Source organism: Ambystoma mexicanum, chromosome 1p (genome assembly GCF_040938575.1).
Source record: "Ambystoma mexicanum isolate Mex_15411 chromosome 1p, UKY_AmexF1_1, whole genome shotgun sequence".
Classification (NCBI taxonomy): Eukaryota; Metazoa; Chordata; class Amphibia; order Caudata; family Ambystomatidae; genus Ambystoma; species Ambystoma mexicanum.
The window spans coordinates 213740630-213865724 of NC_090921.1; the positions used below are offsets into that span (position 1 = coordinate 213740630).

Consider the following 125095-nt stretch of genomic DNA (forward strand, 5'->3'; position numbering starts at 1 on the left):
TTTCTCTCTGGAAATGCTTTAGCCTGGGCAGCTTCCTTGGTGAATGCGGGTGACCCGCTCCTGGACAACTATGACGGATTTGTGGATGCCTTCAAAACCATGTTTGACCATCCTGAACAAGTGCCCAGTGCTCAGGAGAAGCTGCTGGAGTTCCAACAAGGAAACCAAGATATGTTGTCTTATGTAACCGCTTTAAGCCATTGGCTAAGGAGGCAGATTGGATCCAGGAGGCATGCTTTACCTTGTTTCATCGAGGGTTAAATGAAGAAATCAAGGATGAATTAGCTAGAGTGGCCCGTCCAGGTTCCTTCCAGGCTCTGATAGATTTGTCCTTACAAATCGACTTCCGTATTCAAGAGAGAAAGGCAGAGAAAAGAAAGACACAAACAGTACCACCAAAGGTTCCCGTGGATTATCCTAACCCTAAAGAAACAACCACTCCTCATTCCCCTGATCCCGAACCTATGCAACTTGGCTCCTTGAGGGGTCCAATCTCTCCACAAGAAAGGACTCGTAGGATCAACACTGGACTCTGTATGTTTTGTGCCTCTGATAAACACCTCATAAGAAACTATCCAATAGACCCACCCCAGCTTTTCGGGAAACACCAGCTCCCGATCTTGAACGGAGCCAGGCTTTGGGAGAAAGGTACTTGCTCCGCTTCTTCTCCTTCCTTGAACTCTCCTCATCAAAACACCTTGGTGGTACTACAGGCATCCTTGCCTACTGCCACTAAGGAGACGCATTCCATCCTGGCCCTAGTGGATTGTGGTGCGATGGGAATATTCTTGGAACACGAATGGACCTTGAAACACAATATTACTTGAGAATCCAAAGAAATTATCCAGGCGGTCGAAGGGATAGATGAGAAACCATTGTCTTCTGGACCCACAACCCAGCAAACCACGGAACTACTGTTTTCAATAAACAACCACCAGGTGATGCTACATTTTGATATAATAAAGGCAGCTCATTACCCAATGGTTCTGGGCATGCCCTGGCTTCAAAAACACAACCCATACATCAACTGGGCAGCCGGATCCTTGTGTCTAGGTTCAGAACTTTGTCTTTCTCATTGTCTATCCCGGAATTTGATGCAAACTATATCCGTGGAACCCCGGATCCCAGAACAACCCCCTATTTGTGTTTCCAACATTACCCAAGTACCTGAGATATATCAACAATTTTCAGATGTATTCTCGATCGCCATTGTTCAGTCACTATCTCCCCATCGACCAGAAGACTGTGCTATCGATACTGAAGTCACTGCAGTTATACCAGTTGGAAGGATGTTTATACTTTCAGAACCTGAGAAAAGAGCTCTATGTGAATACCTGGACACCAATCTCGCCAATGGAACCATTCGTCCTTCTAGGTCACCTGCTGGGGCCTCTTTGTTCTTTGTGCCCAAAAAGGACACCAAGGAACTCAGACCATGCCTGGACTACCGTGGTCTTAACCAATGCACCCTCAAGGACCGTTATCCATTACCACTCATCTCAGACATATTGGAAGCAGTATGCGGCGCTGTAATCTTTACCAAACTCGATTTACGGGGCACTTACCATTTTATCCACATAAAGGAAGGCGATGAGTGGAAGACTGCCTTCAGGACGCCCTTCAGTCACTTTTAATATTTGATTATGCCATTTGGTCTTGCCAATGCTCCAGCGGTTTTCCAGCGCTTCATGGATAGAGTCTTTTCAGACATGTTAATCCTCTTTATTATTGTTTACCTGGATTACATATTGATATATTCCAATGATTCCATACTACATCAAGAACACGTGACCTTGGTTTTACAATGCCTACGAGAGAACAAGCTGCTTGCTAAACCAGAAAAGTGTATTTGTCATGTCCCTACAGTCCATTACCTGGGATTTGTTTTGAGTTCCAAAGGAATAGAAATGGATCCCGCCAAGGTTGACTCTATCCTTTCGTGGCCGGCTCCTACAATAGTAAAACAGATCCAATATTTCCTGGGACTTGCACATTTTTATAGGAAATTCATTCCTAAGTTCTCTGCCATAGTACAACCTATAGTTGCATTGTTAAAGAAAGACATTCCTTTCAACTGGTCCGTTGATCAAGAGACTGCCTTCCAAGAATTAAAACAATATCCTGGCTCAACCTGACATCAATAAACCCTTCCTAGTAGAAACTGATGCCTCAGATTACGCTATTGGGGCAGTGTTAAAACAAGAATCCGAAGGCAAGGAAGAACATCCCATTGCCTATCTTGAACTTTGAATCCTAGTGAGACCCATTACTCTGTACTGGAGAAGGAATTGCTACCCATCCTGCAGGCTTTTACAGAGTGGAGTCATCTGCTTTTGGGTGCCAAATTCCCTGTACAAGTTCGAACTGATCACAGGAATTTACAGGTCCTGGAATCCGTGGAGTGCAGAAACAGTCGCCAGGCTCGTTGGGCCTTTTTCTTTGCCCAATATCAGTTTAACATCCATCATGTACCAGGAACAACCAACATAATCGCTGATGCCATATCTAGATGTCCTGATTACGAACCGGTTGAGGCCCATGTTTTTCCCAAGATGTTTCCCGACACTGTATTCGTAGCCCAGGCCAGCTCTCTATTGGACAATGTCCGTACTGAAACCCCACTTTCTGATCTCTGGAAGGATTACACCAAGACCAACCAATGGTCCCTGATTACTAAAGATGGTTACCTTTTCAAGGACAAGAGATTGGTTATACCTACGCAGACCCTGAGAACCAAGATAATAAACCTCTGTCATGATACCTTCCATTCCGGGCATCGGGGCATTAAAGCTACCCTTCATCTCATCCAGAGACATTTTTGATGGCCTAGAATGATTGATGGGATAAAGGCATACATCCAAGCCTGTGCTGTCTGCAGTCAGAACAAGTGTGACAATAGACAACCTGCTGGTCTTCTCCATCAACCTACATTGCCAAACCGGCCTTGGGAAATAATTGCCACCGATTTTATCATGGATTAACCTCCTTCCAAGGGTTCCACTACCATTATGGTTACCATCGATCTATTCTCCTATATGGCCCACTTCACTCCCTTGTACAAACTACCTTTGGCACAAGAAATGGCAGGGATATTTTTGAACCACATCTTTAGACTCCATGGTCTCCCTTCCAAAATCATTTCAGACGGTGGTCCTCAATACATTTCCCATTTCTGGAAGTACCTGTGCCAAATGTTAGGTATTGAACGTAGCTCATCTTCAGGATGCCATGCTCAGTCCAACGGGATAACCGAACGAGTAAATCAGACCCTAAAACAATATTTACGCTGCTTCGCTGCCAAAGTCTAGGATGATTGGTCAGTTTTAATCCCAGTTGCTGAATTTGCGTACAACAATTCTGACCACTCTGCTATCAAGACAAGCCCTTTCTTTTGCAGTCAAGGTTTCCATCCATCTGTCCTGCCAACTCTCCTGCCTCACTTCACCCCGGTTCTTTCGGTTGATTCCTGGATTGAGCATCTAGTCACTGTACATAAGGACATTAACAGTCATTTGGAAAAAGCCACGATGGATGTTAAAAGACATGCTGATACCAGGAGGAGACCCGGTCACATGTATGCCATTGGCGACAAGGTCTGGCTTTCCTCTAGACTCTTGCCTCGACACCTGCGGCCCAATAAGTTGGCCCCTCGATTCTACGGCCCCTTTTCAATAAAGGAAATCATTAACCCAGTGGCATATCGACTTCAATTAAAAGAATCCTGGAAGAAGATACATCCCATTTTTCACACTTCCTTGCTAAAACCGTATTCTCAATCCACCAGGACAGCTCATTGACCTACCCCTGTGCTCGTCAATGAGCAGATCGAATTTGAGGTCTCCAGGATATGTGATTCCAGATATAGGAGAGGTCGACTGCAATACTTGGTGGAATGGAAAGGTTATCCCCCTAACGAACGAACATGGGAACCAGTATCCAACATGAATGCCCCCCTTTTGGTACGGAGGTTCCACCTAACTCATCCAGGTAAACCCATTGGATTGAGGTTTAAGAGGGAGCACGCTGTCATGATTCACCGTTTCCACCCTTTCTGGACTTCATGGTCCATCAAGCACTGCAACGTTGTTTCCGCTATTCTACCAACATGGCCGACACCATTGAGAAGCTTGCTGTCTAGTGTTTCCGCAAGACCTGCCACTTCCTAGAAAACAGACACGCCTCTGTGCATCTCAATGCTACCTTTCCGAGTATCCGACAAGTGCGTACCTAACTTTTCCCTCTACTCCCATGCTACTGCCTTTCTAATTAGCGGTTCCCTAATAACCCGTTCTGGTATCATTTTGTGCCGCTCCTCATGCTTCGGCCTGAGGACACGTTCGTCCCTCTTCCCGCCCAGGCCTTCGGTCCTGCTCCATTCCGTACTCGCATTCTGCCTTCTGCACTGTGCGAGTACCTCGACTCCTCCCTGGTTCCTAGACCCATCCCGGACTTAAGACCATTACTCAACTGATCTTCCTGGAATACTGAACGCTTACCATCTCTCCGAGGCTGGTGTCCAGTCTACACACTGGAGACAGAGGATACCCTTCCGTACCTGTACAAGTCCCGAACGACCAGAAAGAAAGAAAGACCTCAGAGAAAGAAGACTTCAAGGGACAAAGATGTGAGACAAAAGGCAGAGTGTGACAGTCATCGCCGGATCCAACTTGGCAGCCCGCCTTTGTTAAAATCAGAAGAAAGATGAATATAAAAGTCATTAAGGTCAAAGAGAGTGTTTCTCTTGCCACAATGATGGAATGGAGTATCTAGTATCAACATGCATGGACACTTCATTTAAAGAAATTTACATAATTGGCCCAAATAATGTCAAGAGTGGAATCTCATGCTGTTTGTAGATATCATTGATGTTGTGAATATCAACTAATGGGGTAAATCGTTAAGTTGAAGAGAATTGGATGAAATATTTTGTCCTGAAGAAGGCCTGTATATTTATTCCCGAAAGGACACTAGGGATAGTGTCCAATGTAAAGTTGTGGCCGAAGCATGTTCACGATCTGAGCAAAGACCACAAATAATAGAAGTCTTTTGAGATACCTATGTATATTGATGTCCACTTAGTGACCTCTACCCCTTTATAACCTATTTTTTAGTCTTTTGTCACCTCTGACGAAAATGTATTGATTATGTCCAGTTTCTTAATTATTTTTAACTTTGATGAATTATTAATAAAAAATTAAGTATGAAATATAGATGTGGTTCTACGTTTTCTCTCATTGACCATGCTGTAAAATTGTGAACAATATATTGATCATGTGTGTTTGTCTGTTAAGTATGGTGTAAAAACCTCACCAATCTCAAACCTTGAACAGCATAGAGAGGGGTAATCAATTCTCTGTTCAATGTTTATATGGCTTTTGCAGCTCTCCCCTTTGAGAAATGAACCCTGATACCAAAAAATAGGGAGTGTACCTGTTTGTGAAGTGATGATGATCCTTCAGAGACATGCATCGGCCTTAACCGCTTTACAGAGGGCCGGCTGCGACTCCCGGCTTGCAGTTGTGGTAGTGGATATGCATCTTTAGCAACATATCCTCAAGCGATTTTTATTTTCCTCTTCCCATCGCGGTTACCACTGTTTGTGTTTGACATGATACACTCCTTCCTCTTAACTTCATGATACGTGTATATTTGTTTTGAGTAATCTCCTTGCTCATTTAGACGGATCCCAACAGAAGTGTTTGAATACAGTTGTTGTATATAGTATAGGATATGGGGGAAATTACGAATTTTAATAAGTTATTCCATAGGCGGTTCCTGTTTATTGTGTCATAGGAGGCATTAAAATCTACCAAGATAATATATAGACGAGATGCCTATTTTGTTTCTACTTGTTGGGTGAGATATTATAGTGTAATTAGATCATCTATGGTATAGCAATCGACTCTGAAACCTGTTTTATAGATTGATAGGAATTTATTTGTGTTTACCCACACTGTCAATGCCCACAGTATCTTAGTTGTAAATATTTTGCTGCTAGTGTCAAGTATAGCTAGTAATCGATAGTTGCTGGGGTTTGATTTCTCTCCTTTTGTGAACATGGGGATCAGGAGATGTTCTCTCCATGACAGTAGGATTCCTTTAGTTTTAATTCTATTAAAGAGATTACACAGTATCTCTGCCCAGAATCAGGGGTTGCTTTGTAGTTTATGTTTGGAAGACCATCTGGACTGGAGACCAATTTGTCACGCGACTCAGGGTCATGTCAGTTACCCAGTTGGAGTTGTGCAGATTGCATAAAGTCTGGAATCCTGAGAGATGTTACAAACTTTTTTATGTCATAGTGGGAACGTTTGGTATTCTGATAAAGAGCACATGCCTCACAGCACCTTCCTTCTGTAACCGCAGGGTGGTTCCTTAGATCCATGCCTCCCACTTAGCCTAGTCTGCAATGGCTTCATGCAAGGGGTAAGCCTGTTCCTGTACCTGCAAGCCCCAGGTACTGCCACAGCTCTCTGGGAAGAATGGAACTCTGTGTGTTCATTGTATTTGGAGGCCATTGATGGCTTTAACTTTCTGGCCAGCAGGAAATGTGCTCTGCTTCTAATATCCTTAAGGGTTGTAGCCTACCGCTTGTTCACGCTGGAGCCTGAGGTGAAGCAAGTGGATGGCTCTACTTTCACTTCCCTTAGCCGGTCAAGTGGCACAGCGAGTAGAGCGCTCGCTTTGACATCCGTGCAGAGCCTGTTAACGCAGGTTCGAATCGCGGCGGGGCCAAACTCAGCCCATCATCCTTCCGAGGTCGATAAATGAGCACCACACACCGTGGGTAATAATAAGCAGCGCTCAGATACCTGAGGGTTTGTAGCGCTATATAAATGCACATTATTATTATTATTATTATTATGAAGAAGATTTGGTCGACATTGAACAGTATTTTGGTAAGAAGGTGAACGTCATCCTCGAATGTCGCAAGTACTAAAATAAACTGCAATCTTCCACAGAGTTCATCATTGACTTTGATACATCCTTGAGAGATTTAGAAAGCAGGCATGATTTTGGTGTCATCTCTGACAAGCTTATCAGGGATCAATCAATGCTACATTGCGTTCACTCAAAAGTTCAGGAGGCCTTGTGGATGCATAATGACCCATCTCTGTAACAGGCCGTCAGGGTATCAAAAAAAAGTAGAATACTCCGTTTGATACAGGTAAGGACCCACAAAGCCTTACTCAAGGCTTTTTTACACCTTCCATTTATGTTACGGCTCATTGGAACACGAGCTCCCCCGTCTCAGGTAGAGTGGAGGGTGTGTGGATGTAGGGGTTAGGGTGGAGACAATTCTTGAAGAGGAGGATCTTGAGCACCTCCCTGAACTTTAGAAGCAAGGGGGACAGTCTAGTGTTGATGGGGCAGAGGTTCCAGAGTCTTGGAGTGTAAGCAGAGAAGACCTGTCTTCTGGTTCTTTCCTACCTACACCTTTCAGATCTTCACATGTTCTTACCTCAGGTGGATCGCTGGCTTCCAGAGATGCTGTGTTTCTCAATGAGGTATTTTGGGGTCTTCGGTGTGACAACCTTGTAGATGATGCAGCAGTGCAGTTCGATGATGTTTGGGGTGATGTGATCGAATTTGCAGAATGTTTTGATGAGTCATACTGCAGCATGCAGAACACATACCGGGGGGGGGCAGTGTAGTCACCAGAAGGCCTTCCAAAATGGCATTGACACCATCCAGGGGTAAGACTCCATTTTGTTTCTGTCCAAAGGCCTTGGTGCCTCTGGAAAAATATTATGGCCCAGTTGTCCTGCTTTAGAACAAGCAGGGTTCTTTCGTCATTCGACTTGACCCATGTTCAGCTAAAGAAGTCCTTCTTTCAGTAGCTTCCATGTCTTGTCAAAACGTCATTCATAGATACTCCCCAGTTTTCAGGAAAGGTGAAGGTCTGCTCGTAAATAATTAATGTAAAGTAAACATCAAACAGGGGGCGGGATGGGCTCTTCTCATCGAACATAAGGTACATGCAGGTGTACATCTCACAGTGTACAAGGAACTGTCAAAACACCTCTGTCCCCAGCAGGAGGACACATTCATTAAACTCTGTGAGGCAACAGAGTAGCAAATCCCAGATGTATTCATCAGAAAATCAGATGGCAAAAGCCAGTGTCTCTGTGTGGAACTCTATAGTTTAAATGTCAACATCATCTCTTGACATTATTCCCTTACCAAACATTACCAAATTAGTTCTTCTACTTACAGGTGCAAAGTTCTTCACGAAGTTGGATCTCTGTAATGCCTAATTAAGTGAGCAAAGTACGTCTACACCCAATCTTCCAAATCACTCACAGCATTTGTCACCTGTGATGTGGGTCTTTCAATATAATTGGATGCCATCGGGCCTCTCCTCGGGTGCCTTAGTTTTTCAATGACGAGTCATTCACCTTCTATACAATACTCTTCTTTCAAGTTGACTGAAGTATCCACAAACGAGGTAAGAGGATAAAGTATGTTTATTTACATAACATAATAAGCCGGGCACCCCGCACTGCGACTCGCACACATCCTCTCCAAAGCTCCGTCCCTTCACTCTCTCCAACCGTCAGATTGAACACTCGACTGTTCCAAACACAACATTCTACATCACGCGCAGGCGGGGAGCCACAGCCATATAGGATAACTACTAGAATACTACATCATCCCCCCTTCTAATATTGAATAATAAAAGAAAATAATATACAAAATTACACATTCTGATGCATAGCAATATCAACCAAAACCTTGTTGAAACCTACAAAAAGATAAATTTAACTGTACGCTTTATCTTCTCCTTATTTCTCCATTACGTAGTCTCTGGACCAAATCGGTAGTCTTTTCTCACTTGTACTACGCCACATCCTATGTTCAGAAATATCATATCCTCTAACCCCATGTTGCATATCTGCTTCCCCAACTTGTCTCACCATGTCACCATTCACATTCTCATTAAAATTTTGAATGTGATCATCACCAAATAAATCAATCACTCTTCCCTCATATCTAAATTTCCTATCTCTTTCATGTTTACCTTCCCACATCCATTTAATGACCCTATCCAAATACCATACAGATCCACCACTAACTCTGACCGCTCTCCTGAACACTTGTATCACTTTAACTGGCCTGCTGTACTTAGAGTCATCCTTTCTCACATTTCGACCAAACTTTATTCGCAAAAAATCTCCTGGTGAAATGTTCATTCTAGGCTCTTCTGGAGGCAACCTATTTTTGTCTTGATATGTGTCAGAACCTTTCTTTTTACCATTCACACTTGCCCTTTGATTAACCCATTCCGGATTAAGTAATGTGTTGGGGCTCTCCCCCTCATTAATTCAAAAGGTGAGACCTCCATTCCCCTCTTAACAGACATCCTAGTACTCCATATCCTCTCCTTGAGAGCCTCATCCACTGGCATAATGTTGGTCAAAGCCAATTCCACAGTCTCCAAAATCACACGGTTGCACCTTTCCACTAACCCATTGGTTTGTGGATGATACACGGTTGCACCTTTCCACTAACCCATTGGTTTGTGGATGATGCTGAAAATCTCCATTCAATTCCCGACTTTTTTGCAAATTCTCTCATTTCTTTACTTCTGAATTGAACTCCATTGTCACTAATGATTATTTTAGGAAATCCTTCCCTCCTACAAATCTGCATAATGAATTTAATTACTTCATCAGTATCAATTTTACTCACTGCCTTGACTTCAAGCCAACCTGAGTAATCAACCAAGACTATTAAAAACTTCTTTTCACCAACCAACCTCACATAAGGCCCAATAATATCAATCCCCACCATTTCCCATGGTGCTTCACCTTTACAAATATTAATCGGCTCTGACTTAATACTCCTGCAGCTCTTGTCGGTGTCTGGCATGGCCAACAATTTCTTATAAATCTCTCGATCATCAGATCCATACCTGGCCACCAGTACTTTAACCTCACACTTTAACCTCACATTGCTCTTTGTGCCAGTGATACCAGGATGACCCTGGTGTGCCTTTTCAATAAGCTCACCACATAACTTCTGTGGAGGAATCAATTTATCACCCCTCACTAAAAATCCATCCTCCATAGATAGCTCATCCTTAACTTCCCAGAATCTCAAACATCCTTCACTAACTAACCTTTTTTCAGGCCACCCTGATTCAGTGTACTTCTTGATCTCTTGTAACTCTCCATCCTTACCAAATTCCTCAATCCAGGTATCCTTGGACGTGACCTCAAACGCAACAGCCACCATTTCTTCATCCACATCCACCATTATCTAACTATTCTTCAACTGTAACCTTGACAAAAAATCAGTAACAACATTTCTCTTCCGCGGCACATATTTTACTGAAAAATTATAATCTTGCAGTTTAAAACTCAATTTTGCTAATCTTGGCGAAGCTTTGCACATTCCTTTCACCGTGAGAACTTCAATAAAGGGCTTATGATCCGTCTGAATTACAAACTTGCTTCCCCACAGATACTTCCTAAACTAGTTCACCGCCCAGGAACAAGCTAACAATTCCTTTTCAATCACCGAATACCTACTCTCTGTTTCAGAAATAGCTCTTGAAGCATAACTGATTATCTTCTCATTTGCATCTTCATCTACCTGTGATAAAACCGCTCCTAATCCACTCCCACTGGCATCCACCGTGATCTTTGTTAACCTCCCAAACTCAAATCCTCCCAATTCCAAAGAGTTACAAATTCCTCCTTTTATGCATTCAACCGCCTCATTACATTCATCATTCCATATAAACTTTGCATCCTTTTTCAACAACCTTCTCAAAGGTTCTGTCACTCTTGCGAAATTTCTCACAAATCTGTTATTTTATTCACATAACCCCAGAAATTATCTTAATCCATCTTTGTTATTAGGATTAGGTGACTCCTTAATCGTCTTCATGGCATCTCTTTTAGGCTTGTATCCTTTGCCATTCACCGTATGCCCTAAATATTCCACCTCTTCTACTCCAAACTTACACTTGCTTTTTTCAATTTTCAACCCAACCTCTTCCAATCTCTTCAACACTTCTTTCAATCACCTATCATGCTCTTCAGATCCCTTTCCAAATACAATAATATCATCCTGATATACAAGCGTTCCACTTAACTCCTTAAGAACATGCATCATAACCCTTTGAAATACTGCTGCCGCAGACGCTAAACCAAACGGCATACGTTTGTATATATATAGCTCATGTGGCGTGATAAAGGCTGTAATGTCCCTACAATCCTCTGTCAATGAAATCTGATGATAGGCGCTTGAAAGATCCAAAGTAGAAAACAAATCAGCATTACCAATGCGATTTAACATTTCAGATATAATAGGAAGAGGGAACGTATCGGTTATGATGTTCTTATTGACATCTCTCAGGTCCACACAAATTCTAGGTTTGCAATTCTTCTTCAACGCAATCACTATGAGGCTCACCCACTCAGATGATTCAATTTTTTCTAGAACTCCTTCATATTCCAATAATGTAAGTTCTTGCTCAACCTTGTCAGCAATAGCAAATGGAACTGGTCTGGACTTTGTGTTTTTAACAGGCACTGCTCCCTTCTTGAGACAAATCTTGTGTGCAAAATTCTTTAGCAAACCCAATTTTAATTGACCTTCACTTTTTCTATTTGTAGCTTCATTTTCTTGCACTTGACTACTGTTTACGACCAGAATTTGCTCTTCATCACATGGATCCAATCTGATTCTCAATCCAGCTTGATCTCTCCACCCTACTACATTCACGCCTTTTTCTGCAACATAAACTTTCACCTTGGCACGTCTGTCCGTAAATTGAATAATACAAGAAAACCATCCAATCATTTTGATCTTAGATCCTTCGAACCCACCAGGATTTCGTATGTCTGATGCATTCATCTTACTCTTGAGACCACGTGCAACCACATTCTGCCAAGTTCTTTTAGTAATAATTGTCCATGGTGAACAACTATCCACCTTCACTTTCAGTTTCCAATTATCAACAATCACTTCACAGCTCGGGCATTTAAATTCTCCATCTGGTAGCTCATGTATCAGGAACACCCTTTCTTCTTCCGATTCTTCCTCTTCATCCAAAATGGCAGAGACTTTCTTCCTCCTTCTGCATGTGACTGCAAAATGACCTCTTATCCCACAATTTCCACATTTCTGCCCTAGTGCTGGGCAATGTTTTGCATACGCATAATGACCAACTCTGCCACAATTATAACATCTGTCTCCTTCTCTAGGTTGAACATTCTGAAATCTCTGATCATTTTGTGCTCTAGGTTCATTCCTCACCCAATTCCTTTCTCTCTAGGAACTTCCTCTTTGCTCAAATTTTTTTGCCTTATTGCTTTTCCCTGCAGTGACTTCACCTCTGTCTTTATTTCTAGCAGTGGCTTCACCTCTGTCTTTAGGCCGCAGTACGTTAACCTGATCTTGTTCCTCTGTATCTTTTTCCTGTACCACTTTAGTACTTTGCCTCTGCATACTTTGCACAGCCTCTTCTTTCTTGCTCTTCATCTCCTTGGAGCACAATTGACTGTGTTCTACACGTTTTGCAATGGCTATAGTTTCTGGCAGGGATGGATTACCAACCATCCATAATCTGACTTGCACCAAGTTGTCCTTTGAGTGAATAATGATCTGGTCTCTGATCAACTCATCAAGGGTGATACCATTGCCAAATTGACAAGTTTGTGATAATAGTCTCAATGCTGAAACATATTCCTCTATGCTTTCATGTTCCTTTTGCACTTGTGTGTAGAATTTGTATCTATTTATGGCTACATTTGTTTCTGGAGCATAGTACTTGTCCAATTGTCTTATGGCTCTGTCATGCTCATCAGCATCACCAGCTTCATCTACAGTCAATTCTGGTAGCTCTCTGAACTTTCTTTGACCTTCTAACCCAAGTGCATGTAGCATTAGTAACTTCTTCTTCCGAGATGTGAGTTCCTCCTGCTCTACAGCTTGAATATAATTCAGCCAGAATTCTTTCCACTGCCGACTGCTGGTTATCCTGGAGTCGGCAAAAAACTTGCTGGTGGCTGGATACTGACGTCTTGCATTTTAAACTTTCTGTGGCCAGTTGAGGATCTTATATGTGACTAACAGTCACCCAATTTTCTTAAATATTTTATAATTCCTGTTATCCGGTTGTCATAAACCTTAATAACGACAAGTGAGGAAAATCTTTTTTTTTTTGTTTTGTTTTTTACTGGGACGAGGATGAAGGTGCTCCTTCTTCACCCTCCCCAGACTTCCTGGTTCAAACAGTACTCGCATCACGTGACCGCAAGCTGCTTGGCGGGTCCTTTACTCAAACGCGATGCTGCGCGCGTATTGAAGAAATCTATTCTGGCGAGCCTGAACGTTATGCTTACTTCCTCCGCCTCCGATTACCCAGGAACACCCGGTTGTCTGTTCTCCCTCCAGCCACAGCCTCCACTTCGTTTAAGATCCTCACACAGGGCTCCTCACTCACAACGGCACAAGTAAACGCTGAAGGTTGCGTTCACTCGGAGCTCCTGCTCTTCATTACGGGTTCGCTCGACACCGGGCTCATCCTCGTCGCCAACTGAAGTATCCACAAACGAGGTAAGAGGATAAAGTATTTTTATTTACATTTCACAATAAGCCCGGCACCCCCACTGCGACTCCCACACATCGTCTCCAAATCTCCGTCCTTTCACTCTCTCTAACCGTCAGATCGAACACTCGACTATTCCAAACACAACATTCTACATCACGCGCAGGCGGGGAGCCACAGCCATATAGGATAACTACTAGAATACTACATTGACATCTAAGCGTATAGCAATTCGGAGGACATACGTAATCACAGACTGCATGACATACCTTTGCAAGTCTGGATCCAGTGGCATGACCTTGCGTGAACACAAATGAAGATGTTTGCAGCAACTATGTAATTCCAATGAGACATCTTTGGATGTGAAGCATACCCCCAAATCGTTGGCCTCGGTAACCGAGGTCCAATGCAGCTCCAGGGAGATGTTGTTCCTTTCCAACTGTGACATCCGTCATACCTGTGCAGCACCTTATCACCCCATGTCTATGTCTATATGTTTGTTACGTGCCGAAAGCCCGCGGGCTTCAGGGCGTGGTGGACTGATGATGCATAAACCTACACAATAGCCTCAAGAAGAATCAAGCTGTCCTCGAGAAGGCTGTGCGCAATGCTTAAGGTTAGAATTCTAGAGGAATAGGAAGGTTTTCAATGCTTTCCTGAAACAAAGATAGTTGACCTCCAGTCTCAGTGCCGCTGGTAATTTATTCCAATGTATTGCGGCCTGAAATGGTAAAGATCTACCCCTTCCCGACTCCAGCTTAACCCTACACCTAGCGTCAAGTGGAGAGGATGAATATGTTTCTGAAGGTGACACTACAATGGCAAAGCAATCAGATGCTGATGGCCAATAGACCTTGCAAAGGGCAATAGTGGCCTAAAGAACGAAACCTCACTCCACTGACTGGGTACCGGGCTCCTCTATGACCAGTCTGCCTTTGCTCTGCCACCTGGCCTACCACGCACTTAGGGGCAGTAACTGTAACCTCTACAGCACCCCTGCCTCCTTGAACTTACCCAGAGCCATGATGCCCTGGTTGCACTTACTCAGAGCCATGCTGCTCTGATCGCACTTCCCCCTTTCATCTCCCTTGCACTTCTAGTGTCGCACTTGCACAATCCAAATGACAGAAGGCCTAGTAGGATAGTTTGTCTTGTTCTCTCTATGCCTTCCCTTACATGTCCTGTGGCGCCTAGAAACACTTGTGACTTGTGACACGTGTGACACGTTTGACCCCATTCTCCCTGAAGTAAGGTCGTCCAGCACACACCATACTGGTCCCTGCCTGGGTGCATCAAACATGCCCTTTGTCCATCCCTGCCTAAGAGGCCATCAGAGCCAGAGTTATATTATGTTATGTTACTTGGCATTTACATAGCACCTTATGTATCATTGGTATGATCTCAAAGCGCTGGTAGGTTGAATGCCCTCGGGAACCGCAGTTCAAGTCAGTAGAGAGAGGGAGAGTGTACTGTGGTGTGTGGGTGCACCAGATATGTGTGTAGCTGGTGTGGTCGTTGCATGATAGCCGCTTCAGTAGGTGTGGTGCTGAGGAGATCAGTTGCATGTTTTCAGTCTGGAAGGTGGACACCCAGACTGAGTACTGGCTGCGTTAGGCCTGAGGAGACGCTTAAGCTAGCCGGTATGCTCTCAGCTAGTTGTGTTTTATTAGGATGATGAGGTGTTCGTGGGGTCATGTAAGTATGAGAACAGCTAGGCCGAATGTGTCATAGCATAGCTGTGTTTTAGTTGAATGATGTTGTATAGGAGAGAGTAAGGGTAGTAGTGTGGTATGGTGGTTATCAGTAAAGCGCTTGCTACCAAGCATGAGAGCAGGACAGGGGGCGTACATAGCGGCATACATGTATAAAGCAACAGGATGGATAGGGCAAACATGTGATACAGATGATAAAGGTACATAGCATATACATAGCATACATAGGAGATACAGAGATATACAGGGATATTTCCACTCCATCCACTAACCTTTAGCACGATGATATTAGGCACACTTTCTAAATTCAACTATTCTACAGTGTCGCTATTAGGCACACTTTCTAGATTCAACTATACCACAGTTACTCTATTAGGCACACTTTCTAAGTTTGAACTTTTGGCACATTGACGCTACTAAGCACACTTTCTAAATTCAACTATACCACAGCTACGCTATTAGGCACACTTTCTAAGTTCAAACTTTGGCACAGTGACGCTAATTAGGCACACTTTCTAAAGTTAACTATACCACAGTTTTGCTATTAGGCACACTTTCTAAGTTCAAACTTTAGCACAGTGATGCTATTAGGCACACTTTCTAAATTCAACTATACCACAGTGATGATATTAGGCAAATTTTCTAAGTTCAAACTTTGGCAGAGTGACATTATTAAGCACACTTTCTAAATTCAACTATGCCACAGTGATGATATTAGGCACATTTTCTAAGTTCAGACTTTGGCAGGGTGACGCTATTAGGCACACATTCTAAATTCAACTATACCACAGTGATGATATTAGGCACATTTTCTAAGTTCAGACTTTGGCTGGGTGACCCTATTAGGCACACATTCTAAATTCAACTATACCACAGAGATGATATTAGGCACATTTTCTAAGTTCAGACTTTGGCAGGGTGACTCTGTTAGGCACGCATTCTAAATTCAACTATACCACAGTGATGATATTAGGCACATTTTCTAAGTTCAAACTTTGGCAGAGTGATGCTATTAGGCACACTTTCTAAATTCAACTATACCACAGTGATTAGGCATGCTCAATGATGTGACAGATATCCAATGCAAACACAATGCAGACTTCAATGCCCATCATGCAGCCACACCCCATTCCATTAAAATGGGCAACTGGATGAAGGTAAGGTTGCAATGGAAGTTCAGCGAGACCCTTCTGGCCTAGCAAGTAAATAGAAATGACACTGTGGTTGAATGGAGAAGAGCGTGGAAGGTCTCCAAAGTTGCTCTCTACCAGATAGGCCCAGATAGTCACACCAGCAGCGAACATCACGTCTAATAAAGTCCCATGGGTGGACAATGCTACAGATCCCAAGTCATTTACGTCCCATAGAAACCCCTTCCTGCGACTGACATTAACAAGTGACTCAAGCTCACTAGATGACACCAAAATGGAAGGTCTGCATCACATGGCCATTCAGGAATACAGCAACCCAGTTTCCACACCAATGTCTGAAATTTACCAGTTTCACAGAATGTACAAGAAAACATAGCCAACCAAAACCAGGGAATCGAAGACCGATTTCAGACCAATCAAAGAACGAGGTTCAAGCAGATCAGGTCGCACAACCACTAAACTAAAGGAAGCAAAGAAAAGGTCCAGGTTCTTACTATGGCTTTGAACTCTATTAACACTTAACCCCCAAAAGGCAGATCATGTAATGTACTGCGCGCTCCAAGCGCAGTTGGCCCGGCCCTTCCCCCCTGCTGCTTCACTGGTCCTCTTCTGGATCAGAAAAGAGCGGGTCAGAGATACAATGGAACACAGAAATGAGGTGCAATAAGGAAGAAGACGCATCGCAAACGCTGCGCTCTCACGCCAGGCTTACCCGGGTACCTCTTAAGACATTTGCACTTAATAAACCAGTGATGTACTAGTTTAGGGCTACCTATGGAAATTAACAATTGTAATGTGGATTAGCGGTTTGAAAACTGCATTGGGATTTGTGAATCATTTTACAACTTGCGGATTAAACTTTTATCGATATGCACATGTAAGAGGATAGTTGCACAGCCAGACCACCTAATACTCAAGTCTAAACTTACAGTGTATTCGACCATCCAGAGCATTATTATGCTGAAGCAGCAATCTGTACAATTGGAACCTCGCAACCCACTCAGGAATCAAGTCCTCAGTAAGAGTACTAGTATTTAACAATTTAAAAGAAGCAGAAGTGGAAGGTTAGATTCTAATTTCATTAATTCCACTAGTTCTATCTTGGCAGCTGCTATTGTTTTATATTGACTTAATTACATTTAGAAAATGGTACTGTATTGCAGAGAAAATAAGATATTTTACTGGAGAATGTTGGGAACTCGGTAGCTTGGGCTACTTAGGCAACATAGGTGCCAAATTATTTACCAATGTGCTATTGCATACTAACCAGTTATTAGATTAAACATATTGGAATTCGATTATAGTGCTGTTAGAGTTGAACAATACATGTGCCTTTAGAATTTCGATATTGCCGTTAGTATTGGCAGTACCAACTAAGAGATTTGTGCAGCATAAGCACTTTTTACAATGCTGCCAGCACAGCAATGTTTACTTACGTAAAGTGAGGACGAAGACGTCACACGCTGAATATGCGAGACGACACCACCGCTATATAAACAATTCTCAAAACATCACACGAAAACATCACACGGCTTGCCAGGGGTGAATCCTGACCGGAAACCCCAACACACTGCTTTTTTTAATGGAATTATAGGTCAATCTTAAATTTAACTTCACATTTGAACTAACAAATCACTCCTTCTCTGCTAAGAGAGGTGTTTGGAAGAGTCTAACTCGTCCTTCCAAACCTAATTTGATTGAATAATTTTGTACATGCTATTCAACTGTATGGCCACTTATTACATATTGGGAATACTACATTTACAACACATGCAGTTTGGATTTCCCCCAAAACACGGGGTGAAACTTTTTCTTAATATCAGAGCACTTTCATAGAGTGCAAACCCATACTTATCAGCAGTGTCATGCTGTTACTAACTTTGGCTTTACCGCAATAGGGATAGAAAACTACTACGTTGAACGACGAGTAATTGAGAAAAGAAAAGGATTAGGGTGTGTTTTATGTTGCAATTCACTACCTTAATGTGATTGTGAAAACAAGGTGCATGTTGAGACACAGCGTTATGCACATAATAAAAAGTTGCAAAAAAATTACTTTTGGGAATACCATGAAGGGAAGACAAATTTACTAACATTTAATAGCAACAAAAGCATGTACCGGATTCACGAGGGTGTGGGTGATCAACTTCTCTCCAACCTATTGTTGATGTAAAATTCGGCAATCTAATATGTCGTAAGGTGGACTGATGGCTCTTGCGAGGAGAAAAGTTAGTGTTGATTCATTAAATTAACTTTATAATCTAACATATTCTTTTATTGCATTTTTATTTCTCCCCATTTTTGTTTTTCTTTCATTGCTATTAATATTTATTATTTTCTGTTATTGTGGATTACATCATTCTGTCTGTCTCATAGATCATGTCCCCAACACATCTTTGGCCACAATAACACCAATGTAATGTTTTTGTAATATGGTAATGTCATTACGATGGTAACGAATTATGGGTAAATGAATGTTATTTTTCAGGTCATGGCTTGACTAATGCTGGATTCCCCTTTTACTGAAACTATTATGCTAATTTGATTTAATTGGTTTTGTAGAACTATTGATTTGGTTGTGATGTAATTGAATGGATCCACGAGTTTCTTGTTTAAGGCATTGATGTATTAGAAATCTCGTATACATGTATCGGGCGCAATTATAAGCTTGCGGACCGAGCGCAATTCATAAATATTGTTTAAACCCAATTTGAGAATTCAGCCGGGGTGATATGGTTTGAATGAAGTCTGGAATCCTGAGAGAAGGTAAACACTTTTGAAATTTCACACCTCCCTCTTCAACACTCTCACCCAAACACTTTCCCGCCCCCCTGGGGCTACTCCATCAGCAGCATGTACATTGCCCCTTCACCCAACATCTCGCTCATAGCAAGTAGCGCTACCTCATTCGCCAAACTAAAATAGGATTTATAGCACTTTTTAAAAATTATTTTACTGTATTTATGTTCTTTGTAAAGAGCACACACCATCTCACTGCAACTTCAGGGATCACTGGAGTCAAGGTTACAGAAAAGGTAAAACAATACAGAAGCAATCTCAAGGAAATACTAGGTTGGTTTTGGTCCAATGTCAAGGTAAAGGAAGGAATTTACAAAGTGCTCAAACTTGAGTGTGTACAGTGCATCCCCCAAAAGGTTTGGATATCAACTTGTTGTGGGGTGCAGGCTGTAATGCTTCCATTGGCTTATAAGAGAGAACTAGTTTTCTGCAATTGTGAGGCAAGTGGCCATGCAGGGCTTTGTGTACAACACATTTTTGTGAGAGAGGCTGCAGTAGATGTCATTGCAGTAGTCATTCAATGAGAATGATGGCCGCAGCATGGAGAATGGGAATCCATTGATGATTGGTCAGGGAAGAGGCAGGATTCCTTGAAGGTTAAATAAGTGGAAGAAGAGATCAGTGACAATATTATTTAACTGTCAGGTAAATATTAGCTATGCATCGAATTTGAGGTTCAGTTTGGGCCTTCTATGTGGAAAACCCATAGATTGTAGCCAGTCAACAGACGAAGATTAGCGATTAGACATGAGTGAGGTAGTTCATGATTTGGTGCCTGCTTAGAGAAGTGTCTGTAGTTAATGGCATATAATGGCGAATTCAAGATCATTTGCGTTGTCACACTAGAAATGTATTTTATGACGTTATCTGTCCCTGTAATCTACTGCACAATGGAAAAAACTACTAGGACAGTAACAATTTGATAAGTAAATAGATTGGTTTGGTTTGGTTTATTATTTGTAATGCACGAGCATACCCTAAGGTAACAGGGTCTAGAATTAAAACTAAACAAGGTAATGTGCCTTCAGTGGATCATTACATTACAAAAAATGAGAAAGCTAATGTGATCCTTCAGATTTGACATAAGTGGTAGATCAATTGAAAAGCATTTGAATATTGCCGAACAGAGATGCATTTTGATATTACTATACCTTCAGACTTTAACCAATTTTTGAATAAGGGAGCTACGTGATGATGCCCATCAATATTCAATTGCTTGAATGTATGTGAGGCATTTGTATTGTGTGAATAGAAGAGTGAGTGATGTGTCTTTGAAAATAGGGAAGTGAAATGATAGAGAAGTAAAAGATTGTTGCGAATGTCGATTTATATTGACTTTTTGAATGACTTCAATAGACATAGGTGGTGTTTCAACGTGTGTACGTCTTACTCTTTAATTTGGGAATTTGAGGAGACTTTCTATCTATGTGATGACAGATTCAACAGATGTAGTAGTTGGAGCGGGCACCACCTTTGGTATTCTAAATTCTCTCTAAGTGCTCCACAATATTTGTTGTACGTCAAAAACCGGAATGGAATTTATTGAAGCACTGGGGGACCCCCTCCAGTGTTGGCAATACCCTAGTACTGAATGCTAGAAAAACAACCACTTAATTATAATAGATATGCTTTGACTTCTTTGATAAAGAATGTTCTTCTTTATTGACAATCCTTCAAAACTCACTTTGACTCAAAGGTGATACAAACAGTACTATTAGAATAATATGTCATATATATTAATGAAGACTGACATTCAACCGCCATTTGAGTAATAAAAATGTGAATTTTGTTTCTAGAAGGCATCCATTTTGGAATTATCGTTTTAACATTGACCCCGTAATTATCTTCCCCAATGGAAAGAAAAAAATCCATAGCCCCTAAATATGCACAGCCATAAAAGGATTTGAGACCTCTGCCTTTAAAAGAATCAGGGTTCTTTTCCGCTCTGTAGGAGATGTAAGGGCCGACAATCCACGAATTCTGCTTCCTGAGATGAAGTCTGGCCTCTTCCTCCCCCGTAATACATGACAGATCTCCAAGACACTGGGAAGCATCCTCCTGGCAAGACCACGACTCTTAGTACTTCTGAATTCCACAAGTCTTTACTCCCCCATTGTGCCCACCCTTACACAAGGTTATCTTCCCCAGAATACAGCCTGTTCTCCATGCTCACAAAATCCATGGCCACAGCGGAACTTGAGGAGTGAATGCCAAGTGCCCTGTCCGGCCTAGCAGTAAAGATGCTTCTGAAATAGTCTAAATTGTTCATCACGTATGCGGCAGCGAAGGGGATGTCTGGAAGAGTCCTCCTGATAGGCTGATGTACACCGAGAGATGTATGGTTGCACTGGAAAAAAGAAAAAAAACATATTGTGGGCCATGAGTCTAAACACTTCTCGCTCCTTGAAATTTTCTTCTCCTTTTACATCGTCTTTAATGATCTTCAGTGTTGGCAAGTTCCTGCACTTTAAAGGCACTTCGGTGCCTGGCTGGCTTGTTAAAAATCCAACATATTTTACTCCTTAGCTGTCAACTCACAGAATCCTTTGAGAAGACCATGATCCATTTTGGTCAACATCCTCTAGACACATTTATGTCTCTGCCTATGGAAGTGTGACCCCCAAAATGGAGAACAGCACCGCACACACAGACTCACCATCAGTTTCAGTTTTGCCAATGTAGCCTCTGTGCACCCAAAAACACGACTACATTCCCCACCTTGGCAGTGACAACAAAGGGAAGAGTTTGTGTCTGAGTGGCAAGGGTGGTATTGGATGTGGATGCCAATATATGCGATAAAGTTCAGATGGCATGAATCGCCTATGGAATGCGGCGGGAGCTAACATTAAGAGGAAAACAGACGGTAATAGCAAAGAGAAGAAAAGGGTAGAAAGAGGGGGCTGTAAGAAGGTGTGGACTGAGAATAATAGATAGAGGAAGGGCACCGTGAACGCGGGAAAGGAAGGAGGAGACCACCCAAGGACTGGATTTGAATAGGAACAAGGACAAAAGGAATGTGGGTGTATGCTAGAGGGAGGAGTAGCAGGAGAAAGATATAGAGAAAGGGGAGGGTGACCGACCAAAGAAAGATGAATGGATGGAAGAAGGGGACAGTGGGATGTAAATGAAGGAATAAGTGACAGATGACATAGAGTAGTGCGCTGCGACGGAGTGACATACGGGTAAATGGACGGAGGGAAAGGAATCAGATGTGGAAAAGCCCAAGGGAGACAGAAAGATGAGAGGAACAGAGAGATTAGTTGGCACTCTATGAGGGGAGAGCGTGTATAAGATAGCGAAGAATAGCCGGGGTAAAAAGGAGACTATGTTAGCTGTCTGCAAAGGGGTCCATTTGATCACTACTAGGAACTTTTTCCAGAAATACTGATATATCCCTTGTAAGTGAGGCTTACCTCAGAACTTCGGCGCTCATTCTGTTCGAGCTGTATAGACTTCCTAGAGAAAGAAAAAAGGATGTGGTTAGTTTCTCTCTTACCACTGTCAGTACAAGTCAGGCATGGTGGGAAAGGGGGTTTCTGCTCACCAATGTCTCATCTTCTGAATGCAAAAGAGAACTATACATATCCCAATCAGGAGAGAGGCCGAAACCAGTATTGCCGCAAGATGCCCTGCCTTCAGAGAGCAGCAGCAATGCGTCCCTTCAGTAGGATTATACCGAGAGTAGGAATGTTCTGCAGAAGACAAAAAGACCGACGTGAGTCATCACTATCTCTATCAATAAATCAACATTTTATCAAGTGTTCTGATGGCCCTTATGAAGGAGGACACAAAAAAGCAGGCAAGGGTGATCGCTCCATTGAACAGATGATGCAACGCAAGAGGCGACTATCATCAAAACCAGCAAAACCTTCTAGCATCGTCTCAAAAATCTGAATGACCATTGAGTCTCTTTACGTCATCACATCAACAATATCACATTGGGCTACATCAGGCTGTTTCAGTCTATCTAGTAAGCTTAACTTCATACTCCCAACAATGTTTTGTAGAGTTATTGGTCAATCCCTGCTTTTGATAGGTTTATTCATTGCAAACACTCTCATCAGGGATTTAACTAAATATGCCCACTGACTCTTCTGCAAAGTCAAACCTTTAAGAAGAGTGGTTGCAATAATACTTGATTTATAATCATATACTTCCAGATCTACCAAACATTCATTAACCACCAGTGATGCTATAAAACCCTTGCAGGACAAGGTTGCAGTGATGAGCAATGCAGGTGCGCAAGAGATGCTGCCTGACGACATGTACCACGCTTCACTACGTCCATGCTTCCGCATCTGTAAGATCAGAGGCGCTGACCTTCTCCAGCAAAGGACTCACAGGACAAGGCCACAGTGTTGAGCGACGCTGGTGTTTGGCGGCGATGGGGTTGCGGCTTTGACAATGAGCACGGAAGACTCATCCTTCTGTCTGTGGCCACCAGGTAAGAAGCTGCCGGTAGAGTTTAGCTTGCTTCACTCCACGTAACCTCCCCTGACCTGGTGCCGCTTCACACTCTTGAATCTGCATTGTTGTTTCCTCTGTAACCTGTCCCTGCCTCCCCTCTTTCCCCCTTAGATCACCCCCTCGCTCTAGGCTCCCTTGCAAACCCTGATCGTGTGCGCTGACTCGCACCCTACACCATGCATGCTCCCTCCCATTTTAGGGTGCGTGCATATCCTTGCATGCCAGAGCGCGTGCATTGCCTCGCAATCCCTGATCGCATGCGCTTACTCGCACCATAGTCCGTACATGCTCCTTCCCATTTGAAGCCATGTGGGTTCCCTTGTGTCAGGATTCTGCGTGTGAGACCACTTATTCAACGCCATGTACGCATTCCCACTTCATCTACATTGCTAACAGGCACATCACCCCACGACCAAGTTATTCGCCGTACCCTTTTCCATCCAAAACCCTGGTCCCTGCGTTTCCGCATTCAGAATCAGAAAGCTTTCGGACGCAACTCACTGTTCTGTGAGCATTGGAGGTTGCCATGGAAGCATTGGCATCCCCTGCACGCACAGCGTCATGCGTTCCATCCAGGGAGTAGCGGCCTGAGCAGTAATGTGACAAAGTGAACTTAAGCTCCGCTTGCTCGCTTCTCCGATGCTTTTGATTTTGTACAGTTAGCTCTGTTTTCATTGCCCTTTTGACTATGTTTTTCTTGTTACCTGACCCATTTGCCTGTTCTTGGACCTTGTCTTGCCTCATCCCATGTCTTGTATCTTGATTCCATTGTAACAACCCTATTTCCACCTCCTGGACTCCTTTTCTTCACAAATTGTACCTTGATATTGAACAACTCCAACTCGGACTGCACAACAGACTGTTTTTTTACTCCTTGGACTCCGGAAATTGCCTGCTTGGTGCTGACCCTGTTTCCGCTTGCACTGCCTTCCTGTATTTCAGCCATAGACATTGCACCACCTTTGTTCTCCGGTGACCGTGCACGGACTAGAGACTTCCTTTAGTGCACATCACTGAGCTGTTAGGCGTCCTCGTGCCGTTGGGCTAGGTGGATCACCTGGGACTAGAGACTGCCTGGAACACAGCTACATAGGCGTCCTCGTGCCATCAGGATAGTCTTACCTGCTGGATTGTTCATCACATGCCAAGGGACATTGGACCATTCCTCCTCGTACTTTCCAGGACCCCACGTATGGTAAGCATTACTGTACTCTTGTCTCTCCATATAGTCTCTGCTCCTTAGGCCTGCAGTAATAAACCCTGGCTGTGTTGTTTCAGGTAACATCCTTCAGATTAAGGAAAGGGAGATTTGGAAGTCTAAAACACCCTATCATCGATTCCTGTTGTGAATCTCACGCAGGTTGGCATTCTCATTTGTGTGGTAACTGATTTCTCTTTTTGGTTGTTTTCTTCTGGTCTTTTGACAATATTCTTTTTCTTGCAGCCTATGGTGTCTGTGTTGTGTCCTCTCTTCCCATTAATAGATTCCTCTGTATGTAATCATAACATTCAGAGGGGTAGATTGGTAGGAAGAACTTGTCGTCTACACTACGAGTTCAACTTCCTGATAATAGCCCAGAGAACCCAGAGAACCCCGTTCTGACACCTTGCAATCCAGATTACGCTTGAACACTTGCGACCTTAGGCCACGTGTGTTCCCTCGCATTCCTAGATTGTGTGCGCTCCCTTGATACTCTAGGGCTCTTACAACTCATCCATGCGCCTTCTGCATCCCCTGTGGGCCCTCTCCTTCCCCATTTCCTAGCACCTTCCCCTTACCTATTGTGTACATCTGCGTTTTGTTGTCCTTGGTTGCTGCATTCTTTTTCCTTTAGGGTCCCTTGGTAGTCTGTTCTGCCTCTTGGGTTTTATTTTCATGATTCCTTGCTTACATCGTACTGTCTGCATCCCTTCTGTTCATTCTTTCTCCTAGGTTCCCTTGGTAGTCTGCTCTGCATCTGTGGTGTCCCTCGGTAGTCTGCTCTGACTCTGTGGTGTTTTACTATCCATGGTTGCTTGCTTACATCGTACTGCCTGCATCCCTACTGTTCATTCTTTCTCCTAGGGTCCCTGGTCGATTGTTCTGTTTTTTACATTTCTGTTACTCCTGGTTGTTTGCTTACATTGTATTGCCTGCACCCTTGCTGTTCATTCCTTTCTTCTAGGTTATCTGGCTGATGGTTCTGTTTTTGGTGTTTTTGTTTCTCCTAGGTTTTCTGCTTCCCTTGTATTGCTGGCATCCCTGCTGTGTCCATTCTTTATTCATAGGTTGTTGGCAACTGACTTGTCTATTTATTGCAACTGAGTTTTGCTCATTGTTCTGTCCGCTGTGTGCCCCTCCTCCTTCTGTGCCACCCCCGTGCAAGTTGTGAAACGGCATCCATTTTATATGCAAAGCTCTCACATTTCTTTGCTCACTCTCAAGACTCCATTGTAGTACATTAGTCCCCATTTCTGAGGTACTCCCATTTGCCAGCTTGAATATTTGCAGCCTGAAATGCTGAGCTCTTTTGAAATACATGTTTTTTTTTTAGAAATGGTTCATTAGCTCAGTGTTTGTGCAAACTGAACCTTTGAACAACCTTGACCATCTAGGCAAGGTTAAGACAGGAGATAACACATGCCACCACATCGTTCCATCAGTGACTTTAAGTCAAAGCAAATATAAATTAGATTAGATACCAGGAGTGTCTGGGGTCGGTCTGAACCTTGTAACTTTGTGAACAATAAATCTGTACAAACATGACGTTGATTAGACATGCAGGCATTTCGTAGAAAAATTATACGTTGCAGGCAACACATAAAATGTCTGGAATTTTGACAACCTACGCAAGCTAGAAACTGTATATAAGGATCAGTAACCCACTATGTAATTGCTCAACTCCTCTATGACTCTCCGCAGATACAGTCGACCCTGGGTCCGCTTGAAGTGAATGAACTTTGGCATTCTGTGACTCGTGACTGTGGCTCTTCATTTATATTTGCAGAAGGAATTCTAGACTAACAAATGGTGCCCAGAACATAGGGCTCTCCCAGAAGATGATCCATCGCTTTTCTAGGATGTAGTGCACGGACGCAAGGAACAGTGAGTACCGGGGTCCCTTGCCGATCTGAGACAGTGTTTCTCGCTGCTGCTACTCGTGATCCACGTCTTTCTCTTCGCCCAGTGGTCATCACGGCAAGAGTCTTGAACCGTAAGGTTGCGACTGAGTTTTCGCATTCTTGGAAGGCCATCAGCCATGAGCGGGGTTTGTTTGATGGGGATTGATTTTTGAATCAGGTGAGTTTGTTTCAAACTGTTTAGATATAAAACTATTTTATAAAAGATTTTGCCAGGTAAAAATAGTTTTTCAAGTAAAGTAAATTGTCTGGTTTCAGTAAGATGCGAACCTTTTGGGCAGCACTTTGTTGTAACAGAAAACAGTCAAATGGTTTAGAATATGGTCAACCAGCCCCGCTGGACGGTTCCCCAGCCTATGAGATGTACATTAAGTACGGGTTGGGAGTAATAGTTTTGAATGATATTTGGCACCGCCAGACCAAGCATGACTCAGAACTTCAGTGGCCGTCCCAAGGTCGTAATGGCCTGGTATTTTCCCATTCAAGGAACCCAGACCCGGTAACCGGTATGGGGGTAGCCATGCCGCTAAAAGCAGTATGGCTACCTCCATACTCGTAAGGAGGCCCATAGAATTGTTATTCCGTGTCATATTAACAGCAGATTTATGGAAACAGGTTAGGCTGTATTTGGCAATACATGGACTGCACTTGTGCTGGCAGATAGTACAAGGAAGGCAGGAGAGAAACCTCCACAAAGCATACTGAAATTACCTAACCAAATTGTGAGCAAACTTAAGTCCTTGGTGCCAGAGAAAAGGATTATTTTGGATTAGTTGACTGCCTGCATGCAAGGGAAGACAGAGGGGGCCACAGAATACTTTAATAGGCGTGAACAAGTGTTTTCAGATTTCAGTGGCCAGAATTTGAGTACTGAACCAGGGAAGAGATTGTTTGTCAATAAATTTGTACATGGACTATGGCACAACAATCGGTCTCAAATCACTGCCTCTGAAAGTGCATAGCAGACTAAATCACAATCTGTAATCTTACATATTGCCCAGTATCATGAGAAAAGAGTGAACAATGAGAAGGAAAAGATTGAAAAGAAAAAGGTTGATTTCAAGACTAGGGTGCTCTTGCAGCAAATTGCAAAGGGACCAGGGGGAGGGAATGACCAACCCAGAGGACAGTTCACCCCACACATGGGGACTGTAAATGTGAACTAGTGTGTCTACTGTAAGCAGGAAGGCCATTGGAGGGCACAGTGTCCGATCCTCCAGCAGAAAGCAAATAGAATGTCTAGTAAAAGGTCGAGAGCACATAGCAATGGCATGCAGGGGCCAAATAGAAATCAGTTTTCCCAGAAACAGCAATATGACAGTAATGCAGGAAATCAAGATGGGCAACAAAATACTAGGGGCGCAAACATTTTCGACAACACGACCCACACTTATTTTTCTGAGGATTGCACATCCGACGATGTACTGTTCCACTAGGACAGCCAGAAGTAGGATCTGGAACCCACCCCTATCCCCGTAGACCATCAAGGACCCTATGTAAAAATGAAAGTTGGGGATAGGGTGCCACTTTTTTGGTGGACACAGGAGCTCAAAAATGCTCTATTGACCACTTAAATGTTCCAGATATTCCCCTATCAGGGCAACAAAATGTATCAGTAGGGCTCAGCTGATTTCATTAGGCCCTTTCACTGACTAGTGTCCATTTGTGTTAACAACCAATTGCAATGAAAATTTACTGAGGCTGAATTTATTGAAAAAATTGCACGCAGTAATTTACTGCTCTCCGGACAGAGTTTACTTGACCATTTCTCCCCAGCAGAATTCCACCTCACAATTCATGGCTATGCCTTTACCCAGTGAACTGCACCAAGTACCTACACATATATGGGCGATTAATGACAATGATGTCGGAATTCTAGATGTTGAACCAGTGTGAATTGTTTTGAAAACCGGTGTCACATTGCAACACATTCCCAAATATAAAGTTTCAGATGAGGGTGAGTAGGCACTTAAAAGTATTGTTTCTGACCTCGTACATCAAAGTGTGATAGAAGAGATTTTTGGTAGCACATGTAATAGCCTGATTTTGCCTGTTTACAAGAAAGGTGGCAATGCATTACCTTACGTTTTGTTATTGATTTGGAGAACTATTAATAAGGTTGTTTCACCCTATTTTCCCATTGTTCCTGACATCACTACCATTTTAACCATGATCCCTGCTATGGCTATGCATTTTTCAGTCACTGTCGGTGCCGGTCTCATTGAACACCACAACGCCATCCTTAAGAACAAGCTAGCGAAGGTGTGTGCACACAGTAAACTAAAATGGCCTGATGCTCTACCCTTAGTTCTACTGACCATGAGAACCACAGCTCAAGCAGAAACAGGCCCTTCTCCTTACAAAATAGTAATGGGGAGACCTGCTAATGTATGGAATGCACCCAGGCCTAAGAAACTGTCTGACATTGAATACACATTATTGGTTGATTATCGTGACCATTTGACTCAAAATGTGCGTTTGATTCACCAACAGGTTCGTGCAGCACTGCCCGATAAATATGTGGGCCCTGGTCACCGCATTCAACCTGAGGACTACGTTTTGGCCAAAGATTTCAAGCAAAAATCCAATCTTGCAGCTCACTGGTAAGGACCTTATCTAGTGCTACTGGCTACTCAGACGGCTGTTCGAGTGGACGGACAGGAGCACCGGATTCATGCAGCATATCTCAAACGAGTGCCCTTGCCTTTGCCCCATGACAAGTGGGTAAAGGAGGGGATAGGAGATTCTGAACATGAGTACATCCCCAAGTACGTGCCTTTCAGTGACGACATATACACTGATCCTGAGTTCGAGCAGCCCGATTGTTCACCTCCTCCCCCGGTTACTGACACCCTGTTCACGGGTCACTCTGTACTCGGAGTGTCCAGATAGAACCTTCGACCACGGAAATAGCTAGGTAATGACATTTTGTGTCTAGGAAAATGTGGTAAAATATTGTACCCACAAGAAACCATCTATATTCCCTCAATTCCCCCCAAAGACGCCCAGAGGTAGAAGGGGGCAGAGAAAGAAGACTAAAAGCAAGATTGGTCACATGGTCAGGTGCCACCCACGGATGAATTTATGGAGCCTGTTTCAGTGAGCCTTCTTAACGGACACTGAAGGACTATGGGCCTGCTTAAGAGTGCAGCGGTAAGGGGTTCACGGCGCCGGTAAAGGTGCCGGAGCCGGCAACACCTTACCGGCGCATGTACAAGGTCTTTTAGCGGGTCCCGCTTAGGGCACCAGGTGTTACCAGGTGCCCTAACCGGGACCCGCTAAAGGACGGACCAGCATGCTAACAACGGGTACGTTATTAACAGACCCGTTCTTAGCATGGTCCCCATTCCAATTGAGCCATATGGGGGCCTGAATGGGAATGGGGATGTGTTCCCTGAATGGGGAAATACCGGGTCCTCCAAGGTTGGAATGGCCCGGTATTTCCCCATTCAGGGAACCCGGACCTGGTATGCGGTATGGGGGTAGCCATGCTGCAAATAGTGGCATGGCTAACTCCAATCTTGTAATGACCCCCTAATGCCTCTTTTTGGGGCACGCAGGAACGAGGACATGGAGAGTATTGCCACTGGAGAGGCAAGGTCTAAAGGATTATGGTCAACTAGGCACACATTTGTGATACTATCTATTGTAGCGTGTATTATACTCATATTGATACCTGTTTTATGGTTTTTGGAAAGTTCTCACCCCCTTAACTCACTGTTGCCCACAGTCAGGTCGACTAACCTGCCTCCTTTTTATGTGCACTCTCATACACGTCGCCCCCTTGATTTTGAGCACAGAGAGGGGTATCTCAATAACCCCCTCATACGGATAATGAATGCTATTCATGCAATCCTAAACAGGACCTATTGTTGGGTATGTTCTCACCTTCCCTAGCATGCTGAGAAAGTTTTAGGTTGATACATATATCCTCTCCCATTATCAACTGCTTGCTATGCCTCCTTTAGCGCTCTGTTTTTTGGTAAATGGAATGATAGCACCACTGGTAACTTTGATGGGACAAATATCAATGCATTTGATCGACAGGTGTTACTGCCTCTGGAATGCTCCGTCTTTGCTAATAAGAGCACTACCAACACTGCATCTACCAAATATACAAAAAATAAAACTCTAGGCCCTACCAAACAATGATATAATTTTGAATGTCACCAGTAGGAAATAGGGAAGCAACTCCCCCAACTTACACCATCAACAATAATCCTGACACGGTATCATTCTGTTTAAGTAAAATGGTTCTCGGTACATGGGTACATATGACGTATGCAAACTGCAGTTTTGGTGAATGAAACAAGACCTTTATACATTGGGGGATCCATTTACTTTGTCTGTGGGAAACAAGCATATCCATGGTTGCCCAAAGATTGGAAAGGAACACGTCACCCAAGGATACTATTGCCAGGGGTTTAATTAACTACAATTGCAGAAATATTAAAACATCACCCTAGGAGGGGGATCGATGACAAAACACCTCTGCAAATATTAGGGAATGTAGCAAAAGCAATGGTTCCCTTCTGGGGCCAAGTGATAAACTCTAGAGATATCGGAAAGTTGGCCCGAGTACTGGAGAAAACAATTAATGAGACCACCGATATATTGTTCAATATGACATTAGAACAGAGGGCTATTAGACTGGTTGCACTTCAGTACCGAATGTTACTAGACACCATGCTAGCTGAGCATGAAGGAGTTTGCAAAATGGTTGGGTCAGTATGTTGCGTGTACATACCCGAATCCTCCCCCACTGTGTTTTAGGCTATCAAAAGGTTACACACAGTGGATCCGAAATTCATGTTGATGGGGGTAGCTGGGACATTGGGACCTGGGATTGGAATCTGTTTACATCCTGGAGCTGGAAAATATTTTTTGCGCTTGCAATATTGGTTGGGGTTGTTTTGTTGCTGCTGCATACAATGTCTACCAGTTTTAGGTTCCATGCTGTGTAACTGCTGTTCTAGGGCTCTGGAGAAAATTACAACCTGAGCATTGACCTCCTGTTAAAGTGTCGAATGCACTGATTATGCAGGATATGGAGATAAAACAATTTATGGCTATTCATATACATAATTATGATAATGTTTGACCTAAATGTGTTAGCTTGGGCTAAAAGTAGGGGTTGTGAAACGGCATCCATTTTATATGTTATATTAGCCAAAGCTCTCACATTTCTTTGCTCACTTACAAGACTCCATTATAGTAGATTAGGCCCCATTTCTGAGGTACTCCCATTTGCCAGCTTGAATATTTGCAGCCTGAAATGCTGAGCTCTTCTGAAATACATGTTTTTTAGAAAAAAATGTATTAGCTCAGTGTTTGTGCAAACTGAACCTTTCAACAACCTTGACCAGCCAGGCATGGTTAAGACAGGAGGTAACACATGCCTCCCCATCTCTTCATCTCCCACAACAAATGGCACGAAAGTGCAAATATAGGTACCAATAATTAGCAAAGAGCTGACATGCTGTGTACATTCTAGGAAGGAAGAATTTAAACAAACTGCCAGACTGCAGATGCGCAGCGACTTTAAGTCAAAGCAAATATAAATTAGATTAGATACCAAGAGTGTCTCCTTGTGCTGGGCTCGATCTGAACCATGTAACTTTGTGAACAATAAATCTGTACAAACATGACGTAGATTAGACATGTAGGCATTTCAGAGATAAATGTATACGTTGCAGGCAAACCATAAAATGTGTGGAGTTTTGACAACCTAAGCAAACTAGAAACTGTACATAAGGATCTGTAACCCACTATGTAATTGCTCATTTTCTCTATGACTGTCCGCAGACATAGTTGAACCTGGGACTTGTGACTGTGGCTCTTCATTTATATTTATGGTGCTCTCTGTTTCTCCTATCTTCTCTAACTTCTTTTCTATCGACTATCTGATCTTTCTCACTAAGTCTGGTAGCAAGAAGTTCAAAAGGATTATCTCGCTCTCCAACCCAGGCCTCCTCATCGCTGATACCTACACCATTGCTTCCTCCAGACAGGCCCTTACTGACATCCTCTTTGTCATTCCCTCTCCATACCTATAGACCCCCCCACCGCCATATGGGCTCTGTTCTCTCTACTTTTCCCTCTTCACCCATTAATGGTGGCACCCGATGGGAGGCCCTCCTGGCCCCCTTCCACCCCACCAAGACCATCATTAATGTTTACCTAAATGGCACCATCTTGGTCTAAGGCCAACCTTCTTCCTTTCTTCTTCTGCTGTCCCTTCTTTCCCTTCTCTGGCTCCTCAACCTCCTTCCTCCTCTGTCATCTCTATGGCTGCCTCTGCTGCTTCTCTGGCCACTCTGTTGCCTCCTTACCCTGCCACCTCTCTGGCTCCCACCTCCTCCTCTCTGGCTTCCTTGCCCTTTCCTCCTTCCTCCTCTGCCCATCCAAGGGTGCCTTCAACACTTCCACAGGGTGTACCTCTGACCTGTTCCCCGCCACGTAAGTCCTTGAAAGGGGGCACCTGCTCCACATTGCCACTCTCAACTCTTGCTCAGCTGTCAAACAATTCTCTGACATCTGCCGTCTCCTGGAAGAACTTGATCTGGATGTTCTCGGTCTGACCGATACGTGTTTCATGGCCAGCTCTGTCACAAGCTTTGACACTCTCCTTCCTGATGGCTACAAGATCCTCCCCGCGCCCAAAACCAACCATCCTGGTGGGTGTGTAGCATTAATCTCCCTGAGTGGATCCTTCCTTCATTCCTATGCAGGACTACTCGTCCTTTGAATGCCTGGTCAGCAGGCTCTCTCTCTCTCTCCTGGCCTTTCTCTCACTGTGGCCACTATCTACCGGCTGCTAGACCAGGTAGCCTCCTTCCTTTCTGAGTGGGCCAATCTCTCCTCCTACCTCCTCGCCTCTACCTCTCAACTTCTCTGCAGAGACCTTAATATCTACTTTGATGCTTCTTGTCCTTCTTCAGGACTCTTTTGCAACCTCTGCGACACCCGCTCACTCTCTATTCTTCCCTCTGGCCCGACTCACTCTGCAGGGCACACCCTTCATGTTCTGATTACCTCTGACCTCCCCCTCTCATACCCACTCACCACCCCTCTCTCCTGGAGTGATCACTTTCTTCTTTCCTCCTATCTCTCTCTCTCGCTCTACCCCTCAGGCCAAGCCATCTCCAGCATTGCCACATACCTTCTCGATCATTCGACCCATGAAGCGTGTGTCAGTGGAGGCTTTCGCCGCTACGGTCTCTCCCCTTCTGCACCTTTGGCTGACTCTCACTCTGATACAGCCCTTTCCAACCTTCATCTTTCTATCTATGACACTCTTAATGCACTTACCCCTGTCATGAGGATCCGCTTGAAGCCCAAATCCAAGTGCAACTCCTGGTATGACTCCGACCGTGTCACCCTTAAACACAAGTACAGGGTGTTGGAGAGGAAGTGGTAGGAATCAGGTGCACCCTCTGGCAAACTGTCCTGCCACCTGCTCCAAAGGCAGTACAGACTCTCTGTCCTCGCCAAAAAGAGAGCTTACATTCAAGCCTGCATCTCTGCGGCATCTAACAACTCAGCTTCTCAGTTCATCACTAAGACTCAGGACATACTGTCCACCCTCTCTTCCTCTTCTTCCTCCTCCTTGGGTCCCGGCCTTCTTGTGGCTGCCTCTCCTACTTCCTTCTCTTCCTTTTCCCTGTCCACCCCTGATGACGTTTCTAGACAAGTCTGATCTATGGAAGTCTCATCAAAACAGGTACTTCCATGTTCCTCTAGAACCATCAAGGACCACATTGACACCCTTGCTCCAGCCTTGGCTGATTTGTGCAATCACTCTTTTGCCACTGGAACCTTCCCCTCCACTCTGAAGCACTCCTTGTGCACCCCCTCTTAAAGAAACCCTCTGCCGATCCTTCCTCTCCTGCTAACTATCACCCGATCTCTAGAACTCCTTTACTGGGCAAACTCTTGGAAAAGCTGGCCATCTTTCAGCTTACCTGTTACACTGAATCTGTGGTTGTCTTCATGAACATCAGTTTGGATTCAGAGTGGCCAGAAGCACGGAAACTGCTCTCCTGAACATCGGTGAAGACCTGCTCTCCAACCTTGACTCTTACCATCCTTCTGTCCTCATTCTCCTAGATCTTTCTTCTGCTTTTGACACGGTTTACCATGTCATCCTGCTCAAGCGCTTCCGTGATAACCTGGGCCTCACTGATCAGGCCCTGGCCTGGTTAACCTCTTTTCTCACTGACTGACCCTCTCAGGTCCAATTGGGTTCCTTTCACTCTACTATCTCTCTATACCTGTGGTGTTCCCTAGCTGTTCAACCAATACCTGGCACCTCTTGCCCACTGCATCGCCAGGGCTGTCACAGGGCGAGGTGAAGCCCGGGCAAAAAATGTGGTGAGGCCCCTTCATTTTTTGCACTTGGCCAGTGGCACGGTAAATAAGCTGAAATATGACCATTACTTTTAGTTATTGAGTAGTAATAAAAACACTGCACCTCTCTGGGCTGGGCCAGTTTCATTAGTTACTTTAGTATGCGGCTAGTAGATTTGACCATTGTTGCTGGATAAATATTGATTATTTTGCACAATTTGCATCATATTTTATCAAAAAACTCCCCGTTGGGTACTATTCAAACAGTCTCTCACAAAAGGAATGAATTGCCATTTGCGACTATGGCCTTTTTGCATTGGTGCCCAGGACAATTATTTGCCTAAGTCCTACCCAGTCCTACCCTTGTGACGGCCCTGCCTGGGAGACAGGTGTACCGTGTTCCCCTCCTTCAATGTTCCCTCTACAAACGTCAGTTGTTGCACAATGCTTTTAAAAATCCTACAAAAATCCTACATAGGCAGCCACTGCACAGTCTCAACATTTGCCATAGTGATATGCATGGCAGGTCACCCAATCCCTATGCTTTCCTCCAGTGCCTCCATTACAAACATTGCTCCAAAAGACTGAGAAAACCTCTTCAAGCCAATGTAATTTAGTATGAATTGGTTTAATGTAGCCATGTTTGTTCAGGCCTGCAATAAGTCTATCAGGTGAGTTGTGAAAAGGTTGCATTTGGTAGAGACCTGAAAAGGGGAGCCCTAAATACACAGCAATATCATAGTCAAGACGCATGTGTCACAGCAAAGCATTTGCACTGTTAAAAGTAGTGAATGCATTATCTTCAAGCACTTATTAGAAATAAATATCTATGTCAACTAAACCTGTGAAGATGGGCTCATTTGCTTAAATTGCCCACATCCCGGTTTCACCATTTAACCAAAGTGTGTGATCCTGGGCAGATTATTTAGTCACACTGTGTCTTATCTATCATTCTGTTATTTAAATAAAACCTGACTATAGAGTTGCTCAACACATTGAGGTATTTTCCTCAAATGCATGACTCCAGATCCAGAAAACTTTATTTGTCTCACAGTGCAGTTATTTTACGCACAACTTCTTCAACCCAAAAAGAATCTTGGGTTGAAGCCTTTTCTTTGGTGGGATCAAGCCTGGTTTGCATATGCTCTTTCCCCTTTCTGTAATGGCTTAGCAGTCTAAAGAACAATGCTCTGTTTCATTTTTTTTTCTAGAGCAATGACAGGTTAAGATTCATTTAAAACCTTCCTTTTGTTTTGCTATAAGCAGAAATAGAAAGCCAGACCAAAAAGGATGACAACCGTCAATATTTATTTTGTCTACTCTGTCTACTGGTCCCTGCATGCAGAAATGTGATGTATGATAATTATTTATTTAATTATATTTATAAAATACATTTACCAAACTGTTGTACACAACAGAAGACATTGGGGCAGATTCACAAACACATATGCATCTCAGTGAGATGCACAATTATGCAGAGATGTATGCGCATGATCGCGCCTCTCATAGTGAGGCATATATAAAAAAAGAAATTAACAAAAATGCACGGTGGGCTGCACAGCAGCAAATGCTGGGCAAAAGACACACAAAGCAATAGAGCATCTGACAGCACATATGACACTATGTGCACGTTTCAGGTGCATCCTTCATATCCTCACTTCTCACATGCAAATGTTGTTATGTAAATCACATTGCATGACAAAACTGATGCATCATAGGTGGACACATTTACCATATGGAGGAACACAAGGATACCCTATTTCAGCTATTTGGGCAACAGTAAGACATTGCTTTATAGAATGCTCTTTGGATGGCGTTAAAAACAAACATACATGCCCTCAGTGTTGTGACGTCTCAGTTTGTTGTAGCGCGCATGCGCGGGCCTCGTTGTGGACCCGCGCATGCGCGGTTGGAATAAACTGCATCCGTCCAGCAGTTGCCGCCGGGACGCGCAGCGAGCAACATCGCGTCCCGTGTCCTCATTGTACGAGTGCGTGTGCGTGTGCCTGCCAGGGCCGTGGGGCCACCTACAAGGGCCGTGGGGCCACATACAACTGGCGATGAGGCGGGATTGCCGCCGTAGCGTTCGCCCAACACACGTGGGCGTACAATCTGCATCACTACGCGATGGCACGACGCGGACCTAGCGCGAACGTTCTTTTCTCCTCAGAGCAGTAGCGGCCTGAAAAGGTGCTTGTGCGCTGCTACCCAGAGAATAGAAACTCAATTTTTGGAACATTTGACTGTCCCCAACAACCTGGGGACAATCTGGAACTACAGACACAAGGGGAAGAGGCGTCAGACAACAGCCGGAGGTACGTTCAGCCCTACCCTAGCCAGGTTTGCAGCCTCTAACACACCCAGAGGTGCCTGTGTGACCTGTGAAGATGGCCAGTAGCGACGAAGAAACGGAAGTAGCGACAAGAGCGGTGAGGACACAACAGGGGTCATTGTTACCAATGCAGGAGTTTGATACGTCGGGGCCCCCGTCCAAACTAGGCCCCAGGTGGCTACTATGGGTAAAGAAGCTCGAGATGTACTTCACGGCGACCGGAACCACCAACGATGATGCAAAAAGGGCGACCCTTCTATATTCGGCCGGGCTGGACGTAATGCGCATCTACGAATCACTCACCCTGCCAGTGGTCACCTACACCACTGTCAAGACTGCGCTAGAAAACCATTTCATTCCACAGTCGAATGTTGACTATGAAAGATTTTTGTTCTGCAGAGAGAAGCAAAATGAGGAAGAATCCCTCGATCAATTTTGTGCCAGACTGCGGCTGATGGCCAGCACATGTCGCTGGGACAACGAAGAGTTGATGATAAGAAACCAGTTCCTCCAGGGCTGCAGCTCAGGTAAATTGCGGCGACAAGTGCTGAGAGAACCAGGGTGGACACTACAGCAGATACTAGATAGTGGCCGGACGTACAAGCTGGCGGAATCCAGGGGAGCAAGCATGGACGCAGCGGTTAGGCCAAGCACGCGGAAAGAAGCTTTCGCCATGAACAAACAGACCAAGCTGAAGGATAGGTGGGTCCTGAAGACAACTGAGAACCGACATCCTGCAGCGCCCGGATCACTCTGCCAAGACTGCGGATATGACCTGCCACATGTAGAGGAATGTCCTGCCAAAACAAGATCCTGTGGACGGTGCAATGGACCGGGGCACTATGCCCGCATGTGCCGTGCCCCCGCTCCTGTGCCTACACAGAGAGGCCCCGCGAGAGCACGGGGCAGCTGGTTCAGAAGGCAGCGCAGCATCGCAGCTCTCGAACAAGAGATACAGAGGTTGCAGCTTGCAGAGGAAGAGGAAGAGGAGGAGGAGGACGAAGAAGAAGTATTCTTCATTTCAAACATTGCCTCAGGAAGCAAAAGGAAGAGGCAACCCAAGTGTGTGGTGAACATATTGGGTGTGTCGACACAGATCCTCATCGACACCGGAGCATCTGTATGCGTGCTGGCGGAGGAACACTATCAAAGACTCCCAGGCCCCCCGGCATTGGACAAATCCATGGCGAAGATATTCACTTTTGGAGGAGACACTCCGTTGCCACTCAAGGGGGTGTTCGTGTCACCGGTATCGAGAGGGGAAAACACCATCAAGGCAAGGTTCTTTGTCACGGACGTTAGCCCTCACTCGCTACTCAGCTGCGCTGCATCGGATGCCCTCAATTTGGTTGAATTTGCATATGGTGTCTACCAAATTGACATCGAAACGCTGCTGGACAAGTTCTCAGGCATCTTCGAGGGAATAGGGAAGATGAAAGCACCCCTGGTGCGCCTACATATCGATTTATCCATCATACCGAAAACCCTTAAGCACCGAAGGATACCGTTCCACCTCAGGGAGAAGGTGGAGGAAGAACTCCGATCACTCGTTAGCATGGACATTATTGAGAGAGTGGAGGGGCCGACACCCTGGGTGTCACCGATTGTGGTGGCTCCCAAGCCGAAACAGCCCGGTGCCGTGAGAATCTGCATAGACATGCGCTTTCCAAACGCCGCAATCAAGAGGGAAAGGCACATTACTCCAACTCTAGATGACATCATCGGAGAACTACAAGGGGCAAGAGTATTTTCAAAACTGGACCTACGGGTGGGCTACCACCAGCTTGAGCTGCACCCGGACTCCAGATTCATAACAACCTTCACGACGCATGACGGTCTATATCAATTTAAACGCCTGAGCTTCGGAGTGTCGTCGGCTGCCGAAGTCTTTCAGAACACCATCAGGGGGGCGTTGGCAGGCCTAAAAGGCGTATTGAACATGAGCGACGACATCTTAGTATTCGCGGATTCGGAAAGGGAGCACATGAAGAGACTGGAGAGCACGCTCCAGAGACTGAAGAACCTAGGGCTCACCCTACATCGCCAAAAGTGCGAATTTTTCAAAGACCGCATTGGGTTCTTCGGCTTCATCTTCCACGCGGCCGGCGTGTCACCCGACCCGGACAAAGTCAAGGACATCAAGGAAGCCCCTCCCCCACAGTCCCCCACGGAAGTAAGGAGTTTCCTGGGGATGGTAACCTACTGTGGGCGTTTCATCAAAGGGCTGGCGTCGCTGGCAGAACCACTCAGGGTGCTAACAAGGAACGACACAGTGTGGAAATGGGGTGCCAGTGAAAAAGAAGCATTTCAGGCCTTGAAGAACGCCCTGTCCGATGGGGATACCATGGCATACTTCAACCCCAAGGTGGAATCGGAGGTGGTGGTCGATGCGAGTCCGGTGGGAGTAGGGGCTGTGCTACTGCAACCCGATGAACGCGGGGACATGCGTCCCATCGCCTACGCAAGTAAGGCCCTTTCAGACACGGAAATGAAATACTCGCAGATCGAACGGGAGGCGTTGGCCATCCTGTGGGGCTGTCGCCATTTCCGCTTATACATCTTGGGCAAACCCGTCGTGGTGGTGACCGACCACAAGCCACTACTGCCCATACTTGCAGGCGTGTCATCCAAGCCGCCCCCCAGGATCGAAAGGTGGATGCTGGCCCTGATGGAGTATGGTGTGCGCCTGATCTATCAACCAGGAACAAACAACCCGGCCGACTATTTGTCGCGTCACCCCAACAATGAAAAAACTGTCACTGACATTGGGGCGAACGAATGCCATGGACTGCTGTGTCAAGTGGTGGAAGGGTCCCTTCCAATGGCACTCTCCAGAATTTCAATAGCGACGGAATCCTCCAACAACGAGGTTTTTAGCATCATCAAAACCGCAGTGAGGAGCGGTGATTGGAGGGAGATGCTGCGCAACAACTCGCACCGACAAGAGGAGGCCCAGAGAGACCTCCAGGCACTCTGGAAAGTGAGGGATGAACTCTCCATCTCAGACGATGGGCTGATACTCAGAGGGCGACAAATCGTCATTCCACGGGCACTGAGGACAAGGGTGCTCGAACTGGCCCATATTGGTCATCAGGGGGTCGTCAAAACGAAGGCACGGCTAAGACCCAAAGTCTGGTTCCCGGATCTAGAGGGAAGAGTGGAGAGCTTTGTGAGGAGATGTGTGGCTTGCCAGACGGCAACCCCAGGAGACAGAGCCCCACCGATAAGATCGATGGAGCGCAGCAACATGCCATGGAGGACTGTTCACGTAGACTTCGGTTCCACTGGTCATGGCATGTACTTTCTGGTAGCAGTCGACCAATGGTCCAGATATCCCGAGGTGGAAGTGGTGGAGTCGACGGCGACGGAGTTCGCGACGAAGGCGTTGGACAAAATGTTCGCCACACACGGATTCCCGGACTTACTGTGCTCAGACAACAGGCCGCCGTTCACAGGCAGCCAGTTCGCAACCTACCTCTGAGAAAGGGGGATCCAGCATCGCAGAGTGTCCCCACTCTGGCCGCGAGCCAACGGTGAGGCCGAGAGAATGATGCGGACCCTCAACAAGGTTCTAAGAATTTCTGCCAGTGGCGGTGAAGACCTGGAGAGAAAATTAGTGGAATTTCTACGAGAGTATCGCACGACACCCCACCAGTCCACGAGAGTGGCTCCCGCCGAAGCACTGTTCGGACGATGCCCGAGGGGAATGCTACCGGAAGAGGAGGGCCGTCTGCCAGGAATGATCAATAACGAGGGAGTCCAAGAAGAACGGGCCAGGCGCAACAACAAAGAAAGTGAACGGAGGGGTCTGCAGGAGAAGGAGGTGCGAGTAGGGGACACGGTGCTGGTCAGAAACCGGCACCCAGAAGGGAAGCTGTCCCTACCATTTGAGCCGCGCCCGTGGAAGGTAACGCATGTGAAAGGCACGATGGTGACGGCGGCCTGCGACCGAGGAATAGTCACGCGCAACCGATCCTTCTTCAAAATACTCGAGGTGCCCGCTGAGAATGGGGCTCCGGAGGAATCCGGGAGCCGGGAAGAGCCACCTGGAGATCAGGAAGGGGAGCAAACCAGGGCCTCCACAGACTCTGAATCGGGGTGTGCCACACCGACCACCACCTCGCCGAGATACCCGGTCCGCCGTGAGCGGAGGCTGCCGGGACATCTCAAGGACTACATCCTGGACTCAGGTGACTGAGCCGAGAAGGTGAGGTGAGACTTAAAGTTGACAATGCGACCGCCAGATGGTCACAAGTTACGCAGGGGTGTGCCCACCCCAAAGGTTTACACTGTTTTGGTTAAAGTTAAAAAGGGATGTGACATCCCAGTTTGTGGTAGCGCGCATGCGCGGGCCTCGTTGTGGACCCGCACATGCGCGGTTGGAATAAACTGCGTCCGTGCGGCAGTTGCTGCCGGGACGCGCAGCGAGCAACATCGCGTCCCGTGTCCTCATTGTACGAGTGCGTGTGCGTGTGCCTGCCAGGGCCGTGGGGCCACCTACAAGGGCCGTGGGGCCACATACAACAAGTGTCACTAATCGCACCCGTAAAGCGAGGAAGAAGAAGGAATCCTTTTAAGGGTGCACAAAGGACAAACTAAGGGACCAAAGTGCCCATGCAAGTCGCACATGTATTGGACTAGCTGCCCAAAGCACCAGTGGCAGTAAACTGTCATTGATTGGTTACTGGGCCTGGTGGGGGCCTGTTGGGGGCCTGGCCGGACAAGCTCACACATCCCTGCCAGGGCAGGAGCCAGTGAGACCAGGCCAGCCCATTGTTGATGGTGTGATTCACACCTGGAGAAATGTGCACGTCTTGAGTACACGCAACTTTTGTTTTGTTGTGCATCTCTGATGCCTTCAGGCTAGCACTGCAGCCAGCAGCAAATCAATGGCAGCACACTCACGGCTGACCTCGGCTAATCTATTCTCATGACACTGTGACCGGCGCGAAGCCCCCTTGAGTCATTGCAGGTGTAGCTCTGATTCTTATCTATTACATAGTCATCCTCCAATCCCACCATTGGCACAGAAGCTAACCTTACATCTACCTTAACCCCATCCCTTGCCACTTTGACGATGGGAAGATGCAAAGTAAAAGCAAGAAGAAGTAAAAGAAGAGGTAAATGCAAGAAGTACATGTTTAATGAAAACGTTTGGCATTGCCAATGCTGGTTTCTAATAGCGCTTCAATGCAAAGAACATATATAAAACAAGCAGCTAATGGCAAACTTGGTTAAGACATTTCTATTACACCTGTAGCATATTTAAAGCTGCATTGAAGTCATTAAATGCTGGCCGCACTTCTTGTTTCTTCATGTTTAGATGCTATTTCCTGCACTTGCTCTCCTCTCCCCTGCCCTCTGCACTTTTCCCCATTCCTCTCCCCTGCACTTGTGCGATCTCAATGTCACTGGGCCTAGTAATCCCCCCTTTTTCCCCTCCCCTACCTCGGCGCACTTTGAAACACTTCTGTATGGGTGCGCTATAAATAAAATATATCATATCATTACGTCTCAGCAGACTGCCAGAAAATAACATTGTTTTTAAGTTTTATATTACTGCTCGATAGAGCTAGCTCAAAGAGATTCAAACGGGATATGTTTTGGGTGGAGAGGGGAAAGTTGTAGGTTGGAATGACCATAGGGAGTTGCGTGGCAATGGGGAGCCAATTAGTGGATAAGTAACCAAACACCCACAAGCTGTGTCTTCCCTCTCAAATGTCATCTCCCTCCAATCTGTAATTCAATTAAATAGTTTTGATTGTCAATTTAGAGTCAAAACTAAAAAAGGAATTATTTAGTGCATCATACGAGGCCATATATCGGTGCTCTGAATAAGCATATTGACTGGTGCTCGAAGAAAATGATGATACAGTGATCGAATTATACAATTGTGTGAAAGTAGGACGGGTCCGACTTTGTATATGTGTATCGCAGTGCATTGTGGAATGGATATCATTTATTAAAATTACATATGTATGTGTATCTTGTCTTATGAAGTCAATGAATTAATGTTAATTATGTCTATAGACAGAGGTTTGAATCCCGGATCCGCGCTTCGAAACCAAACTCAGGTACGGTATTAGGAGCGTTATAAAAACAATTAAATACATGAAATTAAATGTGTTCAACTGAACTGTAGGCATTGCCACATATGTGTGTGTTTACAATAAATAAGGACAAATAATTATGCAACCTACTGAGTTATCTGACATTTTTCAGTATACCTTACTGAGGTTCAATGATCACAATTATAATGTGAACACAGAATGTTGGAATGGAGAGGAGATTAATGTCTTCTAGAAATAGATGAACATTAATAAGAAAATACCCTTATTTTGTACTTGTTTCCCTGTTTAAATAGCAGTAATTCCAGCATAAACAAAACCATCCCAGTGGCAACTATGGCCACTGTTAACACAAATAAGTCCCCAAAGTCAAAACAAGTATCACCACCATCAGCACAGGCTTCATCAGTGGCAACTTGTGGAATGTCGACAGCAACAATCTCCACAAAGCATCAGTGCCACCAATGTTTGCACCACGGCCACGACCGCCACCTGTCACTTGAAAACCACAGCCCCAGCTTTGCCACAATTGCCAGAGCTATGCTCAGAGGAGTTTACTACTCCTCTGCCGCCAGCAACAATGAACCTCCACAAAGTGACTAGTTTCCGTTGGCACTTTATTAACCAATTGGTAAATATGTTAAACCACAGAATCACCAATATAAGCCCAACAATAGCAAAACATAACTAATCAGTTACAACAGTTATTACCAGTTATTTTAGGCAGCATCACATAGTTTCACGTATGCAATCTTAAGAACATAATAAAAGTATCATCGCAGTCTAAGCCACGCCACTGCCATGGTCGTCAATGAAAGTGTAGCAGCCACATCCTCAGGCTTTGCAAATTACCTCCCTAGCAGCAACCGTGTTAAATCAATACCTCACTTTGCTTTCCATGCCTACCCTCAACCCTCACCTCGCATTCTGATAATCACCATCATCAGGCTCTCTTATTCTTGTAGAGGAGGAGCCAAAAAACTCTACCGGTAGTCCTGCCCCTAACCTGCCTAAATTATGGGAACCAGAGATAGTGATAAAGACGACACAGGTAATGATGCCAATAACACGAGCATCCTTTGAAGCAAAGTACCCATTAAGAAAGCCGTTCTTTATGTAGCCACAAAGAGCTGAAAGTCTCTTGGGGAAGATCCCCAAAGAGCAGGAGAAGATGAATAAAAGAGCAGACTGGTGACTTGATGCACTGAAAAGAGACAATGGTGGAGCACTTAAAGAGAAAATATAGAATCCAATGACGAAGTAAAGAATCGAGTAACCTGTTATGTGTAAAATGAAGATTACACATGTGAAGAGCATGGAAGAAAATGCAAATCGTTTTATAAATGTACAGAGCCAGCAATGCAAGTCGACTAAGTGATCATAAAAGCTAGCTATATGTAGTATAATAGACTGCAGGCAGTGCCGCCAAGATATATAAAAGCATAAGAATTCTGGATATTCCACATTGTGTTTTAGCCAACTGGGATCTCATGAGCAGGAAGCCTCAAGTGTGTCGCAGTTAACAAACATTACGAGGTAGAAAGAATCAAGGAGGCTTGTCTGGCACAGTGTCAAGAAGGCCAGTCCAGCCGAGAACTGGTTTTCTATTTAAAGGATACAATTAATACAAGAGATGAGCCAAGCTACGGCAAAGTTGCTGTTGAGAGACAATGAGTGCCAAGTTTTAATACCATTTAATATTGAATTGAAGCTCGAATCGTGGTCTTCAGACATGTGACATAGATGAAAATAGACGTGAGCAGAACTATGAAAGAGACCAGAAGAAAAGAACATGCTCTCTCCCTATTATTCCCAGGGGTCTGTGGAGCCTGCAAGGCCATGTTCAAAGGCTAATTTTATGACAGACAGCTTGAGTGATGACAGATGTTGGGCTAATTGGGTGGGGAGGTATGGTCAAGACCAACCCAACCGCACCTGGAGTACCAGCTTGTGCGCTGCTAGCGAGTGGAATATTCCAGAAGGGTTCAAGCACGGCAACCAATGATAGAGGGCCACGTCGCAAAGAGCCCTATAGTTTGTGTACCAATATATCGTTGTGTATTTTGTGACGATGAAGATGACTTGCCCTAGAGGAGGGCTTAGTTGCCCACTTGATAGTAGAGACCCAATCACGACATGAAACCCCATAGAAAGTATATGTAAATGTTTCGCATTACCCAACCACAGCCGCACATACGTTTTTACAATTTGCCATGTAGCATGACGTCAATGATGATGAGGTTTTAGTATAAAAGAGTTTTTTTAATGAAAATCTTTGAGTGTGATACTGTTGACATCCGTAGATGTCTGTTCTACTCCCTGTTTTAGATAATTGTTAATAAAACAGCTCACCTTTTGGCAACTTCCTGAGTCAACCTTATTATTGATGTTTGAGTAATTTCTGCATCCCCATCCTTCCCATAAGAGCGCTACCTCGTCTTAAAGAGCCCCCCTCAGGTTCAAGTGGTAGCAGAGGATGGTTAAAATAAAAGGTCTGTCGATTTAGTAGACTTGAGATTCTCGGATAATCCGGCACCCTCCACCATCTAACTGGAATGACGCGAAGTTTCCTGTGGAGCACAGCCAAAATAGTCAAGCTTGCAAGTAAAGAAGATACAGGTGGGACGGGTCCCTCTTTGACGAAATCCCTCCTGGTTTCCACAGGCACCGAGCGGACTGATGGCAACAGTGGCCCGATTGAAAGAGGGAGACAATACTGAGGGCCTAGATCTGAAAAGCAAATGGTGAGTAGACTAAGAGACTGGCATATTGTGTGGAAAGGGGTTATGACAGAATAAAGCAACAGGGGGTTGTTATAGTGTGTGACGGGGAAACGTGAAAGATATATGATAGAGTGTTAAGGAGAGACATATAGCATCTAGAAGCCCGGCAGTCCTCATTCAAGGAGCATAGAAGAAGCCATTTCAAAATCTAAGTGGATAAAAATAGGCTACAAACAGATATATCTGTAAAACAAATTGACTTCAACTGCCATTGAGGGGTATTTTAGGGGCTGGTGAAAAGAGGTGGCATGACATGCTTGTGAGAGTCGACTAAGCTTGTCTGTGGATTTTATGTTTTAAAGAAGTGTTGGAAAAAACAGCAAAGATAAGATGTGTTGAAAAGAGACAAAAGTTATTATCTACTCTAAGTTAACATCGACGTTGATCATAGAGAAGATTGAATTTATTGTGGAATAACAGTTTTGAGCAGCGCGTGTGGAGCACGCTCATATTTATTATTTTTCTGAAAGTGTATTCTTGTGTAAAAACTGGTAAGTATAGACAGTAAACTTAGACTTGTTAAAATGGGAGAAGACACACCACTGATGCACATGTGTAAAACATTGCCAAAACATATGCCCAAAATCAAACAGTACAGTGCAGAATGGGTAAAAGGCACAGCAGATAAGATGTTCATGCAGTGGCCAAAAGAGGGATCACTGTCAAAAGCAGTTTTGCAGCACATGACCACATACCTGCATGCAGCATTCATGAGAAAGAAATTAGAGAAAAGGTTAGCTTTTCTAGAGCTCTTGAAAATGTACCAGGAGGAGCTAGAGGATACACCCTAAAGAATGGATGCTTAACCAGAGCAAGAAGAAGGGTGTTGAGCCTTCTGCTCCCCCTACTCCATTGGAAATAAATGGCAATAGTACAGCATATATAGGGCTGTAGCCATTAAAGGAACTGAAAGCGGAGACAGGATATAGCAATACAATATATGAACCACCTCCGTATAGCAGTGGCGATAGTTCAGAAGAGAGTAAGAGAAAGGGAGAAATCTTTAAAGCCTTGCAGAACAAGAAAGAGAAAAGTGAACGACTGAATGTATCTTTAGAAATAGAACGAGAAATTAAGAGATGGAAAGGGGAAAAGGATAAAGCGGACAAGATAACGATTGTGCAGAACGAATGCATGGGTGGACAAATATTGCTTAAACTTGATGGGAAAAGCATCGAGGAAATTAGGCAAGGAGAAGATCAAGCCGAACAAGATAAAAAAGAAAGGGAATCAGAAAAAAGATTGAGGGAAGATGAGAATAAGGGAAAGAATAGACAACGGTGAGAACAAATGTATCAGGAAAAACAGCAAAGAAAGGTATAAAGAACAGAGGAGCAAAGGAGACAGCAGACAGAGAGCACTCGAAGAACATGACGGATTAGAAAAGCAGAGAGAAGAAGAAGAACAGACATTGTGAGTCAAAAAAATGCAAAGACGAAGAGATGAGGAAATGTGTAGAGCAAATGAGAGAAGGGAAGAGAAAAGGAAGGAGGAGGACAGAGTTAGATGCGAAGTGAAGAATTGAAGAGAATTAGACAAAGAAATGGAATGAAAAAGAAGACAAAAAGAACACGACACTGAGCATATTCGAAAGGGGTTATTGGAACCATGTCCAGAGAAATTATGGAGCCATATAGAGAAGTTCCTCCCACCACAGGGAGCAGCGATAAAGCAGCTTGGAATAAACCTAGAGGAGTTTGCTCCATTAAAGGAGGCAACGCCAGAAACGTCTAGGGTAAACATAGATGAGAGTTTCCAGATAGGAAGCATCGGAGATAGGATCAATAAAGTTTATTGAGAGATGAGGACAAAAGGTGAATCAGGAAGCAAGGGAAAAGAAGATCAATCTATAATTGCCCAATCGCGCGGCAAAGAAGAAAGACCATTTAGTCTCAAGCATAAATCCTTGTTGTTAGACAGGCTGACTTTAAACAGAGGTGAGAGGGAAGAAAGCCATACTAGTTGAGGACTAGATATGTCAGATTAGGACGGGGAAGCATTCCAAGGGGAAGAAAGAGAAAGCGCATGTGGTCCGGAAGGATGCATGCTGTCTGACAAGGAAGTAAAATGGTCAGATCAAGAAACATTTGAAGATAGGACGCCAGAGCCTATTGTACATTCTAAGCTCCCTAAGGAACGAGCGCATATTGAGAGAGTAGAATTTCCACCATATGTGAGCATACTAAGGTTATTGCCAGGAAGAAGGTGATGCAGAACCATTGTCCCTACTATGGATAGACAGACAATGGGAGCCGATGGTGGAGCTGGGTATATGCAGTTCTCCTTGTTAGAGAAAAGAGAAGCTAGGCCACAGTATATCCCATGGCCACAGATGCATAAGGATAATTTAAGATGTAAACTTCCCAGCTTAACGATGGGCACAGTAAACTGGCAGAATTGAAGACACCCGCGAGCACAACTCGGAGTATGGGGGTGCGGTAGCAATGGTGCCGTGCCTTACTGGCACCATTGTTACCGTACTACCCTACTCGTAATGAGGCCCATTGCATCGTGCTGATTCAAAAGGAATAGGTGCTGTGCCCGACCGAGGAATCGTGGAGAAATCAGTAACTTGTTACAGCAGCACAGAGGGTGCAACACTCTAACAACAGTGCCCAGACACTACAGTAGTTGACGGGCTAGCGCAGGTGGATGTGCCAGTGAAGCTAGAATAGTTGGACGAACAAACGTGCAGGCACCAGCAGTGTGCGCAGAGTTGAAGGCAATACAAGCTTGTGATAACAACAAAAGGTACACCCTAAACGATAAAGACTGGAGCTGCCTATGGGAGCACAGGGTGCACACTAGATGGTAAGCATGAAACGATGTAAAAGTAGCCGTGTCAACCAACAAGCAATATAACTCTGTGTGCTATATGGTACAGCAGGACCGGAGAACGCCCCGAGAGGCCGCAACCCGCAAACACTTGGTACAGTAAGAGGTACTGGCCGGAGGTTAACACAGCACCTTGCTGAATTTGGGCACGGCACTTGGTGCAGTCCTGCCGAGATGGCGCATAACAAATGAACATAAGTGTGTACACCACACAGTTCTAGTGACGATACACGACACCGGTGCAGATTAAAACACAGCGGATCAGACCCAATCGGTGAAGTGTGCATGTTGAGCGAACAGACACTAGCTGCTACCACGTGACGGAGGCGTAAGTAAGCCCACAGGGACTTGGCGCGAGAGCCAGGTCTGCAAGCTCACTCCCGCTGGAGGGTGCGGACACTAATTGATTATATAGCAGCATACAACACTCCCTTCTACAGAATGATGACAGAACCAATGTGCTAGATGGGTAGTGGCAGAGTTGTGTGCCTCTGAACACTAAAGCCACCAGCCACAAACGATATGGAGTGACAGGACACAGTGGAAGCGCAGATCATAATTGCCCCCAACCATACAGGGATACACAGATAGACCACAGTGCATATGAATAAACATTTAGAGACACTAGAATCTTCAGACAAGCAGACAGTAGCTGGAATGCCAGAGTAGTGCAATAGTAACTATGTCAAGCCTAGTTAGGCGCAGACCCTTTGGAAGCTGTCAGCACAGACAGTCAAGAAACCACAAGTTGCTACGTACAGGCAAGGAGCGTCAGCGATACCTTGGGATGATAACAAACAAGGTGGACACGTGTACAGTAACGGCAAGGCGGGTTTCCATAGTTATATCGGGACGCCCAATCAATAGAGTATAACAAGCAGACGGAGTCGCCCACCGACTAAGTTGCGCAAGCTATGTCTGAGAACACCCAGAGTGACCCACAGAAACATCGGGCAGCCTGAAAGCCACATAGTAGAGGGCACCTGAGGGGCCAGCGGAGGTGAAATGGCGGCTGAACTGGCTAAGTCAAAAGGGAAACAATCATCATTGGAAATTTTTACTAAACCAAGCCAGACTGGAGATGTTGCGAATCCATCAGAGCTAATCACGCAAGGGAAAGTGGGCCCGCCACGAGGTGACCAACAGATCCTGGATGCCATTTCTGAATTAAAGTCTTCATGGGAGTCCAAGCTTGATGCCACCATTGCAGAACTGAAAACTTCCCTAGAGATCAAGATTGATGCGGTTAGTGTGGATGTTACCCTTCTAAGACAAGATGTCTGGGCGAACACACAGACCGACTGGAAAAAGAAGTAAAGGCCAACACAGAGACCTGCACGACAAGTGACAAAGTGACAAAGAGATCTATACTTTACGGCAAAGAGTGAGCAACCTAGAAAACAGAGCAGAAGAGGCGGAGGGGAGAGCACGCAGAAATAACATTCGCATTGTGGGGCTCCCGGAAGGAGAAGGGACCCCGACCCGAGGAACTACATCGAAAACATGCTACTGCTCTCCCAGGGGTTTACGGTGGGAAGAGCACACAGAGCCCTGTCCAGGAGGCCACTGCCAGGTGCTCCGCCCCGGCCGTTCATAGCCAAAATATTAAGCTATAAAAATAGGGAGAAGATCCTGGAGCATTTCCGTAAGTGAGGAACGATAAGTAGAGCATCAGTGTCCATCACAGTGTGCCTGGATTAGAGGTTCCTGGTGAAAAAGCAAAGCTTGAGTTTTGTGGTGGTCAAGAGAAGGTTGTGGGAGTCCGGCCTGAAGTATAGACTGCTCTACCAGGTGAAACTGAAGGTCCTACACAAAGACAAAGCACTTTTCTTTGAGACTCCAGAGGATTCAGCAAAATGGATGGACATGAGAAACTGTCTGGAGGGAGCAGACGGCCGGATGGTGTATTGTCCAATATAAGCTAAAATAGTGTAGATGGCTAAAGAAAGAGCTTGGATACCTCAGTCACTGGAGGATATTTAGACAGCAAAACGTGGGATGCACTGATATTGTATTATTGGAGCAGCACTGTGGAACACGATTTCACCCCAGTAGGTAGTTTAGTTAGGATATTAGTAGTATAGTATCCACCTGCTGCGACCTACATACCAGATAGAGCTGGGAAAGGGGCAAGATACAGGGTAGCCTGAGATCCAGGGATGGAGCTGGGCAACAGTTGGGATGGGTTGGGGTTAAGGGTGGGGAAGGAGTTGGGGTAGTTCAGTTTGGGAGTGGGTGGGGGGAGGAGGGACAGTTGGGGAGTTACAAGGGGAAGTTGTGGGGGCGTTCGGGCATCTAAAGGCAGGGCATCCTATGGGAATTGGGAGTGCTGGGAAGGAAAGAGCCTGCAATCACAAGCCAGTGTAAAAAGAGGAGAGTAGGGGCGGAGGCGGGAGGACTGGGGTATGGCTGATATGGGGGACCTGAAGATAGTAACCTGGAATGTGCAGGGATTAAACAGTTACATCAAACGGAATAAGCTTATGATGTACCTGAAGAGACAGAGAATAGATATCACATTGTTACAAGAAACCCATTTGACCAAAGACAAGCTAGAAGTGATGAAGAGGAAATGGAAAGGGACCATGATAGGTGCAACACATTCTATGTATGCCAGGGGAGTTATAACATGAATAGCACCACATGTACTATTCTAATTGGTACAGCAGGAGGCAGAGACATATGGCAGAATGGTACTATTGAAAGGGCTGGTGGGGAACAAGGAGGTGAATATTATTAACATTTATGCCCCAAATAATGACACTGCAATATACTTCAGGAACCTGTATGCTAAGATCAGTCCATATATAGATGATATATAGAGCAGTTATAATGGGGGGAGATTTCAACTGTACACTGGACCCCAAGCTCAACAGATCTGATAAGAAAGTAGCCAAGCCGAGCCCGACGGCAAAAGCCCTAGATACACTTGTGCAGGACTTTCATATGGTTGGTTGAGGTGTGGAGGAGACTTCACCCACAGCACAGGGAGTACTCACATTACTCAGCTCCACATAACCTACATACCAGGGTGGAGTACATATTTATAGCTAGTACATTAGTAGAAGATATGGAAAGATCAGAGTACAAGGCAGCGGTCCTCTCGGACCACGCACCTTTGGTTGTGATGTGGCAGATCTCTCCACCCAGGTCGGGGATCCCGACGTGGAAGCTCAGAGCCGAAGCGCTGAAAGACACAATGTTCAGAGAAGACCTGAGGAAGGTCGTAAAGGAATACTTTGAACACAAAACGGGGAGTGTGAGGTCAGCCGGCACGCTGTGGGAAGCATTCAAGGTGGTAGTGACGGGGGAAGCAATCTCAAAGTCGAAACGATTACAAGGTGGTATAGTGCGAGAACTGCAGGACACGGAAAAGGAGATAGAAACCAAAATGCAAGGGGGGGGTGGATTCCCCGGGAGAGGCTGAGGCCATACGTCAATTACAAGAGAAATGCAGATCCCACTGGGAGAGGTTAACTTAAATTATAGGAAATATATAGAAAGGCACCATGCGGAAGACGATAAACCGGGAAGGCTGCTGGCTTGGTTGTGAAAGAATGAGGCCCCCAAACACGCAATAAGGGAAATACAGAGGGGGGGATGGGCTGATGGAGGACACTCAAGAAGGGGTGAATTATATGCAAACAAGATTGAGGAAGAGGAAATTGACATATTAGATACACTGGAGGAGATCAATCTACCTAAGCTGGGAAGAATGGATAGAAAGAAATTAGAGGCACCACTTACATTGGAAGAGCTAGAGCGCGTGATTAAGACCCTACCTACCAATATGGCTCTGGGGGCAGAAGGTCTCCCGAGCGAGTTCTATAAAACATATAGGGCTGACTTACTCCCACCGATGTTGGCCATGCTGAATGAGGCGTTCAACAATGGTAGGTTGCTAGATACCCTCAGGGAAGCGATTATTATCCCACTCCTCAAGCCAGATAAACCGAGTACGGACTGCAGATCTTATAGACCGCTATCGATGCTCAACCAGGGTAGCAAGATACTCACCACAGTAATGGCAAACAAACTGAAGCCGATGATAAATAACCGTACATCATGACCAGACGGGGTATGTCCCACGCAGGTGCATTTCCGATAATCTCAGGAGGCTTCATCATGTCAGAGGTCAGACCAAGGGGAGCTCCCAAGAAGTAGCGATAGTTTCACTAGACGTGGTAAAAGCCTTCGACTCGGTCAAATGGCCGTGGTTGATGGTGGTTTTGAAGGAATGAGGGATTGGGCCAGTATACCTGAAGTGGCCTCAATTGCTCTACAGAGAACCGGTGGCTCGAGTCTGGACGGGACCAATCATTTTGGAACGATGGACTCTGAACAGAGGTACCAGGGAGGGGTGTCCCTGGTCCCCGATGCTCTTTATCATAGCATTGGAACCTTTGGCGATATACCTGAGAAAACAATATAGCGAGGTAGGCATCAGCACAAAAGGAGGACAGCATTTGATATCACTCTATGCAGACAACATGTTGCTGTATCTGAAATACCCTGAGAAAAACCTGCAATATATTCTGGAGGTGTTGGAAAGATATGCAGTACTGTCAGGCCTAACGATTAACCCAAAAAAGTCCACTATATTCCCCCTAGGCAGATATGTAGGAGTGCCACAACATGAGCTACCAGTATTACCAATCGGATGGACAACTGTTACTTTTAGGTACCTGGGAGTGGATATATATCACAAAGTCGAGGATGAACACAAGCATAACACGGAAAAGGTGGTATGTATAATATTCTGGGCCCGGTTGCCTCTGACCATGATGGGCAGAGCAGCATTGCTGGAGATGATAATATTACCCAGGCTACTGCACTACTTTGCGAATGTCCGGTACATGATACCTAAACGGTTCTTCACCAGGGTACAAAGTATATGTAGGGGGATCATTTGGCACAACTCCAGGAACAGAATAGCACTGTGGAAATTGCAGAACCCCTACGATCAGGCAGGGATTAGACTGCCCAATTTCGAGGTATACTACCTGGCTGGCCAGCTCCAATATGTAGCAAAATGGCTTTCCACAGACCCCACACCAGAGTCTAAATTACTGTGGGCAGAGCGCACAACTTATTTTTTGAACGAGTGGATGTGGGTGGCTGAACCTCCAAAGGGAAAGGGGTCGGCATTGTTGGACCTGGGGAGGAAGATCTGGCATAGAGCCTGTCGGGTGATGGGAAGACCACTGGCGTGATCCCCGCAGGTACCTTTAGTAGCACTGAACGGTGTAGACGAGCAATTAAGGAGGACCATTAGAGAACACTGGGAACCAGTAGGTGTAACAACCATAGGAGACGTGTGGCAAGAGGGGGAGAGAAGAGAATTTGATACACTGAGAAAAGACACAGGTTTACATAGTGGACAATAGATTACATACACTAGGCTGGTGACAATGGTGAAGGAGACACGGTCAGAGGTGGAGCTGACCCAGCAACCGGATTGTCAGGAACTCAGCACAAGTAGCTGGGGCTAGTGTGAAGTACCAGGTTGTTAATGCCAGTAATGTAGGGTATTGGTGTGACAAGGTTAAAGGGAGATGTAAACATCCTTATTATAGGACCCTACTTTGTGTTATATGCAGGCAGAAGGCTTGGGGCCAATTCTATGGGCCTAAAAGCCCCCATGAGCGTAGAAAGGACAAGAAACTCCATTTCCCAGAAGGCCCGCAAGCCTCTGGGAATCCTCGGGATGATGCCCATCCTACTGTGCATGCGCGCGGAAAGCACGAGGATGCCCCGCTTTCGCTACGGACCATCAGAAGGAGAAGATGTGTCTCAGCGGCCTCCTGCAAGCTGCCAACCGCAGGGCCACTCCCCGCCTGCGAACACTGCAGGCCCCGCTAAGGACAACAGATAAGTGCACTTCTACTCTATTTACTGCACATACTAATGCTGGAAACTTGCATGTTGGGTGAAACTAATGACAGCCACAGAGTACTGAATCTCGTGCTGGCGCTGGGCTCCGAGGTCTGCAGCATTGGAGTCGGGGCACCAGCACCATTAACCCTTGAGCCTCATGCCAATCCCAGACTCTGAATCCTGTGGCTTAGAGTCGGGGCACCGGCACCATTGACCCTTGAGCCTCACGCTAATGCTGGATTCCGTACCTTGCAGCACAGAGTTGTGGCACCGGCACCACTAACCCTTTAACCCTCTACGTCGCATGTCGTAGACAACTGGAGTAGAGCCAGTGAAACTGTAAAGCTGCACTATGATCCTCAGACATAAGCTCATTTTGATTTCTTTGTAGCGGCGTTCCGCCAATCACACGGCCCGGCTAGAACATTGAACATTGGTCGGTTCAAGGCAGAATCCAACTCCGCATGATACGAAGCTAAGTGCATTCATCTTGTTTGTTTTTATTGCTAATGAAAATGTATGGTTGTGACTTTAACAACAAGTAATGTTTATGTTTGCTAGCTATTGGGTATGTTAAGGTTCGGGATACTTGTAAGTTTATTAGTGTTTGGAAAGCACAGTTAGGAGACCTTTATTGTGCAGATTGTAGTAGATTAGATAGTGCCTAACGTGCCAGAATCCAGAGAACATAGCTGGGTCGATTAAACCAAACCAATAGAGCCTGATAGAGTGCATGGGCAGCCATCAGTGAACTCTGAAACCCCAGAAGGGGCCTCATGCTCAACTCCTTCCTAACTGACACTTCCCCATCCACAACCTCTTCCAATCCCTCAACCGGTTTCCCTAACTCCACCTATTCATCAAAACCAGCCGACCCTAACCCTCTTTCCCTGGCCGGTCGCAGAGGCCTGTGTTGTAAATACTCCAGGCACCAAGACCCAACGGGGAGGCAGGTGTACGTGCTACCTTCGCGCAAGACCACGTTCCTGACACGGATGCTGCCATAGAAACGTTTCAGGCGGTGTCAGGAGGAGACCATGTGGTCTCCCGAATCTATGACATAATGATGTCTAAAGTTGGGAAGGAAGTGGTCCAGATAAGGCGCGAATGGGAGGAAGAAGGAGGGGAGACAATAGGCGATGGGCTATGGGTGAGGATGCAGAGATATCACAAGAAAGTGTCAAGAAATGTAAGATTACAAAACATTAATTTATATATTACCCACAGAGCATACATAACCCCTATGAAAATTGCTAAGTTCACAAATGCCAATACACAGAAATGCCTGAAATGTGGGGAGGTGGATGCAGGGATGGTACACATGTTCTGGGCATGCCCGGAAATAGCGAGATATTGGGAAGAAGTAGCACGCCTCCTGGCAATTAAGGGGATTAAAATGGAAGTGGACTCTCTGTGGGAATGCATGGTGGGTGGATTGCCAAGACCGGGCAGACTCAAACATGTGAGCAAACTCAAGGACCCGGCTTACATTCTAGCCAAGCGCAGGATAGCAAGGAGCTGGAAGGCAAGCAAGAAGCTGAATGCAGATGTCTGGTGGAGGGACCTTCTAAAATGGACAAATGCAGAGACAGTGGTGTGGAGGGAAGCGGTAGACAGAGGGGGTGAAGAGGAAGCAGAGACACTTACAGCCTGGTTACATTTGATCGCATCACTGTCGGGTTCCGGAATAGAGGAACCTGAAGCGGATAGCTCCTCGGACAGTGGAGGGAGAATAACAGCCATAAGTTAGATAGTGGATGTTGTAGATTTGCGAGGATCAAGTCTTCCTTGCCCTCATCTTCTGTTGTGCTGCAAATTAAAATATAAAGGGGTGATTAGGGGAGTTTGGGAGGGAGAAAGTTGGAAACTGTTTCTGTTTTGTGCACCGTGTTTTGGTACAATGTATGTTGATTACTATTGAAACGAATAAAGTATGTATATAAAAAAAAAAGACATGTGGGCATGGCCAGGCTATTCTAGTGTCACGGCACAGAATACCGCTCATGAAGGAGCGCCATTTAACAGTTGTAGGGCAGATATTTGGAGAGCGTTGAGAGTACAGTATCCTGATATCTCAGATATGGGTGCAATTATGGCACATAAAATGCAAGAAGGGGAAGATCCTCTTGCTTACATTCAGATTATTCAGTAACGGTGTTTTTTGGAAATGCGGGAGCCTTGGCGTAAATCAGTGGTGGTATTTACCACAGTTTATGTCAAGGACTGCCAGAGCACGCGCAGAGGCATCTCAAGAAGTTAATGGGTATGGAAGCAAAACCATGGTCAGAAATACAGTAGATCATAGTGCATCACTGTCGACTGTGGCAAGAGAAGAATAAGAAAAAAGAGGAAACCAGAAAGCTTGAAGAAGCCAAGCTAGTACAGAAGAAATTGTCAAAATACTCCTTAGAAGGGGCGGTTTTGACAAACGGAGAAAGACTAGAAATGCAGTAATCTATGGATGCATCACAGGGAAATAATCAATGTCAAACAGACGAAGGAGGAATTGGATTCATGCAGAGAGGCAGAGGAATGGGTTTTTGAGGAAGGGGTGGTTTTCAGAATAACCAAAACAGTTTTCAGAACATGCAGAATGACAATCAGAATATGCAAAGAGGGCAAATTAGAAGAGCGCCTCTTGTAATTGGGCATGTGGCATGACAGGCCACATCGCACGCATGTGTGGAATTCAAGGGTATGTACAAAATGGACAATTTTCAAGATGGGGGACAGCTTACACTATGGCATATAGTCCACACTTTAGCACTAGATTTTCACATGATCAGACAGTGTAACAGCAACAAGCGCCACAAATACAGCAGGCACAGCAAGTGCAGCAAGTACCATTGAGTCCGCCACAAGGGCAGTCACAACATGCACCCATGCAAATTCAGCAGAACGCAAATTCAGCAGAACGCAAACATGGGACAACTAATTATACCTACAGTGGGAGGTACAACTGTGATGAATGGGAATCTGGGAATACTGTCGGTAACACCAGACCCCAAAGAGGAACCAATGTTTGATGTATCGATAGGAGGCAAATCTTTTTATTTTTTGGTAGAGACAGGTACAACTCGCTCATGTATACTGGAGGGAAAATTTCAGTTATCGTGAAATGTCATGAATGGTCAAGGCTTCTCTGGAGCTACAATAGAGTTCCTTTTTATTGATGAATTGCCAATTTCTGTGGGAAAATGTGATATGTCTGCACCTTTATTGTATTCACGGCAGACACCAGTTAATATTCTGGGGCAAGGTTTAATGACAAAGCTTAACGTGATGATTTTATTTACTGATGATGGCATAGTTTATTCCACTCCTGGGATATACTCAAACCTGAGATCTTTCTGTATGGGATACGCATTTTGTTAACATGGTTTCCTGGCTTAGTGGGAAAGACTATGAGAATACCTGATGAGTTTCTGTTTAAACCAGAGATACCTAAGAACGGAGTGGGGGGACAAGTTATCCCTCTAGAATTAGTAGCAGCTGTAGTACGAGGGGAATTAGCCGTGCTTGAAGGATGGGATGAGGAAAGGCCATGGAGAACAGTCATTGCTATTGGAGAAGAGTATAGACTGACTGATGTCACAGATGAGGATTTGTTTAAAGACAATCCAGCAGAGGATGAGTTGATATTTGAAATGAATATTAAATATTGGATTAATATAGAAAACAGAGAAGTACCACAAAAAATGATGATAGTATGTTAGTGTCCAGAATATTTTGATGAGGATTTAGACAAAGTGCCAGCCTCGTTATGGACTACAGGCCCCTATGACATAGGCCTATTGAAGGCAGTAGGAGAAGTTCAGATTAAGCTGAAACCAGGAGCAATTTTACCTCAAGCAAGGCAGTATCCCATGTCTCGAGAGGCAGATACATGAATTTTTAAAATCATTTCAGCCTTAATGGAACAAGGTATTCTAGTGACGTCAGAGTCACCATGCAATACCGCAGTTTATCCGATTAAAAAATCTAAAGGAGGGTCATGGCGTTTCATTCCGGACATGAGACCAATTAACCAGATTGTAGAGGCAGAGATTCCTCTCGTTCCAAATCCTGTGACAATATTGTGTAATTTTCCTGTTGAAGCATGATATTTCACAGTGATCGACTTAAAGAATGCATTTTTCTCAATCCCGTTGGATAAAGACTCTTAAGATCTGTCATAATTTACGTTCCATCAGAAAAAACTGAAAGGCACACAATTACCTGAGGGGTACTATGAGTCTACATCGATCTTTAATAGGGTCATTCAGATGGACCTAGAAAATGTTGAATTGAAAGGAAAAAGTGTTGTACTACAATACATAAATGATATTTTAATTTGCAGCACAACAGAAGATGAGGGCAAGGAAGACTTGATTCAGTTAATGATTATTCTATCAGAAAAGGGATATAAGGTGGTCAATGAAAAGTTACAGTATTGCCAAAATGAGGTGTTGTATATAGGCCAGTTAATTTCATATGAGGGAAACAAGGTTACACCTAAAAGAGCAGAGCCAATTATGAAAACAGCAAAACCGTACACGAGAAAGCAGATGCAACAATTTCCGGGATTTTGCAACTATGTCAGAGCGTGGGTATTTGATTATAGTTCATACACAAGACCACTTTTGCAGGCTCTTAAGAAGGCACAAGTGAACAAAGATAAAATAGAATGGACTGAGGAGATGGAGGAAGGATTTGATGAATTAAAGAAAGCAACTTTTACTGCTCCAGTTTTAGGGATTCCCAATTATTCTGAAGAGTTTTACCTGATTTTGCATACAAATGGGACAGTTATGACAGCAGTGTTGACACAAAGGACTACTCTAGGGTATAAACATCTGGAATATTATTGTGGGATTTTAGACCCAGTTATAAGAGGACACTTTCCTTGCAAACAATCGCTGGCTGCAGCCGCGTTTGCCATTGAGAAGGCTACTAATACAGTGATGGAATGTTCTATGACATTATTTGTGGAGCATTCCTTGTTTTTCAATTTTGGAAAAATCTAAGGGTACCATTGACGAACCAGAGAGCTTCTGCATATGAAGTAGTTATATCGAATCCTGCTATTAAGATAGTCAGATGCAGGATAGTGAATGCTGCCACATTTGTAGCTGAGACCGTGGCAGAGGGTGAGCAGGTATATGATTGCGCTAGCTATGAAGAGTTGTATGACGACATACAGCGTGAAAATGAAAATGCATTTTCAGGAGGGGAGATTCTCTTTATTGATGGGTCGTCGAAGATCAATCAAACTAATGGAGAAAGATGGACTGGTTCAGCTGTAGTGAGATGCAGGGAAAATCGGGAATTTGAAACGGTGGCAAGCATAAGGCTGCCATCTCATTTTTAGGCACAGGCAGCAGAATTGGTGGTGCTTATTATCGCGTTTCAGAAATACAAAGGAGAGGAAGTGATGGTGTACAGTGGCTCCGACTATGCGACGTCAACCATGCACACAGGGTTAGCACGTTGGAAAAAGAGGGGCTACCTCCGAGTGGATGGCACTCCAGGACAACACTCAGTATTATTGAACAGGGTTATTAGGGTACTACAGCTCCCAGCAGCCATTGCAATAGTTAAATGTGCCGCACATACTAAGATAACTGATTTTATTTCACGCGGAAGCGAGGCAGCAGACCAAGAGGCCAAAAGGGTGACAGATTCTTCAGATATTTTAAGTGCTGACACTCCTAGCAAACAGAGGGGAGTGACTATGGCTATGGTAATGCAAGAAGGATTTCATAATTTGCTGAAAACACAGTTGATGGAAGTTCAAGGAAGTGTTCCACAGGATGAGAAGGAGCTATCGGAAAGGAGGGGTATTCTTTATCCCCCACCGAAGCCTTGAAGTGGCAAGACAGCACTGGAAAGCCAGTGATGCCAGTAGCATTAATGAAGGTAGCGCTTGAACAGCTGCACTACCCTGCGCATGTAACTAGGGAAAGCCTTGCAGCAGCTGTTGCAGAGGACTGGGTTGTATCGAACCTGTTGGAACACGTTGCATTTTATTTAGTAAATTGCATCATATGTCAAAAGTTTACTGCTCGGCACACACTGTGAACAATCAGAGGAGTAATTCCTAGACCGAACGGTCCATTTCAGCATTTACATATTAACTATGTTGACATGCTGCAAGTATGTAATCGATATAGGTTTATTCATTTATTTATTTAGGATTTATATAGCGCAAAACCACTGACCCTAAGGCTTAAGGGCGCTGACAAAATACAGAAACAAATAAAGAGACATCCAGACGGGATATATAGAGCCAGAAGAAAGAGACCAGGACCATGATGGTATTTGTTAAATAAGTTCTGAGTTTCAATGGAAGGTTGTTCCAGGCAGTGTGGGCAGCAGAGTAAAAGGCTCCGACCTTAGTCTGAGAAAGTCTGCAGTTAGGGACAATAAGCTGGAAGAGATCATTAGATCTGAGGCTGTAGTTGCTAGTTCTAGGCTTGAGTTCCTCATTGAGGTAAATAGGACCAGAATTGTTCATACAGTTGAAGGATATAGACAGGAGACGAAAGAGAATACGATCCTTAATAGGAAGCCAATGAAGCTCCCTTCTTGACTGGGAAATATGATCTGATCTCTTTTTGTCCATAACGACCCTAACAGCGTTATTCTGTACTACCTGCAATCTGTTTACTTCACATTTTGGAAGACCAGTCAGGAGGCTACTAAGGAGTCAATCCTTGAGCTAATCAGAGCTCGGGCCAGCGTTTCTCTGCTGGTTTGTGAGAGAAAGGGTCGTGCGTGGGATAGTAGTTTAATATAATACGAGGAAGAGGAGACCATATTACTAACCTGCGCTTTCATATTCATGTTACAGTCCAGATAGATCCCCAGTGTTTTAACTTTTCTCTTGATCTTTATGACACAATTATCAATCAAAAGCTGGGAGTATAAATCCTCCAGTTTACGAATTTCTGGGTCAGTGCCCACGAGCATGAGTTCTGTTTTGTTAGTGTTAAGGGCCAATCCATTGGCACACATCCAACTTTGAATGAGCAAATATATCCTGTTGATTTTGGCTTCATCATCTGCGAAGACTCCCTTAATAGATATAATGCACTGGGTATCGTCAGCGTAGTTGGTGAACTCTATGTCATTGTTGTCCAGAAAATCAAGAAATGGAACCGTAAAGATGTTATAAAAGATTGGGGAGAGACAAGCTCCTTGTGGGACTCCCTGTGTCAGATCAATGGGGTTGGCTTCTGGTGCATTACTGCTCACTCGCCATTGGCGCTCTTTCAAGAAAGAGGCGACCCATGCAGCCGCAGGAGCCGAAAAGCCTGAAACCTCCTTCAACCGGTGGACCAAAACTGAGTGGTCCACCAGGTCGAAGGCGGCAGAGAGGTCCAGCAGCATCAGCATGCTCGGTGTGCCTTGATCCATAAGGCGAAGAAGCCTGGGTATATGATAGTGGTAGAGTGCCTGTTTTCGAGATGGGCTGAAGCCGGCCCATGCACACATCCTGATGCCACTTGCGCAGCAACGTTTTTGGTATGAGAAGTATTTCCTAGATGGGGAGTATGTGAGGTGCTGAGATCTGACAATGGTCCACATATTGTAAATGAATTATTTGAGCAGATAAGTTTGTTATTGAATATTAAGCATACAGTTTCCTCTGCTTATCACCTGTAAGCAAATGGAATATGTGAGAGACTGAACAGTCTTCTCAAGGAAAGGACTGCTAAGTTGAAATTGACAATGAAGAAGGGATGGCTGTAAAGCCTACCCTTAGCATTGTGTGCATTAAGGAATCAGCCCGCATCGGACCACCATTTGTTAGAGGCAAATGAGAATGCCTCTAACTCCTCCATCGAGGAATACAAGTGATGCCCAGAAAGCAGCTGAAATGTTAGGAAATTAGATAAATGACTCTTTGATATATATGACTGTTAGTATCTCTGTCATTTCAGCTCAATACAGCAGCAAGGGGTGTCGGTCTCAAGATGCAAGCAAAGACCATTCAGCAACCAGAATTCAAGAACTTTTACCAGTATCTAGACTATTTATTGGATATTCGATCCTAATCCGCAACTTCACAAGGAAGTGGCACGAGCCCTGTTTTATTGGTCCCTTTATAATAGAGAACATTATCCTTTCAGCAGTCCAGGAAAGGCGTGCCTGGATACACTTGAGTAACGTCAAGCCCTACGCCGGTGAGGCGGATCCACCCTACCCGTTGAATTGGAAGCAAGTCAACACAAAGTAGTTCAGCACATGCAAACTGGATCGATGACAAGGAAGAAGGATGCAGAAAGTGCTGAATAAATAAATACAAGTGTGTATTTGGACTGTGACTTTTCATGGACACTTCTTAGAGATATTATAGCAGGCGTGCAAACTTGTTGCTTGAGCCACAGAAATCTCTTTAAACTTGGACTTTAGAAAGTATTGAGGTCCAGAAAAATATGCCAAATCGTGAGTTTTTGCTTAACGACTGGAAGAGGGAGCAATTTCCAGACTCATTCCTTACTGAGTTCTTGTTTGGTCTTCGTAATTTTCCTTTGTAATGGAGATACCCACAGATTACTTGTTATGATCTTTTACTTCTTCAAGTTCATCCTTATCTTGTTTAGCGCAATACCAACACTTATGTGTTTGTATGAGATCCTATAAATCCTCCTGCAATCAGTCAGTTACTTGTTGAAATAATAGAACAAATCCTACAGCTTCCTGAACACCTGACAAATTTGCCTAATGATCTCACAGTGGTTTTGTCAAGCCCGGCTGAAAGTGGGATTCAACTCCAGGAGATGTTACTGGAAGTGGGATGATTATCAGGTTATAGAGTGAACTGGGGAAAAACAGTGGTCTTTCCGTTGAAGATTAATCCGCTAAGTAAAAGGTTGTTGGATTGGGATTGTCAATGGGCTGATTTATCTGTGAAGTATTTATGTGTTTATTTGGTGCAGGATATTAGAAGGACGGTTAACTTTAATGTAGACAAATTGAAAGGAAGTCGATTGATTAATATACGTAGATGGGAAAGATTGAGTTTAAATCTTTGGCCTAAAACCAATGGCATCAAAATCAGCCCGGGAGGATAGCTCAGCAGCAGCGTGCGCGTCTTGGAAGCAAGACGACACGAAGCAACAACAGGTTCGATCCCCGGGTCCGTGCTTGAACCTCTGGGTGTTTAAGCGCGTTATAAATACGTAACTAAGACAAAAAAAACACAATTACGCAACTAAGAAAAAAAAAAAACAATTCCTGTAACAGCGCCGCGATGCCTGCGGGCTGTGTGAGCGCTTTATAAATGTAAAATAAATTAAATAAATAAATTAAAATGGTATTTCTTCCGAAAGTTTTGTATTACATACAATCCATTCCCCTAAAGTTCACGAAGAAGGCATTAAAACGTATTGATAACATTTTTATGGATTTCTCATGGGGAGTGGGCAGGAGACAGAGGATTCTGCGGTTTATTTTGATTTGTGGTGTTAGGGATGGTGGTTTTGGTTATCCAGTTTTGGAAAATTATTATAAAGGGTTTCTTTTGAAAACGCTTTCTATTATTTTAGGGAGGAAGGGGGTTTAGATCCCTTTTGGCTTCGGATGGAAAAGGAGAAATTAAATCCATTTGCCGTGGACTGCTTATATTCATATGGGAAGCTACCGAATTCTGGGTTCAGGATAGAGGCTTTAGCGGCTACAAAATGTGCTCTGGAAGGAATGGACAGACTTTATTTTTTTACAACTCTGCTTCTATTTGGTCAAATCCCGGATTACAGATTGAGAACAAAATGCTGCACTGGAAGGGGTGGGCTAATAGAGGTATTTTGAAAATTGGAGATGTGTGGAAAGACAGCAGAATGGTTTCGTTTACAGACTTTATAGAACAATATGGATTAGGCGTCCACAAACGCGTCCACCTCTCAGCCCCAGCGTACCTATCCCAGAGAATCCACCCGGTCTCCTCCACAAGACCCACCAGGACACCCAATGCCAATATGCTCTCCGTACCTAGGGTAAAAAGAGCTAGAGCAGGTGGTGCCAGCTTCCCTTACCTTGCTGCCTTACATTGGAATGCCCTTCCCACCTCTCTGCGAGCTGAACCTTCACTGACTGCTTTCCGCAAAGCCATGAAAACTACCTTGTTCTCCTAACCAACCCCATATGTTCAAGCTCTCATGACTAACATGTACGATGTATTATGTTGTATGATACTCCCTACCGCTCAACACAGGATCCTGCCTTACTGTAACCCAAGGCACAACCTGTACCCATTTTAACTAGGTCTTCTTACAAGTAACAGTGCCACAATGCCCCTGGGCTGCCTGCGCGCTATATAAATATAATAAATAAATAAATAGGCAACATGGAAATTGAAAGATACAGATCACTAGAACGCGTGATGTTGGATAGACAACAGTTATTAAGTGAATCAATAAGTGACAAGCCCCAATTGTGTGTATTGTATAATGCTGTTCCAAATGTAGTTTCTACATTTACCATAATTATACTGATGCAGGTGTGTATGCGGGACTCCTGGGAGAAATTGCGGAATAAGTGGAGGAATTAGTTGGAAAGGAATATAACTGAATCTGAATGGGTTAATGCTTGGAGGGGTACGGTGAGAGCCAGAGTGGATTTAAACTTTCATCATTGGGACGTGTCTATTGGACACAAGTGAAAATGAAAGAGCGGGGTTTGACAGAGTCAGATTTATTTTGGGGGTGCTCTCAATCAGTGGGGAACTATTTACATATGCTTTAGCAGTGTGATAGAGTGCGGAATTTTTGGAAGGAGGTCATAGATCGGGTAGATCTGGTGATAGGTAGGTCGTTTCTTCGAACTTTCTTGTCGGCAGTTTTCCTCTCAAATGAAGGTCGATGTCTGGAGGTCTGTGGTGCGTCTGATTGGATTAATAGGGCGTTGTTAATGGCAACAAAATAAATTATGAAAATGTGGACGTCACGTAAGAAACCACATACTGATAGTTGGATGGTAGATATGCGCACGCTTTCAAAGTATGAAAGGTCACGGGCATCCGGCTTCATAGAGAAACTGAATATTGTGAGAATTGGGACTCCTTTAATGATCTGTTTGAATAAGGTATAGAGTTAATAGGTTTGATGGATTATGGGTATTGGGTGGGGGTTTTTGTTTATAGTTTTTGTTTCTGTATAAGTGTTGTTTGTGTTGTCAAAGTTTAATTGGATTGTGAGGGGGGATTTTAAAATGAGGTTTTACTATAAACTGATAGATGTTATTTTAACAAAGGGAATGTTATGTAATTTGTTACTTTTTTTTTACTCTCACCAATATGTTTTGTTGTCATTTTTGGTTTAAAATTAAATACATTGGTAAAAAAAAGATGTTTTCCTCCCTTAAAAAGTAGTTTAGAGGCAAAATGTGGAGTCCTAATAATGATCCTGTACTGGACAAAGAAAGAGCACAGTGACATATAAGGTGGCGATTGATGTATTGGTGTATAATATATGCATGCACCGCATTCATTATTGTTTCCCTGTTTCTAATGATACACACTGTTTATTTTGTTGGTTGGGCAGCAGTCCCTTTAATCCTTCACACACCAGTCACCCTAGCAGACACATCTGTTACACGACGGCCAAGGCCATATGTGATTGTCCGTACACCAATGTCATGTGCAGAGTCACCTATTTCTGTGACAGATGGCCCTATACTTACCTTTAGAGGAAGGTTGGTTTTTTGATTTGCTTCATGACCATTGGGTACACACCCACTATCCAAGAAAGAGGCCTAAGAGATGTATAAGAGAAGATGATTATGAGTTAAATAATTATCTTGACAGCACATATGGGGAATAACATGTGGTATCAGCACATGAAAGAGGTAGAAAAAAGTAAAAAGAAAAAGAACCTCTGAGGAGAGTTGCTATGTTTGTGCACTCCTTCTTTATGCATTGGGGAACTCTAAGATATTCATAGCTATAGAAATAGATGTCCAGACAACTCATTGCCTATTTCACCTTGCACTCTGTCATACAAGAGGTCAATTCCAGGGCCGAACAGCATTGTTAGTATGGGTGACAGGATGGACAGCACCAGAGGAAGATGATTATGTTCAAGATTTGAAGACAAGAGCACACACCAGAAATCATGTGATTAGATATGAACAGCCTGGAATGAAGGGAGCAGGAATCAGATGGGAAATAAATAGAAAGCTCAATTGCCAAGGAAAGACTGAAGAAGATATATGAAGTTGTAAATAAAGAGGCCAGATGCAAGTTTGGGGAACAGTACTTTCACCAGATGGCTGGGAAGAAGGCATACTTACATGCCGAGCAGGGGCAGTAACTGGACATCACAAACCAGTTATAGACCGTGTGGAGGCAGGATGCAAACCACTATCACCGAAGCTTGCTAAGATGCTGACATGGGATAGAGGAAGCCCAGTACAGATAGTGCCTCTAGCAAGTGCAGAACTGTGCTTCAGAAACAATGGCACAGGAAAAGTTGGAGAGAATCAACAGTGCGATTGAATCTTTGATGTACCAGGAATGAAGGATGGAACAGTAGTGATAATGGATCACTACTGGGCATGAGGATCCAGAGCTTATATGAAGGTACCAGAGACTGGGAAGGACTGTGTTCAAAAGTAATTATTCATGTTCCAGCATTAGTGATCCCGAAAAATGACCTGAACATTGGGGAGTTTCCCAAAGTCAATGTTCATATAAGAAGGAAGAGATCACTTGTAGTTCTTACTCGAATGAAGAGGGAGACTTATTTCTAAGGCAAATCAATAGAAGCTTTTGATTACATTCCATATGAGCACAGGTTGTTCAGTAAGACATCGTCAGTATTCACGATTATCTTCATGCCAGGGATACAGATGATGGAAAACACTAAATTGTTACAAATAATCAGATGGGAGCTCCTGCAGATGATCAACCCTCCCATAAAAGGATTCAACACAATCAAAGAAGAGTTGATAGGCATAAGACTAATGACACTCCAGAATAGATATGTCTTGGAAATCAATATAGCCATGGATGGAGGTGTTTGTGCCAAAATCGGAGTATCATGTTGCACATTCATATCTCCTCACGATGAAGAGAACGGAACCATGACAGCAGCCATAACGATGTTGATGAACTTGCACATCAAGATGGAAGACAAAGTAGAGGACATTGCAGATGACAGCTGGTTTGCGTCAATCTTCTCATGTGTACCTCCGTGGATGGCAAACATCTTCAAGTTTCTTGCAGCACTTCTAGTCATGATAATGTTTGGATTTTGTGTGATCAGGATAATAATCACACAATGCAAAAAGACAACGAAAGCAATAGGGATGAAAATCATGATCGATGTTGAATCTGGATTTGAACCAAAGGAGCTGACTCATGAAGAAATCAGAGACTATATAAAACAGCATCCATGCACCAGAGGGAACAAAGTTCCTGTATCCAAGAGATCATAAGAAGTGTGTAGGAAGATGGATCTATTGCAGCCCAAGTGGACAATGCAGTCACATGACCAGGAGCGTTGATAAACATGTAAAATCAGCAGGATCTTTGAAAGGGGTGCTGAAGTTATGGACCCCAAAGAAGCACTTCTTCAAGAAAGGATGGCTGAATATGAAGACTGATGAAGGAGAGGTTGATGAATCAACCAGAGAGGGGGAGTGTAGAGGAGGAGCCAAAGGCTTCTACCAGAAGTCCTGCCCCTAACCTGCCTATATGTTGGGAACTAGTGATAGTGATAAAGACGACACTGGTAATGATGTCAATAACACGAGTAGCCTTTGAAGCAAAGTACCCAATAAGAAAGCCAATATTTATGTATCCACGAAGAGCTGAGAGTGTCTTGGGGAAGATCCCTGAAGAGTGGGAGAAGATGAATGAAAAAGCAGACTGGTGACACACTGAGAAGAGAAAATGGTGGAGCCCGTAAAGAGAACATATAGAATCCGATAAAGAAGTAAAGAATGGGGTAACCTGTTACGTGTAAAATGAAGATAACACGTGTGAAGAGCACAAAAGAAAATGCAAATCATTTTATAAATGTACAGAGCCAGCAACGCAAGTAGACAAAGTGATCATAGAAGCTGGCTATATGTAGTATAATAGACTGCAGGCGGTGCCACCAAGGTATATATAAGCAGAAGACATCTGGGTATTCCACAAGATGTTTTAGCAAACTGGGATCTCATGAGCAAGAAGCCTGAAGTGTGTCTCAATTAACAAACATTAGCTGATGAGCAAGGTAGAATCAAGGAGGCTTGTCTGTCCCAGTGTCAAGAAGGCCAGTCCAGCTGAGAACTGGTTGTCTATTCAAAGGATACAATTAATACAAGAGATGAGCCAAGCTACGGCCAAGGTGCAGCTGAGAGACAATGAGTGCCAAGTTTTAATACCATTTAATATTGAATTGATGCTCGAATTGTGGTATTCAGACATGTGACCTAGATAAAAATAGATGTGAGCAGAACAACGCAAGAGACCAGAAGATAAGAGCATGCTCACTCCCTATTATTCCCAGGAGTTTGTGGAGCCTGCAAGGCCATCTTCAAAGGCACATTTTATGACAGACAGCTTGAGTGATTATAGATGTTAGGCTAATTGGGTGGGGAGGCATGGTCAAGACCACCCCACCCGAACCTGGAATACCAGCTTGGGCGCCGTTAGCGAATGAAATATTCCAGAAGCGTCCCAACCAACCATAGAGGGGCACGTAGCAAAGAGCCCTATAGTTTGTGAACTAATAGATCATTGTGTATTTTGTGATGATGAAGATGACTTGCACTAGAGGGCCTACTTGTCCACCTGATAGTAGAGACTCAAACACAATATTAAACCCCATAGAAAGTATATTTAGATGTTTCCCATTACCCAACCACAGCCCAACATAGGTTTTTGCAATTTGCCACATATCATGACGTTAATGATGATGAGGTTTTAGTATAAAAGAGTGTTTTTATGAACATCTTTGAGCGTGATACTGTTGACAATCGTAGATGTCCATTGTACTCCCTGTTTTGGATAATTGTTAAAAAACAGCCTACCTTTTGCCAATTTCCCGAGTCAACCATATTATTGATGTTTGAGTAATTTCTGCATCCCCATCCTTCCCATAAGAGCGCAACTTTGCTTTAAAGAGCCCCCCTCGGGTTCATTCTCTTAATAACCAGATCCGTACATCCGTTATACTTCTTCATCACCACCCGTACCAATATATCTATCATTCCAACCTCTGAGCCATCACCACTCCTCATGAACATCGTAAATTCCCTCCATCCTGCTCTTATCGCCCTCATCATGAGCCATAACAGAAACACTGAGCCATGACCAGTAAGGAGGTAAGCTGTACGGCTGCGCCCTTACTTGGGTTGGTGAAGTCTATCTTCAGACATGTTTCCAGGTTGCCCGAAGGGAAGATCATAAACTTGCAGCAGTAGATGGTCCCATTCTCCAACAGGTCTTTTCCAGTGAGTGTGATGGAAATGCTGTGATTAGACACCCGGTGAAGTTGAAGGGTTTTCCTGAATGGAACATGGATGAAGACCCCGTACCTAGGGTTAAACACGGCTATGGTGGTTTGGTTTGTCTTCAGGCTTTTTCTTACCCAGTTCACCTGTGACACATGTTCTTTTCTGCTGGAGTAGATGCAGGTGATACGGTAGGGTCCAGTGGAGCTCAGGGGATCATCGGCCTGGATGTGAAGATTTTCATAGATAATACCTAGAAAGAGATTGGAAAAAGCTTTAACAGGCGGTTCTGATGATCATCAAGCATGCAAACTGAACGGTCATTGGTTAATTCGCTCAACCAAACAATGGAGAGAAAATCCAGATTAAAAGGATCGGGTCATCATTCCACACCCCTTTTTCCACTCCCATTCCTCCCTCCCCCTTTACTGTTTGGGAGGGCTCACTTGCCACCCCACCTTACCATTGCAAAGGGGATCACCTTTGATCACCTTTTTGTTATTTCTTTTTTTTTTATTGGGATGGGAAATCGTCTACTGCAGAAACAATCCTGTAGTGAAGTGACCCACAAACTGCCTTCACATCTGTCCCACTGTGCTCCTATACTAATCAAATACTGTGAGCCCCAAGGCATTTGTAACCAATTAGGCTCCAATCAACCATCACTCGCACCTACTCCACCTCCATCCTGACATGTTTGCTCATTGTCGATTCTGACCCCATCATAGCAAAATGTCCCCTCACTTTCAGGGCAAAAACAAGTGTTAGCTGATGCGCTTTTGCTTTGGCCCACCAGTATCGCTTTTTCAGCCCTAGCCAGTGAAGCTGAAGAACCCTGGCTGCTTTGGTGCCCGTAGTTTCAACAGGTTGTAGGACACAGGTATCACTGTAGGAGGTTTCGCTCTCGGACATGTAACCCCAGCTCACAACCAACCACATCATGTGAATGCTTTGGTTACCAGGCAACTGCACATCTGCGTTGTATTAGTGCTGGTGGCCATTTTGGGTGCTGCACAAATGCATATGACACTTGTAGGCCCACCCGCCTTGGCTTGGGTAAGGAGACAGTCATCTTGATTACCTCAAGATCGTGTGCACAGTTGATGGAAGTTTGGTCATCTTGAATTGGGCAACTGTCCACCATTTCCAATAAAAGAATACCCATTAGGTGCTTCAGAGGAAATTACTGTACACTTGACTACCTTAAGTAGACAGAAATATTACTTCAGGGTTTCCCATCTGTCAGGTTCCACACTATGAACAGTGTTTTATATGGACATTGATCAATGATCCCCGAGTTTGGGTTAACAACGCTACAAATAGAACAAAAGTTAAAGAAAGAAATGCGGTAGTTTACCACATCTCTTTTCCACGCTCCTCCCCCCTCATAAGCAGATTTCTATACAACTGGATGTAGATATTCACTGTACGAGTGGCTTGTACCTACTTGTCTGCTGATCATAAAAAGATTGATTGCAATAAAAGATGTCATGAAGAACAGACCTTCGGAATAAAGGAGATACCCTAAACCACCGGTGACGGTCACCTGTGCCGGTCACTGTGCCGGTCACCTGTGCCGGTCACAGCTCATTAGCCTACCTGCCTCCTTCAGTGAAACCATGCAGAGTGCATTCTTGGAATGCCTGGCCAGTCGTACAGACACATTTACTCCGTACAAAAATAAGCAAATACTCAAAACAGAAAAACATTTTATTTTATTTTAATGTGTTACAGTTAATTAAAACTGTACAAATATATAAATAAATTCATTTGGATGGCATAACATACATACAAGAAACACAAGAGAGAATCCATAATAAAACCAAGAAAATTAATGAGTGCAAATACAAATATTGATCATTTTCACTCACAAAATACATAAAACGTATTAAAACAATATCAACAGGGGTAGCGATTGTCCTTTCTACTTATTCAACCTGTACTTTTACTTTCACTGCCATCCATACTCTGTAGAAGGCAATACGGGGGTCTTTGAGTTTGTTTTCAGACACCGCAACCAGGATTCCCTTTCCTTAATGGTGTCCAAGTCATGTACAAGGGCACCTACATTGTTTACATAAATAGGGCCCATCGTGGAGCAAGCCCTCAAGACATGTTTCCCAGTCTCCAGACATTCTTTGTTCTTACACATTCTGCAATACCTTTCCTCAGCTGGGAGTTTCAGAATGAATCCTGTGTTGGCCAATACCGGCAACCGATTAAGCGCAACAATGGTGTGAAACGCTGCAGCTCCTTGGCTGGGCAAAGAGTAAGAAAAGGTTGAGGCTTCTTAAATTTATAGAGCATAATAGAAACAAATTTGTATTGCTTTAATTTTGTCAGGAGCTCAGAATTCTGCAACCAACCTTCCCTCTCATTCTCTTTACCACCTGATTTTTTATGACCTGTACATGTTCCTCAAAATCTGGGGTCCAGTTTAGCTCCTTTAACTGGTTCATAAGTTCGACTACGTAGCTCTCTGCACTCTTAGTCTCCATTTCTCTGCCCAGCAAGTGTAGCAGCAGGTCTGACATTGCTTTCCTAGATTTAATGTAAAACATTCATCTTTTCTGTTTTAATTTGTCAGAGAGTTTAACCCCAGCTCTAGTCGAATTATTTCAGTGGAAACACACTGTGGCAGCCCTAAGATTCTGCGCCAAAATGTACTGTCAATCACCTGGCGCCACCTTAGGTCCGACATTGTCAATACCTCTCACCCATACAGGACCGAAGGGATGAAGCATTGCTGGTATAACAGTATAACATCCTAGCACCTGCTGGTATAACATCCTAGCACCTAGTAACGTAAAGCCCCCAGTGCGCCCTACATATTGGTTGATCAGTGTCGTTAGCTGATTGGCCATTTTGGTCTAATCTAGATTACACTTGTGATAGCCTCTCACAGGCTCCATCACTATTTCCACGTATCTGTATTGGTCGGTGTAGCCAACTATTTGGCCCTCGATTTATAGAGCAGCTGTCCTGATTCCTTTCTTTCCAAAGAACATTAACTGCGTCTTCTCTCTATTAATGACTAGATCGTTCTCGTCGGCATAACCCCATAGCTCTAGTGCCATCCTTTTCAGGCCACTGAACGTGTGGTCCAGGATGACTAGGTCATCTGCATAGGCCAATGAAACACAGCCCTGTCCACATAACTTGGGAGGGCAGTTACCAACCCGATTCATAGCTAATGGTAGGTCTGCCATATACAGATTGAAAAGGAAGGGGGCCAGTCTGCATTCCAGTTTCCCCCCTCGATGTGTCAAGATAGGAGCAGCTAAGGTACCCTCACCATCCAGCCTCACCTTTACTGTATTGTCCTCATGTAATAGTTTGATGAAGTAGAGGATGTGATTAGGGCAGCTGTAGACCTCTAGTTTTATCCACAGCCTGTCTCTATTCACTAGATCGAAAGCCGTTTTGAAGTCTACATAAAGTGCATGTAGCCCTGGACTGTTCCTACTTTGAGCACTTTCAGGGAACATATCCATGAGTCTCAGATTGTCCCCAGTGGCACAGCCGGCTCTAAATCCAGTCTGGAAATGGTCCAACAGCCCCTTCTCGCTAACCCACTCCTGCAGATTGTGTATCAGGAACGTTGCGAAGATTTTCTGAGTGATGTTTAGCATAGATAGGAGCATGTAATTCACTGGGTCCTTCACATCCCCCTTTTTGCGAACTGGCATTTGAATTGATGTGCCTGAGAGATCATCCCATCCTGGATGACTTTTTCTTATAGTATCTCCAGACTTTTGGCCCAGGCAACGGGTTCTTTTTTCAGGACATTATTCGCTAAACCATTAGAACCGGGTGTCCTGCAGGACTTCAGCCTTTTAACATGATACAAAATGTCCTCACACTCAATCACAAACTTGGGGTTTCTTATGTATTTATCTGGGACTTGCCTACTACCTTTATTAGCAGCCGGTGTGGTCGTCAAATGCTTCATCCACTGTTCCTCGCTAATAGGATCTATGATCTTACGGTTTTTACTACCTTTGGCCTTACTCAATACTTTCCAAATGCTAGAGACATTTTTTTTTCTTTCCGGATCTTGAGGAGGTCCTGCCATTCCCTGAATTTAGCGTTATATTTCCACTAGTAAATGAAATTTCTATAGTTATTTTTTATTCTTCGAATCATAGATGGTCCATCACTTCAGGATGAGTGTGCTTTTAGCTTACAAAGTTCTTGCCTCATTTTGCGCTTCTTATCCCTGATCACCCTATCATAAATCCTCTCCTCAGTGTTATCGGCCCCTATTTGGGAAGATTTGTGATATACGAACCTGGAGGTAAACTCTGTGATCCAAAGCTCAATTCATTCACACTTTTAGCCTTGAATCTATAAGCAACCCATAGCTGGCTCATCAATATGCACTCGCTAGCCCTTTACAGATTCTTGGCAGACCATGTCAGTTGATAACCAGCATGATTTATTTCAAGGCCCCCTCCTATAGTTTCTTTTTTCTCCTGTTCCTTAATTAGATATGTTAGGGTCAGAGTAGCATGGACGCTGTAGTAGTTATCTTTAATAACAGGTCTATCTTATTTGTGTGTAGAGAGACTTTTATTAAAAAAAAAGAATCCAAGACTGCAGTTTTTTGCCCCATTTTCCAGGTAGATTTACCTGTCTTATCACCCTCCCCACATCCATACAACACCATCATCTCACAGTCGCTCAATAGTCGCAACCACTCAGACCCTTCTTTGGAGTGAGAGGCCTGCCCCCTACTCACTGTCCCAGGTACGGACGAAGGTGGGTTCCTTTTCTTCCCACCAACACACATACAATTTAAGTCCCCACTCAATATGATCATTTCATTTGGGCCTCTATTTGACCAATGAACTATAAGGTCAACTATCTCGTTCTGGACCTGTCACTTGTTTCTCCCCCAGGAGGGTTGTACACATCACCACCAATGTTTTACCGCAGGGAAACGGACTGATTCCATCTACTTCAACTGCCAGTACAAACGTTGAATCCTCAGTCCACCCCGACTCTCCAAGCATTCAAGGTTTGTTTAACTCCAACCACTAAACCCCCAAAAGGTCTACCTTTTTCTCCTTCCACCAACAATTTAGCCCTTAGCCAAGTTTCTTGTAAATTAAAAATCTAATTTTTAATCAACAAAGGGAAGACCTCTCCACTCCCTAAAATATGGTTGCGGCCCCGCATTTTCCAATACACGATCGATATAGATCAGGACTGCCTCTCTGGTATACCAGCCAGAGCGAAAAAAAAGAAAATGGCGAGTAAAACAAAAAATAGGGAACATATGCATCTCCCCTCCCCCTACCTTTACTCTCACAGTTCCACAGATATGTTTGGAGGATCATAACTGCCCGACTAGAAGTGAAACTTGAAGGTGACATTGCATTTTTTAATTGGACTGAATTACTAGGCAGAAATAAATACGATTTACAAAAAGAAATATTTTAGATTTAAATCTAAAAAATAAACATCCCGTTGGAATTGGAATTCCTTATTTACGACCTCAAAAGTAATTTTGCTCACAACTTAAAAATCTAGGGAGGAAAATACTACCACTCAACATTTTAGGTGGAGCCCGAGTCTTCTTCTTTTGAGCAAATGCTAGCCAGCTTTAAGAAAGAGAAGGCACGGCGTGTCCAGCCAAAATGTATTAACCAGTCGCTATATTTGAAGACGAACTTCCATGAAATAAAATAACACATAAAAAAAATAATCTGCAACATCAGAATGAATGGAATGCCAACAAACACAGAAGCTCGAAAAGGAAAGAAAAAAAGGAAGGTTTGGGTAGAAAAGAGGGACACTCTGATCCTCTTCCTGTAGCATTTTGACCTTTCTGTGGGGATCATATTGATCATGTGCAATAGCCAAGGTTCATGCATTCGATTGCTGGGATGGTTCAGAAGATAACTCAGCGTGTTAAGCACTCATTGCAGAGATCTGTGTTCATATGCAAGATTACAGAACCAAGTTCCAGCAAGCAAATTCAGCCTTTCCTATGCACCAGATAGCGGTCACTATAAAACAAAGCACAGCATCAATATGGTGAGGGTCCAGAAATTGGTCTTATTTCAGCCAGAATGAATAGGATAAAGGGATTAACCATCCATATTTTGATTGCTGCATATCAAGCTATGGGTGGTGATCGTGACAAGAGGGGCATGACCAGATATTCTGATCCCTCAATCCCTTTTGTTTGGTGGAGGGGGCCTCAAGGGTGTCCTTGGCCCGGGTCCTAAAAGTGCTTAAGATGGCCCTGCTTGCAGAGCGTTACCACCTTCCTCCAGAGAGTAGGATCCATCTCTTGGCGGTTCCCTGGAATTGAGTGCTTCAAATGAAAACCCTATCCTCATCAAGGGCCACCTTGCGCCGGGGTGCTGATTACTGAAGATCTTTTGATGTATGCATACAGAGGAATGAGGTGGAGTTACAGTAGCCCAGAGGAGCGGCTCAGAACACAGAGGTGTCTCACCATCTTGGCTTGTGCTTGCAAACTTCCCACCCCACCTCTGCACTTCCTGCAGACAAGGTACTCTGGGTATGATATTAGCAGGTAAAGGACATTTGTTACAGCAGCCAGGATTGGGCTCATAACAAACAGACTTGCTGTGGACCAATCTGCTGTAGCATTTTCTTTTTTTTTTAAACTTGAATTTTATTGAAGGAACCAATTGTACATATCACAACAAAGCATTATTGAGTATTCAACTCCCTCCCCCTCCCCCTGCACCCTACAAGCCCCAACAACAAAACAACAGGTGGTTCTGTGCAGTGTCTCTTCTAGGTCCTGTGTCTCCACTCCCACTGTGGAGACTTACATCCTGAACAGGGTCTGCTGTGGAACTTGGCTTGTGAGGATGTGCCCTTCCGGTGGTGAACCGTCTGCATTACCCCCTCTTCCCTTCGGCTGGAGGCCCCCTGATTTCAAGCTATATCCCCCTGTTGGTTTCTCTGATTTTCACCAACTATCTCCCCCCGTCTCTCCCTTCACGCCAACCTCAGGTGGCCATGAACTCCACGAGCCCCGCTAGTGTACGTCCCATCCCCATTTCCTTATTACAGGGCCACAATCTGCCATGAATGCGCTTATCTGATCGTTCACCATTGCTGTCAATTTCTGTTGCCACTCGTTTCTATCAGGGAGTGACCCGCTCTTTCATTTCTGTGCTAACGCGACACTGGCTGTCCTGAAACTCGCGTCCCACATTCTCGAGTATCTATAATAAATGTTGAAATCTCTCGAGGGGAGCCCCACCAGCATCTGGAGGGGGTCTATGGGAAGGACCTCGTCTATACCCTCTGACATCTAGTCCAGGAGGTCCCGCCAGTATGCTTGAACTTGCGGGCATTGCCACATGTGAGCTCAAGAACCTATTAAGCCACGTGCCCTAGGACATAGTGGAGAAGACCCCGGAAACATTCAGGATATTCTGAGTGGGTCCCTGTGCCACCCTTGTAGGACCTTGAAGTTGTATCCCATGGCTGCCATGAAAAGATTCCCATAAAACATAATTTTACATATTTTCCCCCAGACTTGCTCCGAGATTACCTCTTCCTCGAAGTCTACAGAAAAAGGTAGCAGGCGCCCCTCTCTAGTAAGAACATGGCATGATAATCTGTTCTGTGTTTTTTTGCCCACTTTGAGAGCCCGCAGCCATCGCTTTTTGCTCACTGTACTTTTCACAAAGGAGGAAAAACTATTTGCATATCAGTCTTTGTCCCGCCCACAAGGGCAGTCTAGCACCAAAATGCCTGGCAAACCTTCTTTGAGCAAGAGAGCCAACAGCAAACCCAGACACTTGTTTTTCGGTCTAGTCGGGCCTAATAAGTGAGGTGGAGTTGTGCCCCTCTGAGCACAGTGAGCAAGGGGTCCACGTCTGGGTTTCCCCAGGTATGTTAGGGTGACCATCCCTAAGTTCCTTTCAAAAATACAAAAAAGGTAGGTCCCAGAAGGTTTGCCTATCCTTCTTGTCAACTGTGATCAGTACCTTATAGAGTCTAGACACTATTCCCCTCCTCGACTCCGAGCTGTCCAGTGCTTTTTAAAATGTTGTGAGTGGGCATTTCAGTTTGTCACCCCAGATTTGGTTGGTGAGGATTCCCTTCAGTCTTAGATATTCGAAAATGGCGATCTTGTCCTCATTGCGCACTTCTGCTTCCGCTCCATAATCCAAGAATGCATCATCCTTAAACAACTGTCCCACCCTTTCCAGACCCCCCTCAGACCATGACTCCATGTAGCGGAATCCCTTGAGCCCCAGCCCGATAACCGAGCCCCACACCGAGGTCATCGGTGAGGGTCAGGAGGACAAGCTCTCAGTGCTTCTCCCTTCCATCCACACAGCCATACTACACCCAGACACGGAAGGTTCCTCAGCCTGTTCGGTATCTACCTGTAAGGTGCCCCGAGTAAGTCCCTCACTTTCGACAGGTGGGTGTCCATGTCTTATAAGTAAGTCCAATATGTCCCCAGGTCGTCCCTCATATGTTACAGGATCACTCATAGCTGGGCAGCTTTGTAATAAAGGGCAAGGTATGGGAAGCCAAAGCCCCCCTCTTCCCTTGTGAGGGTTCGGTTGGATCTTTTAATACTCAGGGTCTTATTTTGCTAGATAAACCTCTGCACACTACATTGGAGGTTACTAAAGTAGGCTTCCAGCATCTTCATGGGAAGGGCTGTGAATAGGTATAGAAGTCACAGAAGAATGTTCATCTTTACTGCTGTCATTCGCCAATACCATGAGAGTATTTGGGTGCCCCAATGGTTGAGGTCAGCTTTTATGGCCGTCAGAAGAGGTTCATGATAAACCGACGCAAGCGTCGCCAAGTTTCTAGGAATCCAGACCCCCAGGTATGAAATCCCTGATGGCTCTACTCTTACCCCCGTATGTTCAAATAGGTATAAACAGTCCCTATAATAACATCCTACTCTACTGACAGGGATATCAATATGTATAATACAATAAAGAGTAAGATAACACGTCTTGTTTTACTTACATCCAACCCCCTTTACACAGGAACTCTATAAGGTTTTCCGGCATCACTAGTCCTGAAAAAATGGACCGTCTGCTATGATTGATTAAAAAATGTGTATAACAAATTTTTATTCAAATAATTCGAACTGAATTTAAACATAAAACACTACCCTCACCTAACACAGTGTACTAAACACTAAAAAACAGTTACTAAAACATGAAATACAAAGTTCACTTATTTGCATGACACAAAAGATATCACATAACATAACACAAAAAAATCTCAATGTGTCTCTAAAACAACAACCATCCCAACATGTTTCTGTTCTTCACTGCCCAGTTCGGGCGAACATTCTTCAGGGGAAATTATTTTTAAAAAAAGCATCCACTAATCTCTTCAACACCGTGCTGAAAGGGTAGATTCAAACTTCTATACAGGCAAAGGAAGGAAAGAACCTCCGAGCCTGTAAGAGTAAAAGGAAAAACTAATGAGTTCCAAAAAGAGGGAAAGGAAGTACTACAAAATGTAGAAAAAGAACACTACTCTCACCCCCAGCATATGGTTCTTTTTCTCTAGGAGCGGCTCTGTGGAGCGGATCGGCATTATTACCAATTTTAGTTTGTTAATTTGCAGGCCCGACAAGGCACCAAATGTCTCAATGAGAGCAAACAGTGCGGGGAGCAAGGATGGAGTGTCTACCAGATACCCCTGTATGTCATTGGCAAATAGGTAAAGTTTGAACTCAACTTCTCCTCTTTGAATACCCTGTATTCCCTGGTGTCTTATAGCTATTGCCAGGGGCTCCATCATGAGTGCATATAGTAGGGGGGATAAGGGGCACCCCTGTCTCGTGCCTTGGGTCAGTTGGAAGGGTGCTGATAATTCCCCATTAGCCTGGACTCGTGCGCACAGGACCTTGATCTGTGTTCCCACACATTTCTGGATGGTTCCCCCTATTCCCATCTTTTCCAGGAGTATAGCCATATATTTCCACTCCACCCTGTCAAAGGCTTTCTCCGAGTCTAAAGAGCAGAGGCATGCATCGAGATCAACCTCCTGGGCATAGTGCATTAGATTTAGTGTCTTCCTGATATTGTCTGAGTCCTGACGCCCTCTGATGAAGCCGACCTGGTCCCCGTGGCCTAGAGATGGCATTACTCCCTCAAGTCTCTTTCCTAGCACCTTCGCCAGGATTTTTACATCTGTATTGCGTATGAAGATTGGTTGGTAGGACGAGCACTGTGTCGGGTCCTTACCATCTTTCGGGATCCCCACTATGATGGCCCCCATCATTGATTCGGGCAGTGTCCCCCGCCTCCAGAACTGCGTTGAAGACTCTTGTCACGTACAGGGCCAGAGTGGACAGATATATCTTGAAGAATTTAACCGGGAACCTGTCTTCGCCCAGTGACGTGCCCCCTTTTATTGATTTGATTGCCTGAATGACCTTTTCCTCTGATATTGGAGCATCTAAGTCAAAGTTGGTTTCCCTGCATAGTCCTGGAATGGGTAGTTGTGCCAGCAATTCACCTATGTGCGATTTGTCGCCGTCAAATTCTGACTTATATAAGAGTTCATAATATTGTCCGAAAGCCGCCCCTATGCTAGTGGTGTCAGTGTGTGTTCCCCCGTCAGTTCTCATGGCCCTAACCATCTTACTTTTCTGGGATTCACTCAATTTTCAGGCTAGAATCTTACCTGCCTTGTCGCCCTTGTCCTAGTATTTTTGTTTGATAAAGAGCAGTTTCTTCTCGGTCTTGCTCAGCAGGAGGTTTTTTAACTGAGCTTTATGGGCCTCCAGTGATCTTTTCTGGTCCAGGGAGATGGAACCTCACAGGGCCCGTCCCTGTTGAGTAATCCATACACCCTTCTAAACTTGTATATTTCATTGCAGTACAGACAGGCTGAGCTGAAGGGAAGAGACACAGGATGCTGGACTACAAACCCGACATCTCTAACCAGCGCACTCCAGCTACACAGGGTTTTCTCTCCCACAAGGGTTTCTCTGGCGGCCTCTCTCTGCTCAGACGATATTGTCTGGACAGAGAGGGGAGACCAGGTAGATTGTCATGGGATCGAGCTGTGTCACGGAGATAGGTTGGCAGTTATCATTTACCTTGACTGTGGATGTTTAATGTAGATCGTCATAATCATTACTAATATTACAAGTCCTGAAACAACTGGGAGAAGACAATCTAGAACACCCATTTGCTTTTTTTTCGCGCACCCTAAGTCCCAGTGAGAGAAATTATTTTGTGATTGAAAAGGAACTCCTAGCCATCTGGGAAGGCTGGATGGAATGGCGACATCTTTTGTTGGGAACGATCCATGAATTTGAAGTTTGCACTGACCATAGAAACCTGCAAATATTCCAACAAATGGAATGCCGTAACAGCAGACAAGCACAATGGGCTAATTCTTTTTCACAATTTGGATTCAGGATCACCTACATACCAGGAATCCAAAACATCATCGCTGATGCTCTGTCAAGGCAAGGAGAAGAATGCCGGGAGGAATCCCTGTCATGGGAAAAGATATTGGGTGATAAGACCTTTGTATGTGTCATCTCCCCTTTTCTTGACCAAATCAAGAAGGCCTATTCTACTTCGTCTATTCTAGATTCCTTACTGGAAGACCTTACCCTTAAAGACAGACTATGTTATCATCTGGACCATCTAGATCTCATTGCAGGACACAAGGGATTCTTAACTACCTTGGGGTTGGTGTTGTCTCATCTACCTTGGGGTTGGTGTCGCGCACTTTCTGGTGGTCTTCGATAAACCGAGATATAAGGAAATACGTAGAATCCTGTCCCGTTTGTGCCAGCAGAAAATACTGGAATCCGAACCCATAGGATGATTGGAACAAGCACCCCTACCTTTAGGGTCCTGGACTCATATTTCTTCAGATTTCATTGTGGATCTGCCTCCTTCTAACGAATACACAGCAATCATGGTTACTATAGATGCTTTTACCAAGATGGCCCACTTTAATTTGTTACCTCGAGTCACATCCGCTCGAACATGGCATCTGTCTTCCTCAGAGACATATTTTGTCTGCATGGCTTACCAGTCAATAACAACGGACCGAGGATCTCAATATAATTCCCAATTCTGGTATTGTCTATGTGAATCACTGGGATTAAAAGAGCCCTTTCTTCCGGACAACCCCCAAACCAATGGACAGACGGAATGCCTCAATCATACATTAGAGCAATATCCACGATGTTACACCACCAGTGCTCATCATTCTTGCTCGGATCTGCTTCCCATAGCAGAATTCTCATACAGCAACACCTTACATACAGCTGCCTCCATGAGTCCCTTCTTTTGTCACTCCGGAATTCACCCAAAGACGCTTCCATTGGCCGCTTTTACCCCCACTAATATTCCAGCTCTCAACAATTTCCTAAGTAAGATACAAGAAAACCATAAGCCTGCTTATCTACAACTACAAAGATCCAAGGGGAGAAACAGGAATACGCAGACAGCCATAGGAAGGAGAACCCTACCTGGGATATCAGAGATACGGTGTGGTTGTCCACTAAATACATCCCTAAATGGATACACCCCACAAAATTCTCTCCACGGTATGTAGGACCATTTGTCATCTCAGCTAAGATTAATCTTGTGGCTTTTAGGCTTAAACTACCCTTCACATGGAATCAAATTCATCCAGTTTTCCATACTTCTCTCACAAAGGAATATCGACCTGATGCTTATCACTGATCCATTCAGACAGAAGCTCTGGCTCCCCCAAGTTCCGAACCAGAAGAGTATGAAGTTGTGAAGATTTGTGATTCCAGGTACTATAAGGGATCACTACAATATCTAATACATTGGAAAGGGTATTCCATACAAGAACGCACCTGGGAGCCAGTATCTCATCTCCATGCACCGGGTCTATTTCAAAGATTCCACAGACAATTTCCATGGAAACCTGGTCCCTGCCGGGTAAAGAAGGGGCATTCTGTCACAGCAGCCCGCTGCTCCCTTTGGCATCACTGGTGCAGAGGATGCAAAACATTACATTTCGTACGAGGAATCTGACATACGTGTGTTCTGTTGTGTTTCAGCTTCAGCAACGGTCTAGCTTATTTCCAAGATGGCCACCAGACCTCCAGAGTTCCTCATTTACCGACGAGCACACAACGCATGTTGTGTTGTAACCCTGTTTGATCCCTTTGACTTGGGTAAGACGCTAGTTCCTAGCCTATTTCTTTCCTCTGGCTGCACTGCCTCCTGCATGTGCTCCCCTCCCCTTTGCTTCCTTCTGTAGCCTTACTCTCTTGCGCCATTTTCAACCGTTTTATTTCCTGCCTTTCCAAATTTTCCATCCTTGCTGCTGGGGTTCCTGTTCTTGTTTTTGCTACCCAGCTCCCTTCCTCATTTGATTCCCCCTGTTGTTCCGCTCGCTTGGAATTCCCTTTGCTTTATTGCAGTGCTGGAATTCTCCCTGCTCTGGATTCCTATTACCATCTTCAGCGCAAGCATTCTGAGCTGTTTGTTTTCTATGAAACTCCGATCAACCTCTTTCAGTGCAAGTATACTGAACGACATTCTGTCAACGGATCTCCATGTTTCTACATTTAGTGCAGACAAGAGGAACTGTCTCTCTTCTAACAATATTCTTCAGTACAAGCTACCTGAACACCTTCCTGTTATACTTCATATATTGAGTGTTTTTATGCCTTTTTGGCTTTTCCCCCAGAACTGTGGGCACTTCCTGCCAGTTCGCCACAGTGCCCGACCAGTGGTTATTTTAGGAGGTCACTGTGGCGTCAGGTGAGGATAGGCCCTATCTCTTCCAAGATCGGCTTTGAGATAAGACAAAGACCAAGACAAAGAAAGGAAAGGCCAAGATATCTCGCAAGGACTCAGACTCTTCAGACTCAGGTGAGAGCGAATTACCATTCATCCAACCATTTAACATAGTCAATCTCAAGCATTCCATAAAATGATTCCACCCCAACCCATGAAACACTTTCTTAGAAGGGGACAAATCACCACCATCCCATCCTCTTATAGCTCTTTGGATTAAGGTGCTATATAAATAACACATCATTATCATTATCATTATCATTATAAATGTATTCCCGTCCATATCCAGCCAATCCAAGACCCAGATATCTAGTTTAGCTAAAAGCTCTGACAGGGGGGCAATCCCCTCATGCCAGTAGATATTTAATATTAGGCAACGGGAGGGATTACCCTCTACTAATAGTGGGATCACTATCCCTATCCCCCCTGTCTGGATTTTCAATATTTTTGTACCTGATTCCAAGAGACTGGACTTTATGGCGATGAAGAGGCGCCCCCGAAGGGCGTCCTCCTTGCGGATCACAGCATTTTGGTACAGCGTCGGACTGGGCCATAAAATTGTCTCGGGCAACAATGAAAAAGAGGGCCGCAATTGCAAATGGCAATTCATTCCTTTTGTGACACTGTTTGAATAGTACCCAAAGTGGAGATTCTTGATAACATGTGATGCAAAATGTGCATTTTAAAGAATATGTATTCAGTAACACTGGCCAAAACTACTAGCCACATAGTGAAGTAACTCATCATACTGGCCCACACTTGCCAGAAAACTGGCACATTTGCCCAAAAAAAGTGGCCCACACCAAAATGTTGTGGTTTTGGTTCAGCCATGGACCTATTGCCCTATAGGCCAGTCCGATCCTGTTTTGGGGAAAAACCTTAAATACCAAACCAAGTTTCTTGTATAAAGATGATACTAAAATCCTTTAAATATTCACCAATGCTGGATTTGTAAAAAAATGGCAGTTCCTCCTGGAATTCCAGGAGATCAATTTCAATTTCTCACCTGACCTAGAAATGTAAAAAAGAAGCAGTCTTGCCCCTATTTCTTTAGGAAGATCTGATCCATGACCAATCTGTTTCTTCCCTGTGCGAGGAAACAGTAGTGGTGGCCCAAGAGACCTTACGTCCCGCCTCATTCCTCTTATTCAGGGTAATAACAACATCTCTACTACCCCACTCCTGTTTCCCTATCCCTGATCACTGGATCTCTTATCTCTCCGTGGACAGAATGAGACTATAATTCCCTGATACTGTTTCCAACTGTACTGTCGATTCTCTTATCATCTACGAACTCTACCCTCACCAAATCCTGAGTGGTAATGTGTTTTGATCTTGGCAATTTGGCGAATAAAGGCAAAATATTTCTTCTATTAGGTGGGAAAGAGCCACCACTTCAAGTAACAATGTATTTTGGCCCAGAGCCCCTTTTTTATCAAGTGGATTCTTCACGCAACCCAAACCTACAGACTCCCGGTAAGATACTTAGTACATTGACCTTATCTTTTATCAAGGCAGCAGAACTCATCGTCTCAAAACACTGTGCTACCCCTGATGTGCATTGGGTCAGCCCGATCTACCATCCTCTCTCCCTAACAAGCCCATCTGTTCTTTTTGCAATATGGCAAATTCCATTGATTGTTGAGTTAAAGTCAGGGGCTCTAGGACCAACTGCCCATTGGTAGAACAACCCTCCATGGGGCCCATATTTCCACTCACTCTTTCTCCCACCTCACCCACAATAATGGTGATGGCCACTTCAGCACCAACCTGCTCCTCAGTAACCCCACGTTCCCACCATTAATCCTTCCTAGAGCCTTCATAGAGTCCTCAATCAGAGCTTTGTGTTGGTTATAGTAACTCGATAGAATCTGAGCCAAACCGGCCTGAAACTTCTCCCCCATTTAATGGATCATAGCACGCATCTCCTTCCCTACTGCCGGTGGTTCCAAGTTCTCCAGACTCACCTGTGGGCCCACCTCCTGATCTTTCCCAAATACATTTTTACCATCCACCCTAGAATCCCCAGTTGAACTCAAGTTGCAAAGGAATTTTCTTGATGAATTAGTGTTACCCTTCTTCAATTTCAAATGTTTAGTCTTCCTAGGTTGATTACCCCCTTTTTTGGGGGGCTTGCAGTAGGGGGATCCCTGACTCCTCTGATGTCTTTTGTGTATCTGTGACGTCAATAATCACAGAAATAGGTGGAATACAAGGCTCCTCCAAAATACATGTCTGCTCTTTCACCAGAGGCCCCAGGGCCTCTTGTGCCCCCCCCTTGTGCCAATTACCCCCAAACTACAACAGAACATTCTGGTTAGTTGATAAAATCTGTGAGGGTAGAACTCACAAGAAGCCTCACAAACAAAATCCACATTATTAGAGGTTGGATATTTATCCGGGACCCCGGGCCAAGGGCAATATCCTGCACCCTACACTCCTTCTCTCTGTCCCCTGATGCGATCAATCACATCTTCTGATCCTGCTCCATCGACTCAGCTTTTAAACATCCTACAAGTTCTTTTAAAATCACTGAATGAGCTGAAACATTCGCATACATTTGTTCATAAAGAATTACAAATTCAGTTCAAACTCCATTGTGCGCCAAAATAGCAGACGCATTCTGATCACCCCACTGTGAGTTTCGCAACATGGAGGAAAGACCTCTCCATTGTAATTGGGCTGGAGAGGGCATGGAGGAACTATCACTTTCACTGCTGCTGTCACTATCCTCCATGATCCACTCCTTAAATATGGGCGGAGTATCAATGTAGTGGTCACTCACATGACCTGAAATTTGGCTTTCATTTAAATACAGTATATCAGTGTCCACCATTAATTTCTGCCAGTCTTCCACCTCCTCAGACCTTTTAGTGATTGGATCATGAAATGCTATGATCTTTTTAGACGGATTACTTTCTGTGAGTTCATCGTTCTTACATGTTTCTGTGAGTCCATCGATCTCACATTCCCCACACTAGAAGCGGGAAGGACCTCCTCGCCTCGTGAAGCCAGTAACGGGCGAGCCTTTGCCCTCTCCAACTGCTGTATCAAATTGGCCCCCACATTGCACGCCATAATTACTTTCTTTCTTTACTCCTTAAATTGTACATAGAAAGAATAAACTATCCACCGGCTTCATTCTAAATAAACACTGGTATAGAGAAGGAGTTGCAGAGATATACCGTCCAACGGCTTACTGCAGGATAAGGCACATAAATTGTTCTGGTTCTACAGAACAAATCCGTGACTTTTGTGCCAGACGCACAAAGCATCTATTTCACACATTAGCTGAAGCCATATAGGCATTGTTGTGATTACTGCTCGCCGACAAAAGTTCACCTCTGCCTTTGCCAGAGCCTGCAGCCATCTGCCTCGCTCTCCACACTAAGATGCGCACGCGCAATGCGCCTGCTGATAACTTTAAATAATTACCAACGCGGGAAATACAAACACAGTTGCTTCCTCGCGGAGCTCCCGCAGAGCAAAATCGCTGCGTGTCTACCATCTGTACACTTGCTCTCTGCACTCAGATGCGCATGTGTGACGCACATGTTGATAACTTTAACGAATTCCCCAACGCGGGAAATACAAAACAGAGCTGCTCCCAAATGGAGCTCCCTCAGAGCAAAATCACAGCATGTCTGCCCTCGCTCTCCGCACTCAGGTGCGCACGCATGAAGCACGTGTTGATAACTTTAAAAAATGTCCCAACGCAGGAAATACAAACACAGATGCTTCCACACGGAGCTCCATCAGAGCAGAATCACATCGTGTCTGCACTTGCTTTCCGCACTCAAATGCACACCTAAAATAAGTCATAATGATGGATTAGGTCAATCATGGTGAATGCTTACAGGAGCGTGTTCGCCTATGTTATGTTACAATCATTTGTAGCAAGCACGTACGGTCAAGGGCATCTTGGCGCGAGGATATGCATGGAACCAGACAACACAGCCTTAACTAAACCAAGAGTTCGGTTTTCAACAGATGACGAAAGAGCAGATGATTTTCAGTCATCCTAAGTTGAACGGGAAAACTATTCCAAAGTTTGGCAGCAGCCACAGAGATAGCCCAACCACCCAGTTTCTGATGGCGGAAGGATGGGACCTGGAGCAGGTGAGCATTTCTCGAGCGCAGACATCGACTGGGAAGATAGGGTTGAAATTTGTCCTGAAGAAAATCAGCACCAAAACATGAACCTGGCAAAGAGGTTTAAACAACATGTTTTGCTTCACCGGGAGCCAATGCAGACAGCGTAGCACTGGACTGATGTGAGAGCCATACGGTATACCTGTAGCAATCCGGGATGCCAGATTTTGAAGCAGCTGCGTCCGATGGAGAAGGCCAGCTGACTGGGCCAGATAGAGAGCATTACAGTAGTCCAGTCTACTGGACACCAAGGAAGCAACAACCACTGGCCGGAGTCAAGGAGGCAAAAAGGGCAGAGTCTTCCGGAGCTCCCTCAACAGGAAATGGCCAGTTTTGCACACCGCACTGACTTGCGATGCCATGGATAAAGATGCCAAGAGGTAAACCGCCAAATTCTTCACAGCTGTCACTGGAATTAGAAAAACACCCAGTGAGGAAGCCCTAAAGTCAGGGGACCAGAAACAAGGTTGAGAAGGGGCACCCACTACCAGGACCTTCATCTTATCCCTGTTCAACTTCAGCCAGTTGGCACTCATCCAGTCCCCTACGGCCAGCAAGCATTCTCGCAGACGACCCACCACACCTCCTCTGTTGAGATCTAATTGGACCAGGATCTGAGTGTCGTCGGCATTTGAGTAACATCTGAAACCGAGGAAATGGATGAGGCCAATCAGTGGCTGAATGTAGATGTTAAATAACATCGGGGACAACACAGAGCCGTGGGGGACCCCACAAGAAAGAGAGTAAGAAGCAGAAAGGAATGAGGAAAGAGAGACTGATTGACCCCTCCCCATCAAAATGGAGGTGAGCCATTCAAGAACAGGTCCTGAGAGGCTGATGGAGGCTAGGCGGTCCAGAAGTAGGAGATGGTCAACGGTGTCAAAAGCAGCTGACAGATCGAGTAAAGTAAGAGCCCCTCACCACCCCCCCGCTACCCGCAGTCTGCCAGCATAGCCAAATCATCCATCACAGAGACAAGAACACTCTCCGTGCCCCTCCCTGGGCGAAAGCCAGGCTGGAAGGGATCAAGCACAGCAGAGTGCTAAAAAAAACAGATAGAAGCAGCAAAAGAAGAGATACCAGTAGCTTCATGAAACAACGCAACAGAGAAACAGGATGAAAGTTAGAGAGGACAGTAGCATCCAGTGACAGCTTTTTCAGTAGGGGGATAACAATGGTCTGATTCAGTTCCATAGGAATAGCTCCCAAACAGCATGAAAGATCGATTGCCTTATTAACCATAGTGGCAATTTCAGGCATAAGATCCTTCAGGACAAATAATGGAATAGAGTTGGACGGTGCAGCAGATTTCAGATGAGAAGTGGCAGACAGAACCTCCTCCTCAGTAAATACAGGAAAAACAGACCAATGGGAAGTGCAAGACGCAGGGGTACCTCCCATAGTGTGAAGGATCTGCCAGGGTTATGAAAGCCTCAAGGCCAAAGTCAACTTTTATCCCATTGCTCAATACTTACAGACTGGCAACACCTCTCCCCACTATTTAATTTTCCATTATAAAATGAGGGTGTAGCTGATCCTCCATTGCAGCCATGTTTTAAATATTCATGGCATAGATGTGTTCCACAGCCTGAATATTATCATAATAATATGTTGAAGTTTGCACAATGTTTTCCTCATGCTATTTTTGGTATGCTTTCAATAAGTAAAAGAATGGGAAGAGGAAGTGGGACATAGTGGTAATACCCAACTACATGGAGCAATCTTCATTACTCCACCAAGTCCTACCCTACCCTGCCATGTCACATGTATGACAATCCGTCCCTCTTCACAATTGTATGGACATGAAGCTGCTTTTCGAAAAGGAGGCTTGGGTACATACAGGAAAAGAAGGGGGTTTTACTGTCCTGGATATGATATGATATTTTATTTATATTGCGCTCGTACACAAGTGTTTCAGCGTGCGACTAGGCAAAAGGGAGGGGAACAAGGGAGAACGTAAACAACTATCTTACTAGGTGCAGTGACATTTCAGAATGCGCAAATGCATGGAAGAGGGAAAAGGGGAAAGTGCATGGAAGGGGGACAGAGTGGAAAGTGCGGGACAGAGGAGATAAAGGAATAAATAATAAGTAAAACAAATACATAAGTAAAGGCAATGGACAGTGGCAGTGCGGTCAGCAAGTGGCACGTGCTAGGTTTGTCAGATAGGGTATAACTGATAAGTGCAGAAGAAAGCAGGAGGGGGCTGCATGGGTACAGATACAGACCCTAGTGCTAAAGGTGGCCTGGGGGCAGTGCAGGAGGATGACAGAGTGAGCAGGTACCTGGGCCTGAGTGAACAGAGGGTGGCCAGGTGCACAGTCCCGAGAGAGAAGCAGATCAGCAGGGGAGAGGAAAGGAAAAGGCAAGCGAAGAGGAAGGTCTTGAGAAGTTTCCAGAACCAGAGATGGTTCTCATCAGTTTCAGGGTAGTCGGGAGACTGTTCGAAAGGAAGGCCCAAGCCGAGGACAGAGATCTATCTCCAGCTTGTTTCTTTGAAAAACGACTGACCTTGAGGGAGTTAGATGTAGAGGAGTGAAGGACTCGAGAGGGGAGGTATTTACGCAGGGATAGTTGAAGGTATTTTGGACCCAGGCCCCAGAAAGTCTTGTGGACAATGCATGTTATAAATTTAATCCTTGCATCCACTGGGAGCCAATGACTGGATTTCAGAGCTGGAGAGATACGATCCCAGGGCTTGAGGGCAAGGACAAGCCTCGCAGTCATGTTCTGGATTAGTAAAGGGCGGAGTGTGGAGGCAGGTAGATTTTGAAAGAGGCTGTTACAGAAGTCCAACCTAGAGAGAACCAGGGCTTGGGAGACAGTGCGCTTCTGGGGGAAGGAGAGGAAAGGCAGAGTACCTCTAAGGAGGTGGAATAAATAGTTTGACTTTTTAGAGACATCAGAGATGTGAGCAGAGAAGGAAAGTGCGGGGTCAAAGATGACCCAGAGGTTCTTAGCCTTGCAGGTAGGGTTAGCAGGAGGGCCAAGGGAGGCAAGCCAGATAGTGAGGGGAAAGGAAGGTGAAGGTGTACCAATGAGGAGGATCTCAGTCTTGTTGGCATTTAGACAAAGATCGTTGGTAGCACACACATTTTGAATGGCAATTAGGCAATCAGAGATGAGGGAAGGAGAGAAGGTGGCTGAAGGAAGCCTTAAAATGAGTTGGGTGTCATCAGCAAAGCACTGGATGTTTGAGCAGGAGATAGAAATGCAGTAGGCGAGAGTGGCCAGGTATTGGTTAAAAAGCCAGGGCGAGAACACCAGAACACCACAGGTAGAGAGGGAGGTAGAAGATAGGAATGACCCCAGTTGTACCTGGGAGGGTCGATCAGAGAGGAAATAGGTGAGCCAGAGCCTTTTCAGTGATACCCATGTTGTCACAGAGACAATTGAGCAGGGTGGTATGGTTGACCATGTCGAAGGCAGAGGAGAGATCAAGTAGGATGACGACAGAAGGAATATTAGTGTCAAGGTTGGAGAGCATGTCTTCACAGATGTGAAGGAGGGGGACAGGGCTTGATCAGTCTGCATTGTTACTTAAAGGAGAAGTATCCTGGGGCTACAGAGAAAATGCCTGCCCTGGATTGGACATTATTTAATACGTACATGAATCTGACAAGAAAGAATAGGACTCTGAGGGCCTCATTACAACCCTGGCGGAAGACCATGGTGCTATTAGCACCATGCTCCATGCCGGTAAGTTACCGACTCCGCCATGGAGAAAGGAGGAATTACCACCCCATTACAAGGTTGGCGGGGCGGTAATTCCCCCTTCCTCCATGGCCCTTCCCCATTCCCATTTTTGCCCCATAGGGCTCAATGGGAATGGGGAAGGCGCTAAGTACGGTGCCGCAAATTGCAGCACCGTAATTAACACCAAGGTCCCTTTGCGGGTCCCTACTTTAACGGCTGGTCTACACCAGCCGTTAAGGTCGGGTCCCGCAGAGGGACCTCGTAATTAGGCGCTAATAGGTTAACGGCCCAGTTCTCCACCCCATTGCCCTGTGGATGAAAGGTGGCGGTGGGGGGCAGGGCAAAGTCAGGCAGTGCATTATGTGGAGGCCTTCTGTAGAAACGCATGTGTTCAAGACTTACATATATTCTAAGCCGTGTCTAAAGTGTAAATCACCTGTTCTGAGTTCAGATAGGGAAGTAATGTGATGTGCACTTACACCTAATGGTTTCCATTTCAGCAGAATGCAGCTTTCAATAAAGATCAATTTATGCTACTTAGTGGGTCTGCTGTGGTCAGACACATAGTACACAGTTGTCATCAGTGGAATGCATAAGAAGAGTGTGTAAGTGCATAAGTGGTGAAGCGCTCAAGGGGATGCAGAGCTATTACCACTGCCATATCTACACAGGCTCATGATATAGCGTAAAGCCCCGTTCCAAGGGCTGGAACAGTGGTAAGGGCCTGGCTGCCCAGGTTCTAGGCTCAAGCGAAGCGGCATCCTATATCCTATAAATGTGGGCATCGGGCCGTTACCCCATGTTCCAGCCCTTGGAACGCGAGTTTAACGCTATTAGCACTCGCGTTACCAAAGTGGGTTACCAAATACTTACCCTAAATGGGCGTCATGGTAAAGAAGGCGGAGCTCCGCACGGAGCCCCTCTTCTATGACCATGGCAGCTGAAAAAGAGAAGTTGCTGTGCCGGTGGTGGACGGTTCAGACGCCGCCATAATGAAGTGGGGACGAGTAGGGGGGAGGGGGGGTTGGGATTTTCTTTTTACAAAAGAAATAACATGAGTCCCGGAGAGGGGGGGGGGTAGCAGCCCGCAGCGCGGTAGACAGCCTGTGGGTTCCATGTAATATGGGCTGAGATTACAGGTTTCAGCCTGCGGTCCACAGAACCGGATTGGCTGCTCCCCCCGCCCCGGGTGCTAATATTCATTAGTTCCACCATGGATTCAGGTCATTGTTCCTCTTTCCAGCTTTGGTGTGTCCAATCGTAAATCCCACTCTGTGCTGCGCACTCAAGGCAGCGCTTTGACTGCGCTGTGTTTATTCTATGCATGTATGTTATAAAAACCCTCTTCGCGTACATAATATGTGCTTTAGAGACTGTGTTATGATACATGTTTTGAGACTGTGGCATTGGAAAACAGTGATCTGGTTCGTTGAGATTTAGAAAGATGCCATACAAATGACCTCTTCTGCAGCGCTTTACAGCTGTGCTGCCGAGGAAGGGGACGGCTTTATAGCTGTGCTGGGGACGGGGCAGTCCCTGTGTGCTGCTGAGGAAGGGGACTGACTGTGCAGTCCCTCTTCTGCAGTGCTTTACAGCTGTGCTGCCGGGGGAGGGGACTGGGCAGTCCCTCTTCTGCAGTGCTTTACAGCTGTGCTGCCGGGGGAGGGGACTGGGCAGTCCCTCTTCTGCAGTGCTTTACAGCTGTGCTGCCGAGGGAGGGGACGGCTTTATAGCTGTGCTGGGGACGGGGCAGTCCCTGCTGTGTGCTGCTGAGGAAGGGGACTGACTGTGCAGTCCCTCTTCTGCAGTGCTTTACAGCTGTGCTGCCGAGGGAGGGAACTGGGCAGTCCCTCTTCTGCAGTGCTTTACAGCTGTGCTGCCGGGGGAGGGGACTGGGCAGTCCCTCTTCTGCAGTGCTTTACAGCTGTGCTGCCGGGGGAGGGGACTGGGCAGTCCCTCTTCTGCAGTGCTTTCCCTCTTCTGCAGTGCTTTACAGCTGTGCTGCCGAGGAAGGGGACGGCTTTATAGCTGTGCTGGGGACGGGGCAGTCCCTGTGTGCTGCTGAGGAAGGGGACTGACTGTGCAGTCCCTCTTCTGCAGTGCTTTACAGCTGTGCTGCCGAGGGAGGGGACTGGGCAGTCCCTCTTCTGCAGTGCTTTACAGCTGTGCTGCCGAGGAAGGGGACGGCTTTATAGCTGTGCTGGGGACGGGGCAGTCCCTGTGTGCTGCTGAGGAAGGGGACTGGGCAGTCCCTCTTCTGCAGTGCTTTACAGCTGTGCTGCCGAGGAAGGGGACTGGGCAGTCCCTCTTCTGCAGTGCTTTACAGCTGTGCTGCCGAGGGAGGGGCCTGGGCAGTCCCTGTTCTGCAGCGCTTTACAGCTGTGCTGCCGAGGGAGGGGACGGCTTTATAGCTGTGCTGGGGACGGGGCAGTCCCTGTGTGCTGCTGAGGAAGGGGACTGACTGTGCAGTCCCTCTTCTGCAGTGCTTTACAGCTGTGCTGCCGGGGGAGGGGACTGGGCAGTCCCTCTTCTGCAGTGCTTTACAGCTGTGCTGCCGGGGGAGGGGACTGGGCAGTCCCTCTTCTGCAGTGCTTTACAGCTGTGGTGCCGAGGGAGGGGACGGCTTTATAGCTGTGCTGGGGACGGGGCAGTCCCTGTGTGCTGCTGAGGAAGGGGACTGACTGTGCAGTCCCTCTTCTGCAGTGCTTTACAGCTGTGCTGCCGGGGGAGGGGACTGGGCAGTCCCTCTTCTGCAGTGCTTTACAGCTGTGCTGCCGGGGGAGGGGACTGGGCAGTCCCTCTTCTGCAGTGCTTTCCCTCTTCTGCAGTGCTTTACAGCTGTGCTGCCGAGGAAGGGGACGGCTTTATAGCTGTGCTGGGGACGGGGCAGTCCCTGTGTGCTGCTGAGGAAGGGGACTGACTGTGCAGTCCCTCTTCTGCAGTGCTTTACAGCTGTGCTGCCGAGGGAGGGGACTGGGCAGTCCCTCTTCTGCAGTGCTTTACAGCTGTGCTGCCGGGGGAGGGGACTGGGCAGTCCCTCTTCTGCAGTGCTTTCCCTCTTCTGCAGTGCTTTACAGCTGTGCTGCCGAGGGAGGGAACTGGGCAGTCCCTCTTCTGCAGTGCTTTACAGCTGTGCTGCCGGGGGAGGGGACTGGGCAGTCCCTCTTCTGCAGTGCTTTACAGCTGTGCTGCCGGGGGAGGGGACTGGGCAGTCCCTCTTCTGCAGTGCTTTCCCTCTTCTGCAGTGCTTTACAGCTGTGCTGCCGAGGAAGGGGACGGCTTTATAGCTGTGCTGGGGACGGGGCAGTCCCTGTGTGCTGCTGAGGAAGGGGACTGACTGTGCAGTCCCTCTTCTGCAGTGCTTTACAGCTGTGCTGCCGAGGGAGGGGACTGGGCAGTCCCTCTTCTGCAGTGCTTTACAGCTGTGCTGCCGGGGGAGGGGACTGGGCAGTCCCTCTTCTGCAGTGCTTTCCCTCTTCTGCAGTGCTTTACAGCTGTGCTGCCGAGGAAGGGGACGGCTTTATAGCTGTGCTGGGGACGGGGCAGTCCCTGTGTGCTGCTGAGGAAGGGGACTGACTGTGCAGTCCCTCTTCTGCAGTGCTTTACAGCTGTGCTGCCGAGGGAGGGGACTGGGCAGTCCCTCTTCTGCAGTGCTTTACAGCTGTGCTGCCGGGGGAGGGGACTGGGCAGTCCCTCTTCTGCAGTGCTTTCCCTCTTCTGCAGTGCTTTACAGCTGTGCTGCCGAGGGAGGGAACTGGGCAGTCCCTCTTCTGCAGTGCTTTACAGCTGTGCTGCCGGGGGAGGGGACTGGGCAGTCCCTCTTCTGCAGTGCTTTACAGCTGTGCTGCCGGGGGAGGGGACTGGGCAGTCCCTCTTCTGCAGTGCTTTCCCTCTTCTGCAGTGCTTTACAGCTGTGCTGCCGAGGAAGGGGACGGCTTTATAGCTGTGCTGGGGACGGGGCAGTCCCTGTGTGCTGCTGAGGAAGGGGACTGACTGTGCAGTCCCTCTTCTGCAGTGCTTTACAGCTGTGCTGCCGAGGGAGGGGACTGGGCAGTCCCTCTTCTGCAGTGCTTTACAGCTGTGCTGCCGGGGGAGGGGACTGGGCAGTCCCTCTTCTGCAGTGCTTTCCCTCTTCTGCAGTGCTTTACAGCTGTGCTGCCGAGGGAGGGAACTGGGCAGTCCCTCTTCTGCAGTGCTTTACAGCTGTGCTGCCGGGGGAGGGGACTGGGCAGTCCCTCTTCTGCAGTGCTTTACAGCTGTGCTGCCGAGGGAGGGGACTGGGCAGTCCCTCTTCTGCAGTGCTTTACAGCTGTGCTGCCGAGGAAGGGGACTGGGCAGTCCCTCTTCTGCAGTGCTTTACAGCTGTGCTGCCGAGGGAGGGGCCTGGGCAGTCCCTGTTCTGCAGCGCTTTACAGCTGTGCTGCCGAGGAAGGGGACGGCTTTATAGCTGTGCTGGGGACAGGGCAGTCCCTGTGTGCTGCTGAGGAAGGGGACTGACTGCGCAGTCCCTCTTCTGCAGTGCTTTATAGCTGTGCTGCTGAGGAAGGGGACTGGGCAGTCCCTCTTCTGCAGTGCTTTACAGCTGTGCTGCCGAGGAAGGGGACTGGGCAGTCCCTGTTCTGCAGCGCTTTACAGCTGTGCTGCCGAGGGAGGGGACTGGGCAGTCCCTGTTCTGCAGCGCTTTACAGCTGTGCTGCCGAGGAAGGGGACGGCTTTATAGCTGTGCTGGGGACGGGGCAGTCCCTGTGTGCTGCTGAGGAAGGGGACTGACTGCGCAGTCCCTCTTCTGCAGTGCTTTATAGCAGTGCTTTATAGCTGTGCTGCTGAGGAAGGCCACTCGGCTTTGGCTTTACAAGAGGCGAGAAGCATATGGGGGCTGCTCTTGGGTGATGTATACATTGCAGTTTGCACGAGGGAATATGCAGACACAAGCTGCACACCTGAACGTGGTGTGTGTGCCCACAAAGACGGCATACATTTTGAGCCACTTGCAGTCCAACACAACACTGTGCCCTGATTTTTAAGTTCAAATTCACATTTTTTCTGACTACTGACACCTTACTTCTCCCTATAAAAAAAAGTGATTAATAATGTCCGATACCCAAATCTGTGGCACTAAAAGAATCTTGGATTCCCAGGTAATAAAACAAGGAAAAACACACATATTAGGTTTTTCGCTGGGTAGTTTTTTTGTTATTTATATCATCCTCAACTTAAGTCAAGGTTTCTAAAGTAGAACATTATAACGTTAACCCCCCACTTCCAGGGCTTGAATGGGGTAAAGGCACAGCAGCCCAAGCTATTGACCCAAGCGAAGCAAGGGCCTATACCGAGGGCACCGTGCCGTTACCCCCATCCCACCCCTTGGAACAGGGTGTTAACGCTATTAGCACCTCAGATTGCCAAAGCGGTAAACCAGGGTGCTAAAAAAAAATAAGTATTTTCATTCATTAAATGGTACGTCGCGTGCGTGCAATTGAATGAATGAAAATACTTAATCAAAATGGCTGCCGTGGTTTTAGAGCACCTATTCTATGACCATGATTTCCAAAAAAGGGAAGATGCAGTGGGAGCGGCGGGTGGTGGTGTGGCTGCCACCATCAGGTAAGGAAGTGGGAATGGGGAGGGTGGGATGGGATGATTTTTCGCCTAAGAGAAAAGTGGGTGCAGGGAAGATGGCGGCCTGCGGCGGGGGAGGCAGCCTGTCGGTTCCGTGGAACACGGCCTGAAATTACAGCTTTCGGCATGCGATCTGCGGAAACTGATTGGCTGTGCCACCCGACCCAGAAGGCTAATAACAATCAGTCAGTCAAGATGAATCGTATGAGCAGATGGACTGTAGCGAGAAAAGAATCCATTGTCTTTCTGCATTTGCACTTGTGGTTTTTCTTTTTTTACATTCTGACTGCTCATTGCTTGTTTCCATGTCCTCTTGTTGGCTCCTTCGGCGCTAAGCTCAGTTATTTTTTTTACTTGAGTCCTTTCAACTTCACCCCATTCTCTTTTCTAGGTCTACAATGAGACCACTGAGTGCGCAGCCTTTCCGGTTTCTTTCGGAGCTAAAAACAAAGGTACAAAGCAGGCGTCATTTGTCATCATCGTAAGGTATGTGGTTGCCCCAGTTTCCTGCCTGCTGTATTGTGTTGTTAAGTCGAATCTTAAACAATTATTTTTAGCCATGTTTTCAATGACGATTTTGCTTTATGTATTTTAGATGATGAAAAATACTTTTTTTAAATGAGTTATGCATTGTCCAGGGGAGTATCCAACATGTCAAGAGTGGGTGGTCAATAGTCACAAAATAAACTGTAGCGTCAAAAAAGGTAGGAAGATCTAACTAGCCACCTTCATTAGCTTCCAAGGGGTCCATGCAAAAATGTCCCCGCAAAAATGTCGACATGCAAAAACTTCGCCGAAAAATTGCCGTTCTTTGCAGACACATTATTGCATTGAACATTGGGGGGGGGGCGGAGGACACCCCCGCAACTCCTGCCCCTATATATATGGTCACCTATATAATGTCAGCACAAACTTTTTTAAGTGACATTATATACTACAACTGTATATATAGGGACGTTATTACCTCATACCCTTCCAGGACCCAATCAGATGATTCCAGTACAGTCTAGAGCAGCTGCAGCTGGGTAATTTGTAAAATGGAGGGGTGTAAATGTCTTTCTTGAATTGAACCGAGTAAACACCCCTAAACTTAAAACAGTGAGGTTTTGCCCGGTTCTTCCCCATAGAACCTTTTTTTAAATAATGGGTTGTAACCATGCATTTCCGAGCAGAAAATGTAGAACAATTGGTAAACAATGTACATTTACAATCTGTTCTGTCTCCAACAGTACACGGGAACATTATGTAAATGGGTTTTGATGCTGGCTGTCAACAAAGAAAAACCACAAGGTCTTTCCAATGTATGCCAGCATTGCTGCACTTTCAAGCAGCTTCTGCCCAAACCAGAACATGAGCTATGTCCCCTGCTTCATGATTTTTGTGACCATAGAAAGAAACCAAGCTGGTCTTGAATAAAAATACCTGACAACATTCCCCTTGTGAAATACATTCTCATGCTGCTTGTACCCAATTAAGGCCTGTTCCAGCAATGCATGCCCATGGTGCCTACTTTTAATGCTGCTATCTATCCTGCAGTCTATCTCCATATATGCCACTGTTGCCACCAATTGTGCATTATGTGGCTCTAAGTGGCCGGAAATTGCACCTTTGCCCTAGACATATGCACATGTATACATCTATAAGCACACAAACATATTCATGCAAACACACATGCAAACAAACATTTTTAAACATGTTTTTTCTATGCATAAAAATGAGGAATGGTTACTTATTTCACAACTGAATTGGAAAACTTAAAATCTTTTTAAACCAGGGGTCTGTAACCTTCAGTTCTCTTGATGTTTTGGAGTATGACAACCTACAGGCAGTCGGCGGAATCGCCAGGGCGACCATTTGGGGGTGGGGCCAGCCTGCCAGAAGAAAGTGGTGAGCCCAGCCTCGACCCTGTCCCCTCTCGGCCACCTGACTTCTGGCGCCGAGGGGTTCCATGGGAAACCGTCACCCGGGCGTTGGGGGAAGAGGACGGAATGGGGTTAGGGAGGGGTATCATTTTTACGGGCTTCAGAAGGGCAGGCACCGCGGGGTCCGCGGTGGAGTCCACGATGGGAATAGCAGCATATAAGGACCATCACAAATGGGAGATGGCACCTTGCTGCTTCCCACCGTGAGCCTGCCGATTGCCCGCACCCTTACGTGGTGCCGTGAGGACGGCATTTGGACTTACCCTGCTGGATCGGACAGGATCCTCTTTCCCAAGAGACTGTTCATCTTGAGCTGCTCCATTTTACTGTGTCTTCCCTGGTGCATCCGGCATCTTGCGGCCGTCCTCGGTCCTGCCATGGTTTGAAGAGGCTCTAAGCAGTGCCGGTGGTGGTGCATAGATCTTTGTGTGCACAAGGGAATGGTGCTAGTATGTTTGGTCCCGTGGGCGGAGCTTGGGCTATGCAATGGTACCGGGAGACCTACCTGGGCTCTTCCTAAAGACGGGAGTGGTTCATACACGCTACATTTCTGTTTCTCTTGCTGCAGGTGCGGTGCCGATTGTCTCAAGGGCCATGGATTCTGCCAGCCAGTTCAGCGCTGTGTTAGCACTAGTACAGGAGTTGGGGAGGACAGTGTTTAAGAACAGCTACAAGGGTCCCTGGGCGAACTGGCCCCAGAAATCCCACAACAAGCTTCAGTAGAAGCGATGGCCCATAGACTGTGCTGAAAGGATGTGGCTTCAAGGGCAGCCCTCCCACCCCCTAAGAAGAAAAGGGTGTCAAAGAGGGGCGCAGGTGCGGAGCATGTCACTGGGTCAGCACAGGAACCACCAGTCCTTCAGGGCGAACCCCTGCAGGAGAGAGGGAGTGCACAGGAAGGTGAGGGAGCCAGGGATCGGCCTTTTTGTGGATGGTGGTAGGAGAAGGACAGCCCTTACAATCACTGAGACAGACATGAGGGGAGAGCCAGAGGGATAGTTGCTTCCCTGTCAGGCCCAGGACAGGGGATGGGCAGCACGGTCCTCACCTCTCCTCCCTTGGTACGGGCGCTCCATTAGGGACACAGGTGAATCAGCAACCGGTTTGGGCACTGTGGTTCCCTCAAACGACAGAGGGTTTCTGGTCCCCCCCTTGGGCAGCACCATGGTCTCGAGGATCTCAGCCACCGAGCCCCTGGGGTATAGGCACGCAAACTCCATCCGGACCTCAGGCATCGGCTGGAACTCCTCTCCCACATCTCTAGCACTATCTGAGCTGCCAAAGGAGCCATGGGATGGTTGGAAGGGACTCCCATAACTGCTGACAGGTACCTCTTCTACTTCAGTGGTGGTCGAGGTGGCACGAGTGTCGCCACCAGGACAAGTGGCAATTGGTGGGGCCCAGGGTGACAGACATTCAGTTTCGGCCTCCATCGTCAGCAGGGCTCTTATGTTAACCAGGCACATCACCCATGATGTGAATGAGAACATTTGGAAGGTTTGTTGGTCTATTCTACTTGCTTGAGAATTCTATCTAGGAAGAGGGCAAGGAAGCAAAAGGGTTGGAGGGGAAGGAGGAGAAATGCACAGTGGACAAGAATATTGTGAATTGAGCCCTGGGTTTCTCAGTTTACACTGCCCTAATTCTGGAAACATTTTCAGAACTAGCTCCCAAGCTAGTCCTGTACCAGCATTTGATATTTTTTTCACCTATATATAGTGTTTACACAGGCTTGATTAGCTAACGACGAGAAGCGTTGAGCTGGATTGCGGTAGAAAAGCAATGGAAATCTGGTTAAATGGTACGGTCCGCCCGATGGACAGAACTCCTTTAGACAGGTGAAGTCCCTTTGGAGTAGACCCCAAGAGGTAGATAAGAAGGTAAGAACAGAGCCTGTTGGCCGTTCAATAACAGGGCTTGCGCTAGGTCTTGCAAATTCAAGCATGTGTGGTCCTGTTGCATCGAGAAGTGCCCCAAGCGAGCAAAAGGAGTAAACATGAAGGTAGGACTGGCTCATTAGTGACAGGCAGTGGGGACGACGACTGATCTGATTACCCTTTCAACTCTGGTTAAAGTTTCAAAATTGTTTTCATTATTGGTCAGCTATCCCAGAAGAGATGCCACTATGATTTTGGAGAAGGCTTCACAAATGGTTTTCGTTTTCCTGCTGTGGGGGTTTCAATTGCAGTGATTGCTAGGAATAAGGGGTCTGCCCTCCGGTATCCTGAGTTGGTACAGGCTAAGGTTGCCAATGAGGTTTTGTTAGGTAGGGTGGCGGGTCCCTCCTCATCCCCCTGTCCCTCTCACTTCAGGATTTCATCAGTTCACGGCTGGGGGCAGTGCCCAAGAAGAAGATGGGGCAGTTCCAACTAATTCACAACCTTTCTTTGCCTAAAGGGGCTTCAATTAATGATGCTATGGATGAGGGGTTGTGTACTGTCAGGTATGCCTTGTATGATCAGGCTCTAGGACGACTGAAGAAGTTTGGGCGGAGGGTCTTGAAGGCTAATGCAGATATCGAATCCGCTTTTCGGCTCCCTCCTGTGCATCCTAACAACTATCGTCTTTTGGGGTTCCAGGTGGAAGGGCAGTTCTACTATGACAGATTCATGCCGTAGGGCTATTCAGTGGCTTGATGATACTTTGAAAAATCCAGCTCCTTTTTAGAATGATCTACTAAGCATGTAACAGGTCAGCTTCTGTTTTTGCATTACCTGGACAATTTCTTGTTCTTGGGCACGGCTGGCTCTGAGGTATGCGCATGGGCATTGATCATGCTTCCACGCGTGGCAGGAGACCTCGAAGTGCTCCTGGTTCAGGGTAAGTGGAAGGCCACACTACCAGATTAACATTCCTGGGGATAGAACTAGATTCTATGAGGGGCGAGTGCAGGTTGCCAGATAACAGATTAAGGGCCTTTCATGAGTCAGTGCTTGGAGACAAGGAAGGTGACTTTAGGACAACTGCAGTCTCTCGTGGAATAACTTAACTTTGCATTGCGTGTCATTCACATGGGTATGCCTTTCTCTAGCTCCATCGCAGGTGCGATGGGGCGCCTGAGGGAGAAACACCACAAGGTAAGGTCATCTAGGGAAGTCAAGGAGGACTTGCAGACTTGGACTTCCTTCTTCAGCGGGTTCAATGGCTCTTGTGTCTGACCCACCCCGGAACTGCTGAATCGCTCAATAGGTCACTTTACTGATGCCGTGGGAATGGCAGTTAGTCTCAATGATTGGGTGGTGTCTGGCTTGGTCCGGAATGTCAAGTTCTTGGAGTTGGTCCCCATGGTGGTGGCCCTGCGGGTCTGGGAAAGGGAACTGAAGGCGAAGAGTGTAGTCTTTTGCTCTGATAGTATATCAGTGGTGCTTGCCATTAACAACCAGAGAGCAGCATGTTCTATGGTACTCTGGCTTGTCTGATGAATAATATAACGTTTAGGGCACAACACGTGCCAGGACTACACAATGATGCTGCCAATTCGTTCTCTCATTGCAAGTTTCATGAAGGGGAATTCTGGGGATTTCATCACAGTTGGGGTGGGTGCACTTACCTCTTTTCCCGGGTGGTGATTTTGCAATACTTGTGTCACTTGCATGAACAAGGGGGAGAGGAGGGATCAGTGGCATGTGCTAGGAGGTATCTGACAGCAGTGCGGTTTTTCTCAAGGCTCTTGGGTGTAGGAGGGCCCTCTGACTTTATGCTCCAGGAGGTCTCAGCGGGCAGGGATAGGTTGCAAGGAATGTCGGCTGACACTAGGAAACCCATGGATTAGGATAAACTGTAAACGGCAAAATAATATTGGCATTGGGGGAGGTTTGCTGGGACAAGTACACAATGTTCTTATTCAGGGCAGCCTTTGCAACAGACCTTTTAAGAGGCATTCCACATTGGGGAGCTAGTCCCAGCTAACAAGCATGACACTCAGGGAGGTCTTGCCAGGAAGGATGTCGAGATGGGAAGCAACGGGATGCTTCATGTGTGGGTGAGACGGTCCAAGATGGACCAGGTTGAATCATTGAGCTTGGGAGGAGTGACCGACATCTGTCTGGTTCGTGAAATTCCTCAAACTTCGTAGGGAGGAACATGTGTCAATCCCAGTTTAAATAAGTGTTGCAGCTCTCTCTGGCTCAGACCGAGTTGGATGAGGCCAACTATTCGTCTCACTTCTTTGGGATAGGCGTGGTCACCGCAGCAGCCGTCATGGGCATATTTTGAGGTTGGGGCGGTGGAAATCTGTCAACTTTCGGTGCTACATAAACCCAACCTAGCATAGGGGCTAGCCACGAGGGACCGGGTAAGGGTTCAGGCTCATGGACAGGGGAGCACTGCGGTGGGGGTGCATGCGCTCTTTCAGGTGATTGTCTGTTATTCACAAGTTACCTTTATTTTTTAAAACAAATGGCTCTGCAACGGGTGGTATGGATCGTTGGCTGCATGGGCGTAATTTTAGGGGGGGCAGGGGTGTTTGTCCCTCCCCCAAATTTCATGGCACACCATTTTGTCCCCATTCATTTGGCTGGGGCACATTTTCTTCAGATGTCATGTCCCCCCCAACATTTTCAGCAAAGTTACTCCACTGGTTGGCTGGGGATGTTGTGCAGAGGTTCGGCCTCTGGGACATTGATTTCTGTGAGGATGTTCCCATAAGGTGGATTGGCATTGGGGGGCTGCGGTTCGAGCAGCTGAGAAGGGTCCTGACTGAGGATAAGGGGAGGAGACACCTTCTGAGTCTGGACCTGGTAATCCTTCACATAGGCGGTAGAGCTGGGCGAGCCTATTGTGGCTCGGGCCTTCTCGAGCCTAATCAAGGGCTCTGTACTGACCCTTGTTGTAAAGCCTTATGCTAGACATTCAGGATGCATCACTGAAGTACAGACCAGCTGTAGTCTAGGTTTGGTTCCAGGTAGGCTTTATTCACATATGTACAATCTGTACAATACTCCAGTTACTCTTCATGTATTTACAGCACACGTAGACATGGACAGGAACATAGGAAGGTATAAACATTACAACAACCCTCCTTTAGGAGGGTCAGGCCAAAGCACAACAAGGACTTCCCATGAGCCCCAGCGGCTGCCCACTCACTCCTCTGCTGAAATGAAGAAAGAAGCGCTCCTGGTGTGCTGACGCACTTACAGGAGTGTGTTTGCCTGACTTCCGGTCTCAGCGGCCTAATATCCGGTCCTTCCCCAGCCACTCATTTATTGGCTGAGACAGTACAGGAAGTCGAGCGGCCGCAACCGTAAGTCAGACACCTTTACCTGTAAGTGCTGCTGGCTCACTAGGAGCGCTTCTTTTCTTTTTTTTGTCCTGCACCAGACACTCATTGATTGGCTGAGGCAGGAAAGGAACACTGCCTGATGGTGCTGTGAAGCAGTGGTGGCAAATTTTAAAAGGTAAGCAAGCCCCTTTGTTACCCACTAGCTCCTTTTTTTGACCCCCAGCATTCTTTAACCCTCTTTGTTACCTCAACACCTTCAATTGCCTCCCAGTGTCGTTTAAATCCTTTTGTTGCCCCAACCCATTTAGCTGCCCCAGTCCCATTTTGCCCCCTTTTTAAACCCCAGCCCCCATTTAACTCCCTTTCTTTCCTGACAACCCATTTGCCCCTTTTCTCGCCTATGTCCCATTTAGCCCCTTTTCCTGCCTTTTTGCTCCCAGCCCCCTTTAACCTTTTTTCTTGCTCTCCAGGCCCTTTTGATGCCCCCAATCCTTCTTAGCCCCTTTTGTTGCTCAACACATTCAACCCTTGTGATGCCCCACTTCTCGCCCCTGTTCCTTTTAGCCCCTTTTCTTGCCCCATTAGCCCTTTTTGTTGCTCACATAAGCTCCATTTGATGCCCCAGTCTCATTTTGCCCCTTTTGTTGAGCCCCAACCCCATTTAGCCCCAACACCGAAAGCACCTTTTGTTGCCCACACTCCCAAATAGCTTCTTTTCTTGCCTCCAGCCCCCTTTAGCACCATGTGTTGCCTCTCAACACCTTTAGCCCCTTTGCTTGCCCCGTTAGCCATTTTGTTTTCCCCCAACCTCTTTAGTCCCTTATCTTGCTGCCAAGGGGCCCTGACACAGGCAACTCCCTCATTTTGCACTGCCATTTCGCCATACTCTTCTCCTATTTGGCCCAACGAGCCAGGACGACGCCCCCAGCCCTTCCTATGAACTCCCTGGCTCTCCCAGGTCTAATAGGTAACAACAATCTGCCTGCCCTAGACCGTGGGACCTTGCAGGAGAGTTTAGTCTCCTTGTTTTCTTGGTCATGGATATGTTGTCCTGTGCAATTGTGGCCTGGTCGCATTGCCTACCGTGGAAGGTATGGGGAAGGGGTTGACTTCCCGCCTACTTAACACCTCCACCTGAAAATTGAAAAATGAATTGGGCAGGTTGGCATCCAGCCACGTGCGTTTCAGGGTGATCTCCCATGGACTCATTAAAGGCCTGAACATTTTTCACAGGGATGGAGTCCGCCTGTTGCAATAAGGGACAATGTTCATGGTGAAGAATTGTAGGGCATTCATCAGCTCTGCATGGGTGAGTGTGGAGTGCCCCAGAGTGGTAGTTCCAGGACCTTGTGGCAGTTATCGGCAGTTGTTGTGATGGAACTTTACCCCTAGAGGTGTCTGGTGCCCCGGGTCTGCTGTTGGAGAAGTCTAGACTAGCATGCACTGGTAGGTTATGGGCCGGAGCAGGATCGGGAGACACTCGGTTCAGGGTTCCAGTTTCCTGGTAACACTCCCAGATGGTTGAGGGGTTAAACAATGTATTGCTTTGTATGGTTATGAAATGCCATTGATGAAGTTTCCGCTGTGTTCTTCTTTTGCATTTGTTGGCAGGGTTGTAATAAATGTAAGGATGCGTTGTAATTCTTCATGGCCTTGGCTACCCACAGGATCAATGGCCATTGATTATGCTAGCAAGGGCTGATGGTAGTTGTAATTCAACCCATCTGGAGAGCCAAAGGTTTCAGATCCCTGCCTTAAACTGCCCTACATATCTTAATAATCTTAAGAGCCTTTGTGATACAAGAATCTGCTTCTAGTCTTCATTTGACAACGTTATGCATCATGAACACAGCCTTTGCATATCAAACAAGCCTTCAGATAGCCTGCTATTTTTGAGAAGAAAGATCTAACCTGGTATTGTTTGCCAGGACTGTTGCCAGGGCACAACTACTTCTAGACATCAGGGGGTGGAGAGCAGAACAAAGCTTCAAATAGTGGCTTGTCAATTGCTAGTCCATTGAACAGGTCCAGCTGCAGTTTTGAAAAATACCATGTACGTCTGAGTGACAATGCAGTTGAGCGTCCTTGAGGTGTCAGTGGGAAGTCAAAGCGTAACTTCAGAATTTCAGTAACTTCGTGAATTTGTGCCGTGGCATACTGACTCCTAACGTAGCATCACAAAGCCTAATTAATCATACAGTATGGCATAATAAGGCATGGCAGAAGAGATAATGTTTTCCAAGGATATAATCAAAGTAATTCGACCAACTGTGATGTTTCCAAAGTGAAAAAAGGTGGAGCCAGAAATTGGTTGGTATGTTAGGCAAGGTATGACATAACTCATCTTGACACAAAAAAATGTTATACCACTTGCCACTTGGACTACATGGCAATCTTGGATATGAAAGATGCCTATTTTCATATTTCAATGTTCCCAGTACACAGAAGATTCTTGCGTTTCAAGATAGCAAACCAGCACTACCAATTCAAGGTGCTATTGTTCGGAATAGCATCCGCTCCAAGGGTATTCAACGAGGTACTGGCGGTGGTGGCAGCGCACCTGCGCAGGGAGGCAATCCCAGTGTACCCCTCCCTGGACGACTGGCTGATTACAGGGGAGTCTCCCCAAATTTGCAGACAAAATACAAAAAGAACAATAAATCTTCTTTTCCAATTGGGTTTCTCAATAAACGAGAAAAAATCAAGCCTTGTACCAAACAAGACCAATCAGTTCCTAGGAGCTGTCATAAAGATGGAAGAAGGGCTAGTCTTCCCATCAAAGGAAAGAATCCAAAACATGCTACTACAAATACCTCAGTATCAATCCGTTTGCTCGGCATGATAACATCTTTCATTTACCTGGTCCCACAAGCAAGTTTGCGCATGCGCCCGAAGCAGGTGTGGTTGGCGAAACACTGGTCTCTGGTAAGCAGTCATTGAGACGAACTAGTGGTCGTTTCGCCAACACTAGTACAAGCCCTCCGCTGGTAGGCAAAGGAGAATCTGTTAAAGGGAAAACCCTTCTACGATCCACCGGTGCAAGCAGTAGTTAAAACAGACGCGTCACTCTCTGGGTGGGGGGAAGATCACTTTCATCTAACATTACATGGTCTGTGGACTCACATCAATGCACAGAACCATATCAACATGCTGTAACTTCTAGCGGTATTCAAGGCCCTTCAAGCGAAGCACAGCTGACAAATCAGTTGGTACAGATCCTAACCGTCAGCAGCACTGCAATGTTCTACATCAACAAGCAGGGGGGCACACATTCTCCACATTCTGTCCACGCTAGCACAGAAAATATGAAAATGGGCACTCAAGCGGGGGATGTTCCTAACTTCCCAACATGTTCCAGGGGAACTCAACACCCTAGCAGACTCACTAAGCAGAGATCCCTTACCAGAAGAACACGAATGGCGACTCGACACAAGCGTTGTAGATCACATCTTCTCACAGTGGGGTTACCCCTACGCAAGACTTGTTTGCTACAAAAGAAAACAGGCAATGCCCAGACTTCGCGTCCTGGTTTCCCCAACCAGACTCCAAGGGGAATGCCCTATGTATGAGTTGGTCAGGGAAATGTTCCTACTCTTTTCGCCCCAACTCCTCTAATAAACAGGTTAGTGAACAGGATTCACAGAGAACAGATGACGCTCATCCTAGTTGCTCTCATGTGAGCAAGATAACCATGGTATCCACATCTGCATAAACTGGCGCAGTGCGATCCCATCAAACTCCTGTGCCAGACCAATTTGCTGACCCAGCACGGGGGAATAACATTACACCCTCAACCTCACTCAATGAATTTAGCAGCATGGCTCCTGAAGTCCTAGAGTTTGGACATCTTAATCTACCACAAAGGTGTATCGATATCCTCAAGGAGGCACGTAAACCAAAGACCAGACACTGTTATTTTGACAGGTGGAGGAGATTTGTAATTTGGTGCCAGTCTAAACAAATAAACCCCATAGAATATACTCCAACCCACATTCTTCAGTATATCCTCCACTTGCTAGACTCAGGGTTAGTATTTAACTCAATAAAGGTTCACCAGGCGGCTTTATCAGCTTACACCACCTCTCATAAAAAGGTATCATGGTGGAAGGTTCACATCATTAAGGCATATATGGATGTAGTAAAGAGACTCCACCCTCCTATTTCAAACCCACCGCCAGTCTGGGATCTCAAAGTAGTACTGCAAAGCTGATGGGACCTCCCTTTGAGCCTATGCATAAGTCAAGTCTTAAACACATCACTTTTGAGACTGCCTTCGTGGTGGCTATTACACCCATAAGAAGAGTTAGTGAACTTCAAGCATTGTCAGAGCAAGACCCATTCTTTGTCATCCACAAGGACACACTGGTTTCACGAACACACCCTAGGTTTTCACCTGAATTCATTTCCAAATTTCACATAAACCAATCCATTGAGCTACCAGCCTTCTTTCAAAACCCAACAAGCTCAGCTGAGAGAAAGCTCCATGCACTAGGTGTAAGGAGGGCAGTCCTTTACTATGTAAACAAGACCAGACCGCTCAGAAAAATAGACCAACTGTTTGTCTCCGTAGCCCTGGGCAGAGAAGGGGACCGAATTTCCATGAATGCCATCTCCAGATGAATAGTCAGATGTGTTAGGGAGAATTCTCAGAAATGTGCTAATTCCCTTCTACCTTAGAGACGCCCGCTCTTTTGCTGGACTATAGGACTTTTAATTTTTATCCTGGAGAGAGTGAGGCCTTTTTCCCACTCTGTCATGTATTTTTGTGTGATTTGAACACTGTGTTTCTTTTGGCTTTGGCATCTGACAAACTCCATTGGCATCATCTTTTTACATTGAGTTACACAGCACCTTCAGTGCAGTGGCACAGGGAAGTCTTTCAGATTTACCACAGATTTACCACCTTCTTTCGGTTAAACTACTGTTTCCAAAAGCAGTGAAGTAAAATTGACTTTTCTTACTTCTAGACCCAGCACACACTATCTTACAATAGGCTGCTGGAGTGGTTACTTAGTATCCCCTTTGTCTAGTTTCTCATGTAACATTTTTATGTTACCCTTTCTACAATGAATGGCTGGTGGCAGTGGTTTACTTTTCCCTACCATTGTGTGTTTCTACCGCGGGCTGCAACTGCAGCTGCAGTAAAGCACCCATGGGTGCCCATTTTGTCAAAATGGCTGCGGTCTTCTTTTTTTGCCATTTCTTGTTGGAAAGTCCTTCTTGAGATTTACTCTGCGTGCCAAACGAGGTTTGGTCCCTTTGTTCATTTTGTCTTTGGCAGGATTCACTTGTGAAGCCCGCTTCTGGGTCCAGCGTATCTGGTAGAGAAGGAAGCGAGGGAGGTGCCCGAAACTCCCTGTGCTTAATGCCCTTGGTTACAGGAAGGCACCCAGAGGTGATTGGCTGGCTGCCTGTCCTCGGAGGATAGCCACCCTCCTGTGTAATTGACAGCTAGGCTGCGAATAAATGGGAGAAACCTGCATAAAAGGTGAGGTCTTTGCTTGGAAGGCAGAGTCGACCACTGGACGAAGGAACCAGAAGAAGAACTTGGAAGAGACATCTGCTGCAACTCCTGGACCGTTGGTTTTCCCGGTGAAGTCCTGATGCATCTTTTTACAAGCTCTGAATTCGCCTCGACTAGAGAAGCCCTGCAAAGGACGACTTTTCCCCTTGGGTTTGTGAGACCAATCGACCCCAAGACAAACTCATCTGGAAATCCTCTCAGAGCTGGCTGTACTTCCATTGCTCCTGCTGGAACCGATTGCCAAGGAGAGGAACACCAGAAACAAGTGTGTCGTCTTTAAGTCGAATCCGAGCTCCAGGAAGATCCTCAGGACTCCCATGAAGCAGGACTGACCAAGCCTGAGCCACCTCAACAGAGTGCTGGACCCCAGATGCGAGAAAAGTCCATAAGGAATCCGGGAACCGCGGTGGTGCTATTTGCAAGAAGATGAAACTGTAAAGTGCCGCTGATCTGAAGTTTGCCCATTGCTGCCGCCGACCTTCAATTTGTAGTGCAAGAGTCCCCAGACATCCTCAATCTCTACGACTGAGGCCCAGGAACCACAGGATCTGCATACCTACAACTGGAACAGAAGTCAGCTGGAACAGATTTCTTCAGACCTAAGGTACTGTAAAACTAAGGGGTACTTACCTCTTGTTGTGTAGTTTGTTTGTTTGTTTGTTTATTTATTTGTATGGCACACCTGACCCAAGGATATCTGGGTGCCTATGCAGAGTGAATTACAAGGATACTTTCAGCTTAGTTACATCAGTTGAGATAAATAAAAACAATATAACAATGGATACAATTGAAAATGTGAGCAAGCAAAATATATATAGTAATACATAGATACAGTGAAATGCAGGACATTCATGGACAATCTAAAGGATCTGGGTTAGGAACGTGGCTGACGGATGAGATAGTCTAGGTTGTAGTTTAAGCAATTAGGGCTGGTCATGGGTGTCGTTCGTAATGAGCCAGTTAAAAGGTAGCGCCTGAAGAGATAAAAGGGTTGGTCTGCTCTCAATGATGGGGGCAAGGCAGTCCAGGCTTGTGGTGCCATTAGAGGGAAGCTAGTTCCTCCTGCTTTTTTTAGTCTGAATCTAGGCACGGCTAAACGTGCCGAGTTATTAGTCCTATAGAACGGGACGATGGTTGTTTGGTGATTCTCTCAGAGAGGCATGTAGGAGCTACATGGTTGAGACATTTATGCGTGAGGGATAGTGTTTTGAGCAGGATTTTGTCTTTAGTGTTGAGCCATTTCAACTGTCTCCTCAGGTGTGAAATGTGTTCTCTCTTGGGTATGCCAAAATCAGCTCTTAAAGCATTGTTTTGCAATGTTTGGATTTTCTTGATGAGGTATTTATTGGCCCTCAGATAAAGGACATTGCAGTAATCCAATTCTGAAAGTATAAGTGCTCTTGCTAAGGTAATGCAGCTTTCCTTTGTCAAGAATGGTCTGCATGCTCTAATCAGTTTACAAGTGCAAGCAGTGGCAGATGCCAAGGTGATAACTTGTTTGTTAAGGGTGAAGGCGGAGTCGCCTACCTTTTTACTACTTTTTCTACATTAATGGTATTACCATCAATGTTGAAGGTGGTGTATTTCTGGCCTTGTTTGCTAAGATTGGGTGTTGAACCGAGTATAAGCAACTCAGTCTTGTCATAATTCAGGCATAATCCATGTGTGGCCATCCATGCCTGGATGATGAGGTATTTTTTATTTACTAAAGCCAAGTCCTTATCATACTCGCCCGATAAGGGTATGAGGATCTGGGTGTCATCTGCATAGTTAGCGTAGGTGACACCCAGATGGTCTAGGTCATTGAACAGTGGCTTTGTGAATATGTTATACAGTGTGGGGGAAACACAGGAACTTTTCTTTTTTTTATTGTATTTGGTTAAAATAACCTTTTACAAAATTTCATATACATAATCATCTCAAAAATATACAAGTTACCACACATGTTATGGGAATTGTGTCAGCTGCTGCCACTGGCGAGAAGACACACATGGTCCTATTATTAAGGAATGATTTAATCCAAGTGATGGCACTTGGTAAAAAATGAGTTGCTGAGGTCAGGTGATTGCATAGTACTTGGTGGTCCACCAGGTCGAATGTGGCCGAGAGGTCGAGGAGGAGCAGCAAGGCAGTTTTACCCTTGCACTTCAATTCATCAATCTGAGTCTTTAGGTCTAATAGAGCTGTCTCAGTACCATGTCGGGGTCTAAAACACCATTGTCGGACACCAAGGAGATGATTTATCTCTAGATACTTCTGTATTTGAGTATAAGCCATTTTATCCAGGATCTTAAGTAAAAAAGGTAAAGTGGTAATAGGTCTGTAGTTGTTCGGGATTGTAAGGTCCAGAGTCTGTATTTTTCAAAAGGGGAAGGACCCAAGATTCTATTTTAAGTTGCAGGGGACGGTACCTGAGGCAAATGAACAGTTGATCAATTTTGTTATGAAAGGAGAAAGGTCGCTGGCGACATCTTTGATAATCTGTGCTGGACAAATGTCTCCTTGGCAGTTTGATGGTTTGAGTGATAGAATGTGTTTTTCTACCTCATACATTGAGACTTGAGAACATTTTAACTGGTTAATAGGTTTGTTAGAGTCTGGGAATATGTCATTTTTGTCTAGCCTAGGTAGTGTGGTTTTTTTGTTAGCAATTTTACTTTGGAGTAAGGTTATTTTATTCTGTAGGGCATTCTGTATACTGGTGCACCAAAGTTTGTCCTTAAGGCAGTCGTCAGTTTGTGGGATATGTGCTTCCAGTTCCCTTAGGATAGTGAACAGTTCCCTGGAGCTAGAGTTTGCTTACATGATCCTTTCGTTGTAGGATTCATGTTTAGCACAAATTATTTCTTTTTTGTAGTGGGTTGCTAGATTAAACAGATTAGTTTTATTTTCATCAGTGGGGTTGGCTTTCCATAGGCATTCAAGGTTTCTTTTTTCCTTTCACTTGGTTTTTAGATGGGGCGTGAACCATGAGGTCAGATGGGCTTTAGGTTTGCTTTTCCGTCTCTTGAGAGGGGCAATTTTGTCAAGGGCTTTCGTCATGGCATCATTATAGGCAAGTATGAGGATATCTGGACTAGTTGAATTGGGAAGTAGGTCAAGAGTAGGCAAGATGAGCGGAATGATTTATTCGGCCGTGATATTTATTTTGTTCCTAGTGGGGAGGGATGGAGTGATGGGGTTGACTTTAGATTTCGCATAAGTAGCTGGCAAGGTAAATGATATTAAATGATGGTCCTTCCAGGCTAAAGGTGAGCTTGCTGTGATGGAGGTAACGCAGTTGTAGTCTGCTACCCAATCAAGGGTTCTCCCTTTGTCATGAGTAGCTTGAGTCACTTTTTTGGTGAGTCCCTGTTCTGTTAGTACATTAGCAATGGCCAAGGCTTGGTGGTCATTGGGATCATTGAATCCAAGATTAAAGTCTCCAAGCACAAGTATATGAGAGGTCGTGTTGGTGTTCTCAGAGAGGATGGCAGAGAGGTCATCTTCAAATGAACCAAGTGGTCCTGGAGGTCTGTATATAAGGTAGAATGTTAGGGTGTCATTATTGGAGATCGGGAATGTAGCTGTGAGTAGTTCACATGAACTAGTAGTAGGGGAGGGAACCAATCTCATGGCAAGGTCAGATTTTGGAGATCGGGAATGTAGCTGTGAGTAGTTCACATGAACTAGTAATAGGGGAGGGAACCAATCTCATGGCAAGGTCAGATTTGGCGATGAAGGCTCTGCCGCCAACTTTGGAACTGGTTCTGTCCGCTCTTATGTTTTCATAGTTGTCTGGTATAGCTAGGAGTAGGGCAGGGCCAGCGGCAACATGAAGCCAGGATTTGATTATCGCCAGGATGTCATAATTCTCGCCAGTGATCAGATTTGCAATTTCTGTGGGGTGTGCTACTAAGGATCTAGCGTTAATTAATGTGCCTTTGATATCTTGGCAATTGGTAGTTGTCACTGTATTCTTCGATGCTGTTTTCTTATGGGGGTGCATAGCAGTCATAGAGGTGGCAGGCGAAGTACGTGGCATGTAATAGATGAGTTGTCTGGGCTGGAATAGTGGAAGGTCCTTTTGTTGTAAATGGGCGTTTCCATTGTGCTGTGGTTGCTGTTGTGGGGTTGGTTGGTTTGGATAAGGGACTTAGCTGGTGGTTTATGGAGCTTGGTCTGGACTGGACCCTAGAGTTTCTAGTTAGGGGTGCGCACGGGAGATTGGTTAGGGTAATGTGGTGAGGGTTTATAAGGGTGGTAGGGGGGATGTGGCTGTGGGCCATACTAATCATGTTTCTTGTCTGTATGGTAGTCATTGGCAAAGATGGAGCATAGGGGTGTTGGAGGGTGGTGGTTAAGCCACAGCCTATAATCTGCGGGTGCAGATGTACTACTGCTCGCAGTGTTCGTAGGGTGTATAATAGTTAAAACAATACGACCCTAAAGACATACATAATGCTGGCAATATGCAGTGGGACTAGATTCCTGCTTCAAAGACCACAGTAGCTAGTGTGGAGGTAGTTGTGTGCTATACTTGCTAGTTCTTCTGATTTATTGAAACTGAGAGTGTGTATTTTGAAGTATATTTTTGTGTTGCAAATATTTGCTCCCTTCTAACGAAGGCTTATTCAACTGACTGTTAAATGAATAAATAATCATTTAATCAAGAAACCCTGAGTGTAAATGTTTACTTGGATACTTGTTACTGTGAATCTCTATGTTATAACCCTCCAGCTCACATTGACCCCTATTGAGATAAGCCTGGCTGCTCAGTCAATCTACCAACTTGTGTAGTACATGATTATACCAAAAGGTTGGGTTAACTATTGCCAAGAGGACAAAAATGGTGCCGTCTACCACAGGGTACTGCATACAATCTTGCCTAACAAGATGCATGCAGCTCTGTTACTCTTTACCAAGCAAAACACTGCCTTTCACACTAACAGCTCACTCCACAAGGGGTACCGGAGCTACTTTGGCCTTTATTGCAAACGTCCCACTGGACATCATTTTCAAAGCAGCTTAGTACACACTTCCACTCCCCTCTCCCCTTCCCCAGTTTCCACCCCCTTTCTCTTGACCTCACACCCTGTACACCTAAAACCCCATCGCCCCTTGACTCATTCTGAAATCTGCCCATTACAACCCCCTCATACCATCCAACATATTCACTGCCCTCCCAATCCCCCTTGACCCACCCTTCGTCCCTCACATTCCTACCTCAGCCCACCTACTCTTCCCACCCCCCACCGACGTAACCCTCTGAGCAGACACTTAGGCACCACAGGCACCCAGCTCCTCCCATACACCTCCTCAACCTGTCACAACACCCCTGCATGTCCCTACCACACACACCTCCCCACCGGGCAGCCATGTCCCTCAAGCTCCCTCCCTGATGAGCACCACAAATTCCACATCCCCTCACAAAGTCACTTGCATCCTCTTTAATGCCTGCTCTGTAGCAAGAAACAGACACCGCATCTTTGACCTCCTATCCTCTGACAAGCCAGACCTCATTTTTATCACTTAAACTCAGTTCTCCGACGACTTTGCCCCTGTAGCACAGAAAGACTTTCCCCCTGGCTACTCGCTCATCGCCCACAATAGACCCTCCAGAAGCGGCCGAGTGGCAGTCCTCTTCAATCGTCATTTCTCCGTCTCACTTGTCGAATCCCAGAAATGCACTGCCTCCTGTGAATCCCTTCTAGTAAAACTATCTCTACCACCGACCTTCACCCACAGCTTCCACCTCATCTACAGACCCCCTGGATACGACAGACATTTAGCCAACAACCTTTGTGATTCAATAGCTAACATTCAAGTAAATCACCCATCTCTTACAATCCTAGGAGACTTCAATATCTAGTTCGAAATCCCCAACAGCCCCATGACTCATCCGCTGGTTTACAGTCTTGATGCGCTCAGCCTCTCCCATCATACAACTGGACCAACCCACTCAGGTGGAGACACCCATGAGGCAGTTTTCAGCACCCATGACCTGGTTTATTTATACCGTCCCAAAACACTCATCTGGACTGACCACTATGCAATCCCTTTCTCTATCCACACCCCTAACCCTCCTCCTACAGCCCCCCCCCCAGGAAATCAAATGCTGGAACAAAGTCAAGATCCTTCCAGACCTAGCCGAAGCCCTGCTTCTTCGCCCTCCTCCAACACATTCTTCCCCAACCCCCAATAGAGCCTTAACCATCGACACTTTCAACTCCTGGCTTAATGACTCACTGATTCCTCTCACGCCAACGTGCCCCGCTTCCTCACGCAATGGACTGTCCCTTAAATGGTTCACGCCCCTCCTGAGGAATGCCAAAAAACAAAATAACCCTCTTGAGCACAATTGGTGAGCATCTTAAACCGTTCTCAGTAGATCCATGTTCGCCTTGCACCATCGGAACTGTAAAGCTGAAATCCGAAAAGACTCTGAGACTCCCTCTCACTATACTTCTACAACACCGCTCTTGACAGGACGACATCCCTTAACACCAAAATGACCTCCCTCTCCCACCCATCAACGACCCCTCCTGATCCCATTGCCCCGACACCCAATTTCCCTACCCATCTCCAGAGACGAGTTCCTTGACCTATTATCAGCCAGCAAACCCTCCAGGTCACCCCTCGATCCCTGCCCAGCCACTGTCCTGAAATAAATATTTTCGTCTACCTGCACAGGAGAACTTGCAAGAGCCATTCTAAATGAATCCCTCACCCCTGGCATGTTCCCTGATGCCTTCAAAATAGCACATGTCAAGCCACTCCTAAAAAAGGCATCCCTTGACTTACAGACCGATCTCCAACACCAGATTTCTTGATAAACTCATTCACCAGACTGCATACTCCCAGCTCAACTACTTTGTACAATCCAACTGCCCCTACGACCCTGCATAATCAGGCATCAGACGACACAGAACTGAATCCACTGATATCGATCTGGGATGATCTCAAGGTCACTGCAGACTCTGAAGGCTGCTCACCGCTGATTCGCCTGGATCTCTCTGCAGCCTTTGACACAGTTAGCCACTCAATCCTTCTTGACCACCTTCACTCTCTAGGAATCCGTGGCACGGCTCTCAAATGGATCGCCTCCTTCCTCAGCAACAGGAAACAAATAACCCTCCTCTCCCCTTATGGCTCAACTGCTCACTCGGTGAACAGTGGTGTACCCCAAGGTGCATGCCGGTCTGCTCTCCTGTTCAACCTCCATATGGCCACTCTACCAGGAATCATCTGCATACACATCTCATGTTACAACTATGCTGGTGATACCCAAATTATCCTCAAAATTCCCAAGCCAGACAACAACCCCCATCCCGACCTTGAAGCCTGTCTCTGCGATCTTGATCGATGGATGACAATAAACCACCTCCTTTTGAACCCTGCTAAAACTAAAATCATGGTGTGCGGCAATACTACCCTTCTACCACAGCCGCTCCCATGGCCCCCGTCCCTCGGCCAACCTCCCTCCCTCAGTTAAAGCGAAAAACCTAGGTTGCACCATGGACTCAGGCCTGACCCTCTCCCGTCAGATCAACAACGTGTCAAAATGCTGGCACTACCACCTAAAACTTCTCAGACGCATTTTTCCCTACCTCTCCTACCTGAACAGACTTGCCACAGTTATGTCTATTGTGATGTCGCGACTGGACTATGCAAACTCCCTATACCTAGGAGCCCCAGTATACCAACTCAACAAACTCCAAACCGCTGCTGCAAAACTACTCCTTGCCCTGGGTCAAAGAGACCACAACTCACTAGCCCTCCGAACCCTCCAATGGCCCCCAGTCGGATGAAGGGCCACATTCAAGACCCTATGCATCACCCACCGAGCAGTACACAAGACCGGCCCATTATACCTACAAGAAAAGATAAAACCATACCTCCCATCTCACACCCTAATATCAAGCGCTGCCCTTTTTCTAGTGATCCCAAACTCTAACTCTGTCAGGATCAGAGGATCTGTCTTCTCAACCTTGGCCTCTTCTCTGTGGAACTCGCTCCCCCCTCGTATTCGACGCACCCAACAATATATGACGTTCTGCAAAGCTCTAAAAATGTGGCTCTTTCCATAATACCAACCACGACCATCTGAAGCGATTGAACACTAGCAACCCGATGACTAATGCTCAATGAGATCCCGAACAATGTCATCACTGAATACACGTATTAATTTGCTACAAGCAATCGCATGCTTGAAATTGGGAATATCGATCTCTTTAGATCATAACTCCACCAAACACTCTCCTCCCATATCACTATGCTTACTCTCTACACCATCACAAAACTAGAGTGCCGCTACACCCCTCGATCAATTTCGGCCTAGCTGCTCACCTACGAACATCACTCCATGAACACCTCATCACTCTAATAAAATGCAGATATATCCCATGACAAACCGGTCTAGCTGCACACCTTAGCGTCCTACAGGCCTAACGCAGCCAAATCCCAGTCTGGATGTCCATCCGCCAGACTGCACACATTCAACTGATATCTTCACCACCACGCCTAATGCTAGGACGCAGCTACCATCAGGCAATTACACCAGCTGCACACATAACTGGTGCACCCTACGACACCCTACTCTCTCAACTGATCCGAACTACGGTCCCCGAGGGCGTGCAAACTACCAGCGCTTTGAGGTCATACCAAGGATATATAGAGCACTATATAAATGCCAAATAACAATAACTTACTTTTTGACATATATGGCATTCTTTACGAAAGAGGGAATCCCCCGGCTATTTTAGTTTTGTCAAAGACGCCTTTCTGACATATTGGCCTTCATTACAAGCTGGGCGCAAAGGGATTCCGGGCACCGGTAATGACACTGGTGCCGGTAATCCCTTTGCGCCCTATTCCGAGGTCCCTTTGTGGGTCCCTTCCTTACTGCCTGGTTTTAGCAGGCGTTAAGGACGGGAACCGCAAAGGGATACCGGGGTCAATAACGGTACCGTAATTTACGGTACCGTTATTGCCGCCTTCCCCCTTCCCATTGAGCCCTATGGGGGCTCAAATGGGAATGGGGAATGGCTTTGCAAATGGGGACTTACTGGTCCCGCAATGGTCGGAATAGACCGGTAAGTCCCCATGTCACCAAGTCGGTGGTGGTACCGGTATTAGTGCTAGTCATAGCGCTAACAGCGCCATGACTAGCACCAACCTCGGAATGAGGCCCATTGCCACATCCAGTCACGGTTTGAAATGACAGCAGGGGACAACTTCATGCAATCTTCATAGAAAGAGGACAGCAAGGGCTGATCACAGAAAACTACGCATAACGGAACAGAATAACAAAGTCTGTAGTCTCGACAGCAGGGCCCTCATTACGACCTCGGCGGTAGCCATGCCGCTGTTGGCGGCATGGCTGTCGCTGAAATCGGGTCCGGGTCCACAGAATGAGGAATTACCGGGCCATTCCGAGTTCGTAAGGCCCGGTAATTCCTCCCTCCAAGGACCCGGACCCGGTCCTTCCCCATTTCCATTTCAGCCCCCATAGGGCGGAATGGGAATGGGAGACGGAGCAAACAACGGGCCATTACGAGTTGGCCCGTTGTTTGCTCCCTCTTCCCCTCGCGGGACCGGTAAGCACGCCTGGTTTGACCAGGCGTTGCTTCCTGGGTCCGGCGAGGAGACCTCGTAATGAGGCGGTACGGGGTAAGCGGCGCCGGCACCTTTTACGGCACCGTTTACCCCGTACCGCCAGGGTCGTAATGAGGCCCCAGGTCTGTTACATGCCAGACGAGCGGACCAGTCGTATCTTTGACTCTTTCACTTGGCAGTATCACAAGATTCCGCATTTTGTTTTCTTTGCAGATGACTCGAGACAGCTGCTATTGGCAGATTCTGAAGATGGACCTTTGAAAAGACTTCGGGACAAGTGCACGTCCATTTTCTGGCACTCTGTGACGTCATTCTTTGCATCAACAGCCCGTTCCCACCGTGTCCCTTCTGCTGCCTCTCTTTCGCTAACGCAGCCTTCCCCACGCTGTTTTCATTGTATCCCGCCCCATTTTTCAGGCGCTCTTTCATCCGCCCTCACGCTTTATTTGCTGGGCCATCTAATCTTCTGGCAATAGTAGAAAATGTGTACGTTTACACTGCTTGTCCCTCACACAGCTGTTCCCCTGCAGCTCTGACTGTATCATGGACGTGCTCTGATAAGGACGCAACGTCAAGGTTATTCCGAAAAGTGGGCCAGCCAGGGCGAGTGGGATGGCGTGAACAGAGACGGCTCTGCCCCACCAGACATCTGAACACTAGCATTCATTATTGAGCTAGAGCCTAGACGCTGTGTAGCCCTGCACAAGCCGCTTTATTTAAATGCCAGCATTGTATTATTATGTGTCTGCAGCAGAAACACCTAGAAGGTCAAGTCTGAGCGTTGTACAATAATATTACTGAACGTGTAGGAGCCCTACAGCATGCGCATGAACCCACTGAGCATATTGACTCGTGGCTCAGGTTCGTTTCCTTCATTTTATGCGTGCGATCGAGAGAAACGGTTTATCTTACCGGTGTCTGAGCAGACGAGGAGCAGCAGGGCCGCCAGCCACGCCAAACGGCCCATGGCCAGCCAGGGCGTCGAGGAAGGGGAGCGTATGTGAGGCGCCCCGGAGTCAGCCCCAAGCAAAGCTGCAGGCTGTCATGCCGAGTGCGCGGCTCTTCCGCGCTTCTGGTTTCCGCTGTTTGACTGAGAGATACAGGAAGGGGGTGGCAGCCAAAAAGTACAGGTGCCCACAAAGGAGTGGGGGCGGGTGCTGGGCGCTGCAATTACAGGCACGCCACAACTTGAGGTCTGTGAGCAGGGGTCAAGTCCTAAAAAGAAAAGTGGGGGTTACCATTAGCGTACCAATCAGTGGTGGAACTTTGCTGAAAATGTTGAGGGGGGCATGACATCTGAAGAAAAGGTGCCCCAGCCAAATGAATGGGGACCAAATGGTGTGCCATGAAAGTTGGGGGGTACAAACACCCCTGTCCCCCCCTAAAGTTAAGCCCATGATATCAATTGAATGTGGGGTCACCAGAAATTAGCATATCAAGTTACCGTCAAAGTGCGGGACTCCGTCCACCGGCGTGTACCCTCCACTTGAGGGTTTAGCTGTAGTCTGGGGGAAGAGCTTGTATGCACCCAAAGTACCCACCGTTTCTGCAAGAGAGGCTCAGGGGCGGAGTCAGACTCAACATTTTGTGGGGGTGAATGGCAGCTTTGAAAGCTGGTAGTGAGTGTGGCCATTAAACCAATTGCGCTGTTGAACCCCCCCACCCCCTCACTCTTCCCCAGTCCCTTCCAGGAGGCTGAATGGCTACTTCAACTTCCTTTGGCCCATTGGATGCATCGTTCACCCCAATTCAGAAGCTATTTAGTTTCACAAACGGGCTCATCAGAGGCGTGGGCCATCTAAAAGCTGAGCCCAACCGTGGAGCCTTTAGCGTCCTCATAGGGCAGTGGTCTTCGCACTTTTGTAGGCCAACCCTCCCTTAAAGAAACATTTTCACAGGTCCCCACCCCTGTTCCTGGTCATGAGGTTAGCAGGCATATGGAAAGGGAGGCACGTGGTATGCCGTCAACCCCTTACCCAGGGGTGGGCTGTGGGTGACGGCATGCCAAGATGCCACCTTCACCACTCTAAGGCAGAATATTGAACCCTTTTAGTCTTGAAGGGGAGTACAAGCTTGGATGTTTTTGAGGGGCATCCTATTGAGGTCCAGATGACATTTGCTTTGCTAGGAGGGTGGACATACGTAACAAGGAGGACAACACGACGAGAATTGAATGGTATACTTCTGCGGCAGGAGGACTGAGGAGGGGTTGAAGCCGGCTCATCGAACCAATTGTCTCCGATTATTTAATTGCAGGTGGATGCGAGAGGGCAAATGTTTCCAATGTAAAAGACCCTGTTGAAATAAACGATCCATAAAGTCTGACCTTCCTTGATACATCCAGGCTGTACCTAAACCACGTTGTCCCATTCACTCTTGTTGTCCTAGTCTCAATGTAATGCGCCCTGATGCCCGTGGTCTGTGGCACTATATAAATAAATAAATAAATACGAATAAAAAATAAAAAAAGACGGATGACAGAGGATGGAATTTGCACAGCATGGAACAGGTGTGTTGTGAACATATGTCTTTTTCATTTTGGAATCCAAATTTACACTGCCTTCTATTCTCCCTCATCACTCGCCTTCCCCTGCTCACTCTCTCCACTATCTCTAAATTCTTCACACTCCCTCCTCTGAACTTTCTGTTCCTCCCCTGTTCTGTCACCCTTCTCTCGCTCCCTCCTTCAGATGTCCTTTTTGTACTCTTACATCCTCACTCAGACTCCCTTTTGTGTTCTCGTATTCCCTACCGCTACTTGATCAATACCCTCATTCCCTTTATACTGTCCTTTGTCTTTGTCACTCCTTCCTGTTCCTTCTGTATCACTTCCTTTCCTCCCATCCTTGCACTGCCTCCCGTGCAACCCTTGCACTCAGGGACTGTTTCTGTATCCCTACAGTCCCTCTACCAGCACTTGACGCCTGATGTCTGCACTTAACCTTGCACTTGCCACCAGCTGGCTGCACTTCTATTTATTTTCTTTATTTATTTTACTGTCATCCTAGGTACTGCATTGCACTGCCCCCTCCACTTCCCCCTGCACTTTTCCCCTTCCCACCTCCCTCCTCCGCTGCACTTGCGCGATCTCAATGACACCTGGCCTAGTAGGATCAATGTCTTTGTTTTCCCTCTGTTCTCCTACCTTGCCTCGTCGCGCCTTGAAACACTTGTATATAGGCGCGGTATAAATGCCATATCATATCATTTCATCTGCTGACTTTACATTTTGTTTAGTTTCTTTTCTTTATGCCGACTAGTCTTTTTGCTCTCCCTCTTATGCAGTCTCCTGGTGCTCCCTCACTTCCATTCTGTCTCTTCACTCAATCTTTCATTGGTTCAGTTGCTTGGATCTTCCTCCCTCACATTATTTTCTTACCCTCTATCATGTTCTTTCTCTTTCACTCACTTTTAATCTCTTTTATCTCCCTCCCATTCGGTCTCTCCATTCTCCTCCTTTTGTTCTGCTCTAGTTTCACCTCCAATTTTGTGTTTTGTCTCTCTTACTCCCCTTCTCCAGAGCACTGCAGTTGTCCCATGCCATCCATGAGCAGGTCATCCAGTCTGGGTCTTTCCTACCCAGCAAGACTAAAAGTCCCAGTATGCAAAGAATAAACCCTGGACTGTATTACACAGTTATAAGTCACATGGGCAAATTATATAGCTCTGTGTCTGTCTCTCTTTCCTCCTTTCTCTTTCTCTCCCTTCCTCCCTCTCTAGCTATCCTGCTATGCCTCTTTCTCTCTCTTTTCCTTCTCCCCTATCTCTCCCTCTCCCTCCTCTTTGCTCATTCAATCTCTTGCTTCCCTCACTCTCACATTGCCTTGCCTTTTGCTCCCCCTTACTCATTATATCTCCTTTATTTCCCACCTTTTCAGTTTCATCTCTCTCTTTTTCTCACTCCCTCGCTTTCTTTCTCTCTCTGTCTCTCTCTCTCTCCCTCTCTCTCTCTCTACCTCTCTCTCTCTCTCTCTCTCTCTCTCTGTCTGTGTCTGTGCCCCTCTCTGTCTCTCTCTCTCTCTCTCTCCCTCTCTCTCTCACTCTCTCTCTCTCTCTCTCTCTGTCTGTTTCTGTGCCCCTCTCTCTCTTTCTTTCTCTCTCTCTCTCTCTCTCTCTCTCTCTCTCTCTCTCTCTCTCTCTCTCTATGTCTGTGTCTGTTCCCCTCTCTGTCTCTCTCTCTCTCCCTCTCTCCCTCTCTCTCTCTATGTCTGTGTCTGTGCCCCTCTATGTCTCTCTCTCTCTGTCTCTCTCTCTCTCTCTCCCTCTCTCTCTCTATGTCTGTGTCTGTGCCCCTCTATGTCTCTCTCTCTCTCTGTCTCTCTCTCTCTCTCTCTCTCTCTGTGTCTGTGCCCCCCTCTGTCTCTCTGACTCCTTTCTTAGTCTGGCTCTCTGTATCCTTTGTTTTCTCATCCTGTCTCTCTTTCCCTCTCTCGATCTCTCTCGCCCCTGTCCTTCGCCCCTTACATGTATGTGGCTCTCGTGTTTCACGCTTTTGTTTCTTTTTCTCCCTTCAGCTCTGTATGTGCTACTAAGTGTTTTAAGTTGCATAAGAAATCGAGAGGAGGCTGTAAAAAGGGGGGTGGCCTAAGTGATGGGCGTGGCATTAAGAGTGCCGGGTTGAGAAAGTCCTGCATAATGCAAACTAGACTCTGTGCAGATTTAATTAGTCACAACACTCAATCAAACTGTGTAAGGTTTTCAAACAATAACCCATAGACACGCCTTTAGCCAGCTTCAGCAATTCTTTTTGAGGCTTGGGCTGTCCTGGGTGAACAGAGGATGACTTCCAGTTCCCCTAAATGTTTCCTTTCGTTGGGTGGATTGGGGTGCTCGTTTGTGCTCTCACACTTATAACCTTCTTCACTCTGATGAATGGCACGTTCCTGCAGTATCAGGTAATATTGTCCCCACCAATAATATCGCCATATATATGGTTGTGGGGTAAGGCCATAGGCGATAATATTAGTGGGGATAATTTATGGGGTTATTGGGACTGGAGGTTGCAGGGGTGTCCCCCTCAAGTTACATGGTTTAATATCACCGGGAAAAATATGGCAATATTCTTGTATGGCGATATTTTTGCAGGGA

General features: G+C 45.8%; 1 protein-coding gene across 1 annotated transcript; it reads right to left on the minus strand.

Annotated features, from left to right (window-relative positions):
- Nucleotides 1-20875: 20875 nt before the first annotated feature.
- Nucleotides 20876-121098, minus strand: LOC138567877 (uncharacterized). Its single transcript, XM_069646371.1, has 5 exons — nt 120920-121098; nt 70380-70736; nt 22771-22918; nt 22640-22682; nt 20876-21573 (listed from the first exon to the last, which is right to left on the minus strand). The coding sequence occupies exons 1-5, from the start codon at nt 120972-120974 to the stop codon at nt 21352-21354; spliced, it is 825 nt and encodes a 274-aa protein (XP_069502472.1). The 5' UTR covers nt 120975-121098; the 3' UTR covers nt 20876-21351.
- Nucleotides 121099-125095: the final 3997 nt, after the last annotated feature.

Bases quoted from the DNA above. Each gene is read 5' to 3' on its own strand.
- LOC138567877 (XM_069646371.1), bottom strand. From the start codon at position 120,974: ATGGGCCGTTTGGCGTGGCTGGCGGCCCTGCTGCTCCTCGTCTGCTCA. The intron at 22,919-70,379 runs GTAAGGGCGCAG...TGTCTTCTGCAG, and splicing joins GATAGACTTCACCAACCCAA to AACATTCCTACTCTCGGTAT. The intron at 21,574-22,639 runs GTAAGCCTCACT...TCTTTTTTCCAG, and splicing joins ATGAGCGCCGAAGTTCTGAG to TGCAACCATACATCTCTCGG.